The sequence below is a fragment of the Anas platyrhynchos genome, chromosome 1, assembly GCF_047663525.1.
Source record: "Anas platyrhynchos isolate ZD024472 breed Pekin duck chromosome 1, IASCAAS_PekinDuck_T2T, whole genome shotgun sequence".
Taxonomy (NCBI): domain Eukaryota; kingdom Metazoa; phylum Chordata; class Aves; order Anseriformes; family Anatidae; genus Anas; species Anas platyrhynchos.
This window is the reverse complement of record NC_092587.1, coordinates 3,884,109-4,027,095: the sequence shown is the minus strand read 5'-3', so window position 1 is coordinate 4,027,095 and position 142,987 is coordinate 3,884,109. Positions and strand designations below refer to the sequence as shown.

Here is a 142,987-nt window from a genome sequence, read left to right as displayed (position 1 = left end):
AATCAGACCTGTGGTTTACAAATATGCAAGAACACACAGTGTAGGTGTTTGTACCTGAACAAGTACAGCCTCAGCTCCCTCCACAGTCACTGAGGGCTAATTATTACTGTCAAAGAACTTGCAGCCCAAATGAATTATTCTTTAAGTAGATACCCACATAATTCCTACCCGAAATTTCATCAGTGCTTTTGACTAGGTGTCCACGGACTATCAGAGGACCAGGAGATCTGTCTCTCATGTAGGCACGTAAAGTCACTTACAGTTAGGAGACATAAATCCCCTTTCAGGTGAGATCAAAATGAAGAAGATCATAACCTGCACTAATTAAACTGTAAGCTAATAGAGTCAGCAGAATGGCTGCATGGACTTTGTAGTCCACATGGACCAACTAAGCCCACCACCAGAGTGCTAATTATTTATTAGGTAGATAGTAATCATCGAAAATGCTGTTTGGTCAGCCTTTGCTGTGATATTTGTATTACCTTTGGCTATGTTCCTGGTGGTAACTCCAACAGGATGAAGTTACCACCCAGTCCTTCAATGTCTTGGCCTGTAATCTCTAAATGAGGACAAACCAACCCATCTTGAAGTGACCTTATCCCAAAATTTCACTGCTGTTTTTCCAAACTTACACCACTGTAAATTAAACCAGAATTTAAGTAAATGAATTTTAAAGAAAATTCATTCAAGAAGCTTTAAAGGTTCACCATAGTATTCTTGTCCACAACAGATGTCACTTTAATTTACTACTTTGCATAGCATCATCCTTCAGTGCTCTTCGAGGTGTCCTCAACAAGTTTAGACCTTAGATCCACAATTCCTGAATTCCTGGCCATCTTTGGACTTGAAGATTTCATTTATATCAGCCTCTCTCAGACTCTTTTTTTTTCTTCTTCACTCATTGTGTTTAAATTATTCCTTCCTTTTTACCCAGTCAGCAGAGAACTGGAATTTGCTGATGTCAGGATCTCTGAACAGATGGGAGAGCAGTATTGATTATGCAGTCAAGAGTACGGCATAAATAGCTTGTTAAAAGTAAATAATAATGGTTTAAGTGCTGTGTACAAACCTTTATAAAAGCCAGTGAAGCAAATAAAATAATCTATACAGAAATCTATCTGAGTTTTTAACAAGGTGATGAAATTCAAGAGCCTTTTCCACTTACTTATGTTAGTGCTGATATAAGAGCTGATTGAATTAACAGACTGGAACTGCTGGAGATGAGTCTACCTTCAACATCTCTGCCAAATGAGATGTTTGCAGCTGATGTGTGAAACAGAAAAGGGAATTGATGAGGGAAAGAGATGCGGGAGGACAGGAACTGCAGAGTACAAGCCAGTTTTGTTCAGAGTAGAGAGGGAATTTTTTTTTTTTTATAAGTTTAGAGTCTGAGCCTGAATTTTTGCTGTGTGTGACACTAACACTGGTGTCTAAGGCAGGGCATGGTATAAAGCCATGTATGAAATGTGTCCTTGTTGATTTTGGTTTGTGTTTGATATGTGTGAAGCCCTTTGGAGCTGAGACCATTGTGAAGCCTATGCTCAAAGTCCATCCCTCCCTCCATCCACTAACTTCTCAGCCCCTGACTGCTCCAAAAGGTCATGTTAGGTAGACGGATAGGTAAAATTTTAAGGTCAGGCAACAAGCAGGAGATTTGAAAAAAATGATTTAGAGCTTGGGTTGCTCTTACCACTGGTGTAAGTGCAGTGCTTTCCTGATTTACATCTATGCCAATCAGTCAGAATCAGGACAAAGTCTGCAGTAGAGACAGAGTAAGTGTCTCAATGGGAGTGCTAAAAATCACCATAATAATGATTATGAACACTATGATAACGATCCCTTGAACCAGGGAGCAGAATATTTGAGATAAAGCAGAGTTTTCTTTGGGACCAAGTCCACGTTACTTTACATCAAGCAATTTTAGCTCCAGCTCAGCCAGTACCCAGGAGATGGCCCAGCAGGACCACCATGTTTGCAGACACTCAGAGAGGTGCATGAGATCAAACACCCACACAGAGGCACCCGTGCACCCACACTTTTGACAGGGTTGGTCCTTTCCCCTAAAATGACTGTGCTCTGAAGATGTCTCCTCCAGAAGGACATTGCTTCCCTCAAGTGTTCATCACTGCTGCTGCAGAAAGAAACGTGCTGGCACCATACTGCCTTCATCTCCCTAGAGACAACTGCCTGAACAGAGCAGGGGTTCAAACCAGACAGGGGTCCCCTAATTGCTAAATAATATCCACCTTTTGTCCTGAGCCTTGATTTTCATCCTTGATGTGTGTTTGGGCACTGTGAACACATTTTTCAAGGTGCTTTGGAAAAGTCCCCACTTAAAGAAAAAGCCAGAGATCCCAAAGTCAGGCCTTTCAAGCAGGTTTGCCCTTTCAGTGAAGGGGCAAATCCTTGACCCCAGGACTTCCAGCAGAAGCCACAGTCTAGAAATATGGAATATGGATAAGGGCAGTGTAAGCAAAAAAGTCCACATTCTCATATGAAAAAAAAAAAAGGGGGGGAGGGGAGGAGGAGGAGAAAGGTAGAAATGGAAAGGGAAAAGAAAAGGGAAAGGGAAAGGGAAAATGGAAAGGAAAAGGGAAAGGAAAAGGAAAAAAAGTCTATTACAAAATCAAAATAACATCACTTTCAATGACCTACTAACCTGTGGAACTAGCTTCCAAAGGATAGCAAAGAATTTATGAGTACACCAAATGTTTCAGTCATTTCTGATGAAACCCCTGTGTAACAGGAAAAAAAAAAAGTGACAAGAAAACTCACAGCTGGGTCAGATCTATTGTCCTCCTGGTGCACAAAGATCTCCCCACCCACGCTGGGTGCCTACACAGGGAAAAAGTCTGAGAACAGAGTGATCCTTCCTATTTTTTCTCACTTTCAAGTACAAAGCATATAGTAAAAAAAAAAAAAGAACAGGATGATCAACAGGAAAAAAAAAAATGATAATGGTAATACAGAAGAGACTGAGGTAAAATTCCATTTCCCTGATTTACCAGATATTTCCAGGGTACCTTAACAAACAGCAAATATTCCCTCTGCACTACGTTTCCCTTCCTATAAAACAGTGATGATAAGTCTTCTTTAACAAGGAGGTGTGGTAAGGTTAGAGCCCTAACTCTTTGGAGATGCCCACCTAATATGGTGATGAAAAACACTGACATCTAGATGAAAAGACCACTAAAGAAAATGTCGTTTGGGTCAAGGTATTCCTGATTCACATCAAAAAAGAGGGAACTTCCCACAAAGAAGAATTTTCCTTTTGAGCAGAAGGATGCTGTGTAACAACACCAAGGCATCACATCAACATTAAAAGGAATTGCTGCTATAAACAAGTTATTTGATAAACCGGGAGTCTTTTGTTTGTTTGCCTTAATTATTCACAAACAGGTGGTAGTTTTACTAATTTGTTTTTCATTCAAAATAGTTGGTGTAAACATATTTTTGTCTCTCTGATGGCTAGGCAGTAGTGCTCTTGTTAGTCCTTCCTGGCTATTTGTGCCACATGTTGAATATTAAATCACACAGCAACGATGATGATTGTGCTACTATAGCATCCGCTGTCTCTGAAAGAATGAGAGAAAAAAAAATCAACTTTTTTTTTTCTCTGTTGGCAAATTATCTGCAAAAAGCTCAGCATTGTTTGAATAATAAAAAGCTTTTACAGATGGCCACAAAAGCGTTTGCAACAAGAGTATTCTCATGAATATTTATTCTCACCAATTCTCCTGACAACTTAACTTTCTGCAGATATTCCTAAGAGTAAACACTCAAACAGTCTCAAAAAAAAAAAAAAGAAAAAAAAAAAAAGGAAAAAAAAAGAAAATAGGTTTTTCACATAAACAGAAGAACACTTACAGATTATTTATTTTGCAGCAGCCCTATGTACAAATCTCACTCAGAATAAAAGCCCTCTTGTGTTCAAATTTAGATTCACAGAGGGAAAAATCACCTCCTTCCTGAAGATCTCAGTGTAAGTGAACAAAATAAATGCCAGAACATTGTCCTAATTTTAGACAAGGAGCGGATGTTCAGCCTCTGCTCTCTGAAATCCCATGTTTGCACAATGTTCAGATCCACATACTTTTTATCAGTGTGTTAGGGACTTTCCAGTGCACTGATTTTTGGTTTTATCCTCTTCCACATCTTCAAGCAACGCACTACCCTCTGTAAGTAGTGTTTAACTACCTTATGGTTGGTACCAGTACGCTACATACACTTGTTGAGGCAGAAGCCGAATAAGAATGGACTATTTTACCTCTTCCCTATTCCACATACATTACATGATTTTTGGAACAAAGGCAAAAAAAGGTTTATTTACGGATTGTCACAGTAAATACTAATTGAATGGCACATCACATCAGTGCAAGGCACAGAGGCTGGAGGTATGGGGGCTGATGTATTCAGCTGGGACACTTGTACCCACATGGTTCTTTTACAGGAGTTGAATCATTGCAGATTATGTCTGACTGAAAGGAAACAGCATATTCTGTGGTGTTTAAAGATGTCACACTCATTACAGAGCTTTTGGAAACCAGTGAGTCAGCAGGAGGAACACAATGCCAGTTCCAGCTATTAGGCAGTTATTTAAAACAAAACAAACAGAAACAAAAACCAAAAAAAAAAAAAAAGCCTCTTGTGAATTCATCAGATGCAGTGAATTCCCCGCTTTGCAAAGGCTAACATGTTTGCACTGAGGCAAGGGGCATTTTTATTAACATAAAGGTGACTCCAGTTCAATTATTTGTTCAAATGAATTATTCAGTATTTTCCTTTAATCTCATTAAATGTGGATTTGTGTAAACAATTTCTGAAGGTGCAGAAAAAATCAAAGACCAGCAAAAAGCACATGCAATGGTGGAAAAGCAGCAGGACAGACACTCTATGGATGTACAAAAAAGATCACAGCCAGATTCTAACTCATCCAAGGAAATGTACACAAGGGTTCAAAATGCCATCTGACTTGTTGTGGACCACATCCCTTCTCTAGGATACCTCATTTCTCTAGGAAATTGGGCTGCTTAACTCCTTTTAAGTAGAAGCTGAAACCTGAAGATACCTTAGATGATATGGCAAAATGTGATTACCCAAAGCTCTCTTGCACAGATTTAAGCTCCACGTGCCTGTACATCTAGCAAAAAATCAAGAGACTCTTGGATGGACTCTGCAGACTTAATGGAATTTAAGAAACAAAGTTTTCATCTTTTCCCCATCTGGCATCTAATATATGACAAGGACAAAAATGTGAGAGCTGTATGTCCAACATCTGACCACTGGATCTCTGAAGCCAGCTAAAAAACAAATAAACAAACAAACAAACAAACAAAAGTATTTTCTCTTTTTCCTACTAAGACTTTTACTTACAACAACTTATTTGACAGTCACAATTATTTGAGGGGTGCTTTAGAACAGCTGTCTTCATTTTCACTTTAGGAGTCTTATTGTGTGACGATCTCACTGTAAATCCTCCATTCATCCACTGGTTCTGGGTGCATAACACACTTTTTTAGGCAGCCGCATTTGGCCAAAAATTTGAACTAATTCTTCTGGTTAAGAGGAACACTCCATTTGCAGGAGTAACAGTGCACTGTATCTTCATACAATAAATCCCCACTGTTCAGTTACTAAAAACTCTTGGTTTTACTTTTAGCCCTGCCTGAGGACAGGGGTAATCCCCAATCTCAGCCCCGTGTCCATTGTAAACCACCCCCTTAATGTGCTGGTGGATGGTGGCCTGGGCCTTGGTACAAACATGCTTTTATTTATGGATTTTTCCTTTCCTGAAGTTGTTCTCCTCAGACTGAGTACAGAACGAAAAAATAATAAGAAGAAGAAGATAAAAACAAACCAAAACAAAACAAAGGTATTAAACAAGCTGGAGCTGCAGAGATTTGCTCACTGTTAGTCTAAGCTTGTAACCAGGGAAAGGTTCAAGCAGATCTGCAGCCTGCTCTTGCAGCTAACTTTTTATGAACTTCCTAGTTTTTGAGTGCCAGAGAAATGTTCCCTATTCTCAGAACTCCTCTTCCTTGCAACTACATCACTTACTCATATGGCAATGGCACCAGCCTTTTTTTTTTTTTTCGTTCAGAGACACTTTTTCTCTGAAAACACAAAACACATTGCAAGCATTGCAAGTAGCTCACCCTTGTGTATAGCTGGGTCAAATCCAAAAGGAAGAAAAGAACAGACATGTTCAAAACCAATGGCATGAAATAAAGCTCTCCAAGACACAGTTGGCTCATAAGCAGCCCCTTTCCAGTACAATTTAAAAAAAAAAAAAAAAAAGCCTTCAGAGAGACTAATCTCAACCATATTCAGGGCTACTGCACTGGCTCTAAACAGCTCTCCCATTAACCTCCCTTTTACATAGACAAGGACAAATCCAGCAATAGCCTCTCGTCTTATTCGCCTCTTCAAAACACTGTCATGCCATACTATCATAGTATGTGTGATTTGGGTTGGAAGGGGTCTTAATCATCATCTAATTCCAGCCCCCTGGCATGGGCAGGGAAAGTGGTAGATGATCTTTGTCAACAAGGCCAAATTAGGTTTCTTCAAGTCTAACGTTAGCATGATCCAGCTTTTCCAAAGTCACGGTGTGTTTGACAAATCCACCTATTTAAGGAAGAGCGAACTCTTTGGACATCAGTGTGGTTACAGCTGACATAAGATTGGGATGTCCAAAGTCCTTTGATAAGAAAATAATACATGTGCTTAAAATGATGTGAGGAGGCAGGTCAAGTCCAGCAGATCCTGGTGGGTGAGGGAATGCACCCCCAAAACACAAACAAATAAATAAATAAATTTGCTGCCTCAGTTTCTCACCTTTAACTTCACACTCCTGTCAACACCTCCCCAAGGAAACAAATTGCATTCTTTCCTTTGAGGCTGTCTCTCTCTTGCTCACAAGGGGATGGAATATTTATTTTTCTTCTATTTACAATTTGTTTAGGAACAAATTTTCTTTATCAGAAGAAAGCTATATGATGAAATTTTAACAATTTATTGTTTTCAGTATTGCCTACTAGCACAGCCTATAGCAGCTCCCATGCAAGGCATTTTCCTCCTCCTTTTCAGGCTAAATAAGGCTTGAAGGTTCTGTGGTTGCTTCTCCCCTTATCTCTTTCTTCCTTCTCCATTTACCTTCTTGGCCTATTTCAACCAAAATAATTAATTTTGGCCCTTTCTATGGCCCTGAGGTCCCATAGGACAATCTGGCCTTCTCCTCCACTCAGGATCAACTCTTCCACAGGACAAGAAAAGAACTTTTCTCTCAAGACAGGTCCCATCAAAACTGACTTTTGAATTGCTTATTGACCCATACTAAATTTTGGGCAATTGCCGTTTTCTGGAAAAGTTTTTCAGCAAAGGTTTGTTTATTTATTTATTTATTTATTTATTTATTTATTTATTTATTTTTATTATTATTATTTTAAACATTCTAATAACCGAACAACTACAGTCCACTGCCTGGGAAGATCTTTAGCTGTTCAATTTCTTAGTGCAGACACAGCCACATGGATGAGCAGACACACTGTAAGAGCTCAGCTATCACAAGCTTCGTTTTGCAGCAGCCATCTGGCCAGTTAGCATGTATGGACTGGCAGGTCAATAACCTGTTTAAACTCCCAGATTACTCCTTATCTCTGCTTTTGGCCAGTGTGAGCCTCAAAGGTTCACAGAATACTGAAGAGGAAAGATGAGAGATTTTTTTGGAAGAAACGGCTTCTTACCAAATTGCTCTAATGCGGAGAACAGCACTAGCTGCACAGAGAACATGTGACAAATAATCTCCTCAAATGGCTTTTTTCTTTTTTTTTCTTCCCTTTGCATGTGTGTGTTCTGAGCATCAGCAGATGGGGATTTTTCTTCAAACTCAGATCCAAGCTGATGGTCAGTTACTGCTTAATTCCCCTAAATCATTTGTATTTCTTCCACGAGCAATGCTTTCTGACTGTTACAAATTCAGGCAGGCTGCAGGTGTATGTCACATGAATTGTGATTTGATGCTGCTTGGTCAGAAACAGGCCTAACTTCATGACCTTCCAGTAACGTTCCTTAGCAAAGTTTTTGGCTGAGGAAAAGAAGAAGTTAAGGGGATATTTTCTTTCTCATTTGTGATTGCTGGCTGGCCATCCTTGTAAAACAGTGAGCCCAGATGACATAGGTACCGACATTTTTTCTTGTCCCCGAGTACTGTAAACACTTAAACATACTTACAGCATGCATCATTTTATGCCTCCAAATTTGAAATATGTTTTTCTAATGAATTGCTCTAATTAGCTCTTTGAGTGGAGTTTTCACACAGCAAACTCAATTGCTGAAATGCACGTGGAAGATAAATGGAAAAGGATATTAATTGTGAATGTGCCTCGAAATCAGAGCGAATATTTTTGGTAACTATTTGATTGTAATTGCTATGATGTAGTAAGTCCATGTTGTTTGTTTGTTTTTTGTTTGTTTATTTTTGGGTTTGTTTTTTGTTTGTTTGTTTTGTTTTGTTTTGTTTTGTTTTGGTTGGTTGATTTTTGGTTTTGTTTGATTTGTTTTTGTTTGGTTTGGTTTGCATTGCTTTACTTTTTAATACCTGGAATCATGATTCCTGAGTCCTGAATGTGTCTAAGGCTGGCATATATACCCACTTCACTTGTATAGATGCTGAATCCATGTGAGGATGGGCATGACATAAAGTCATTTCCATCTGAAACCCAGTTGTTGTCTTAAATAAAACAAGCTGGGAATCATGCCTAATTCCCTGCTGCTGAGAAGCTATACCAGTAATTGCCAACCCTAACATCATTTCCTACAGAAGAGCCTGAAGCTGGGTGAGGAGGGGTGATTGCTCCTTATCCCCACTGTGTGGGAATAACTCAGCCTCCCAGGTCATCACCTCTGAGCTCAGGGGCAGAGGGAGCTGCCACCCATTGGGGGCACATGGTATTCACACCCCTCTGAACTATTACATGCAATCTCTTTCCCACAGACTTAAAATGAAGAAGCTGTCCAGAGATAAGACCAATGATAAATGAGTGACCCGGGTCAAGTTGGAAGCCAAACCTCAGGTTGTGTTACGCTGCCCTAAGAGGGTCCCAGCCATCCTCCCCGGTTCACGTTCAGACCATACTCAATGCTGTTCCAAACCCCTTTATCTCTCCCCTTAACGTCCCTGTGATATCAAACACCTTCAAATCCTTGCCACAGATGGACAGATTGTCCTGATGGATATAGCAGTTCAGCCCAAGCCTCCACCCCTGAGTTCTCTCATTAAGAGCAAACCACTTCATCAAGAGATTGACTTGTCCAGGTTATTAACTGTCACTTGTAAATTTGCTAGCAACTCTTCAGCCAAAATTGGTTGAAGAAAAAAAAAAAAAAAAAGGACGAGAGAGAGAGATTTGTATTTATTTATTTATTAAGATGTGTAATTACAAACACATCCACACTAAAAATCTAAATACACTAGATGATGTTCCTGTGTAGTGGGATCACATTGTATGTCATGGCTTGGCTTTAACCTGCCAGCCTTCAAAGCAGAGCTGTGAATAAACTTCCAGATGAGAATAATCCTCGGACTGGACAAATTGCCAAATGTGGGAATGGCCAAGGAATGTTCTAAAACATGGACAGCAAACAACAATGTTCCCAAGTCACTTAAACAGTTTTTATCTATGTAGCTTTACCTGGAGTGTATATCTGTACTGGTACAGGTAACTTCAGTGGGACCTGGTACATGCCTGAAATTCCTGGGTATGCCTCAAAACAGATCACATAACCAACAAAATATCTGTGCACAGTCAATCTTATCACCACTGCAGAATCTTGGTCTCTAATCTCACAGTTTTCACAAACATCACTTATGATATATGTATTTTGTAACCAGCAACAAATCTGTCATTAATTCAAATTTGGCCAAACATCCCCTGTTTGTTGTTGTTGTTGTTTTGTTCTTTTTGCAGGTCAAGGTCAAAACCCTGGCACTGGAGAAACCGTGTAGTAGAAATGATGTAGAATGACATGTACAAACATTGGGCGGAGAATATTTCTCATAGATAGGAGTTTATTGGGCAAGATTTAAAATGACAGTGCCTCAGCTGTCTGGCCAGCTTTCTGGCCAGCTTGTCCTATCACCATTACTCCCAGTTCCTTTGGTCTGTCAGCCTGAAGATGAAAACACTGGTGGTATTGAGAACCTCTTTGGCCAAACTGCTCCAATCCTACACCCCAAGGAGGTATTCACTCTCTTTGCTCCCTCCTGGTGTTCTCTTTTTTTTCCTGCTTGCTTGTAGCTCAGACTGAAATTGTCTTTGTTTGTTCTAAGAGCTGTTTCTGGAAGGGAATTGCTGATTGGATTAGTATTGTGTGATAATCAGATCCAGGCATAGCCCATCAGACTAGATAATACAGAGTTCCTATGCACTGATATCTACATGGTGGGAAAATTTCTTAGATGCCTGAATTTAAAGGGTGGATCCAATGACTTGCTGGGCCATATGTGGTAGGACTGACCATGACACTAAAGCACATCTGGGGATACCTGTGGCACACAGCTTTAATCCATTCTCATGTGCAAATGAAAGGAAAACCCTGGGATGATGGAGGCTTGGAGCCTGGCCGAGACTGTATGCCTCTGCCTTGTGTCAGTCCAGTGTTTGCTAACAGTTCCTATTTTTCTCAGGAGAGTTGCCAGAGCAGTTAGGAATCTGTAGCCTGTTCGGGGACGAAAACGGTCTCGTTCCCCTCTCCAGAAATGAACACAAGGTGGTGCTGCCATCCACCGATAGACAGCTTTGTGTGTAACACTTTCTATTTCTCAGTGTGTTTAAAACTAGCCCTGTTGGAATCTTTTGTTGATGAAGCTTGCCAAAAAGTCTCTGTGCTCCCCAAGGACAAGAGCTCCCCAAGGACAAGAGCACAGACAAGCTCTAACATCCCTCTGGCACCCTGTCTCAAGACAAGCTGGATTAAACACACGTTACACAAGAGCTGCAAGCAAGATCCAGCGATATATTTATCAAGGACTCCTGTTATCTCTCATCCTGGGGAGAAAATCCCCCAGGGGACAATATCCACTGCAGTTATCTCCTGTGACGAGGCCCCAGGGGTCTGTGTAGGAGATGGTGCCTACCAGCTCTTCTCGATATGGGTTAATGCCACAATGCCCAGCAAAATCCCCATCGGGCTAGGCAGAAAGTGCCAGATGGCAGATGCAAACACAAGCTGACCAAAAGCTGGAGACAAAAAAATGCACTGTCCAGGATTATGCTGTAACCAAATCCAGATCTGCTGCGTCTGCAGTGTTCCCACCACGGTCAGCATTTGGGAAAGACTTCTCAGTCCACTGTGGATGCAACACAAATCCTCGGGCCAGCTCTTTGCCCCTCTCTAAGGAAAAGCTAATGACTGATACATACAAGACCTGAGACACTGGACACAGCTAGGGCAGTATCGAGAAAAAGAGATGTGACTTACTGGGGAGATGGAGCAGATGGCAATTTGCTGCTCCCAGAGTCGTGTGATTATGTGGTCACTGCAAAAAAAGAGATTCTTTCTATAAGTGCAAAACTAACAAATTTTAATGAGAACAATTCTCTATAGGCTCAAAAACCTATAAGTGACTGAGACATTTATGAACCATGCACCTGCCCATCCATTGCTCCTGCATGGGGCTTCTTTGTGTCCAGTGACTTTGCCTTCTCCTTGTCAAGGGCTCATACAACCCCTTAGAGATTCTTCTTTCCACCCAGCTTGCAAAATCCATGAGAAAGTGAATGGCTGGGAGACGTCCCCCTCTCTGCTGACTGCGATTAATACCAGCCAACTGGTTCAATGGTCCTTGGTGGGATGTGCAGCATTGCATAAGCCAATTTTCAAAGGAAATGAGGCTAAAGGCAGATTTCTTTCCTTGCTGGGAAGACATGCTTGAAAAACATAATGCAGATGCCCTCTTCACGAGGAGGGAGAGGGCTGTGCTATGTTTTTTAAGCTCTGAGGCTTGCAGTGACTCGTGCTGCATTAGCTTTTTCCCACTCCTAATTTGTTGGCTTCCAAGGGCAAAGTAGATCATTTACATGCGTGTCTTTCCCACTCTCATGGGGACTTTCCTTTGGCAGTACTGGGGGTTGTGGTTTGCAGAGATGCAGCTTGGACTTTTTTCTTTGTGTTTTGTTGTTGTTGTTTGATTGTTTTCTTTTGTTTTATTTTGCTTTTCACACAGCTGTGGATCGGTGGAGGGGCCTCGTGTTGCCATCCTGGTAGTATCCAAATGCCAATGACACAGGAGAGACAGGCAGGCTGCTATTGATATTTGCACAGCAGCTCTCAGGACTTAAAGAGTTAAGGCATGGTAGGATAGGGTAAGGGAAAGGGCAAGCAGTCAGAAAATTAATATACAAAACTTCATTTACTATTGGTATTTGTGATTTTTTTTTTCTCAACAAATGTTTTCCTTTTTACTTTCTCATTCAAAACCACCTGCAGATTTTTTGAATCTTTTTTAAGTACTCTCTACAAAGAACTATTGCTCTTTTTCAGCCAGCTATGATTATTAGTTGCCCTGTGACAGAAACAGAGCAGCAAATCCAGAGAAAAAAAAATAATAATAACAGTTCACATCATTCATTTTTCCCTTAAGCAAGAAATCAAAGTGTTTCTTAAATGCAAATACAGAATTGAAGTGGAATAAGTTCATCATAACTGAACCTGGACCAAACCAATCTTCTCCTTTCAGCCCCCACAAACTGTTTTGATGCCATTCCTGGAAGTCTCCACTCCAGGTTTCTTCCTACAAGCCATAGACAGGCATTACTAAAAGTCAGTCCTCCCCTGCAAGTGCCTGTAATTTTAGGCTAAGCTTTGAGGCTCGTTTGCAATTTGACAGCATATCAAGTTAATAACCGGGTGGTTGGAGCTGAATAAACCAAGCGGTGGAAAATTGCAGCATGGCTCAGATGTGCACCGTTTCAGTGGGTGGACCTTGAATATGATGGTCTAATCTTCACCCTTCTTTAGCTCTCTACTTAGCTATGCCTTCTCTGCAATTGCCTTGACTTTCAGTAATAGCCAACCTTGTGCTGGTTTGTTTTCACGGCCCCTTGTTGGAGAGAAGTACGCCTCCTGAAAAGGCTGCATGCAATTACCTGATACTTTTCCACTTACACACAGCACCCTCCTTTCTGTCCCTCTTCCTATGGCATCTTATAATTTTAAAATAAATATAGTATGGGCGAGGGTGGGGTAAGAAAAGCCTTTCACAGGCAGACCCACACAGCTCGCTAGTTTGAAGATCTGGAATTTTCAAAAAATATTTATCCAGGTGACCAGGTTTTAGAAGGGAAAAGTAGAGCAAGGAGAGCTGCTGGGGCACAAAGCACACCAAATCTGCTTTCCTGGGTTACCTCCTGGCATCATTTCAGCTTGCCAGGGACAGATGGGGGATCATAATATGCTTTGAAAATCTCTTTTTGTGGCATTTGGGGTCAAGTCCAGGCATTACAGGAAAGCTGATGCTGAAGGGTAGGACCCTCATGCACTACAGTGCTGCTGATAAAGTACAGTGTGTTTGAATCCCAAGCATTCCTACAAAGGCCATTCACCATCTCATTCACAGATGAAACCAGCAAGGGCAGCACCAGGATGGGATTGAAACCAGTTGAAAAGAGATGATGAAGGTACATGTTTGAGTTTTCAAATGCCAAAAACCAATCCACTAGCAGGGGAGATGTGAATTCTCTCAATACCACAGTTATGTGGATATTCATGTCCTACCACTGCATCCAGCTCTTCCTACTGATGAGGATGCATGGGTTGCAAGCTTTAGCTTGTTGTGTTGAAACCCTGCTTATTTTAGAAAAACCCTAGCAAAGTGTGAAGGATCTTGGACAGCCTGTGCTCACCTGGTGTATCCCTGTCCCCATCCCGCTCCCAGTTCACATTTACTGTCTCCAGCCCAGCACCAACATGCTTTGTGGCAACTATCTACTCATTTAATCTGACTTTGGGTCAGATACTGGGCAGGGATGTGTTTTCCTGGCTCCACTGATCGAGAGACAAAAGAGTTGAGGCTTCTTCCCTCAAAGGTCAAGCACCTCTGTGCTCGCTGCCAACAGGTCTCATGCATCTGGGAACAGTGCCAGCAGCAAAGCGATTGCTCTCACGAGCCCTCTTGATCCTTAAAGGGAGGCACAGGAGCCTGGCTCTGTGATGATATGGACATTTTCTTTCTAGGGCTGTGCTGAGAACTGTCAAACTCATTCATCAGCTGCCCCTGTGCAGATGGCAATAGCTTTCGCCCGCCAGCAGCTTGGCAGAGGTTTGGAGCAGTGACCTAGAAGTTAAAGGCGCTTTGTTTATTACTAATCCCTGGAGCTATGCGCTCCCAAAGCCCTTCCCTTTCTGTGCAACACAAGACCAGCTTTCATAGCCGTACCCCGAGCCCAGTGAAGTCAACAGAAAGACTGTCATTGTCTCTGGTGACCAATGCACTGTCCCTGGATTCTGCAAAATTAGACTGGATTTTGCTTTTGTTGCAATCAATACAACTGTGATCACAGCTGAATGTAGCTTGGACCTTAGCATGTGTCCCTTAGGGGTCCCCATGATGCTGAATTCTGTGGTCGCTTTTTTCTCTGTATTTCAGAGGGTTCCAGACACAGCCTTAGACTTCCAGCAGGCATTTAATGCTTTCTAAGTGCCTTTTATTCTCTGAGGAAGTACTTCTTAAAACAAACCTGGATCATAAACTCCTTCACCTGCCTCTGCATAACCCATTTCTGAAGTTTGTCTTCCATTTTCTGGGAGTTGCTCCTTGAGTGGTGTGAAAACACTGTTGGGGTATAGCAACACTTTTTCTACTGAGAAGAGGATCTGGAAAATGAGAAGCTAGGCAAACAAGCATCAGCCAGTTGATTTAAACCATACAAAAACCTGTGTAAGCATTAAAAGCAAACATCGATCGATCCCCTGTTTAACATCCTTGAGAAAGATTTTTCTCCTGGACAGCTGGAAACTCCTCTGCTCTGCCTGGATTTGCATCAGTAATAACATCACAAATATTAAATGGATGCTGCCCTGCAAGTCCTGCAACCAGTCCATCTCTCTCAGTCCTTTCCTGGAGAACCCCGGGTGATGGAGAGCTTGCCCTGAGACGTAGGGCTGCATTATTATGGTACCAGGGACACATCACATGGCGTTTGGGTCCTTCAGAGAAGCAGCAAGATGAATGCTGTCACAACCCATGTCCAACATGCTTGACCCACTGGTGCTGGCCAATTGCTTATGTCATATGTCATGCTGCCTATGGCTTATTCCCTTCTCCACACTCATGTAGGTCTTCTTTCCATCTCTGGATGTCTCCTGATCCTGCTTCCCCAAAATAATGCTTTCCATGGAGAGGAACAGCCATGAAACTCTGAGCCAAGCATCCCGGAGAAGGAGGAGGAATTGCCCTCTGTAGTTGTCTTCCTCTCCTTGGTGGCTACTAGGGGAACCAAGACAATTATTTTACATTAAGTTCTTAACTTTTTAATGGCAGAACACAGATGAAAACTAACCCATCGAATATTAACCCATCCCACTGACCAAGACCAAATCATGTATCTTAATTTTCTTCTGTAAGACTACACCACAGTGTTTTGGGGCAAATTTTCCAGAACTTTCTGCAGTTTTGGGAAACTGGCAGGAAAACAGCTTTTCTAGGTTGAGTTGGAGAGCTGAGTACCATCTTCCTCCACAACCCTATTAACAGGATATACATTGGTATCAGTTTCTGTGTTGTCTGTAGTGCAGTGAAGGTTTTATGTAGCGTGTTGTGCATAATCTGCTCTCTATTTTTGGCTGCTTTGTTCCTTCCTTATCAGGTGCTATTTAAATGAGATGCTTGAGTGGACAAAAGGGATGAAAACAAATATTTGCATGTTGTCATTTTCTATTCCTTTGGGATTTTGAGTATCTGGAAATGATAATTTTCACCTTATTACAAACAAACAAACAAACAGACAAAAAAGCAAGTCAGTCATTTCTGAGTTCAATTCGTACAATGCATTAGCAAAGTCCCAGTACGGATCCTGGTGGAGGACTGACATTTCCCTTTGTGGCAGTAGATGGAGCTATATCCCCAGCAATGCTCCTTTCCACCCAGGAGAGCACACCAAAAATAAAGCGTCGTGATGGTTGTATTGGGATGAATAAGTAGGGGTGGGCCACCAGTCTTCCCCAGGAGCTGTTTTATTCTCTCTTGTTCACTGGGAGAGCCGAAAATCTTCATTAAATTCCAGGGATTCCTTGTATAATTGCCATTTAAATGACTTTACTAGCCTGCAGCTTCAGTGTCTGGATCTGGAAAACCCTCCTTTCTCCTGGTCCCTGAGCTGTTTTGGTGCTTCTCCTTTCCCAGCTGATGAGGTCTTGCAGATCTTTTTAGCTTATATGGGTTAAAACCTCCTCCAGAATGCGATCTTGTTTCATTTTCAGAAGATTTCCTTCCACATACTCTTCCAGACCTACTTCTGGCAACTTCTCATGCATTCTGTCTCCAAATCAAAACAGCCAGACTCCTTCATCTCCACACTAGCATAAGCAATGTTTTTTAATATTATTCTCTTGCAGTGGTCCAAAACCAAAACATTGTGTAAGCACAACACATTATTATTTGTGGCTAGGGAAATCACAGAAATCCATTGTAACATTACCATGTTTATGCACCAGCAACGTTTCTGCAAGACTGAGCAGTTGCAGCCCAAGGCCATTTGGTTATTGTGAAAGACATTTATGAAACTGCAAGACCCTCTCGACCTCTAGCTGATCCTATGCTGGGTGGGACAGAAAGAAAAGTTCATTTAATTTATTATTTCTCAACCAGTTTTACTCTAAGTAGGGCTAAATGGGGTGTTCCTGGTTGACAGAACCCACCTGGATTTGTTGACTTGAAGCTCTTGGTTGGACTTGCAGTGTCCATGAGCTCCAGAGGGGATTTTCCTCTAACTTAGGTTTACATTTATATTCTTTAGTGCCTCGTAAGGACTGAGTTCACAGCAGTCTTTTCCTCAAGGAGACTATTACTACAGTGACCTGGCTGCCTATTTTCACTAAACTCCTCCGAATGAATACTTCTGCAGCCCTCACCTCCCAGTTAAGTTCAAATTAAACTTGCAGCGGAATCCCAAAGGTATTGGGGTGAAAGGACACATGCATACTCAGAGGTATAAATCCCCCTGGAAAACCAGGCAAGCCCATGGGAGTTCCCTGCAGAATCGAAGTGGTTTGCTGTGGAGTGAGTAGCTGGAGGCAGTGACAGCAGACACCTCAGCTGCCCAGCATCGTGGCAGCCAGAAATTGGACAGAAACTGGCAAAAAATGGAATTTTGGCATAGGTCAAAAACGAGGTTCTTCCCATGAATGTGTTGTTGTCACCAGCCATGCAAAGTCCAGCAGAATGTTAGATTTACTATGACATTAAGTGCAACTATTGTCTTAGTCTCCAATTTACCTCGCCTGCCTGACATGCTACACATACCTGGATGGAGAGATGCTGGCAGAACTGATTGCCCTTCTTGAATGCATTTCTCCTTCTTTCCTTATCTCCTGCCAAGAAAGCAGAGGCAAAGGGATTGGTCTCTGGTAATCATCCCCCATCTATGTATTAGAAAGGCAGCATCAAGCTTATACAGCTTTTATTATAACTTGAAACAAGTTGGGGCCAGGCAGAGAGAAATGAGCTGACAGGCCAGGCATGTGTTTTGCCCTGTTGACAGATATCTAGGGCCAGTACCCAAGTGTGGAGACGGTTTTTGAAGAAGCCACAAGTCTGCAAAATACTCAGACATTTCCAGCTTGGAGACTTCAACCCCCTCTAGCAAGGTTTAGCATCCTTGTGAAGAGAGGAGCCAGGTAAGAAAGGGAAACCGTTTATGTTTTTTAATCATGCCATCATTTTTTATCACCCCCAATGTTTTTTCCTCACCAAGAAAAAAATGTTCTGTATTTGCTCTCCCACTCAGATAAGATCAAGCAGTGCTGGGCAGAAGGGAGGCACTGGCTAAAGGTATTGTAACTTGCTCTGAAGCTCTCAGGTAGGAGCTGTGTGAGAGCAGAACATGGGAATTAAAGCAGGAGGGGCACCTGGGCTTGCTGTTGTTTGTTGTTCCTTCCTGAGTCTAATCTGGATACCAAGGGGTAGCTGAGCAGGACACAATGTACCCTGCTCCCTTCCTGTGTCTGCCCAAAGGCAATTTATTCTCAAGTGGAGCCATGGCCCCAGAGAAAAATAAGTTCCCCTTGATGGGCCCCAAACAGTAGGTATGCTGCAATTAAGCAAAGCTTCAGTGCAAAAGGCTTCTAGTGCAGAAACATTGATGGGAAATGATTGACAAGCGCTTGTCCTACATTAACCCTTATTAGCTCTCCTGGTTGTAGCTGTGTTTTTCTCCTGGCCTTAGGTGTTCCTCATCAATATGTTCCTGCTAGAAGGGTTTTTGGAGAGCTTATGCTGTCAGCAGGCCTTTGGTTTCAAGACAGTTTGTAAATATGAGAGCCCAAAGTGTGGCTGTCAGGCCAGCAAGGCGATCCTTTCCAAACCATCCTCCTCCTCTCTCGTTGGGTTTCACCAGACGGCTTGTGCTCCCTCCAACTGTGGATCATTTCCAAGGATCATGAGATGGTCTGGGATGGATCCCTGGCTGTGCTGATGCTGTAGGCATAGGCTGTGTGTCCCAAAGTCCTGGTCCTTCAGTCGTCCAGGCTACAGCCTCATGCTCTTGGTGTCACACTGCAGATGCTGGACACGTGGGAGCCCACCAGGGAGCAAAGGCACGTTTGTGGTGGCTGGGGCCGCAGGATGAACCATGAAGGGTGCTGCACGTTTCATCTCTTGTGGCTACAGAGCCTTAACATCTTCCTCTGCAGGTATTCATAAAACTGGCAGCACTGGTGGTGAAGGGTTCCCTGCTCAAACTCAGTTCATCTCTTGAAAAGAGCACCCCAGGAATGTTCAAAACACATTTTTCTCTTGGATTCGGGGGAAAAGGGAACAAGTGACAAAAGATGAGATATTTATCCCTAATTACACAGATAGCACATAGGAACGTTAGGCTGGTAGGGAGTGACTGAGAATGAAGATGCTAGCAAAATTTGAAGAGTGGGACGAGCATCTGTCAGTCTGTCCTTCTGTATGTTTGATAAAATAATTCAGCAGAGTTTGCTTGCTCTATAGAGTCCGAGCCCTTCTCACTGCAGTACCCTGTGATGGCACTCATCAAACCAACCACACATCAAGGTCTTGTGTGTAAATACATTGGGTTAGGTTCCCCTCACGGGGAACGAAGCCAACTCTTCCAACGTACAATTCATTCAGTAGGCATCTGTATTTAGAAAACTGAATAGAGCACCTAGTCACCGTGGTCAGTAGTTTGGAGAGCCACATAACTCACTCCCCACCAGACACCTGCGTGTGATTAGCTGGATCCCTGCCTCTACTCTGTGAGCTATTTTAACTGAGTCTCCTCTGGGCTCCCAGATCACATGGAGACACTTCCATCCAGGCACCTCCACCGGGTGTCTGTATCAGTAAACTGATCCAGCTTCCCAAGCTGGCTTCCCAAGATGCAAGGAATATCATGGTCTTGACCCCTGTGGGCTCCGGCATTCACAGGAAGGGAGTAGAAAAAGCTAAGTGGAAATTTCTCCTTGCAAATGGCCCTGGGATTTGCAGATCACTCAGTGCTTCATTTGTAGACTCAACAGGTGGGTGCTCATCACCGCTGCAAAAATAGAAGTTGCTTTTAAACCAGATTAGGTTATCTTTACGGTAGGTTGCATTACAGGATTCCAGCGTGACGATGCAAGAAAGCAGCACTTCTCCTTCCTTGAAATGCCAACACCTAAGAAAATATCTCAATACTTTCCCACCCAAAAATAAGGGCAGAAAACATCTGGGGAAGTGAAATTGCTGCTTACCCAGGGAGGTTCAGTTATCTGGAAATGGTGACTTGGTTTCCAGATAAGCAGTGAGGAGAAGGCAGATTTTCCAGGAGTCCCAGAGCATGGAAAACAGCATCCCAGGGGGTTGGCAGATGGGCTTTAGAGGAGGAGGACAGTGCTCCGCAAGACTTTGCTTTGAGAAAGAAATTCCCCCAGAATTATCATATTGGGCCCTATTCCCAAAACATGTCTAGACACAGTTATTTAGGATAGGCTATATTATACTGTCCTGCCCTAAAAAGCTAACCACTGCTGAATTGCTTATTATTTGTTTATCGAGAGTATTGCAGTTACACCAAGGGGATTGGAGACCCCTTCTCCCCAAGTGCTGTTCAGAAAAATACTCAAAGTATGGAAACCCACACCCGGAGGAGTGCACAGCCTGGAAAAGATGAGTGAATACAGAGAGGAAAGAAACAAGTACAAGAAGAAAAAAAAAAAAAAAAAAGTGCTAAATGATTTATTTATTAAAGACTTTGGAGCAAGCACAAATACAAGCAAGGACAAAACTGTGATATTTTTACCTGCATTTTGTCTACCCAAAACTCAGGAATTCACTTTCAGGGCAGGTCTTTGGTAAGAGGGAGTGGGGAAAAGTATGAGGATTGTTTAGGTTTTGTAAATCTTTTGAACTTTCAAACTTAGGAGAAAAAGAAGGCAGATATTTTGTGAAACTCAGGGTATCATGAAACCTCCCTGCAATTTAAGACGTTGTTTGTACAAGCGAGATGTCCTGATTGGTTTACTTGACTTTGTAACTGAATGCGAGACTGTGTTATGCAAGCTATAATTATTCTTATTTGGAAACAATTTTCTCTTTTACTTCGAGAATTCTTTGGGGAATAGGAGGCAGCTGAAAACAGCGTGGTGTGCCAGAGCTAAATATAACAAAATCTTCCAAAAAGTTTAATTCTGTTCTAAATCTGTATCACTGCAATTCTAACGAACTATAAAATCATCGGAAGGTCTCTCCTCCTAACTTCCTATTGGGTACTGAATTATATCCCGGTAGTATTGCTTCAAACTAAACCTCACCGGGGATTAGGCACAACCGAATCCTTCAGGATTTGACTCATTTTCAAGAGAATGACAACAACTTCTCTGACAGCAGAGAAACAAGCTTGCAAACTTCAGAGTTTATATGTTCGACAAGAAAATTAAAGGGGTGATAAATCTCAGGCTGGCAGAAAATTCAGCCAGGGTTCATGGAGGCATGATTATTTATTTGAATAAATATTCCCAGAGTGGAAAAAAAAAAAAAAAAAAAAAAATTTGGATTGAACCCCCTGTGCCTTGAAATGGAAAATATGGAAACTGCCCGACTGGCTCGTCAGGTGAGGTGTTGTTCTGGAACTGAGGTTTGGCTCCTCGTTCGTTGCTGAGGGGGTCACAGGACTCAGGGTATCGATCTCACCATGCCCGTGGGCCTCTCAAGGCTGTCAGGTGGCTGGTTAAGCCTCCACACCGAGGGCTTGTCTACACTAGACTTCTGGTTAAACTCTCCTCTTACAGCCAAGTTTTGCGCTCTGATTGGACAGAAGAAGCATTTCTGTGGTTAATCAGCGATATTTATTTTAACCACCATGAAGACAGTACCATGAGAAAGTAGGAACATGCCTGTTTAGTCTTTTTTTTTTTTCTTTTTTTTTTTTTGTTCTTTTCTTTTTGACCTTCTCCGTGGAGAGGCGTATGAACATCCTATAGCTGAGAGATAGGTTAGCCTTCTAGGCCAAGGGATGGAGGCATGATATTTTTAATTGCAAAGGTCTCACTTCGTATCCCACTTCAGAGCCAAATTCGGGGTTCTGATAGTTAACAATCTTACTTTTTTTCTTTAGTTCTGGAGCAAAATTCAGCTGAACTTTTAGGTGGTTTCCATAGTTTTCCAGTAGTGTGCTGCCATAGTACGTGCAACATGCACGTGCACAACCCTGCAGTCAGTCCTTGCCCTTGGCCACTCTGCTCTTAATGGCATATGGGCAGTTTTCTAGGGAAAGCTAACGTAAATGGGAGCACTGGGAATACCCTAAATGTTGATAAGGTCATCTTGTATCAACCTCCTACTCTAGTCCATGAAACTACAATTGCATCTCCAGGCAAGACACCTGCAGGACACGTCTACACCAGAGGATATTGTTGGGAAGTGATGGTTCCCAGTACAGACTGGGACAGCCACAGCCCAGAGTGGACAGGGACATGATGTGTGTTGGTCTGAGCCACCGTGAGGGGCTTCAGAGAGGGACCCAGAAGGCCAGCAGAGCCGCTGCCCACCCATTACCACACCCTCACCTCCCACCCACCTGGGGAACGCAGACCTGTAGAGACAGCATACGCTGACAAAGGCTTTTTAGCTGCTGAGGTAATTCTGCTGCCTCTTTACGAGGTTATAAACTAGGCCAACACAAGCACTGCTAACCTAATTGCCTCTGCACCAGGGATTTTGCCAGGCAAGCTCAATCTCTTGGGCTGGAGCATGTTTTTTTCATGCTTCTCTGAACATATTTCTTCTCACGAGATGGCTTTGAGGTGGTTTGCTCTCTTGCTTGCATCTTACAGGAGCTCATTTTCTCCTGGTGGTGCAGATGAACGCCTTCTGGGTGAGCATCTGGCTGAGAGCATCGTGGCCAGTGCCCCATCTCCCTCTCTTCTTTCTCCTCTGCCCACCAGACCCTCTGCAGAAGGGCTGTGATGCCCAGTTAATGTGGTCCAACACAAGAGGTCTGCAAAGCCCCGTGCTGTGGCTTGATCAGACCCAACCACTTGGGGCAAGGTCTGTGCAGTTTCCTTTGAGGGTTTCTCCTTCACTCCATCCCAGCCAATGCTGCTAGAGGAATCACAGAGGAAAAGGAGACCCAGGACTGTCAGAACAATGGGGTTTGTCTCCAGCCTCAAACTGTGTCAAGGTTCAGAGATGCTCAGCATCAGGACCAGGGACAAGCCTCCTTGCAGGTAGGTGCCTGGATGCCCTAGAGTTCAGTTCTTCTCCTTTCCCATTTTCACAGCAAACAATGGAAAACCGAACCCCTCCCAGTACAAATTTTGGGCTTTTCCCACTGCTACATTCTGCAGAGCACAGGGCATGCCCTGCCAAGAGAAGACATGAGGTCAGGATCAGCTGCTCTGAAGCACATTTCATCCAGACTGCTCGCTGCAGCCACATCCTGCACGTCCACACTGTGCTTTGCTCAGGCTGGGTGACACTGCTTTCACCACCCTCATGCCCTCTTCTTCCCCCAGCTGCAAAAAACAATGATTTTTCACCCAGACCAAGCAAGGACACCCATCCCCAGCTTGTCCTGTGCCAGCTTATCGAAAAATCTATCTTAAATCCTGAGTTTTCCCAGTCTGGGCAGTGGTCTCACATGCCTCAAGTGCAGCCCCCAACATGGGTATAACCCCAACCCTCCAGCCTTACCCCTCTGCCTCCCCTGGAAAATCACAGCGCTCTAGACAATTTACTGTCATGAATCAATAGGATTTAACAGAGCCAAACACAACCCCGAAAGAAATAGCTGATGCCGCTGTATCTCGTCAGCAGCGAACGGAAGCATGATCTGTCTTTGTTGGCATTTTCTGCTTTGTCTCTGGCTGGCATTTGCATCTCCTAATTAAAGAAGTACGGGCAACTGTGTAAATATATACATAGGATCGCATTAAAGCCCTGGGATCTATCTGACAGCCCAGCATGATGCAGCAGCATTAGTAATGATTGTTGTATCCTTTCAAATGACCTCATTTGGAGAGGAATTACAGTCAGCCTGTGCATGTTCTAACCCAGACAGTTGCAGGCACATGAGTTTTAATAGAAATACACCCACTGAACTGCATTTGATTATCCTTTTCTTTATAAAGACCACGAGTGCTGCAAATAAAGCTAATACGTGCCTTCATGGCAAGGTGTGGGATATTTTCTTATATTTTCCATCAGATAACTTTGCTCTGGGAACTTTCAGGTTGGGAGTGTTGGGAGCTGCTAGATGCAAAGGGAGCTGCTTGGGGAACTTTAATTTAACCTCCATATGCACCAGAACAAGTTTTTCCCCTGCCAGCCTCACTTCTAAAGATGTTCATAATTAGTTCCATGAAGTTTTAAATATTATTTCCATGCCACCTTATTCTAAGCCACCGATGCTATTCTGGGGGTTACTTTGGTTCAGGGCAGTGCCATGTGCAGTCCAGGCTGGACAAGGTTTTCCACTGATGTCAAGAGTTGAATTTGGTCCAGAGGTGCCTTTACAATCTCAGGAGTCACCTTTCTTCTCCACCAAGCATGGTCCCCTCTGTCCCCAGAGCAGCCTGACCTGTGCCAGCTATTGCTCAGCAGAAAGCAAATGAGGAAGGATTTGGATTTCTTGGGTTACCTACAGAGTGGTTCTTAAAGCATCAGTAGGGGTGAAAATTAACCATGCCCTTCCAGCTATTGGTGCTTAAATACGTTTCTGAGCCTTACCAGCAGGAAGCAAGGTGATCAGTTAGATTATCTAACCATTATCTCCAGTAAGGAGGGCAGCCAGGTCGGGACAGCACTGCTCAGCGTGGCAGCTGGTATATAAATAGGGTCGGTACTTACAGATCAGGAGGCTGTGGGTGACCTGGGGTAAAAGAATAACTAATGTATAAATACACCGTGATCCTGCTCAGAGCCTGCTTGTGTTTCCTTGGAGGACCTGTGCGAATTGCTGAGTGTGGGGCTGGGTGCCAGCAGCTGATAAGTGACCTTGTTGCGTGCAGCAGGGGGGGGTGGATGCACGCTCCCCGCTGCCATCGATCACCCCACGGTGGTGGAAATCAGCTTTTCCCTCCCCGTGACCTGGAACAAGGCTGTCACGAGGATCAATTAGTGGGTAAGATGCCGTCATCCCCAGGGCAAGCAGAAGGATAGATGGATGCAGGGGTGTGCTCAGGCCATACCATGAAGGCAGGGACACTGGCGTGGGTCTGGAGAACTTTCCCTGGACTCATGCTTCAACACAAGCAGTGTGGGTCTTCGAGAGCCCACAGCACCATTCACACAGCTCAGGGACCCCATTTTGTCACCAGGACTGCTGCAGAAGCCAGGAGAGATGGAAGGGGGCTTGGACTTATCCAAGAGACATGGAAGGAGGTTTGGACTTCTCCAAGATAGATGGAAGGATGCTCAAACTTCTCCCTGCCCAGGGTCTCCAGACCTACACTAAATTGGGAAAGTTTGGGAAATAGCACTCAAAATGATCCCCAGTGGCTTCAAGAAGCTTTTATGCAGGTGATTGAGTAGCCAAAGCAAGGTCTCAGCCTGGTCCATGGTCTGCACGAGGCACTGTGCCTTGAGAAGCTGAGGACTGTGTTTTCTCTTTCAAAGACTATTGGCACCAAGTCCATGCCAATGTCATCACAGAGGGCTCCTGATGGGCTCATGCATTTCCTGAGAAACCTGTCTGCCTTCACTGGGAGCCCAGGATGACAAGAACAGCCTTAGCTTTTGATGGTGTTGTTACATCTGTGACTTCCTCCTAAAAAAAAAAAAATAATAAAAAAATAAAAAACTGTTATATAACCCAACCATTTTTAGAAATGCAGTCCCAGGGCTGCTCTCAGCAGATCAGTCTGATATTGATTGTTTCAGCTTTCGTGACTTCAGAAAGCCAAATTCTCCACGGGCCAGGAGCTGGAGGAGGAGGGAGGGGACAGGAAGGGAGGGTGAGAACAGAGCTTAAGGGGCACAGGCAGCATTTTTCTGTGTTACAGTACGTGCCCTGGTGGAACAGAGGATGTGTTATCCTGCCTGCACAGCATTTTCTGACCTGCTTTTGACCCAAGAAACATTTGCATTCATAAATGCTTAAGTTGTCCTCCTGGGAAGCGAGGGAGGGGGAGGAAAAGAAAAGAGTGGGTTTATCAAACCTGGGATCACTGCAGGGCTTGGAAAACAATCTCTCTTCTTCTCTCTTCCAGCCCCTCTGTAAAGCAGCCTGCATGCAAGAGGGCTTGTTTATTAGTCTTTGTAATGGATAGTGTTTGCCAAGACAGGTCCTCAGTCGGCGACCTTGGGTTGAGAGGAGGCTGAAATGGATTCACGGGGGCCACCCCACTCCCCACCGTGCCCCAGAAAGGGGATGACGGGATGATATAATGCTGGGAGCCCTCACCCGGCACCTCTCTTGCTGAGAGAAACAGTCCTGAGAAGGGCAAATACCAGAAATGATTCATCTCTCTGTTTCCCATGTGAGAGCCTGGAGACACAGGGCGCAGCTGGTGAAGGAGGACTTGGGAGGAAGGGGGAGAAAAGGCAGGTTTGTGGGCAATCCTGGGAAAGAAGGGGAAGAAAAGCTGGACTGAGAGGAGAATTTAGCTCCAAAACTGCTGAAATATAAGGGGAGGAATCTGCCAGCAAGAGCTGAGGGTCTGTCATCACACTGAAGGAGGAATGCAGAATGATGGAGCAGCCCCCTGCTGGAAATCAAAGGGGCAGAAAGGAAGAAAAATTGTTTGAGTAGACCTTATTCAGCAAGATATAAATTGACAGCATGCCTCAGCCTCCTCCACGCTGAGGAAGGCAACCTGAGGAGAACAATAAACTCTTCCAGAGAGTGATTCATCTGTCCTGTCGTGATCCCTAACTAAACCTGAAAGGAACCATCACCAGGAGAGGACTGCTATTTCTTATTGCAGGTCCCTTTGCAATAAAGGGTTTTGACATCCAACTTGCACATATATGAGTTAGATCACAGAAATCTGATCCGTGATGATTTTTTATTATTATTACTTACTTATTTTGTGAAGTAAAGGTTGTGAAGCAAAAAGTTTTGTGAACTGAAAAAAATGACTAGACTGCCATAAATGACTTGAATATGAAGCATGGGTCTTAGTAAAAATAAAAATATTAAAATAAAATAAAATAAAATAAAATAAAATAAAATAAAATAAAATAAAATAAAATAAAATAAAATAAAATAATAATAAAATGAGAACAAGTGCACAAAAAGTGATAAGAAGGACAGAGATGTGGATCTGAGCTTGCATGACAAGAAATTAAGTATGGTCTTTTGGCCTGCGTTAACACAGCTACTGCTGTGCTGTGTTGTGATGTGTGCTGAGGATTGTATGGAACTATCTTGATGCCCGCAGTCTGCCAACTTCTACACAGAGAAAGCAGAGGGGCTGTTGGAGAAATCCCTGGAGATCCCAGCAGATTCCTTCAAACCAGCCAAGAAGCCAACATCAATGGGTTACTAGTGGTTTGGGAAAATGCAGAGGATAAATGGTCATTGACAGCTGCCTTTGCCATCAGGGGCAGCATCAGCCCCACCTTTAGCCCCAAGCTCTGGTCTTGCCATCTTATTTGACTGACAAAGCTGCCAGTCTCATACCAGCATGTACTAATCAGCAGTCTTTCTTCCCAAGAAATTATCCTCACTAGCACAAGCAAACCTATAACTTGCCTTCTCTCCACAGAATTAATGTTATGCCTCCAAGAGTAGCCAAGGAATGCTATAATAAAGCAATGAGAAAGTCCCAAGGATTTACTTAGAGGTTTCACTAAGCCAAACTAAGACCTTCAGGAGCCTGATGTTCTTATAGCCTGTGGAGACCATCTCAGGCAGGTCAGGGTGGTGAGCAAAGGATAAAAAGGCAAAGGGAAAAGAGATGTTTTCCTTTCCATTTATGTGTCCCCCGGTAGGTTTAAGTCCCTACCAGAAGCATTTTCTTGAGGCAATCTGCCTGCAGCAGCTCAGAGGGGAATTTCTGCTCTCTCTTCCCAGTGGTTGCCACCCTCTTTTGGGGGAGCTGATTTCCAACTAGTGCAATGGGCACTTTCAAAGGGCCAAGTGAGAGGTGATTTTTAACCTGCTGAGCACCAGACTAGGTGCTGTGCTCTCAGCTACCTCAGGCTTCCAGGAGGTGGAAGCATTTGAGCAGTGCTGGGGATGGTTCTCGGAGTCCTGGGGTGACATTTGTTTCTTGTTGAATTCTACGGATATCGTAGATTTTCTTTATGGTTTACCTAAGAAAATGTATCTTGGTGGTAGGCAGAGATTTATGTTGTTTGCTGCTTTTCTGCTTATTTCTTCTGGGATCTTCAGTTGCTCTGTGCACTTCAGTCTTTTTCCCATCTGTCAAATGGGAATAACTTCGATGTCTTACCTGACTGAGGAGTTGTTGGAGGGCAACAGGGTGGGGAAGGTTACAATAAAGACGCAAAGCATTGAGATAATGTTGTAACAGGAGCTGTAAACATACCTACGGGAAACACAGAGCCATTTGTGTTATCATTGGAGCAGACGAGTACTGCATGTTTGTGTCAGAAGCAGATGACTACTGGAGCGTCTCAGGTTCACTGGGGTATTCCAGTTACGGAATATCCAGTTATGTAGCACCAAAATCACATCACCTCATTTCCCAGTCTTTGACTGAACAGCCAAACATTTACACTCAGCTTCCCCTTCCACTTCAAGCGATGTCAGCTCTGCCTGAAAACCCACTTAGTGCTTTCAGAAGTGACTCAGGTCTGGACCCATCAACCGTTTCTTGTTGTGGGGGTGGTTTGGGGTGACTTCTTCTCTTGTAAACAGATTGCAAAACAAAATTTTGCTTGCACGGAAGCAAGCCACCAGCATGAGGTTCAGGGAAAAAAAAAATCAGATTTATCATCACCAAAATGCCCTCTCTCCTCAGCATCTTTGCATCTCTGGTGGAGGTGATGGGCTCTATGCAACAACACATTCCCCAGTGCCAGACCAAGTGGTGGGAACATGGTCAGGAGTAAGAGATGTGGTCCTCTTGTATGGCTGCAATCAGATTTTGATTCTCTGTTGTTCCCCACAAGAAATTGTGTGCACGATTAATTTACCATGGGGGAATGTGCCACAAAACCCAGGTGCAAAAGGGCACAGCCCCGAGCCAGGCTGCACCCCGAGACTATCAAGAGGTTCCCTGCTGAGCTGAATGGCACCAGAGGAAGAGAAGGGGACACGTTGCAGGCTTGGGGACAGCCACTAGATGGGGGCACGAGCACACACGTCCATGGGGCCCCATCTGGCCCCCAGGAGCACGAGCAGCAGGTGGTGACACTTCGGCAGCCTCCTCTGCCCCTTGGCATGGCGAAAGGGAGCCAGCAGCTGTCTGCCAAACTCATCAGAGCCCAGCCATGCATGCATCCATGACCAGAGGACTCACAGCCTCTCTTCTGGGATAAAACGTGGCTCCATTGTGGCTTTCAGGGGGTTGGGTTGGTCCATGACCATCGGTAGGAGACCCCATGTGGCCACCCCTTCAGATCATTACTGGGCCATGGCGCTTTGTTTTTGGGATCTGCTCCAAAAGACTGCTTTGCTCGATGCGTCCAGCCAAGCTGTTATATCCCAGACTATAAAAAGATGTCTTCCTGCTTCTCTTGAGACCTCCACTCTTCAAAACCGTGGCTGGAGACAGCCTGGGGGATGCTTTCTGCTGTCTGCATCTTGATGGGGTGTCCCACAAATTGGCTCTGACTGAACACAGCACTGCTTCTACACAGCCCGCAGGGACCAGAGAGTGCAAAACCTCACACCCCTCCTTGACACATCCTCCGTGCCCTGCTGGGGAAGGAGCAAGTTCAAGAGGTTGCTGAATGCATCAGCCCTGGAGCCTGTGCAGTGGGCTGGATCGGCTTTGCAGAGCCGTCGTGACGTGCATTTACACACACATGGGTATATTCCCTGTTCCAGAATGGGGAGGGAAGGGAAATTGGCCTCTTGTTGGGACTGCTAAGCCCTGTTTAATGTTACCAGTTTCACAGAAGTATAGGAAGACCTAAACAGATTCAGCTAATGATGTGTCATCAGTTAAACAGGCAGAGGTTTTACAAGGACAGAAGCCTTGGCTGACGTACAGCCCTGATGACGTACCCACAGAAAGGCTCCTTGAGCAGGCACCACTTCATACCCATCCCATGGGTTACAAAGGAGCCAGACCCCTAATTTGGGATCTACTCGGCTTCCTGGGCCCATTTTGGGAGCAAGACAACCCTGCAAAGTGAAGGGCAGCTTCTCTCCTTGTGTGCCCAAAGCCACTCATCTATTTTGCAGAAAGTCAGCTTTTCCAGGAGCCCCTTGAGAAGAGTCCACATGGCCAGCCTGCCTCCTGAATTAACTTCTCTCTCCCCCCAAAACAGAAATATCCCATCGTTTCTCATGTCCATGCTGAACAAGATCAGCTCTGTGTTTACCCTCTGCTCTGAGGCACCTGAATCCACGTCACAGCCTTTGAAACCCCCTGGGAATTTAGTGCTATATGTCAACAGCATACTCCATGCAGAAGTTATAGTAAATCTGCATCCCTTTTCATCCCCTGACACCTTCTGTTCACCATAGTATAGAAACATTTGATCCAGGACTTCAGACTTCCAAGCAATTCTGACTATGCAATTCCCAGCTACCCCTCAGTAGCCATCGTCAGCTGAATAAACAGAGATTTTTCAGATGATATTGTTTTCCCCATCTGACTGAAGCTCCTTGTTCAGTGCTAGAAGAAAGTAGCTCATTGTGAAGCCTGTCTTTACTGCCGGCATGTGACAAAATATCTGTTTCTCCTTTTCGTTAAGGCCCAGCTGCTCCTTTGCTGATAGAAGGGAAATCCCTGCAAACAGAGAGCAAAGTCGGTGACAGACAGCCGAGCACTTGTCTGCCCCCATGAATCAGCATGGAGAAGTTCTCCTCATTTTCCTTCCGCTAGCCCAAAGCTGCTTAAAATATTTTTTGTTGGTTTTGCGTGAGTTTCCTGTTTGTTGTTTTTGGTTGTGTTGTTTTATTTTATTTTGTTTTATTTTATTTTATTTTGTTTTATTTTATTTTATTTTATTTTATTTTATTTATTTATTTTATTTATTTATTTTTCAACTCAATGTTTTCTGATGTGTCTAATGCCTTTTCTGTCCTTTTTTTTTTTTTTTTTTTTTATGCTTGTGGCATCCTCATGCGCAAGCACTGAGCAAGACAAGGTCTACTTAGCACTTGAATTCAGAGGAAACAAGCCGCTTGCAGCCCTGGATAGCAGAAGATCAAGAAGTCTCACTTCTGTGAGTTGTATATATTACTTGGGTGTGATCTTAGAAGTAATTTTTCTGCTGGGACCTTCTCTTGCCCAGAAACATCCTCTTCTCTTTTGTCTGTTCTTTTTAATTTTGTCTCAATGGTCATGACAACTGAGGATGGCTGCTTCTGTTGAAGCTCTGGCTTCGTTCCCCTTCTTGAGGGACTCCCTGGGCTTAGCTCTATTTTACGGATAGTTAGGCTCTCCAGGAGGACAGTCTGGGCTTTGTGCTGCAAAATCGACAGAGGAAGACCTTCTACTCAATCCAAGAGTTCCTGGCTGAGAGATTTATTCAACACACTTGTCAGCAGCAACAGAAGGAGTGGAATTGGCTTGTTTGGCCAATGTCACCTGCCTCTTTAGTCTCCTCTTTATACAGCTGGAAAAATGTGCTGATTCAACAGGCACAGGAGCAAATGTCAATGTGGAAAAATTCACAAAGTGCCTGCTGCCTGCAATTCTGCCCTTCATTTCTTTTCTTCTTTTGATTTCCTTATTTCCTACACCCAACAGGTGTATTTGAGAAAGATGAGTTTCCAAAGTCAGATGATGCTCCACAGAGACATGATCTTGCCCATTTTAAACACTTCCTGTCCCAAACCACAGAGGGGATTGGTGACTCTGCCTAGAAACAAACCCAATGCTAGTACTTCTTGGGAAATGTGGGCCGTGTTGTAATACAGCAAAACAAAGACAAAAATAGCTGGCAACAACTTTGTTATTTCTCTTGATCTCCCCTGGAAGGACATTTAGAGTGGTGGCTGAAAAGAGAGGCTGTGGCCTGCAGATCCCGAGGTGTTTTTCGTTGGATCCATTTTGTGCCTCTTGCAGGTTTGTTGCTGTGTTAGTTTCCAGCAACATTTTGTGTGAGCCATCACAAGTTTGTGGCAACTGTCCATTTGAAAACTTCCATTAGACATTTTTGCCAACATGTGTGCATCACAAACTCATCCAGATGAGACTTTCAGATGAATTTATATCTTTCATTGGGTCAGAGCTCCTTTGGGCACATACACCTGTAGTACGCCTAAAATTTCTTCTGCCCTAAACAAGCTCAGATGCTTGGGCTGCAAATGAGATTCAAAACATCAGGAGTTCGGTGAACTCAGAGGGATTTGGGTAACTAACTCTGTAGGTGTTTTGAGAAAATGCAGCTTTGCTAGAAGCACACAGCCAGAGCAGAGAGCACGGCAGCAAGGCTGATGTTTCACCAGCTGCAGGGGACTTTGGGGTGAGCTTGAGAAGTCTTTGTATTTCTACATGCCTCTGTTTCCTCACCTGCAAAATGAGGCTCTGGTTCCTCACCCTGGCCACTAAAGATCTTTGAGATCAAGGCCTGAAAACATCAGATAAGACCTTGGCAACTTTATTGGTTACTTACACAGCAAGGGAACAGGATCTTGCAAAGACAGCATTTGGCTTTAAGTCATTCCCCCAGCTCTGCAGGAAATGATCTATGCATAAGCACAAAAAAAAAAAAAAAAAAAAAAAAAAAAAAAAAAAAGGAAAAAAACTTTTTTCCTTTTATTTTATCTCCACCTGCTATCCAAATTCCATATTTTTCTACTAAATGGGAAAAAAAAAATCAGACAATATTGCTGCTGTTAGAGGAACATGGGAGTATATGAGTGCATGGGAGACTGTGACTGCTGCGTTGTTCCATATTTATTACAAAAGGTAATGAAATAGTGCAAAGCTAGTTGTCTCAAGAACAAAAAAAAAAAAAAAAAAAAAAAAAAAGAACAACAGAATATACTTAGAAATAGTTGACATCCTTTTTTATGTTGCAAAGTTGCCTTCTACATGCATGACATGTTTGCCTTTGCCTCCCTCTTTTCTATATTCCTATATTACCCTATATGTCCTTTGCCTTCTCCTCTTCCCCTGTCCTCAGATCCCTGTGCTCAGCATCAAGATTTCTGCATGCACACTAAGCAATTAAAACTACTACCGGGATTGTCCTCTGTCACCTGTGGCATTTGAAGCCAGAAATGCACTGCAGGATTTGAAGGAAGCAAAGGGCAAGGATCTCATATTATACCGAGACAGAACTTTATGGGCTCATTGGAAAATTGCCCTTTATTAATACTGCTGATAGTAAAACCGGTCTGGTGCAAAGCAGCTCAGCAATAATTGATCATGCTGATTTACTCCAGCATAGGTTTTGGTCCAAACTCAGTCACGGTCAGTGTCGCTGGACCTTTAGATAACAGGTGCCAACCTGTCATGTGTGAAATGTCTTCAGCTTCAAATGTGAGATTTAACTGAAGCAAGAAAAATCAGCCTGAAGCTGAAACAAGTTGAATTACCGAATCTAATTTGAGACAGAATAAGCAGTGAGGAAGATGACAGGAGATGCAATGCTCCATGGCTCATCTTCAGAAGATTTTTCACACCCATATGAATATTTGTCAAGCCAGACCATAAATCAGACCCTGCTAAAAAGAAATTATTTGCTTTTGGCTTCAGGCATCTGCTAGAAGGACCCCTCAAGTCTGATTGTTATATACAGCTTGTGAAATTTTCAGCAGATTTATTGAGAATTAGGCAGCAACAGACAATTCATTCCTTCTTCGTGTTATCAGGCTGCAAGAAGGGGAATAAAATTAACAAAATGCCATGTCAAAGGACATCCATCAATTGAAAAAAAAAAAAATATATATATATATAATTACAGCCTGACCTTGTTGGGGGGCTTTACCACAGCTATGTGCCAGCTGCCATGGGTTACTTTTCACAGTCCAGAGCTGGACTGCAAAGGCAGGAGAGGGTTTTAACCCCCATTGCCCAGGGAAGGTATTGCAGAGCCTGCCTCTGGGCTGAGCAGAGACCGAGACGCTCCAGCATAGCCCGCTCGGGGTTGTTGACTTTGCTGCAGACAGTCGGGCTGGGGCAGACTCAGACAGCAACAAACCCTTTATGCAAGCAGCTGGGAAGCAGAAGCAAAGCCATCCAGTAGCTGCCAGTTCCTGCAGGACACATTTAACCCATTCTGGCTGCAGTCTGACCCCAGCTGTGTCAAACAGTGAGGTTTCTTGATTCACAGCTCCTGCTTTCTCTTTGTTAAATTCAATGAGTCTCCAGCAATGTGAGGCTATAAAGAATTTCCAGGGTCCACTCAATGGTTCTTCACATAATACAACACCCATATGAAGCTTATTCAGCATCATTTTAAAAACTGGAGGGGGCAAGGGGTATTTCCCCACCGCCCTAGATTGCTGAGAAGCTGTCCCAGACCTCCCTGCTTTGATGATTAGGTGACATACTTGACCCTGACATCTTATTGCACACATTGGAGAAGGTGGAGAATAAGGTCTGGCATTGTTTCTTTTCTCCAAACGATAGGAGTTCCCAAAATGTTGAGCCAGGGTGGTTCCATTTGTGGGTGATGGAGAAAAGGTGGTTCAGAGGAGACTTTATGGAGCTCTACAATTACCCTAAAGGAGGCTACACCAAGGTGGGGATCAGGCTCTTCTCCCAAGCAACAAGCATTAGGACAAGAAGAAATGGCCTCAAGTTGCACCAGGAGAGGGTTAGGTTGGATTTGAGGGGAAATTTCTTCACTTTAAGGGTTGTGAAGCATTGGAACAGGCTGCCTAGGGAAGTGGTTGAGTCACCATCCCTGGAGGTCTTCAAAAGTTGTGTAGATGTAGAACTTAGTGAAATGGTATAATGTTGGATTTGGCAGTGCTAGGTTAAAGGTTGGATCAGATGATCTTAGAGGTCTTTCCCAACGTAAATTATTCTATGATTCTATGGCATCTATGAGTTAGAAGGACTGGAGAGGACATGGAGGACAACAGGCTTTATTCTGAACTGTGTAAGTCTGTCAAGGCTTGTGGGCTAGCCCAGCAGGTAGATGGACAGATGATGACATCCCAAACAGTCTGACTGTCCCATAGAGCCTTCTCAGAAGGGAGGTGAGCCTGCCTTAGGAGCAATAACAGGTTTGTGTCTGTCTGTTGCAGATGGCACCATGCCCTTTCACAGCTTCTTTTCCCTAAAGGATGTCGGTTCAGTGCGGTGACCCAAGGGAAGGTGGTGACCTACAAGCAGACAGCAAACTGGGCAGAAACAGGGGTGAAGGGTGGTGGAATGGCAACCTCAAGGTGAGGTTTTGGAGGAGCTGGAGGATAACCTCCAATATATCCATGCTCCTTGGTGACAGCAGGGCATGTTTTCCTCAGCCATAGTGATAATCAGTCCTTGTGAAGCATCCTGAATCCAACTCATGTGTTGGTTTTGGCTGGAGCACTGCCAGAGGCCTGGGAATGTTCTCCCACCATATCTGTGTTGGCTATAGCTTATCTCTCCCCTTTTATTATGTCTAAAATACCTCTTTCTGCCCCAAGACCACTATGACTGTGTGCAATCCTGTACTCATTGTCCACCCTCTACTGAGGAAGCTGTCAGTGTTGCAGCATCTGCTGAAAATGTAGAACCAATGTTTCTCTGCAGTAGGTCCTCATTTTTAGCCTCAGTGCAGTGCCTCATCTTTCTTAAAAAGGCACATCAGTCATCAGTTTGCTGGAGGAAGGAGGCAAATCTCCACTTGGGATTTCACTGCACTGAAGCTAAGTCTACCATACCAGGGCTTAAAAGATAAAAGTTGACTTTATAGATAGGTTAAAAGTTAAATATACACAGTTCTATTTATTCATACACTGTCTCATATATATATAAAATATATACGGATGTGCCCATGTTCCTCTGAGTGTTTTTCGGGAGGTTTTATTTCAAATAATTAAAAAAGTGAGTTCAGGACTTGTCATTCTCTCTAAAGCAGATGAGGGCTAACTGGGCTTTGCATTAGCACTTCCCTACAAGTCTTTGGGGGATTCCTGCATTCATCTTCCCACTCCCTGTGCAAAGCCTAGATACAGCAAAAAGTGTTTTTCATCACTTGTATCTAACACAGAGATGCCATGTGCTGATAAGTAATTTTCTGAAAGCTTCACAATGTCATGGTCATGCACATATGAACACTGATAATTGCAATGATAAGAACACTTTGCTTGGGTTATGCACAGCCCTGTTTGTCAGCAGGTCAAAAAATGCCTTCCAAGGCAGGTCATGTTCCTATTCCTTTTATAGGATGAAGGGATGTGAAGAAGGATGTCTGCAATCAGTGCACTTGAAAGCAGTGGGCCAACTTGTTTCTGCCTGATCCTTGGTGCTGAGGTTTCAGGAGAAGCTGCCAGCCTTCAGACCACATGTTCAAAGACATTGAACTACCAAATACTGAGTGTCCTGCTGAGAGACAGCCCCTTATCCCATCAAGTGCTTTAAATTTACAGCTCTATCCCTCGCCGTCCTTGGTGTGATGAGGAGAAAAGGCCTTCCTCACTGTTCTAACTCACAAGTGCTTGGATAAGGCACTCAGTAGAAAGCTCCTGGGCATACCATAGAAATTTAAGTGTGTCCTGGGACATCCTGGCATGGGCAAGGTCACTGCAGTGAGAAGATGCTGCTGGGGTGTTCTTCAAGGATAAGGTAGGGGGAGACCTTGTGGACTTTTCCTTCAAGTTGTGAAGGGCTACCAGGGCAGCTGCACTCACACACTTGGAGAGGGCTTTTGATTCCATTTATTTACCTTTTCAACTTTCTTTCCATAAGCTGAAAGACTTAACTAACTGTCTGACAGCCACAGGAGGGTTTCATTTAAATTCACTGGAATTAATTTGCCTGATCAGTATTAGCTTAGCTAATGGCCAGTGTATGAAACAGCCAGTTATTTGGATATTTTTTTGGCTCTGGGAGAGGTTAAGTGAGGACAGTGCTGAGAGCTGCCTTGAGATTTGGCAGCCCCAAAGGGGAAGTCTGTCTCAGAGAGCAACCGCCTGTTTTTCAGCTGAAAACGTATTTCTTCAGCTGACTCTGAAAGTAAAGGTTAGAGTTAATTTGAAGCGGAGTGTTAACAGACTGGAAAATAAAATTAGCAGAAAGAAAAGTGTTTCTCCTTTCTTCTCCTTGAGATATTTTTTTTTTCCTGTCATTGTCTTCTCTTCTGTCATTGTAACAGCTCCCCATCTTGCTCCAACAGAATTTTCTTTTTTTCTTTTTGAGTTGGGGCAAACCAGTCAGCTACCACATCCATCTACCAAGCATCCAGGTCTCCTTGCTGAAAATCCAGTGAAACAACTCACCTCAGTACCTCTTGATCTTGTTCCTCCTGACACCAGATTCTCATGCACAACTACTGCCACCTCATAAGGTTGTTGTGAAACAAAATACAATAAAGAGTGTGAGAAACGTAGCCTGTGGTCACTGGAAACATGCTTGCAGTGAAGATAGACAAGATTTGAGCTGGGTAGTTTAAATTGTGTTTTGCTGGGGGAATGAAAGGCAAAGCAGTCGGTCTGTAGCAAAACATCACACCTATGGCAGGGAGTGGGACCTGAATCCAATGGGAAAAGACAGGGAAAGGGGGCAGCAGAGGATGAAGGAGAAAGGAGATGACACATTTTTGTTTGAACTTATCAAGTACTATCAGATCCAAGGTATGCAAAGGGCAGATAAATCCAGCAGCCTTTCCCAAAGCCTACACTGATCAGTATTATGGACACAGTCACCACCCTCAGACACCCCACAGCACATACAGGACAAAAAGAATTTTTTATTTTTTATTTTTTTTAAGGAATTTCTCAATGTAGAAAATCTGACAGAAGGAATAAAATAAATACATGCACACACAAACAAAAAGAGGTAAAAGTCTTAGAATCGGAGGGTTCTTCCCCATAAATATGCACAGATGCTCATTAATATGCTGGGCCTGTCACATCATTGGCAGGTACAAACGAGGAGATCATGCCACTGTTGGTGTATTGCTCCACTACCGAGCCCAGCCTCAAGCCAGGATGGATGTAATGCGCTGCGACAGCTGGCCTTTGAGATCTGAGGCCAGCAAACCACTCTGAATCCTGTTAAGACAGTGCTTCTGCCACTCGGCAGTGATTTTTCATGGATGCAAAAGCTGGAGCCCAAGGGGTTCTTCACGACCACCTCACCAGCCTGATGATGACCCAGCCCTGCTCCTCTGATTGAGCTGGGCCATGCTGAAGGAGCACATCCAGATCGATTTAAGGTGTAGGGCTGGGAATCAGCAGCTGCTTGTTTCTGAGCTCCTTGTTTCTATTGTCGGCACCGTGAAACCCCCCGCGTGCAGACTGTGCTGCATTTTACCTAAATAGGGGAAATGAATCACAGTTTCAAGTGTTTGATGTTTTCCTGGGACTGAGAGGGAGGAAGCTGTCGGTGTTTAGCTCAGAGGTGACATCTGAACATGAAACATCAAGAGCATAAGCTAGTGGCCTAAAAGCAGATGTTGCTCCCCACAAACCCCAAGTTTCACACATTTTTGCCCAGAATTGTGAGGTTTCCTGGGGCTTGCAAGGGTTTGCAAGGGGGAGGGCTGGTAGGACACGCAGGCTGGGAGCTGGACTGAAGGATTTCAAGCACTGCCTGGTTGGATTCCTATAGTTCTTTAGATTTCTGAAGGCACGTCCTGTTTGTTTTTGCCTCCCACCAGCCCCCCACCAGCCCCTGGCCTCCAAAAGCACTGGCTTTTCAGTGGGGATCTCTTGACTTGGGTAAGGACACGAACCACCTGCATACTATGGGATTGCTAGAGAAGGAAGAGAAAAGCCCTGACCCTTTACTTCCTTTTCCAAAGCTGTTCCTGTAGTACAGCATGACTTCTCACCTCCTGGGAAGGGCAACTTACTGGGTTAGGGGCCAGGAAATACCTTACAAATCTCTTCCCTGATCCCTCCATGCCTGGGAGCCTGGGAATAAAGGAGAAGAGCTTTCCTCTTCTAGGGCATAGGTTCAACCGCAACCCTGGGGGGAACTGACCCAAAGACCTTGCTGTGGTACTGAAAATACAGGGCGAAATCACTTGGCTTTTGATACCAATGAAGGCCAGATTAGATTATCACGATGCTCCTCTCTGACCTGCAAATCTGCTGGAGATTATTCAAAAACAACCCCAAGAGCGGCAGCCAGCCCAAGCCTTGCACTGCTATCTGTTAATTGACCGATCTCTTTTTCAGTGCTGATGTGAACAGACATGTCCAAGCCTGACCCATTCCACCCGTCATTGAGAAAATCAGCTGTGGTAATAAAGAAAGAAACCATTGCCTTTCCTTGAACCAACTGAGAGACAGCATTGTGTGTAGAACCAGCCTGTTGGGTTTAGGCACTGTGAAACACTCAACTTGATAAGGCTGGCCATAAATCCTGGCAGTCACAAGGCACGACTGGATGTGGCTGATAAAGTGTTGGTCTTTCCTCCTTTACCTCGCCGTGAGGTCAGGGCATTTCTCTGCAGTAGTGCCAAGGGGAATTCATGGCTGAGACACCTGGAAGGAAACCAGTCACCTCTGAGCAGCCCAGAGCAGGTGACTCCAGGCTGCAGGAGGGTTTTTCCACCTTCTTCTGGACCTTTTTTTTTTTTTGCATCTGAGCAAACCACCTGCCCATGCTGGCTCTGTCTTGGGCATGGATTTTATGGGTTTAGCTTGAGATCTGGGCTCTCTCCAAATCCTAACAGAGTGATTCCCAGCAAAGAGCTGCAGGGCATATCTGGACAGGTGAGAAACTGCAAGCACCAGGACTGTGTGGTGCTGCCTAACGGCTGTCACAGGGTTGTTGCTGTATTTTTAGGAAGGCCTTGCATATTTATCCGATTTTTATGCATATGAATGCATATCTTCATGGTTGGTGTGACCACAGCATGCTGTTGGTGTGAGCTACACTGGAGAGTCACAGCACGGAGGGGAAGAAGAATTAAAGCTTCTTAGCATCATCCACCCTTCCTCATCTCTCTGGAAAATCCCATATGAACCAGTTTAGAGAGAGAATTGTTGCCTTTGGGTTCACCCTTTTCCACTTTTTAATTCACTTAGGCTCTCCTCTTCCTCCTCAGTGCTGCCCTGTCCATCTCCAGGAGGTTGATGGGGCTCTTCTATTTTTCCTTGTTGCCTTCCAGGTTGCAAGTGAAGCTGGGAATTTGCTCTTCCTGCTGGATAAAGAAGCTTTTCTGAAATTTCTCTATAATTTGCATTAATTTCTCTTGAACGCTTGTAAAATCAAGCACGTCTGAGCAATCCCATCGTTCCATCAGCCTGAGGATTACGGACCCATTCCCGTGCCTTGGGGTCATGGAAAATGCATTTTCTGCACAACTGAAAGTTTCCACAATCTGACGGTGAACTTTCATGCCCACGCATACACACAGTTTTGCTTTTTCCCTTGTGTAAGATAAAAACAAACAATTTCTGGCAAAATTCACCCGAATCCATTAGTTTTATTTTGCTACGCAGGAAGGAAGCATTTTGCATGGGTCATGCTGACCTCATGCTCTGCCTATTTTCATTACACACAGACTTCAAAAAAACAGTTCCAGCATCTTGGACCATTCTTGCAGGTTTTTTTAGGCTGTGAGACAACCTCACAGTATGGACAACATTTTCTATTATATCCTGTGAACTTTCATTCCCACCATGCCCACATTCATCTGGTGAGAGAAGTGAATGCAATGCCTGGACAGGGGAAGAAGGGAGCCTGAAACAATTAAACCAGAACACAGATTTTATCTGACAGCTTAGATTAATTCAGAGTAATTCTTACAGAAAAACACCACCACCACTGAAAGCAAAATAAGAAAAAATATTAAATTCAGCAACTTGAAAATATTTCCTTTGGACTTGAAATACCCAAATGAGGTCTTTTCAGAGACATGTTTTTAGGAGAAAGATAGCTATTCTGGAAAATGTTAATATTTTGGTCTGGTATTGACTTATTTGGGAAGAAAACAATGTCATTCCTCTGGGCCTACAGTTGTTTCAACTAGCTGTAACACAGCCTTGTGTCCAGCAGCCTTACGGGAACTGAGCAAACCTCATCTTTCTCTGGAAACACATTTCCCCTTGCCCAGACCTTCCAGAGGCTGCTTTGTGTCCCTGCAGGTACAGGAGAAAGAGGAAGCAAGCAGGTGGTGATAAGGCCTGTAAAAAGAAATGTGGGAAGGTCTTTGTACAGGTTATAGAGCCAAAAGAGGAAATTGAGAGAGGGGATATCTCTTGAATGATAAGGTGAAATTCATGTGCGCAGCTGAACCCTGCACCACTGATGCATTCTCTTTTAAGGATCATATGAGAGGCATGAGTCACGCTGTCCCCGTCTCTACCTTGGAGGGATGAAGTGCAGCATGGAAGTTTGCAGGGCAGTCTGCTGGAAATAATCTCCGCCGGACAAAAGGCCTCGTTGGAAGCAAGAGCCGTATCCAAATGCCTGGATTTGGAAGGCTGCAAAGAATGACAGTCACAGGAACTGATATTTGAACAGGAAAAACTGTGCCAAGCTCTATATTTGGGCATGGTTATTGCCGTGTTTATTATTGTTATCACCACCGGAATTATAGTCCTGGTTGGAGACTGCGCCTGAGATCAGATCTCCTTTTAGCAAGGGTTGTCTGCAAATATTGCAAGAGACAGCCCCTTCTCCCCAGAAAAAAAACAAACAAAACTGTTTAAAAATATTCCCTTTTAGCAACAACATGGTTGCCCTGTGTGTACGAGCAAAGTCGCATTCAGATTATGCCGGAAAGCTATGCCAAATTCAGCCCAAACCTAAGAGACGACTCCTCTTACCAACAAGTTTTGCCTCCTGGTAGACAAAGAGTAGAAAGATTATTGCCATCTCCCTCTGCAGCACAGGGAGATGAAGTAACTTGCTCCCAAACCTACAAGAAGATCTTCCTAAGGTCAACTTTCCCAGTCTAGAAGAGAAGAAAACCAGTTTCTTCTAAACCGGAGTTCAGTGGCAGGAAGCATTGATTATAAAGACCAGTGCCTGGGTTCCCTGACCCAGGAGAATTTGTCTGATCAGCATCTCTTAAAAGTTTCCAAGACAAGCCCCACCTCAGGTTGGCCTGGTCTTCTCTGTCATTTTTTCCACCCCGCAGCTCCTCAGCAGGTCTCCATCTCCTGCTCCTTAAGGGCATAGATCTCTCATAAACCTGTGCCATACCTTCCAGCCCCAAGTGGGAACATCTCAAGGAACATCTTGGGGTATCTGAAACATCTGGGCATCATAAACCTAGAACCTTCATGAGAGCTTCATGGAACCTGTTCCCTTCTGGAGTGGCAGCTAGAGGCTGGGGGCTGCTGTAGAGACTCAAATATGATACTGGGCACTTCTGTTGGGAAACTGAATCTGAATTAAATCCCAACTATCTGGTGTACCCTTCTCTGGTGGGTCTTAAAAATACCTCATGTTCTTTCTTATACTGAGTTTTGAGTTAAAAATTAATAATAATAATAATAATAATAATAATAATAATAATAATAATAATAATAATAATAATAATAATAATAATAATAATTTGTCTCTTCTACTCTTGTGACTGCTTTTCAGAAGTATCCCAATTCAAAGGAAAATGAGATATTTCTCCTATGAGGAAAGCGTGGCACAGAAAGATTAGATGAGATGCCTGTGGTCATCCAGAAGGCATAGCTGGAAACTAACCCCAGTTCTCGTGACAGTCAATCCAGGCTTCTAACCACAAGGTGAAGCCATGCATCCCAGCCACTAATCCTCAGATCCAGGACAGTGTCTAGCAGAGTTGCCAGCCAAAATCTGCCCTATTTCCCAACACCATAGGTTGAAAGGCAGTGAAGTTTCCAACATCCAATTTAATTAAGCCCAGCTTCACTCTTGAACTTACTGGAGGGCAAAAGCCCATCTCGTTAATTATTTGTGCCCCTTAAAGAAGGTAGTATCATACTGACGGCTGTGTCACACTGCTTTGATGCACAAGGAAGTCCCAGTTTCATTTGTTGCAATGCTCTGAAAACTTAAAACTTCTCCCTTCCCACTCCCCCTCCTGGCTTCATGCATTGATATTCTCCACCATCACGCTGCACTGATGTGACACTGTGAGCTGAATCTCAATTAGTGGGTAGGGGGTACGGTCCTGAAACAAAAATCCAATAGAAGCTGCCTGCCATTGAAGGGCAGTGAGCAGATAAATGTGTTTGTCTATGAGTGTGAAAACAAATGGAATGGGCTGTGGTTTTACTGGAAGCAAGGTGCCGATAGTGGGAAAAGGTCAATAAAAAAATGACTCTTAGTTGCTCTATGGAAATGTCTGGAAAAACTGAGATGAATAAGGAAATCAATTTAGCAATGTGGGTAAATAAAAAGATATAAAGAAGGGAAAAAAAAAAAACTGTATTTTACTAAATTCCAGCTATAGCTTTCTTTCTTTTTTGAAAATCCATGAAATGCTTGAGAAAGGTCTGGATCATCAGTCTTCAAAGTTGATGTTCAAGCCTCATGCACAGCAGCTGCCTTTTCACACCATGTTTCCAATCTGTTAGGACATCCCTGGTGCTTTCAGGGCACGTTTGTAATGATTTTTCTGACACAATCTCTAAGGTTTAGGCTGGAGCAGCCACTTGTCAAAGGTGTGCAGACTAGGTGAAGGTGAGTCGGAGTATATCCATAAAGGCCTGGGGGTGGCTGAGTCTGAATGGGGGTCCCGCACCTTGGTTTCTGTATGGATCCAGTCCTTAGATCTCACTCTACTGCCCTGATGGTATGGAAATCCCTTAGAGTTGGAGTATCCAGTGCCAGCTGATATGACCTATCTGGCCTCCAGCTGCCAATCCCAAAGGTAGATTTGTTGTCTAGAAGATCCTGGGTCACATCTGCCAGCTCTGAGAAGATCTTTCAGGCCTGGAGAAAGTTTCATCAAGTGAATCAAGGCCCTGAACTGGGGCAAGATGATGGCCACCTCCAACCCTAAATGTCTGAAACTAGAAGGTGCCAAAGGGAAGCAGAATGTGTTGTCAGCAAGCCCCAGAAGCTGTGCAGGTATCTTCACCTGCATGTCCTCAAAGAGGTATGCTATTCATTTAGTTCTGTACTCTGCACAATGGCTGCCAGAGATAAGAAAGCCCACTTCCCAGTCAGGGCAGGATGTTTTGCAAGCTGCGTAACTCCCCGGGCTCATCTCTGATTCACATTTCTGTATCCTCCAACCCTGAGATTTCAGCTTTTCTGCCCAGCAGGTCCTGCTTCACAGCTTTCAAGCTATAGCCTTTACGTAACGTATCTGTCTCTATCACTTTTATCACTTACACTTCAGAATTTTACAGAACCATTAAATAACAAGGATGATGACTCTTTGGTAAGTAAGGAAGGTGTCAAACATGGGCAGTGTTCTTTGTGTTATGTTCTCCTTTGGTTTTTTAATAGACTGGCAAGAAGGAAGTTTGTAATTGCAATGCCCAAACCACCCAGTTTTCTGCGTGGTCTACAACAACAGTGTTTGAAACAGAAAACAAGCCAAGTGAGAAAGGAAACACAGGACAAGTGTAGAGACTTCCTTGTTTTTCTGCCAGACCACTTCCTTCCTGCCCTTCCCTTCTGCTCTCACTAATAACCACAGCTGCCTTAAGTCTCTCTTCCTTGACTCATCCAGAAACCAGCTCTTCCAAGCAGACACCAAAATCCCACTTCTGGTGGAGCTGGCTGGGGACAAATTCAGAAGCTTGATTTGGTTGCTTGTTTTAGTAACATAAAGACATTTATTGCCATTTGAGTCACCCTTGAATGCCTGAAACATCTGGAAAGGACTTCCAGATGTTGCACAGCACCTCTGGAAGACCAAGGTACTTGGAGAAGCACCTGAAACCCACACAGGATACCACTCAAGTGGTCCTAGATACTTCTGTGTGGAATTAGCTTTCTAGATCCCAAGATCTAGATATGAAGTAGGGGCAGGATACAGGTGCTTAAACATCTGGAAACATTTGCAGTGCCCAAAGGTATCCAAGACACTTGCTCAAGACTGACAGGTATTTTACAGGAACACAGGGGAAAATCTGCTCTTCTAGCACAGTGGCTGAAGACCGGGCAGGATAGATCATAGTGACTAAGGTGGCAGCAGACATTGGCATCCAGGCAATTGAAAGCAACCCTGGATGTCCAATGAGTACTTAGGAGCTCAGACATCAGGCCCACACAAGGACACCAACACTATAAGTATCCAAAGGAGGAGAAGACAGCTTCCAACAATTTTAGGAGTGCTGATTTTAGCCTAAAAATCACATGGCGAGACAGATGCATGTCTTCTGGGCTAAATAAAAACCCTGCAAAGCCCCTTGAGGGTGAGTGATCCTTTTAGATGGACAGGTGACCATCTGTGATCAGTCAAGTCCTGGTTTAACCTTTCCACCGTGTCGTAATACGCAGTGTGCCATGTGGTTCATCTCTCTCCTAGAGAGAGCAATCAGAAATGTTGCTATTATCTCCCATGGCTTTTTTTTTTTCCAGCTGGGCTACGGGAATGAAAGATATGGTTGGAATTTCAGGGCCACCAAGATATTGGAGCAATCTGAAATCATGCGGCACTAATGAACCGGAGAACTCAATGCTAAAGTTGTCATTTAATCATTAACCATCTCGTGAACAGCATTAATTTGGACCTCAGAGTTATTGCCTTGCAGAAGCCTTTGATCTCAGTTTAGGGTGATTTCAAAATCACTTTCAACATATCAGATATGATGAAGCATCCCAGACAACCGGTGCTTCCCCTTGTTTTCACTGTGCTCCAAAATGGGCCAGAGATTTCTTTAGAGTCAGCCAAAAAAAAGGAAATTGCAAACACCTGAATCCTTTTTTTAAACAAAGTTTATATTTCCACATGTGTTTACAAGACATTATGACAACCTTTCCTGACTTATTCAGCATCAGCCTTGAGAGAAACAGCCTGTCAGAGCCCACCAGAAGTTGGCATGAGGCAGAGATAAGCCTCATAAGAGGTCAGAGAGGGTTCAAAAGAGCAAAATGAGGACAAAAAGGAAGAAGGACCTGAAACAACAATGCAAAATCATGGGACTGAACAGGGAGACATGTGAGATGCAGCTGGATCCACTCACTTCAGACCTTGTGGGAGGGCTATATTGTCGAGGCCATGCAGATGTGGGAGTCAGTGGGAGAAGGAGCCCCACGTGGTAGGGGGACGGGCAGCAGAAGAAGGGATGGCATGGTCTGATAGCAGTGACTGCAGTTCCTGGCTGCCTAAACCACTTACATCTGGACTTCTTGGGTCCCTCTACATCTCTGGGCACAGTTTCGCCTCTTTCCCTTGGGACTGTGCATGCTTGGGGATGAAGGTTTGCTCTTAGTCTGTCCATAGAAATGTCAAACAACAAAGAGATCCCTGTGCCACAGGGCCCCAGGTCCCATGGCTACCACAGGACACAGAAAACATCATGATTTGAGTAGACCAAAAGCACTGTATCCACATTCCCCCTTCCTTCCCATTAATTCATTGCCAAACTTTCCCTGCCTTCAGCCCAGGTGTGGTGCAATGTAGACAGAACCACGTGAAGTGGAGATGAGTCAGCTCCTGGCCATGGTTCTCTTTGTTTCACAAACACATTAGGAACAAAAGACATCCTCAGAAGCTAAAAAGCTAGTTATTTCAGACCAAACCATGAGGAAAGAGAGAAGGAAGGAAGGAAGGAAGGAAGGAAGGAAGGAAGGAAGGAAGGAAGGAAGGAAGGAAGGAAGGAAGGAAGGAAGGAAGGAAGGAAGGAAGGAAGGAAGGAAGGAAGGAAGGAAGGAAGGAAGGAAGGAAGGAGAGAAAGAAAGAAAAGAAAGAAAAAGAAAAAGAAAGAAAGAAAGAAAGAAAGAAAGAAAGAAAGAAAGAAAGAAAGAAAGAAAGAAAGAAAGAAAGAAAGAAAGAAAGAAAGAAAGAAAGAAAGAAAGAAAGAAAGAAAGAAAGAAAGAAAGAAAGAAAGAAAGAAAGAAAGAAAGAAAGAAAGAAAGAAAGAAAGAAAGAAAGAAAGAAAGAAAGAAAGAAAGAAAGAAAGAAAGAAAGAAGAAAAGCAGTCATGTGTCAATGATAAGCACAAAATGAGTCACGCTGCAAGAGGCTGCACCTGAAAGGAAATCTAAAACAGCAACTTCCTCCTCACTGCAGGCTGCAGTGTGCTGCTGCATACGAGGAGTGGAGATAAAAAAGTGAAAACGTCTGCTTTCTGCTTCATGGTCAGACATAACCAGTGTTATAACCAGAGCTGTGCAAAGGCCCCTTTCTTCATCTCCCCAGCCAGGGATGCAGTTGTAGAATAAAAAAAATAATAAATTTCTCTGTGCTTCAGCACATGCGAGTAAAAGCTTTGCATCAAAACTACATGATGTTGCTAGTGACGGCAAGCTCGACCACAGGCAAAGTTCCCACAGTGAAGTGAAACTCGGGTGTCTTCAGCAGCTCTGGCAAAAACATGTCAGCTCTGCCTGAAGCCCTCAGAGACATTTCCCCTCCACTGGTGCGGGAGAGAGGTCTAATTCTCTGCTAACCTGTTTCTCTGCTTGCTTATACAAAGTTGTGCATTGAAATAATTAAGATCTTGTGGGAAACCTCAATATTAAAATAGGAGAAAATATATATATTATATAAAAAAAAAAATAATAAATCTGTGTGTTTTTTTCAAAAGTCATGTGCAGCCTTAGCTTCTTGTTGTTTCAGACACCCCATCCCAGCACCTGGAGCTCAGCCTGCAGGGACAGGGACAGCCGATGCTGAGCAGCAGGATCTCCTGGGTCCTTGATTCCTCTTTGCATCTCCCCCCAAATGTTCCCTTTCTGTTACTTGCCTAGAGATAAATGCCTCCCATCCCAAGCAAAGAATGGAAGAAAACTGCATGAACTTTATGAGGTAGGGACCACCAGAAGATGCCTGAAATCTCCCTTTAAAAATATATATACGTATGATGTTTCCCAATTTTTTCTTTTCATCTGCAATCATTTGCTGAACTCAGGCAGAATTTGCAGTGATTTTTGCCCATCCGAAGCTGTGCTTCACACCAAAAGCCCCTTCTCAGCCCAATCCTGAGTTGAAACCAGCTACCTTCAGAGCCACTGGGAGTCCAAAGCCGCTGGCATCACCCAGCCCTAGTCCATAAATCACAAGATTGGACTCAGTATGAGATCTAACAGAGACCGAAACAGGTCCCGCTCCCCCCGCAGAGGCACTGGCTGCTTTCGCAATTAGAAGAAGGACTCTAGTTTACATTCCAGGGCTGTGGGTCACATTTGAGTGCTCCTCTTTTACATTGTGAGGCGAGATGTGCCTTCGTTTGCCAACCAAGCTCCACGCTGACATTTAACCCAAGACTACGGTCTGCTCCTAGCCCCAGCCAGCCCGGGCTGGCTCTCAGCGCTTGCGGCTTCTTCCAGGAAGCTGCCACCAGCTTCCAATTTCTCTTGCCTTAATATTTACTTCTTTATTTGCTTCTTTATCTTTCACTGACATTTCCTGGCTCTGCCTCTCCATGTGACTCAGAGATTTTCCCGGACCCTGACTCGGCGGTGTTGTCGGCTCCAGGGGATGAGATTAATAAATACCACTCGCTCGCCTGCTCATGATGTCAAACTGTAATTAGGAGGGAAGTGGGGGGGTGGTTGTTTTGGTTATTTTGGTATTTTTTTACTGCCAGCACACTGCGTTTCCTCCTAACCCCTATTTGGACCTGAGCTGCGGCATGCGTGTTATAAAGCATCTATACTATTTTAATGACCAACGGAGAGAAAATGAAACAGCCTGCTTTTTTTTTTTTTTGGTTCCTGGTATCTCAAGCGACAAGTATGCATAAAGCAAACTGTGGTGTGAAACACCTGGTATAGACATGAGGCAAAAGTCCAGGTCTGCTTTGAGGTGATTCGCGTGTCCCCAGGTCACCTCTGCGACTGACTTCATTTCCATAAGACTCAGTGCCTTAAAAAAAAAATAAAAAAAAATACAGTAAAGGTATTTGAGACATGCCTAGCTTCTGCTGGCTCACGCAGACATTAGTAACCATACAAATACATCTGCTTTCCCTGCTCGATGTTGGACCTCAGTGCTTTACGAAGCAGCCTTTATTGCATCCCGCCGCAGCAAGCTGAAGGCAGCACTGACACAGCGTGCTGATATCAAGGCTGTTTGCAGCAGGTCCCAACACAGCAAACTTTGCACAAGTCCCCCCAAATCCTCCGTCCTTTTGCAGAGAGAAGTTCCCACTGAGGTTGACTTGAAGAGAAATCACAGCTTATCTACTGTTTTTTAATATTTTTTTTTCTAACCCCACTCCCTTACTATTTTCAGGTTATTGCCCTGAAATATCAGCTTGGGGCTGCAGGCAGCTGCTTCACTTTTCTTTTCTGGGCAAGGTGAGCACCTGCCCCTTGCTAGACATGGGGTCCTGACCTTCCCCTTTCCTCTCAACATCCTTCCCCACATGCTTACACCCATACCAAGGGTGAATTATGAGCTGTGAAGACACAAACGTAAAAATAAAATAAAATAAAATAAAATAAAATAAAATAAAATAAAATAAAATAAAATAAAATAAAATAAAATAAAATAAAATAAAATAAAATAAAATAAAATAAAATAATAAAAGCAAGGAAATGCCTTTCCTCTCATTAGAGGAACCAACATGTTTGCAACCTGCAGGACTACACAAGGCTACAGTAAGAGACTTTTAATCTGGTTTATCAACAGGTCATATGAATCTCAGGCAAGTGCTCCAGTCTACCTCATCCTCTCTCTTTTTTTTTTCTTTAAATAAATAAATCAGACTTCATAACATAAGCAAGATGTTATGAGAAACGCCCTTGAGTTCTGGTAAGGATATTTGTTTTTTCAGCCTGGATTTCTTTTTTTTTTTTTTTTATTTCTTTTTTCCCTTTGGGGGTGTGTTTTTTAATCTTTTAATAACTCTGTCCGGAGTTGTTCCTGCATGAAAATTGCCATTCTGCTCTCATAAAAAGTAGAAATAATAATCTGACACTACTGCAAAAGGCACCTTTTTGTTATTTTAATTTACTTTTAATAAAAGGGAATTGGGGATTTAAACAGGTGAGCCAAGGAGGGAAGTTTTGCCCAGAAGCACCTTTTTCAGTGTATGCAGCTGTAAACCTGCCCCCTGCCCTGAGCTTTCTGGGCTCTCCTGGTTTATCCTCCCCAGTGCCTAGCAAGGATCCAACCCCCTCGACACCAATCCCTCATCATTCCACAAGTCTCCACAAATTTCTGCATTGCTTCCTTGCAGATATTTAACTGCGATGTTTTATGCTGAACAGCTGGGACCCAGTGTACAAGAAACAGGTTTCAAAACATCCGACAGCTACATCCAGAGCCGTCCAACCCTATTTTCCAAGCAGCTCAGACCAAGTGGAAGACACAGAGCAGAAATAACCCACTTTCCCAGCAACCTTCCTATGTGTGTTTGTGTGCTTGTCTTGGTCTCACAGCCTGGATCTTCACTGCAAGGAGGACAGGAGGCTGCAGCAGGGGTTGGTGCATCTGGATGCCAAGTGGCATGGATGCTGCAACAGACCTCAGAGTTAGCAAACCCCAGGAGCCAGGATGGGTTTGTACAGTGCCTGTGTTTGGAAATGCTTGTCCATGACTCCCAAGCACTGGAAGAGCACCAAGGGAGAAGGTTCCCATATCCCAGACATCGCTTCTGGCCACAGTGTAGGCAAACCATTGTGCTGATCCCATATGGCTGCTCTCACGCTCGTCATGTTCTTGCAACATTTGCCTCCCCTCATCTCAGGGCTGACTCCCATCCCACTCATGTGCTCGTCTCAGGCACTTCGGGCTGGAACCAAGCAAACACAAGAGTTGTATTTATTTGTACAAAACAACAGAAAAATGACCGCACTATGGCCTTCTAGCCCAGTATTATGGTTGACAGAAGTGACCTAAGGGAAAATATGACAAGATAAACATACAGTGACTTTTTCCTGAACGCTCTCCCAGTGAATTTGTCCAAATAATTTTCAGATCCCTGAAAGCAGCAGGGCTGTGTCCATGGCATATTTGGTGATGGAAAGTATGTCCCTGGCAATAGAGACCGTCTGTGGACACGTACAGCCCAGCTTTTCATCCCTCTTGATTTTAAGAGGCTGAGTCGAAGAGGCTGAGTGTGGAGCAGCCCCAGGGGCAGTACCCTCCAGGGGTAGGCATGAAGGTCCTGGGGAAGCAGGACAGCATCCTGCAAGGTTAAAACTATCATTTTTGTGGTTAGATTTTAGCTATTTGGGAATAATGGTACCTGTCAAATTAAATAAAATTTTGCCTGAACAACTGGATTAACTCTATTAAAGCCAGTCCTGCTGCACTAAAGCATGAGCAGTGTGAGTTGAATCCAGCTGTCTGATGTGCTGGATAAGGATCTCTTTGTGTCCCCCAAAACAGTCACATCTGTGTTGGATTTCTTCATGGGCAGGTGTTAGATTTTGCTGGTAGGTGTATCAGCTATTTCAGAGTTTGGCTGCAAATATCCCAGGCTACAAGATGTCTGTGTCCCCTGAAAAGCCCGAGCCTTTAAAGACAAGCAAATCATTTTGGAATTTAGAGGAGGTGAAAAATCATGAGGAAGTGTGAAAAAGGAACGTGCATAATATAACACGATCAAATCACCTTTCTTTAAGCATTAGAAACTGCAGGGGGGGGAAATGACTTAAAATAACTGAAACTGTCTAGGCCCTGCCTTAAGAGCAGGACCAAGCTTTTTTTAAGAATAAGTTGCAAGAGAATGGTTGTAAGAAATATCTCATTCTCAGCCAAGCTGTTACTGAGACACATTCTGCCACAACAAAATAGGTCCCCTCACCAGAATAATCCTGCAGATGAACAGTTTTTGCCTGCCTTGTAGCAGAGCATCCATGGATATCAGAAAAGAGCCACCTGGAGGCACGCAGGTGCCTTGATGTGCATCCTCCACTGGAGTGAACCAGAAGCAATTGCAACCCATTTCTGCTCCCTGTTCCTTTGTATCCAGCCACCTGGAAAGGTAGGACTGATGAAAGCACATCTCAGCTGATCTGACATTAGCATATAATAGGATGCCTTCAACAAGTCCGACCCATTAACCCTAATCTCATAAATACTCTGTGATCGATCAGGAAGTGTGTACTAATTAGCAGGGCATTAACAGAAACACACCAAGTCCATGAATCATGAGCTGAATTATCAGCTCCTCTCTTGTCTTCATTAGGGTTGGAACTACAGCTGGCAATATTATAATCACCCTCTTTTTGGGTGGAAATGGCATGCAATTACATGAGAAAATGAGCCTCATCTTTTGTCTCCCACCATGTGGCTTTTGTCAGCTGCTCAGTGGCAACACAGTCCCAGAAGAATTCACATCACACAATGGTCTAAATGTCAGCCAAGTCTAGCCTTGCTCTTTGGATGACACTAACTGAAAATGAAAGGCTCGCAGATGATTCACATTTACGCTGCCTCCTGTTCTTACTCAAAATGACCTGGGAAAAACAGAGGCTGCCAGGTAGAAACAACTTGGGACCGCCAGGCTGCAGGACCCACCCTGGATGTGCATCTCACATGCATTTTCCAGTCTTTCCCTCTGTCTGGGTTGGAAGTCCTGATGACCAATGTAGGCGGTTGGTCCTTGCAGAGGTCTCCTCCTGGAAGTGCTTAAGTTTGCTTCTCCTGGGGAGGAACACAGACTTCATCTAGAAATGTGCCCACCTGGTGGGGCTCCTACAGTGGTCTCGGGTATGGTGGGGCTGAATGGTTTTGCAAGGCTGGAACCTGCTGGGATTTATTGAGAGATTGGGATTTTAAGGGAGATATTGTGCAGGGAAAGCCTCCTTCCTGAGCTCTGCAGGGCCCTAGGGGAGGGCAGGCCCACGGGAAGGGCATCCTGGTATCGATGTACAGTCACACCAGGGTTCCCATAAGGTTTCTGGTTGTAGATACAAGGTGCACAAGGTCCAGGGAAAGGTGTCACATTTAGATTCGTTGGCTATCTCCACGGGACAAGTTGCACCTCTGCCTGCCATCTCGAACTTTAGCCCCAAGATTTCACAAAGGGCAGGGAGCTGGGCCAGCTCCAGAGCACCAGCTGGGGACAAGGCGGAAGAGGAAAGAGCTTCAGGCTTTGCAGCCTCTCACTTTTCAGCTCATGCTGACAGCACTTTTGCCAAAAAAGGAGCTGGGACTGAACAACGTGATTTCTACCTGCAGGGTCTTGTGCAATGCTCAAGAGGAAAAGCCAGGGGCAAAGGGCTGTTTGGTTTCACATCACCATTCCTGCTGAAGATTAGGCATTTCTGGTCTTATGAGTCCTGTGACTGAGGGTTCAAGGAGAACAAACTGCACACAGGGGCTGCCTTTCTCCTTCCCTTTCTGCTTCTGTCTCCTGGGGGCATTGCACTTACCATTTTACCATGAAGCACAGCATTTTGCAATCACCTCTTATACTGTTATCAGCTTCCCCACAAAACACCCAGCCCTCCCAATGCTCTCCACAGTGCCCAGTGTGCAGAACTGGGACAACAGCTGGCACATGGGTGCCCCTGGTCTCACACAAATAAATGCATTTTGCAGAAATGCTGCACTGGTGAGTTTTGTGATGCCTCTGCACCTGCTGGGAAGGACCTTGTGGTGCTCCTCATCAGAAAAAATTAGCTTTTTTTCTTTTTTATTAATTGAAGTTGATATTATTGATATAATGCAGTGTGATATCTGTGCATTTAATGACTAAGAACATCCCTGGATTAGCACTCTGATAGTCCCCGAGCAAAGAGCTCCCTCCCACACAGCCCGGGCTGAACCTGTGCTCCATGACTGTGAGTCAGGACTGAGTACATCCAGCTCCTCACTTGTCACATTAAAAGCCAGTTTTAATTTCCATCTTATTTCTTATTTCCAGTGTAGAAGGAATAAAATAATAATAAAGAAAAAATAAAGAAAAATAAAAAGGCCATTGTTTTCCTGTTCATGTCTGAAAGGTGAGAATACAATTTTCAAATATTCCCTAAATATTTAGGTCCCTAAATCCTGGCCAGCTCCCATACCAAGAGATTAATCTTCTAAGAGTATTATTCTGCTTTGTGTCTTTGAGAACTTCTGCAATTAAACCTCAGGCTTTTTGTCCCAGACTGACAAATTACCTGCTAGCTTCAAAACTCCGTTTTCAATTCTTGTGAGCAACTTGTGACTGGAAACATTGACAGAGGCGGTACAAAGTCCCCCCTCTAATTAGCAGCTCGCCCTGCAGCAAGGATCAAATTCCGCCGCTGCATGTGGTGCGTTTTGCCCTGACCTTGGGATCTTGCTGCTTCACGTGCCTGGAAGGCAGAGTTTAAACTAATAATAATGATATTCCTGCCTTTACGGTCTGTCTTTCATCCAAGGACCTTAATGTGCTTTAGAAATACGGAAAAGCTCTGGCCAAGTTAAACATCACACCTCTCCCTGAATTGTTTTTATTCACTATTGTTTCAAGCACCATGTTTGCATTCCCTAAACATCACTGATTGCTTAGAAAACTGGAAATGTTCCACACTGGTTGACTTTGCATCCTGCGTGTGACTCATCGTGCTTCCCCATGATTTTGGTGTGATTCCTTGCAGAGCTGCAGGAGGGCACAGGTTGGATGCTCGTGTAGGCAGGACTGAAAGGGCAATTTTTGCCCCGACTCAGCTTTCAAGTTGGGGTGAAGGACTCTTGGAAATGTGAGTCGAAGTCACATCCTTCAGAATCTCTTCTTACTTTTATGGTTCTTACACACATCAACTCAGAAGTGATGGGGACCTGGGGAAAATAAATAAATAAATAGATAAATAAATACGTGAGAATGAGAAAAAGGGGGGAAAAAATGGAAATTGCTAAAGCACAAATAACAGCAAAGGATGAAAAACAGGTGTAAGAGGTGAATCTGTGGTGGATGAGAATGGATTGCATGTGCCCTTTTGCCCCTTTTCTCCCACAAAGGGTATTTTATCTATTTTTAAATCACTGATTGGAAATACTTATCTCCATGGGTCTGAACATAGCCACATCTCCGAGAAGGCAGTCAGATGCTGCAGTCTGACTAATTAAAAGTCTGAGAGTAAAAGAGAAGCAACTTCGATGTGGAGAAACATCCTCAGGAAAGCACCCATGGGTAGAAACCACATGACAGACACTCAGCTCAGACCTGCAGACCACATCGGCTGAACTTGATTTTTTGACTTTTCATGTAGAAAAACTCAGTTGTCAGTCAACTTAGAGTCTATGTGTAACTTTAAAAATCTCTTTTATTATGTGTTTAGAATAGGGCAGATTTGCCCCAGCATTTTCTACCAGAGGTGTGGATTCCTTTTGCTCATGTTGGTTGTTGCAAACCAAACAAAAACTTGCTGCCACAGGCCCCTCCAGAGCTCTGTGTGGGTGCCAAGACCACAAACTGAAGCCACGGGGAGGAAAATGATAAGCACTTTTGCATTCCCTGGCACTCAGGGCTTATCTAGTGAGGAATTCATCCTCTCTCCAGACGGCTCAGTAATGTTTGCACTGTTTTACATGTGGGTAATGTGAGCCACTGAGATGCTCAAGTGTCCTGGCCAAGGTCTTGGAGATGTCATGGTCACGGATTCAAGAGCAGAGCTCAAGTGTCTCGTCTCTAAATCCTGCTGACTGAGCCCTATAAAAGTTTCTTGTCCCATCACCTCAGGTAGATTCCTTTGTGTTAAATCACTGGTAGTAAAAAGGCTACAACAATTAGAATAATTAACTCCCACATAACCAAGTCATGGTGCAGTTTGCAGAGATCTCCAAGAATCTCTTATCATTGTTTTCATTGTTTTTTTCATCTGGGTCAACTGAAGCACTAGAAAGTGAAATCAGTCAGCCCCAGACCTGTCCTTTTCAGGCACAGGTGTGTCTGAGGTCAGAGGACCCCCATCATGAACTCCCAAATCCCAGCTGTCTGCATGCTAGGGTATAGGGCTGCCAAAGAGACATGTAGTGTTTGGCAATCCCAGGAAACCAAAAAGGGGTGAGAAGACGTGTTAGCCTTACTACATGCCTGCAAGCCATGCCAGGAGGGCTGGCTGCAACACAACACGTCTGCCCTCGAGTATGCAGCAGGTGATCAAGGTCTCATTCTGCATGTTAAATTTTCCAGCTGGAGACCTGGGCGATCCCACTAGGAATTTGGGTGCGTTTGCATGAATGTACTTTTCTCCTGCCATTCAGCAGAGACAACACAATAATAATAGCTAGAGAGGGTGCTGAATGTGGCAAAATTCATGTGTTTTGTTTTTTTTTTATTATTATTATTATTGTTGTTGGTTTTTTGTTTATTTTTGTTTTTCAGGAGGCTCTCTTCAGGTGGAAGAAGTCCCCATTACTCATTACCCCTTTGCAGGAGTGGTCATCGGGACTGTTATTCTGCAGAGAAGGCCAGTGTTTCAACTGGAGTTTTGTTTCTGCAGAAACCACACTGCATTTTTTTTGTTGTTTATTTTTTTTGGAAGGGGAAAGCCTTCAGGTTGCTATACAGAGGACTCCAGATTAATCCAATCATCTGCAGCAAAAATCTGGTGACTAATCAGCACCAGTTAGAGCCTAGCAGAAACATTTAGGTTGCAATTATGCTAGGCTATGTTGTGAACCTTCGTTAATAGAAACCTCTTAATTCTTTCTAATATCTGCTGCTTTCCTTACAGTGCTGAATCATGCTGACCATATCCTCACCAGAAGACCATGCAAGAGGTCCTGAGGTGGTATTTAACTCACAGCCTAGATGTGGTCCTAGATGCCTGATGGTAGCACAACGCAAACTTTTTAGTGAGCTCAGTCTCCAATTTTCAATTTCTCTTCCAAAATCTCATTGCTTTTGGGTTACAAATTCCTCAAAAACCGATTTATTTTACAGGTCATAAAGTGTCTGACAAAGTATCAGACCTTGGGGGAGGTAAAGTGGTATGGGAATGTGCTGAGATCTCTTCCCAAATCTCTCAATCAAGAAGTCCAGGCCACTTGTAGGATTCCCTGAACTGTTCAAGGATCACAGGAGAGGTAATTAAAGTTGAATGTACACAATACATGAAAATTGTGATTTGGAGCCATCCCACAGCTTTCTCATTAGTTCAAAATGATCCCAGTTCCTAACAATGATTTCACTAACCAGTAAAATTAAATGCAAACAAATGTATCTTAGCTTCTTGGCCATCAGCTAACACGAGCAAAAAATGTGCTCCCTAAACAGAAGCACGTTCTTCTAAAAGAAGGTTGATGACTGGGATTCTTCTGGAGCCCCAGACACCTCCACTTGCATCAGCAGACCAGGAGATATCCAAGTCCTGCTCATTATGTTGAAAAGCTTTCATTGCCCTGCGATAGATTTACAGATGATGTAAAATGCTTCCACATCATGGTGCTCATTCCCCCTTGCCTACGGCATGGAGTACTGAGACTAGAAAATGCTGAAGCTTCTGCATGGCCCTTTGGGTTCATCTACAGAAGATGCAAAGCTGAGTGGACTTGGTATTGGGTCTGTATTTTGGAAAGGTAATTACCAGATTCTTGCAGGGAGAAAAGAGGAGCAAGTGCATTTCCTACCATTACTACCACTGGAGAATGAAGGGGAGGAGCTTGGCTCACAAAATGCTTTATCATGACACCAGCTCCCAAATGGCTAAAGAGATGGTTTCTGTACCTGGCCATCAAAGCTGTTATCATATGGATGAAATCCTGAGGCACATTACAGATGATTTGCTATCCTGATCTACAGATTGGATTTTCATAGTCCTGGCAGAGCTGTTGAACTTCTATATTCTCTACAGAAAGAACACGTTGAACCAAGTTCTGAGCTAATTACAAGTGCTGTAAATTCAACGTGACTTCACAGATTCCAGACTTGCTTCAAGGTGATTGAGATTAGAACATGACGTAGAGACGTATATTGCTTCAGCCACACCTATCCCATCACATGTTCGTCTAACGCTACTTCGCTGCTTAATGCAAGGAATGTTTCAGACCTGATGTCAGACGAGCCAATAAACTTAAAGCGATAACCACTCTGCTTCCCTCTGACCTCCACCGAAACGTCTACTCAACCTTCACTTTATAAGGTTATGCTGACAGCAGAGAACACGATAGTGAAGAACATCCTAGAGCTAGAAACAGACCAGAGGGAACAGCACCGTAGCAGTTATTATCTTTTCCCAGCTTTTGCTCAATGCCAGATGAAACTCCTCAAGTATTTGCTTTTTCTCACCTTTTGTATGAACCACGTTTTGTTTCCATACATCAATATATTTTAAAACTTGCACTCAGCCCATAGGATCTGCAGGGCAATGGTCGTTACTATCCGTATCCTATGAGTCTAAAAGTCTCCCCTAAACCCGTCCCTGCAGGGATGACAAGGGAGCCAAGGCTTAGAGTGGCAGTAGATGGCGCTGAAGACCTTGGAGCAAACCAAGGACCCTCAGACAACCCACAGCCACCTTGCAGGGCTTCCCGAGAAGCTTTCTCCCCCTCCGTTCATTTCCAACAGAGAAAGCATCACAGATGGACACGGGAAAACCCAGCCACTGCAACTTGGGTCACTTGGGGATCGTGCAGAGCAGGAGCTGGCTTATGCTGAGCTCAGAGAAACTCTTCTCAGAAGGGGATTGCACGCTGCAGGTGACAGTTACTGGGTCTAGCATGGACTATAAAAACGGCAGCAAGCCACAGACCACAGAAGGACCCCATTTCTGGACATCAGCCATGTGCAATGCCTTCTCCATCACTTTGCCACCAGTCTGTTCGGAGGGTTCTGCACGGTGGCGGAGCAGTGGATGTCCTTCTTTTCCCTGATGTCAGTAATCTCCTGAGATGCAATTAGGTTTACAGCTTCACAGGTGTGTCTCCAATTACCAAAGTGCTGCAAGTCAGCTCCAAGCCACTGTCTGCCACTGTTACCACGAGGCTGCTGGGAACTTGTGACAGCCTGTACCGTGAGATTTCAGGTCAGGAACCATCATACCTTCTCTTATCTGATAGAACATGTTGTATCTTCTATGGAACTCAATGTATCTGACTGAAATGAATAAAATAAAATAAAATAAAATTGACCTTGACCTCCCAGACTTCTCTGCCTGTTCTTCCTGGTTTCAGGGCAAAAGGAGAAGAAAGTTCTCGCTTGGTGTGTTACACAGCAGGGGATGTACATGTGTTATGGCACAGTGCCATACCCTGTGTTGCCTTGGCTTTGGAACTACATGGGTTTCCTAGGTGGAAAGTGCAAATTTGTGTCATTTCAGTGCCAGCTAGGTGCATCTGTGGCAGAAAAGCACACTTAGAGGCGCCCACGGCTATGAGCGGTGGAGGGATGACTGCAGGTGCATCATGTGTCATAGTGAACCACTTTCTGGCATGACTAACACAGGTCTTGCCTTCTACCCATCCTAAAAACACAGAGGGCAGAGCAGATCTGATGCTCTCCAGAGCTGCCTGAGCTCCCCATCCAGTCAGTGGTATCGATGGTACAAGGACTTTTTTATTGCCTGTGCCTAAAGCGAGCATCACACACACTGCTTGCACTGTGAGCCAGGCATCGCCCACCTTTGTCTCGAACTTAAACTGCAATGTGGGTGCTGAAACATGTTGCAGGTGCTGCAGCGGGGCATCTCCATGCAGGTTTGTGTCCTCTTAGAGAATTGCTGCCATAAAGACTATAAAAGCAGATTGTTACTGATAAGGATAAAACACCTCCTTAATTACCTGTGGGTTTAAGGGGCAGACAGAGCTGGGTCAGAACAAAATCTCCAAGCTGTCCTTAACACTTCTGAGTTCAAATTCACTCCCTGAGACTCACCAGGGCAACAGAGAATCACCCTAAGGATCACTTCTGGAAAAAAAAAAAAAAAAATCCTGGCTCGATAAAACACTCAGGTTGGATGAGGGCTCCCCTCCCTTAAATATCCTCGAAGACATTCCAAAAAACCTTTCCCTGGGGCCCATTCCCTGACCTCTTGCAGCCCATCAGCTATTCATCACATCGCAGGTCATCATGACCATTTTAGGCAGGAAATTAAGCTTCTCTCGCTAAACACCCTTATCTTATCACCACAGTCAACATTTCGAACTCACTTGCCCCACAGACATTTCCCTTAATATCCATAAAGCTGGGACAGATCAAAGGGTAGTTATCACATGTCATGTGTGCTCACCATTAAGGAAAGCTTTTCTCCCAGGTGCCACACCTTCACATTTTCCCCGTGGCTTAATTCAACCTACCAGTGGATGAAGTGCATTAGTGGCCATGGGAGTCAATCAGGAACTTTTCCTTTTGAGTCATACAAGGACATTTAGTTTTTTTCTTGGTAGCTACATCAGAACGATCAGATCATTGAGGCACACTTAGATTCATATTGATTCAACCAAATAAAATTGGTATACAGTTTTAACTAAATGGTTCTACTGTTGTTTGCTCTGGAGGAGATATCAAGGATTTTATGTTTATTCAACCCCATTCTCATAAAAGAGCATACTGGTATTAAGTGCATCTCTATATTGACATGTTTGTAACAAGGCAGACTGAGAAAAGTCTTTTTTGCATGTGTGCATGCAAAAAAAAAAAAAAAAAAAAAAAGGCATCATATGCCACGTATTCACTTCTGCAGACATCAGATATATGCAATACTAATGCCAATGCATCCAGACTATCACTTCCAGCACTGGATTCATACCTGGGTGAATGTGGGTGGATATATGTATATATGTATATATGTAAATGCATATACACACATATATATGTAAAAATTTGTGCATGCATGAGGATAAATGGGTGGATGGATGAGTGATCCAGAAGAGCATTTGTGTGGAGGTCCAGATATCCAAAAAGAAACATTCTTGTGCATGTGGACATCAACTTGCTAGATATCCTAGCATATTTATAAAAACCTTGCAGGCAGGATATCCTTCCTGCCCTGCCTCTGCAGACAGAAGTGAGCCCAGGTTCTTTGGGAAGGAAGGTGTCTGGCATGCAGCGTCGATGTGAGTGTGTCCATGAGACAAAGAGAAACAAATATTTGTATGCTGAGTGGTGATGAACAAATACTTGCCCGTGTTTATTCCACACCCCAGGGTGGGGCTGGCACTCAGGCTGATCAAGTGAGCCTTTTTTGTATTTGTTCTGGCACTCTGTGGGGTTTTTCCCCAGACCTTTCCCAGCCCTCTTGAGGGGTTTGGTTTGGGAGGTAGGGGCGTGCTGGACAAAGCTGCTCCGTAACTATCAAGGGTGCAGGGGTGGGATGGGGACTGGTTGATTGGGGAGGATTAATGAGCAGTGTGGGGAAAGGGGAGGCATCTCTCTAAATACAGAATGAGTCAAACTCACCTCTGGGGAAGGGAGAAGACAACCTGAAGCAGAGAAGAGGCGTTGACGAGGTACCATATGTGCACCCAGTCACATCCACTGCTGTTTACTCAAGCTGGAGGGATGTGAGCAGAAGCAGAACCTGATTTAGGTCACATAAGCCTTTCTCTTTGCTCAGTGCTGGAGTCAAAACATCCCTTGAGCAAGAGAAGGAGGAGACAACGAGCTGGTGCATTGTGTGGGTGATCAGATAGGACGTGATGCACAGTCCTGGATGATGCCATTTCTCCCAGCTGAGTGCTCCAAGCAGAAGGCGGTTTTGCAGCTCTCTAAACCCTTTTTTTTTTTTTTTTTTTTTTTTTTGGTGTGGACCTTATAACAGGCTATTTTGGTTTTATCTGACACTTTATTTTCATAACCATGCAGCTTTGCATAAGTAATGAACACTGCTCTCAACACGTTCTGTAAAGCAAACACTAGCTGGCAAGGAGCTCGCCGTATTTACGCACCTAAAGGATGGGCATGGTTTGGTTCCCCATCTCCCTTCCCTCCCACGCTGCCTTCTCAGCGCACAGCCTCTGGGCTCTGCATGAAACCTTCTGGATTGTTAATTCTGGGCTCTGTACAAAACCTTCTGGATTGTTAATTCAGCACAGCGAGGACCTATGTACAGCTCCATGTCCATGCATGGCTCCATGCCACAACGGTTGCATCTTGGTCAGCCTCTAGGCATTGCCCTCAGGACTTAATTGGCCTCAGCTGCAATTTTCTGACTTGAGGACCTGAGTTTCCAAAGTCCTTAGAGGTTTTGGTGAAGTCATGGTGTTCAGCATCTCTGAAACAAAGACAGAAGGTGCCATGCCAGGAGCACCATGGCAGCTAACCCAAAGCATCTGGACCACATCTCTCAATTTTTTCCAAGTGTAACAGTAGTAGAGCTAAATGTAGGTCCAGGGGCAAGCCACCAGTTCTGCCAGGCTGGTAATTCAAGGGAAGTAACTGGCAGAAACCCTTTCACCAGGAGATTACATGTAGAGAAGCATCATAAAATCAGCGTTGATGGATGGTTGTCTCTGCCAGGGCAACAACAACAACAAAAAGGAAACAAACAAACAAAAAAAAAAAAAAAAAGGAGACTTTAAGACCTGTGACCAAGCAATAGGAGAGCTACCCAAAATCTGCCTAGCCGTAAATTAGACATGGTTTTTGCCTAAGCCATGCAGAGCACACCAATTACTGGAAATGAGTCTCTGCGACACATGGTCACGTCCTTCCCCTCCTCCCCTTCCTCCCCCCTGCTCGCAGCCGCAGCTCTGCCCTTTCGTTTTGAGCAGCTGTGCTGCTTCCAGCAACCAGGCGAAGATGCAAATCTCAGTCACTTCTTCCACTCACCGCATGTGAGAGGACTGCATTTACTGGTGGAGAGCCATCACTACCCACGGCTTTAAGTGCTGCTGTATGCAAAGCCTCCAGACTTTCTTATTCAAGGGAGACGTTAACACCACATGTTTTCTACAGGCTTCATTATAAATGGATAGGCAAATCCCATCTGAAGTCAACCAGCCTCATTGCTTAGCAGGGCTGCTGCAAACTTTTCTCCATCCAGGTGGAGAATTAGGCAGTGCAATAATTAAACAATGGTTGCCAGCTGCAAGAGAAGCTGCAAATTTTTGCCAGGGGCAGCATGTGCTGGGCAAGGCACAGGTTGTAAATCAAAGCATCAGCACTACTAAACACAACATCAAGAAGTTAAGGATGGAGTAAACATCCAGTTTCCCTTGTGTTTTGTGGCTCCACCAGCCCTCCATCTGCTAGATCTGTGACTCTTGCTAGAGGCTACACCAGGAATTTATATTCAAAGAAAGACAGATCCCTCCAGGGATCAGTGAAGCCTGCCTGGGGATCCTGGCAATAAGTAAGGTGACGATCTACCACTCCTTCTCCCAGATGTTTCCTGGACAAAAAGAAACCACAAAAAGGCTTTGGGCTCCTGGAGAGCTATTACTGAATCCACTGCATCCCTCTCTGACCTCCTGAGGTACCCGTGTGAGCATGTGACACTCCCAGGCATAGTAATAGTGATAGTAGTAGTGATAGTAATAGTGATAGTGGTAGTAAGTCATCGTAATAGTAATAGTAATAGCAATAGCAATATTAATAGTAGTAACACAATAATAGCAACTATAGTAATAACTACAATAGTATTAGTACTAATAGCAATAGTAAAAATAATCATAATTATACAACTTTTCCATCAGTCAGGAGACCAACCCATTTTGGGATGATTTGCACACATAGAGCCCAGCACAATGGGGGACCTTCAGCAGCCCAACACCTCCTGCCATGCCTTGCAGCTGCAAGGAGGTGGTCACGGAGGCAGTGTGAGGAGGGTTATTTGCACCCACTGCTGCATTTTGGACCCCAAGGAAAAGAAAGCTGCTGAGATATGCTGCTGGGGCACAAGGAGCAGCAGCTGCACGTATCACCTGGCTGTCCCCATAAAGGAGGAAGGAGGGCACTGTGGGTGAGGAGCAGGATGGAACCCAGGTGGTGACCACATTGAGCATCTCGCTGAAATCCCTCCCAGGGCATGTCCCCGTCACTGCTTTGGGAAGAAACCTGAGCAGGATGTGACCATCTCCTTCCATCCATCTCTGCTCCATCAGGTGAAGCCCTCCATCAGAGGGGTGCCCCATGGAGGTGTCCCAAATGGCAAGTGAGGAACAGTGCCACTCACCTGCCCTCCTGGCAAACCAGAGCCAATGTGCTCCAAAACCATCTTCTGCCCCTCAAAAGCCCACACCTCCTGCCTTCCACATGCAAACATTTGGGACATATTGGGACCGAGTTTTGCTCTGAGCGCTGGGAGGAACCAGCCTGCTCTGAGGAACCTGCTTTGGCAGGGGGGTTGGACCGATGATCTTTCGAGGTCCCTTCCAACCCAGTTCTGTGATTCTGTGATTTGCCCACTTGTGGCATGACCACGGTGTGCATCACACCCTGGTCTGCTCCTTGCCCAGCAGTGCCCAGGCTTCTCCAGCGCGGCTGTCACAGAGTTTGAGCAGCCCTTGCCCTGACCCTGATTGTTTTGCCAATACAAACACGGCCTGGCATGTTCCTGCAGAAAGCTTCAATTTTTGACTAACCAGCCTTTTCTGATGGAAAGAAGCTCGCCCAGAAGAATCTTGCCTGGCTTTGCCTGCACTCCCAGCCCTGTTTAAAAGGAGCTGACTTCTCCCACAGCCTCTGCTCTGCTCCATTCCTGCTCGGGCGAGCTCCTGCAGACAGCGCAGCTATAAATAATCCTAGCCAGCATAAGAAACAAGCTCCTTGACAGTTTTATTTTCTGCAGGCATGACCAATCTCAATGATTTCATTTGCTCTTTGTGCATATTTGCTTTGGTTCCTTGCTTAATTACTTGAAAGCAGATGCTGCTGGATTTCCACCCTGGAATATATCTGTTTTGCAACGAAAGCCTCAGTGCTGTGCATTGTCTCATCTGCCACAAGCAGAGGTGATGATAACCCAGAGCAGCTGGGAAGCAGTTAATGAGATGCAAAATGTATCCAATTCAATGGAGGAGACAAGCCCTGATTCTGCAATATCTCTTAGGCCCATTTCTTTCGGCACATTTATTCCTAAGCCCTCGCAGCAAATGTTTATTCACACAGAGGTGTCTTGACCTCTGGCATTTGTGCACTATTTGCTTGAGACTTCCCACGCAGCCTGGCTTTGAGCACCCTCCCACAAAACTGGACTCAGAGCACTTGCAACAATGGGTCCCGCAGGTGTTTATCTCGAATCACCCATTGAAAACAATGGAGGGATGTAACAGCTGCTCGGTATTTCATCTGACATTTGCACCGGGGGCAAACACAACCCCTTTTGAAGTAGGTGGCCAATTTGCTTGTGCTCATTAGCACTCTAAATATCGACTTCCAGGGCAGAATGTCATTATTAGATATTGCTTGTGCTTCTTTTTGCACTGATGTTGATCCATAACCTGCAAGGGATGCACAGTCAAGAGAGCTCCTATAATCACGCAGTCAAGGAAAGGCCTGGGCATTACGGCTGTGTGGGGTCCTGCCTGCTCCTAGCAAACATCACGCTTTGCAAAAACCCCTGCAGTGCCACAGAGGACAAGCCAGGAAGCCCAGTTCTCCTTCCCAGAACAGCAGATAAACCCACTGGCACAACCAGATAGGGAAACATTGTGCAACGCACTGCTTGCACTGCCACTGGGAAATACCAGAGAGTTGTATTCCCTTGTTGCATCTATGCAGAAAACAAAAATAAAGCCTCCCAAAGAAGCTGAAAAACTCAGTTTGTGGGCTCAGACACATGCCAGTGGCAGCCCACCAGCTAAATCCCAGCGGCCGAGCACGCGTGTGCTCTCGCTCCGTGGCAAGCGTGCGATCACCTGCCTTCTCCTAACCCTCACGTCGCTGCTGAGTCAGCCTCCTCGTGGACAAATCAGCTTCGCAAAGAGCCTTCCCGGGCTGCCTGACATCCTCACGGCCCTTAATCGCCCTGCCCTGTCCTTGCTGGTCCTCGGAGCAGCCGTGCAGGCAGCGGCGGCTTTGCAAGGAGAAAGCGGGCGGCCGCAGACATGCTCAGATCAGCTTAGCAGATAGGAATGTAATTAATACCTGCACTAAGCCCACCGCAGACACACGGGTGGGCTTTCTGTTTGAGCTCACTCCTCCCAACCCATTCAGCCTGTCTGGTGGCCGTCCGTCTCACGTGGTTTCCAAGAGCATTTCAAGGGGAGATAGCGAGACGCTGGAGACGCGGGGCTGAATCCTATCTGCATTCCTCAGCCCGGAGCTGCTTTCTGCTGGCTCTCCCAGGAGGGGCCTGCAGGTGACCTGTTGTGTGGGTAAGGCGTGTGACCAGCCCCACCTGAGATAAGAGCAATGAAACCCTCGTTTCCTCTTCCAGGAGCAACAAAGAGTGGTCCCCCACTCTATCACTATTGCTTCTTTATCCCCCAGCATTACCATAAATTTATCCAGCACGGTATTTCCCAACAAAGCAATGTTTTGACAAAAATAGGCCAGTAGTTTGTTCCAAATATCTTCAGCTCAATGGATGGAGGACCACAAAAAGAGTTTTGCCCATTTTCCAGATCGTCTCTGCAGAGCGAGGGATGTTGGAGGCTGCTCCAAGGCACAGGGATCCACTTGGGACCTCTCCCCTTGCCATTGCTGTCAGGGGACAAGGTTATATTTTTTTCAATAAATGGAAAGGAGCTTTGGAAATTTTGAAACTATTGGTTCCCATCCCATTTGGACAGGCAGATGTTTTTATTTTTATTTACATTTGTAAGACAAAATCTCTGTTGAACTGAAAGCGTTGTTTTTCACCCAAATTTAACCAGGAGTCCTGCAGACCTTTTATTGCAATTCTCCTGACTTCATTCACCTTGTTTCCAGTCCCATCTCTCTCCAGTGCTTTCTGATTCTTACAAATGACTTTATGATGTATGCAGACCTATATTTCTCACCTTTGTGCAAGTCAGGGGAAAACATGCCAGAAGAAGAGGCTCAAAATTAAATCCTGTACGATGTCTGAGCTCAGGAATACTCACTACAGGCTTGTGCTCTGGTTTAGCAAGCATGGAAAGGCACCCTAGTCATTCTTAAAAATTAATTATGGTGAATATTAGTGCATTATTACTTTATTATCCCTTTTTTATACAGCAGCTTGTCCCTGCTGGGTAATTTATAGACAAATAAGAAAACAACTTCCATCCTCCAAGTAGCTTGTAAATGGAGGGCTGGAGTCTGACCAGCTCATTCAAACTGATGGGGGCTGTGACAGTGCAAAAATTTCAATGAGAATGCACCCAAAGAGATGGTTCCCTCCCAGGAAAAGCTTTGAGAAAATATTAAAAACATAAATCCAGGTGCTGGCTGGAAATGGGTTGGGATTTTGTGGCGATGACTCTGATGCTGTAGCTGGGTACATCTCAAGTGGAAAAGGCAACCTCCTATTCCTGGATCCTGCCCTGGGGACAGCCCCAAGGTTCCTTTTCTCTCATTTTCTCCAGGAGGTTAAAGCCACCAGTGCAGCCACAAAAACCTGATGTCTCACCCTGGTACCCGCACAGCAGAAGCTGGGCAGGGGGAGCTGCTGCTGGTTGAGCAATTATGGGATGTGTTAATTAACGAGATAACCTGTAGTCTGTCAAAGGATAAAAGGGATGCTGTTCAAAGAAGACAAGCTCGCAGGATGCCTACACTGCACCAAAAATACAGAGTGAGAAGGGGCAAATGCCTGGCACATGGTGGGAACAGGGCAGTCAGAAGGAGCAAGGTGGATGCATGGCAGGAGAGCACGTCTGCCACTTGTCACAGATGAATCAAGGCTGGGCAGAAGGATGAGCGGGTGAGTCAGGGTGCCTGCGAGGGTGGCGGCACCCGTTGGAGTGAGTGACATTAATCCTGGCCGGAAGGTGAAGAAGCAGCCCTGGAACAGCCAGAGTAAGTCACAGTCCCTGCAGCATCACCAGTGGGAGAGACAGGAAGGAAATAAGCTATTAACACTTGTACCACCACCCCAAAAACTAGGTCAGTGGTGTGATTTGCCTGTAGGGTCCCTCCAAGGACGGTGTGCTTGCGGTGCAGAGTGGACGGGGTGACCAGAGAGCTGTATGAGACATTTTTCCCCTCCCTTCTTCCCCTCCTAAACTGATGCCTGGAGTAACGGGTGGCTAGAGATGGACCAAGATCCAGAGAAATGCACAGTGACACTTGCTTCTCCATGCTGCCATATCATGGGACTCCTGCTTTCCTGGGAGGACATCAGTATTTTTAGGTACCCTTTGCTTTCCCTAAACCAGCACATCCTCTGCCAGCCAAAAAGCCTTCTCCTGCCTTCAAGAAAAGGCAGCTCTGCCCACAGGTTGGCACCCAGCTTTGGTGAAAGCATCCAATACAGTGCAATGCTCTCCAGTCTGGTTTGGATGACATTTATCAAAATGCTGGGTTTTCTTTTTGTTGATGCTGAGTCAGTTGTTTTGGTGGATAAAGGCAGCAGAAGACAAGAGCCAGCTCTGGAAATACCTCCTCATAATGACCAAAATCACGGCTTAATTGTGGGGTTTGAGCTGCAGCTAGAAATATCTGGATTTGGGGCTGTGCTCCTTCTCGAGCCGCCCTCCGCAATGGTAATTAGTTGTTAGGTCTTAATTACTGCTTCTCTTCATAGCTTCCATTCAGCCGTGCTTTTTGGTCACAGCCTCGGCTGCCATCCGCTTCCACATCAGGCCACCCACCCGTTGGTACAAATCTTTGCCAGCGAGGATGTGAGTGCAAAGAGCACCAAGATACCTGTGGTGGCAATAAAAGCCAAGTAACGTCTGCCGTGTCTGACACGAGGTGTGGGTGCAATCCAAGGAGCCTGCACCTTGTATTGGAGAGAAGCATTTCACAAAGCCTGGGTGGTTTCAGACCTTGTCTCGTCACAATCCCTTCAGATCATGCTCGCTCCGTAGCTGAGGAACACCTCCAAGTCTTCTTAGACCAGTAGGGAATAATCGTTCCTCTTTGCCAACTTGTTGGGGGACCGGATGCATCAGCTGGGTTTTTGTCAACCTTGCCATGAGGCTCACCAGACTCAATCACCCTCTTGTCATGTTCTTATCATGCTGCTGATTAGTTTTTCCTTTGGATCATGGAAGATAACATTGGAGGAGACCTCTTGAGGCATTTAGCTCATCGTCAGCTGGTTTGGAGCTGCTGGCTCCTCAAGGGATGGTGGTGGATCATGAGGGCAGAGCCTTCCAGGAGATTTGGGGCTTGGCAGCCCTCAGTATGACAGAAACTGATTTTTGTGTGTGTGTTATGAGTGTAGACACCACTGGTTCTGGGTAGGAATAGGTTCCCCGTGCACCACTTGGGACCACCTAGCACAGAAAAGCCCTAAGTCAAACCTCCAGCATTGAGGAGCAACCAGATATCAGCAGAAGTTTGTGTTGTGTTGACTCTTTCCAACAGGGAGTTCATCCCCATTTGTAGTTAGTGAAATTCAGATGTAGCCAAAAAATGCCTCCTTTAATCCATCAGATGGGGTTTTATGTCCACACAGGGCACTGCTGTAGCCCCAAGACAAACCTATCCCTTTTCTGAATACAAAACACTCAAAACATTATTCCCTTTTTGGTGGGGGCAGTTTTGGTTCCTGTTTCTCAGGAAAAAATAAAATGGAGAGCTGGTTCTGACCCCATCACGGTGATGTTTCACCAAAGTGGGTGTTCCTATGTCAGGAGAGGCCTGAGGTGCTGTTCTGCAGAGGGAAGTGGGCTGAGTCCTAAAGAGGTTCAGGTTCCTTCCAATAAGAGAGGATGCTCAGGGCAACTGCTCTGTAACTACTCACCCATGGGAAAAAAAAAAAAAATGATAATAATAAATAAAATAAAGGTCAGTTTGGACAGAGACTCAGCAGGGCACTTAATGGGGGGACACGAGACAGAAGCCAAATTTGTAAACACAGGCACTGAGCAAGAATTTCAGGGCGATGCCAACCATTTCAGCATTGCTCTCACTGCTGTTTCCCCATCCACGCGATGCAATTTCTTCTAGCATTGCTGACAACTAGATTCAGTTTCAGTTCTCTTTTTCTACCCATCTTCTTCTCAGAAATACTCCCAGCAGGACCCAAGGGACCAAACCTTTAAGGTGTCCCCCAGGTCCTGCTGTGGCTGTGGAGAATGGAGACTGGATCATCCATGGCCAACAGGTCGGACCCCAAGAGGAAGAGATTAGAAAGGAAAAGCACGTGGCTAGGGAAATGACACGATCTGGTTTCTCCTTTTGACCCCATCACCTGAAAAAAAAAGAAAAAAAAAATCTATGTATTTGTTCAGAAAGCTGCAAGGGGTTGTCACAAAGCATCTGTCACTGGAAGGCCAGAAAGGTTTCCGAGCACCTCTGATGGCTGCTCCCACAGGCCAGGAGGGCACCGTGCAATAGGAGGTTTTTTCTCTTCCACTTTCATCCTTTTTTACTTGACCTTTAAATTCAGAGAGGTTTTCAAAAAACACTCGATGTCTGTAGGATTTGTAGATAGAGCAGGTAGGTTCTCCAATTTATTACCGGTGGGACAGTGGCTGGTGCAAAGCCAAGGCAAGGGTAGTCTGGAGACCCCCTGATGGGCATGGGTGAGCATCACTACAAATAAACCCTTCTTCACTGCCGTGCCTCCATCCACCTGGCCTTCTCCTGCCCCAGCTGGGTTTACCACCAGGCACTGCCAATCCCATTTCTGCAGATACAGGAGGGGTTGGTTTTCTTCCAGGTTTTTGGGCTTCCAATTTATTTTCATGTCTTGGAAGGGAGGAGGAGGTAGGAGGAGAAGAGCTCGGGGTTGCCAGTGGGAGCCACAAGCAAAGGGTTTTATTGGGGTGCAAGGAATGAGCTCACTCTCCCTGGACCCACACTGAGCCCGGCTGCACATGGGATGGGCTGCATCACACCCAAAGATTGGGGAGATTGAGGAGACAAGCCCAGAGCTGCCCCCATCCCATTCCACCCCATTGTATCCCATTGTATCCCATCCCATCCCATCCCATAAAACATGCACACCTGCAGTTAGCTCCCTGGAACTGTTGCAAAGCTAAACAATCCCTATTAAAACCCTCAATCAGCAAATAGCTTCCTTGCAAAGCAAGGAAAAAAATCCTTTTTATTTTTTTTTCTTGCAGTGGAAAATAAAAACGACCCCCCCCAGATCCCATGACGCGGCGGCAGGCACTCCCCAGCCGCAGGCAGGTGAGCGGGGTGCCGGCTGCATACAGCATGCTGCATTGTGTAGGTTTGCCCACAGTTTATTTAATCCCTCGCACGTATCAGACGCATTCCTGAGCCATCAATCAGAGCTGAGTCAGCCAGCGTGACTGCTCTTCTTCTTCTTCTTTTTTTTTTTTTTTTTAATGGCAATCACAAGTTCTCTAGGCTCGCTTGCTGGCAGCGAGCTTGGGGTTTATTTATTTAATTTAATGAAAACAGAACCCGGCGAAATGACAAGGACGCGGCTGCGAGCAGGGCAATGTTCCCGCTGTCAGGAGTGACCTTTAAATCCACCCTGCCTCAAGGAACGTCTGCCGTGGTGCAAAATGTGTCGTGCAAAAAAAAAAAATAAATAAACTTGGTCCCGTATGGTGGACCAAGGGAAGCCAGCTGATGTGATTTTTTTGGACTTCAGCAAGGCTTTTGACACGGTTTCCCATAGGATCCTACTGGACAAAATGTCCACCATACAGCTAAATAAAAACATCATACGATGGGTGAGCAATTGGCTAACGGGCAGGGCCCAAAGGGTTATGGTGAATGGGGCTGCGTCAGGCTGGCGGGCGGTCACCAGTGGGGTCCCTCAAGGCTCCATTTTAGGGCCGGTACTTTTCAATATTTTTATAAACGATCTGGATGTAGGAATAGAAGGCATTTTGAGCAAGTTTGCTGATGACACCAAACTTGGAGGAGTTGTGGACTCGAATGAGGGTGGAAAGGCCTTGCAGAGGGATCTGGATAGGTTGGAGAGCTGGGCGATCGCCAACCGCATGAAGTTCAATAAGAGCAAGTGCCGGGTCCTGCACCTGGGACGGGGAAACCCTGGCTGCACGTACAGACTGGGCGATGAGACGCTGGAGAGCAGCCTAGAAGAGAGGGATCTGGGGGTCGTGGTAGACAACAAGTTGAATATGAGCCGGCAGTGTGCCCTGGCAGCCAGGAGGGCCAACCGTGTCCTGGGGTGCATCAAGCACGGCATCGCTAGTAGGTCGAGGGAGGTGATTGTCCCGCTCTACTCTGCGCTGGTGCGGCCTCACCTCGAGTACTGTGTGCAGTTCTGGGCACCACAGTATAAAAAGGACATGAGACTGTTGGAGAGTGTCCAGAGGAGGGCTACGAAGATGGTGAAAGGCCTGGAGGGGAAGACGTACGAGGAACGGCTGGGGGCACTGGGCCTGTTCAGCCTGGAGAAGAGGAGGCTGAGGGGAGACCTCATCGCAGTCTACAACTTCCTCGTAAGGGGGTGTCGAGAGGCAGGAGACCTTTTCTCCATTAACACCAGCGACAGGACCCGCGGGAATGGAGTTAAGCTGAGGCAGGGGAAGTTTAGGCTGGACATCAGGAAAGGGTTCTTCACAGAGAGAGTGGTTGCACACTGGAACAGGCTCCCCAGGGAAGTGGTCACTGCACCGAGCCTGACTGAATTTAAGAAGAGATTGGACTGTGCACTTAGTCACATGGTCTGAACTTGGGTAGACCTGTGCGGTGTCAAGAGTTGGACTTGATGATCCTTAAGGGTCCCTTCCAACTCAGGATATTCTATGATTCTATGATTCTATGAAATAAAACAAAAGGATGCTGCAAGGATGGCTCTGAACCGTGCCCCCTTGTCCCGGCACAGATGGTGTGACACAATCCCCATCCTGCCCCTGCATGTTGAATAAGGAGCAAAGGTTTTTTGTGGGGCGCGTTTTCTTGCAGGAGAGCCTTAGAAATGCTGCCCAGGAGGCAAAAGCTTTCTCTCCCCGCAAGGACAAGGTTATTGTGGCTTCCAAAAACCCCTGCCTGCCCCGGGATGCGGGGAGCAGCGCTGCTGTTGTGTCTACATGCAACCTCAGCCTGCTGCAGCCTTCGGTCTGTGCATATGGTGGGTGCAAGGCCATGCTCCCTGCCCTGAAATAATGCACAAACATTTTGTCCTTGCTTGGCTGGGGAGGCCAGCAGGTTGCTGGAGATGCAAAATAAAAAGGGCTGTGTGGTTTCTGGCTTTCCTGGTGAGCACGGGTGCGCTGCGCCACTGGGCTGTTTGCAAGGATGAGCAGCAGCACTTCCCCTATCTGCACGTACACCTAGGAAAAAGTGTTGCAGCTGTCTTAATCCAGCTTAAAATCCTACAGAACAAGGGGGCCAAGGGGAGAAGGCAGACAGTCCCTGCATGTCACAGCAAGGCTTGGTCCAAAAAGGCTCCTCCTACTCCAAAACCCCAGGGAAGATGAGATCAGGGGTTGCAGTTGGTTACCCATCACTAGCCAGCCACCCCGTGGCCTGCACCTACAGGTGTTTTTTTTTTGCTCTTTCATCCCCAGAAAGGCCATCAGAAGCACAGCTGCTTGAGGACATCGAGCTTTTGACCACACAAGAAAAATCAACCCAAATGCGCTCCAGAGCATCATATCCAAATTACACCACTCCCTGATACTCCTGTGCCACCTCTGCTTTGGAGCCAGGAAAAAAAAAAAAAAAAAGAGTAAATAAAACATACACACACACAAAAAAAAATCTCTTTACGTGGAATTTGACAGCTTCACTGCCAGGTGACATCTAATGCTCTCCTGCCTTGTGGACAAAGGCAGCCATGACCTCAGAGGGCAGCTCCAGATCATTTTGAGCATGTATTTGGTTTCAAGAATTGCACCAGGTTTGAATAAATGGCTAAGCTAAGGCAAAGACTCGGGCAGGGCATAGCTCTGCATGTAATCTTGGACTCCCTCTCACAGAGATGAGGGATGCAGTGGATAGGGCTTGAGGCACATGCACTTGCCCTAAATAGTGTCGGCAGTTGGCTGGATGAAACATACCCTAAATTCCACTTGTGACCTCTTCATTAACCATAACAGGAGACACAAAATTGCTGGGATGGGGCTAGAATAAAAGGGCCAGGCCCTGGGATCCAAATGGTTTCTCTCCATTGACCCTTATAAAACCTGCTGAGGGGCTGAGAGGGGTTTATAGGACATGGGGCCAAAGCAGTCCCCATACGTGCAAGGCAGGATGGCAATTTATGTGGTCACCCTCAGGGCCCCCACGCTGCAGGAGAGGTGCCCAAGGGCATGATTCCAAAGCAAGGGAAGAGCCAGTCATCTGTTTTTCAACAAGATATTTTATTGGTCCAGCAACTGCAAAATATACAAATTTCTGAAAGGCATACCCTGTTTTTAAGCTGGCACAGCTTTGTATCAGGCAATTATTCCAGACGTATATACAGAACAGTTAACATAGTACACACACACAAAAAAAAAAAATCCCAAGTAACTACCCTTCTCTCCAAGCTCTGCAGTATACATTAAATAAATAAAATGCGTTTTGCTATCAAAAAAAATCATAAAAAAATAAATTCAAGTATCACAAAGGAAAACAAAACCAAAAAAAAAAAAAATAAGGGGCGGGGGAAAACTATTGGTGTGGTTCGACAAGTCCCCTCTGGCCACCCTCCTTGGCTGCAGCATCCCTGCCTGGCCCTGGCTCTGTTAGCCAAAACTCAATGGGACAGGGGTGACACTGTCCTGCCACCTACCCCCAAGCAAGAGAGGACCACTCTGGTGCTCCTTCTCGATGGGGGTAAAAAAAAAAAAAAAAGGAAAAGATATCAAAAAAAAAAATAATAATAATAACCAGACCAGGTTTTATCTTTTTGTGGGACTGAGACTTTTAGTATTTCCAGAAGAAATAGTTTAAGGGTGTTCTTTTTCTCCAGATTTTTTTATATATAAATTTATATATGTACACGCACACAAATACATGCCAGAACATCTGCAGAATTACACGCTTACAGGATTGATCAGGGGCAGCCAGACGTCATGTTTGCGTTTGCCAGCTTATCTTTTGGTAGCAGGAGGAGAAAGATAACTCCCCAGGAAACGGGCTACAAGAGCCAGCGAGCCACCCTCCCCAGGCACTCGTCTCTCTCAAAGTCAGGGAAACCAAAAGGGCAGACGTCAACCCAACATGCGTACAGGACTCTGCTTTAATGCAGTTTAAAAAAAAAAAAAAAAAAGGGGGGGGGGAAGTGTTTTTGTTTCATCTGTACAGGAATATACATGTATGGACACATGCAGGCAGGGCACCGCCAGGACGGGGTCCTGGGGTCAGATAGGGACCGAGCACGGTCCCAGCCCCATCCCGCTGTTGAGCCCATGCAACATGGTTTTTGCTGCATGAGACTGAAGTGCTAGGCACAGCGGTTTGCCTTTTCCCAAAGGGCAAACAGACCACCCCCCACCTCAAAAAATATATATATATTATCAAAAAGTAAAAAAGAAAATCACTTTCCCTTACACCTCTCAGCTCCCGTCTGCAGGGATGTTTTTCCTACCCAGGGGAGAGGAGGAAGCCAAAAGGAGGGGTAAAACCAAAGGGCTGCCCATCTCCAGTCCCCCCCAAAAAAGGGGATGAAGGACAACTTGACCACCTTCACCTCCTGCCTCCAGCTCACTCGTGCAGGGGAAAAAGCACAAAGACAGGGATGAAGAAAATGCAATACGTAGGACGGGGCAGGGAACCACAGATATTTGCACAAAGCAGTAGTGGTTAAATCGTCCTTTCTAACTGCTGGCTCGCAGCCTAGGCTGGGCTGCCAAGAAAGGTTCTTGTATCTCAAACCACCAGGAAGGTGGTTTGAAGGGCTGAAGGAGCCCAAGCCAGGACTTTGCCCCATTTTCCCCTGCACGCATGCACACACACACACCTCAGAAGCCGTAACTACTGCTTTTATGTAGTCCCAGCTTCCCAGCACGCAAAAGGAAGAAAAAAATGTTGCCTGTATTCAGGCTTCCCCCATTTAGAGGCACAGCTTAAAAAAAAATAATAAAAGAAATAAAATAGTTAGCTCCTGCCACAAATAAAGTGCAAAAACCAAGCGGTTTCTATATATACACATATACCCACACACACACGTGTGCATGTATATAGATTAAATTAAAAAAAAAAAAAAGTCTCTTCTCGTGGCTTTTTGCAGACACACAGGGACTCCTGGGAGCTGGCCAGACTTCCAACCACCTCCATCCAGGAGACCTGCAGGCCTGCAAAACGCATCCAGCTCAGCCCAGCCACCTACCTCCTGCAGTACTGCAGGGATTATCACCCCCTGTATCTCTTTCCTTCGAGCCAGAGGAAAGAGGAGGCCAATTACCAGCACATCACCTCAACTGGCACTCAGTCCCCTTGCCAAAAAAAAAATCAAAACACGCCAGAACTCGGAGCAGCCCTAAGGGCTGGGGTCTGCCCAAGCCAGCATCAGTGTGGTTCCCCCTCTATGCTACAAGCAGCTCACGGCCAGTTTCAGCAGCAGATTTATATTCTCTGCAAACCCCTTCAAGGTAAATCAGTTGACATGTGGGGTTTTCTATATGTATTTTTTGCTATTATTATTTTTTTGGTTAAAACCAGCAGCTCTTGTGCACCTCAATGAGGCGTGTGGCAGGCTGTAGCTGGTGCGGGTTGAGGACCGCAACACAGCGCATTAGGGGCTTCCTTGCCAAATAATTAGTAATAATAATAATAATAAAAACAAAATCCCCCCACCCCTCTTCCCCCCGTTTCTCTGCTAACCCCGCACCATTCACATATATACACTCCACCCCAAGATGGATGGGTACCAATCAGCTATACAAAAGGAGATCAAAACTGCTTACAAAGGAAAATTAAACTCGGAGACGCCTGCGCGCTAGAAGCACTTTACAGCTTGCTATGCTCTAGCAGGACGCCGGAGAGGAGAGCAATGCTGCAAGCCTGGAGACCTGGTGAACCCGGGAGCTCGTCTCCCTCCTCTCCTTCGCTCTCCTGCCTCTCTCCCCCCTTCGGCAGAGCAGTTTGCAGATGAACGGGCGTGGATAGAAACAGCCGAGGGTCGACCTCACCGCAAACGGAGGAGACCGGTTTAATAAGCAAGCTTCAAGAAATGACGATGGGATGGGAGCTGGCGTCGCTGGTGGCCTTGCGACAGCGCCGACGGAGTCACGAGGGCTTCTGCGAGTTGTTCATGTTCTGCAACGAGAGGGGAAGGAGCACGGTTGGGGTGACGCTGGGACCAGACCTCACCCCAGCCAGCGTCTTCTATGTGCACATCAGGAAGGGGACAGAGGCAGTAACAAAGCCACAACACAGGGCACTACAAGAGCATCCACCACAGAGGGAAAGGACACCGTCCACCCAAGGAGAAGGGTGGGGAGGAGGTGCACCAGCTCGCTACCTGCATCCCTCCTTTTAGCATCACCCAGCTTTATTATCTGCAGGGTGGGAAGCTGGCAAAGATACCCCTAAAAACCAAGCTACACCTGGAGCCGCTCTTTGGTCCATGCAAGACACGGAGACAGGACACAACAACCCTTCCAGGAGCCCTCTTAGGCATCTCTCCAGCTTCCCTTGGGGCTGGGCAGCATCCCCCCAAACTGCTGGGCAGAGGCCACTGTTTGCTCATCCTCAGCACTGCCCCAAAAAGGCAGCTCAGGACAGAGCAGCGACAGTGCCAAGGAGTTGGTGTGGCCACCAGCCACCACCAGTGGTGGAATAGCTGGAGCAATGCTCACCCATGACATCCTGCAGGTCCCAGAGCTGCCTCGAGCACAGCCCTGCTGCCACCACTGTATCAGTAACATACACCACAAACCCAGAGACACCCAGCAAAACATCAGCCCCCAGAGGAGAGCATCCACCAGGAGACACCCAAAGAGATGACCACCACCACAAAGACGTTTCCCAATTCACAAAACTACACAAAAAAGGTCAGAGGGGAAGGGACTAAGAAACAGCTAGGAATGTTTATCAGCATTTTTAATCTTTTACTACCTAAACTGCCTCTTACAAGCACCAACAACTGTAGCCAGGCTACGAGAGGTAGAGTGGGACAAGCTGGTCTGCATTATCTAAGGACACAGGGTAAGGGTTAGGAAAAGCCACATGCACCCAACAGCCATTTACCTTGGAAATATTAGTAAAGAGAAAACTTTGAGAAAGTGACAAACGGGTCGTCTTTAAGCATGAAAAGTGAAGGGAAGAAGAAGGGAGGGGAGAGGAGAGACTTTAAATCGGGTTGTCGTTACAAAGTGCACTTTGGATCACAAACCAAGCAAAAGGAGAAGAAATCATCACAGCAGTTAGTCCTGCAAACCCAAACCAGCTCAACCCCACAGTCAGGAGGCATGCAGCTGTATTCCTGGTCTCTCCAGGTGTCCCCTGGTTCTTCTGGACGGGGACAAGCCCCCACTGGTGATGGTTAATGCAACAAAGCACCCACTGCCAAGTGCCTCCAAGCAGCACAAACTGGGAAAGGAGGTAATCTCCACCTCCCCTGACCCCATACAAGCTGTAGGGGGACATGGTGGGGGACAGGACACCCATACAAGGTGACAGAAGAGAGGGTGCCACCAAACCTTTGGTCTACGGGGTCTTCCAGGCTCCCTCAAACCCAATCCCTGAGCACCACACGTAGGTGGAAGAAGGCTCCCAGCAGCTGGAGATGTTCACCTTGCTGTTCCCAACCCACCTGGGATGGGTAAACCATCACCTGCTCCAGCTGAGCTCAGTGCCTAGCACAACCCCATACAGCTGTCCCCAAACTCATGCTTTTCATGTCCCAGCTGGCACGAAGGCATGCAGTGCTTTTATTATTGCAACGTGGATGGGGAAAGAAAGGTGGATGGAGGGTTGTACAAAAACAAAACCACTTTGCAAGCAACCCAAGAGGACCAGGCACTTCATCCAGGGCTTCTGTGCCTAAGAGCAGCAAGGAGCATGGGCATGCAGGCCATGCTGAGCAACCCAACCTCTACATTCACCCAGGAGCATCAGCATGCTCTTCCCCAATAAACCCATCAGCAAAGCCAAGTCTGACTTTTCTAACATCATTTTTTTGGGGGAATAGGGAAGAAACACGAGGTTCACCAGTTACACACAAGCAGCACCAGTTCATAGCAAATTCCTTCATCTTCAGCCCACAAAATGAACCAGGACAAGGATGCACACAGGCTGATCTAAACCACAGATGACAAAGAGACCCCTGGGCACTATGCCAGCCTCAGCATCTCCCTGGTCTTTGGGAAGACATTTGAGCACATTTTCTAGTGGCTGATGCTCTCTTAACTCAGTGATGTATCATGAAATCAGTCCAAAAGCTTCTGGATATGTCCAACGCAATCTTGTCCCTAGCACACAGGGATCTAACAGCACTGAGTTTAAGTGTCAAAGCCTCAATTAATCCTAATCCTAATTAGAGCATTACATGTCAAAGGCATCTTGCCTTCGTACTCTCCAAAACACATTCCTGCTCCCACACAGGTGATAAAAGCCTGCTGGGAGCTGAGGTCAGAGCCTTCCCCAGGAATCTCTCTGGTGCCATCACTCACAGACACAACTCAGCCCCCAGGAAGGACAGACCACCGGGGTCTATCACCTACGTTACAAAGCGCTGCCACAGAGAACTCCAGGAAAACCCAACGGCATCTCCCATCCAGTGACTACTCAGGGAGGAGGCAGGAATTTAGGCAGCATCTGCAAGTGATAATTCACTATGTTTCCTCAACCAAATTGGGGCATTTAATCAAGGTAGGATACTCATGGTTTGGACAAAACATCACCCACAGTCCCCTCTTTATCACTCCCAAGACACACCCAAATCCCACACTTAGAAATATCAACTCCAAGAAAACCATGCCCCAGCTGGGTTTCACAGCAACTACAAAATAACCAATGGCAAGAAAACACGGGAAGAGGGTAGGAGGGGAATAAGACGCAAGAAGATACTTACAGGCATGCCTTTCCTAGTAAAGGCTGTAGAGAGACAGAGAGAATGGAAAGAGAGGTGTCAGTAACGCCGCAGGAGACAGGGCACAGGACAGTGAGCGGCAGCAAGGGGCACCTGAGCGCTTCTAAACCCCAAAGCAAAGAAGGGCTTTTGGCAAGACTTGGCCAGCCCAAGCAGAGCTCCAAGAGATGAAGGAGCCAGCTGGGGTGGCAAGGTTTGTGCAAAGCAGGGCAGTGGTTGGAGCACGGCACCCTTCCTAATCCCACTTGGGGCAAGCAGACACCAAGTAACATGAAAAACAGGCAGCGAGAGCCAACAAGCAGCTGGGGGGACAGGCAGCACAGCAAAGGGGCTCATGAGCATCTCTGGTAGCACCCCAACTCCATAACCAAAGGCTTTTGCTCCTGGAGAAGCATGTGCCAAGGAAAGTCTTTTTCTTCATGCTTTCCCAGTGGGTGAGAGAGGACACATAAGCAATAGGGCAGCAAAAAAAAATTTTCACCCAGGGCTGCACAAGGCAACTGGGTTTACCGTGCCTCATGCATCAAAGAGGCTTCTACTTAGTTTTGGTCTGTTTTGCCTATTGCTCTGGGAAGGAAGAGAGACCTACAGGCAAAGAAGGGTCCTCGTAGCATCTTCAAGGAAGCCCAAGAACCCTGGCCTTATCGCAATGCCCAGGTCTACAGTGGAGCAGAGCACATCCCAGAGGAAGGCACGAGCCATTCAGTCTAGAGAAGTGGCTCCCATCTGGACGTGGACCTGGGAAACCTGCTCTATTTTGTCCAGCCTGAGCAGGACCTGGACCAGATGACCCCCAGAGGTCCTCCTCCAGCCTCAATTATGCTGTGACACGACAATGTCAAATGGGGGACACGGAGGCAATTCCTAAATTAATGCAGTTGCTCAGTTCAGCCCAGAGCTTTGGGGTTTTCTGAGGCTCTCAAAAACCACGAGAGGGCCGACAGCCACCCTTCGCTGGGTGCTCCTGAAACCAACGCGATGCAGGAGGACAGCAGCCACGGGAGAAGCGGGGAGAGAGCATCTCAGAGACAGCAGCACAGGACGCGGCAAGTGCAAGCCGTTCCCCAGCTTCAGGAGCGACAGGAGGAGGACGACAAACAATAAACAACGAGAACAACAACAAAACAAAACAAAAAAAAGAGTTCAACTAACTTGTCCCGGCAGCTGCGTGGGCACTTCCTGAGGAACACAGCCTGGCAGGGCGGAAGAAACAGCCACATGCTCCTCAAAGCTGTTGATGCGAGGTTTTTTGGTGGGCTCTGGGCTTGCTAGAGGGGTAACGCTATTACGTCTCATGAGCGGGTTAGGTCCCTTCTTTGCTTCCTAAATTAGAGTGAGAAAAAGAAAAAAAAAGTAAATAAAAATAAAATAAAAAAGGGAAGAAGGCGACAGTTATAAAGAAAAAAAGAAGCAGGTTGTTTGTTGTTTTTTTTTTTTTTTCCTTAAAGCAGCCTCTGCTTTTCCCCCACAATTGCTGTCGACGTGCAAAGGATTAGTTGGATGCATTGAAAGGTTCTGGACACCGAAAAAAAAGAAACTGATGCAAAATGTTCAAGAGCACTGTGTGATTTCCCAAGGATGGGAGGAAAAAAGGCCCTGCACTCAGAAATGAGACAGAATTTCTCCTCATTTGAGCCTTTGATCACAAAAAAGGTAAATAGGTATTACAAAGCGCAGTAGTAATCAACAGCCACGATTTCACACGCCAGAGACGTGTCCATTGATCTACTCCTCAGAGGTAGCCCCTCTGCCCCAGGGCATGAAAGCAAGAAGAAGAAAGAAGAGCGAGCCCAGGCTGATAAGAAAGACTGGGGAAGTTGCACAGAGCAGCCAGCGAGGGTCAGCACCAAGCTCCAACTCAAGCTAGGTGGGATGGAGGGGCAGCTCCTGCACAGCCGAGCAGAGGAACCCAAGCGCTTTGCACGTGCCTCACTCCGTGCCCACCGCGCCACACAGCCCCCTGGCCACCCCCAGCCTCGGCAGTGGACGAGGGCATCAATGGCCCTGATGCACCACGAGGAAGGATTGGATTCACCCCTGAAGACGTGGCCCAAAAGGGGATGGGATCTGACCATCCAACACACGGCTGGGACCCATCACCACTACATGCAAGTTGGGAAGTTGGACACGGGGTCCCCTTCCTGTCCAGCCCCAACACCAGGCTGGCATCCCCTTGATCTGGCCTCTGAGCTCCTCATGGAGCACCCAGACCAGACCTTATGGGGTTTTTCCTCCGTGCAAGGGGTCTTTTCCCCCAGCACCCTACAGAACAGCACTCTGGTAGCCACATGGAGCTGTGGGCATGCCAGGAAAAAACACAGAGGAAGGAGATGTTGGACAAGCCACTGAGCTTGGGCTCTGCCAACCAGCTAGGACACCTGGGAGAAGCCACCTTCTCCATCCAGTAGTCCATTCCCTCGTTGGGCAAGCAGATGATTGCAAAGGCGAAAGTCAGAGCCCAGGAAGGACCCGTCCCTGGGTGAACTTTCATCTGAGCAAGCACACTGGGAAGCAGGCACATGCAAAAGTAATTTTCCCTTGGAAAACCCTTGATTGGCCACATCTTTGCAGAGCAAGAACCCCTGTGATGCTCCAGGGGCACTTCCAAGCAACGGACTGTGCAATAATCTCCCCATGCCCACCCTGGGCATCCTCACTGCCTGGTGACCGTAGGGGAGAGAAAGGAGACACCAGGGAATGGCTGAGGAAGAGCAACACTCACCTCTGGCCTCTCCCTGTGGGTGTTAACAGCTTCAATGTTCAGAGAGATGGATTCCACCCGGCAACCTGCAGAAGGGAGCACAGGGAGATGGAGAGGCTGTCAGAAAAGCCAAGAAGTGCGGGATGCTCGACCCCAGAGCCCTGTCCATCTCCCAGAGGAGGCACAAGTCAAACACCCAGGCACATCAAGGTGAAATGCCACACTTACCATAGGCCACTGGGGTCAGCTTCAACACTGTGTGAAGAGGACACTTCAGGTAGGGCATTTCGTCTGCAGAGAAAGCAAAGCAGGAAGGTTAGGTTACCCCATCCCCTCTCCAAAAGCAGGTTCGGACATCTTCCTCAACACCTAAAGCTATCCCATACCAAAGGAATACATTTTCCAGTCCCTGCATGGACAGGAACCCCTATTTTATCTCTTCAGAGCTCCATCTGTCATCCTTCCTCCAGCAGGATCAACCCCTCCCCGACCAGGGTTGTGGAGCTCACCTGCACTTTTGTCCAAGAAGTAAGCAAGGAGACAGCGCATGACCGCCTGGTGACAGATCACAAGGACATTCTCTTGTCTCTCCAGCTCCATGATGACCGGCTCTAGGCGCTGCACCAGATCTTGGTAGGACTGGGACAGAAGAAGGGCAGGGAGATAAGCACAGAGCCAGGAAAACAAGGACCTTACAAAGAACAATAGGCATTGTCTTGGTCCATCTATTATTTTCATGCTTCTGACTAAACTAAACCAACAACCAGGGCTTTGAAGGGTTTCATAAAGCACCACAACAGGCACCCAGAAGGAACCCTATACACTTAGAGTCGGTGCCGGCCATTCCCTGACATTCTTTTGTTAGGTGTGCTGGCATTGGTATGTCTCCAAACATTTGCATTTCCCAAATGTCAATGCACAGGACTTTTAATTTGGTGCTAAAAAGCCCAGTTCACAACCTAAAGCATCACCCAAGACTGACGTCAGTTCCCACCTCAGCGTGTCACACCTTGAAAGCAGGTCGTGTTCCCCATGCCAGGAGCAAACAGAGATATCAACATCAGCCCTCGGCAAATGACGCAGAGAGCAGGGGCTGAAATTACTAATTTGGAAGTGAAAGAAAGGGAAAAACCTCAGCACCACAAGACCGAGTGGACCTAATGACGGAGGCTAGACTAGGCGGCCTTTGGACTTTCCCAAGTAATTGACTATGAAGTCATTTGGCCTGTTTGCTTAGTGTTGTGTTTCTTAATGAGATCTTCATACACCATGATATTACAAGAGCTAAAAGCTAAAGTTAAACGGGAGCTCTGACCCTTTCTTAGTTCTTGCTTCTTGGAGTATCTGCTTTCTCCTCTACTCTCCTGTCCTCTGTGCCCAAGTAGCATGAAAACAAATAGGCCACGTTCAAATAACAGCCATGTCTCTGGAGGCCTACCTCTCCAGAAGGATAGCGGTAGTAATATTTATCCTGATCGCGTAAAACAAATTCCTCTGGATGCTGGTCCCTGATTTCTTCATAGGTCATTTCTTCACACACACCCTGCAAGAACAGGACATCCAAGAGGTTATGGGCCTAGCTGAAATCAAAAGTAATCAGCACCCCTAATATGCAAACCCTTCTCCAAGGCATTTGTCTTTAATCCTTGGAGAGATCAGATAGAGGGCAGGTCCAAGCAAACATCATCCTAACCTACTTATTCTCGCCAATGTCCTGGAGGTTCTGCATAAGGTACAATTCCAATGCCAAGTTGTGATTACTAGAGCAGGAAAAGTACTATTCCCCCTCAGAAGGAAAATCTCCCCATAAAAGGTGAGATCTAGGCAAGAATAAGAGGCCAGAGCTATCACCCCCTCTGCCAACCCACGACCACCACAATCCAGCCTTCCCTACTGCAACCAAAGGTACTTACAGCATCGATTTCATTGAGAGCCTTCCACTGCTCGTAGGGCAGCTGGAGTGCTTCTGCTGTTTGGATTGTTCTCTTCAGTTGGCTGGTCCAGACTTTGAGGTCTTTTAGGTTCTGCTCCTCGACAAATTTGTTCAGTGCCAGTGCAAACTGTAGGACACAAAGAAGAGGTTGACTTCTGATCCACAGTCTCCCAACGGGCCTTCCTCCCTGTGTCCTAGTAAGTCTTCCCCAGGACCTCTTTTACCTCTTTGTAGGCAGATGTATTGGCCTTCTGCTCTAAGGTGAAGAGCAGCCTCACACACCATTTTTTCCCCCTAAGCTACAAGGGACATGCAGACAGAAAGAATAGCAAGAACTGCAGCCTAATATGATTGAGGAGCAGTATCCGAGAAGCCCCATCACAATCTGGCCTCTCCTATGATGATGTGAAAGATCCTAGACCATCCTTAACCACAGCTTTTTTTTTTTTGTCAGAGAGCTAACTGAATGTATTCTGTAGTTCCTGATAATAGTAACACCTTAGTTGACTTGATTTGGACTTCAGATGAAAAGCCAAAATAGATATTAACCCTACCTGGAGCAACTCCTTTGACTATGTCCATGAAGCAAAGTGAAGGCACCCTTGGAGGTGACTAGCTCACCCAAAGGGTGGCAGCAGTCCTCCCACATCCCACTCTACCTGTGTTAGGACTGAACCCAGCCAAACAATGAAATTATTTTCTAACTGCATGCAACACCAGTGGCTGCAGTCTTATTTTGAGGCCATGCTCAAGCCCAAATTTAACCAGCCCTATGGATGGATTCTCTAAGTACCCAAGGTGACATCAAATATACGCTCAGGCCAACACACAGCATCTCCTACAGCCACATCACTTATAGAGCCACCGGAGAATATTCCTTCCTCTTACCTTCTTGCCCCTGTTGGAGAGACCCGAGTCACCGCCAATCTTCCCCTTGAGATTGAACTCACTCTCGCCGTGCCGACACAGGTAAATGGTGCGGGGCTGGACATGGATGTTCATCAGGTAGTAAACGATCCTGCTCTGGATGTGATCCTGGACCCTGTTGACCAGGAACCGCCGACCAACGTCGATGACTTTGATGAGAGAAAGCTCCCTAGGGAAAGCACCGCAAGGATGAGGGGGATGCCAGTGGGGAAAGCAGAAAACCACACATGACCCCCACAAAACAGCCTGGTGAGGTATCTCAGTCAGTATAATCACCCAGCTAAAAGGATTTCCTGCAGGCTATTTTCAACAGGAAGCCGATAGGCAACGGCAATTCACAGAGAGCTAAGTAACACCAGTGTAATCACCCTTCCTCCCTGCAGCAGTAAGAGGATTAAACCTAGCAGGGAGCATGTTCCACAACACGACAGCGCTCAGCTGGCCCAGGATTATCTGCACAGGGCACACAGATGCATTTGTGAGCGCTGGAGAGGCTGGGAGGCAACACGTTGCAGCCTACACGGTCATGAAGGACAGCAAAGGTGGAAACCACAGGGCCTGCTCAGCCTTGAGTCTATCTAAGCATTCCCTATAAGCATTCCCGTGACAAAAACACCCCAGAAACCAACACAAGTGGATCCACAAGAGCTTGTGAAGGTTTCAGTGCTTGGCTCCCTGGCAGAGGGTTGGAGAAAACAGTGTTGAATATTCAAGGAAGAGGCCCAAATTTACAGCAAGGCTTGGCCATACCTTACTCCAGCACGGTCACGTACTTGAACACAAAGTGAAATACAACCCCATACTTCATTACCCCTCTCCAGGCAAACAAAAGGCATTCAAAGCCAGCCCAATCCGAGATCAGGAAAGTTTCTTACCGGTCATAGTCATCAGGGTCAAGTGGCTGGTAGCTGGCCTGGTAACAATTGATTCTCTTCATAAAGTCCTCCATGGCATCGGTCGAATTACAGTCCCGATAATCAGGGCTGGACAGCTTTACTTCCTGCAGCAGGGGAGAAAACACACCAAAAGGAGTGGTTAGGAAGCTTTCCAGGCAGGTAGGGATGGCTGCTGCCCCATCTGGGGCTATGGGCACAGCAGGGATTCAACAGTCAGACCGTGCTAACCTCAAAGCCCTGCCAAGATCCAGCTGTTGGCTGAGCCATTTTACAGCCATCATTTATTATAAGAAAGAAAAGAAGTGAACAAGACCCAAAGTGGGCCACAGGAATATCCAGAACTCACACAGAGTTCTGCCTGAACTACTCTAACAGGTGGTCCTGAAGATTTGGTTTTGAGCAGCAGTATTACACATCATTAACCTCCCGAACAGCATTGAAACCATCAGGATAACCAACAGGATAACAGCCAAGCAATGTAAGCAGCAGCACCCCAGGCTCACAGCTATTTTCTGCACTGATCCCAGCACGAAAAACATTATTCATCCACAAGCACCCCATGGAGCAAAAATCTACACTGAGATAGTTCATTTTTTTTTCTGCCCTTCAAGAATTACTTTCCATCAAAGAGAGGGATTAAATCCTGCAAAAAATCCAGCTTCAGGGTGTTGCAAAGGAATCATAATAATAAAAAAAGAACTAAACTGAGCGTTTCAGTAGGGTCAAGGAAAAGGCAGCATGCAACCACCCTACCAGCCACAGTGCAGCAGCTCCCAGCAGGAGCAGATGCCATGTGCTGGCCCCTACCCTAGTGCCCATTGTGGAGACAGTCCTGGGGGCAGAACAAAACCCAAGGAAAAGCCTCTCACAGACTTTGGATATCCTGTGACACATTCCCAGATGCTTTAAAACTGGCAAAGTGCAGACCTACAGCTGGAGATACGGCTAGAGCACAGCCCAAGGGAGGAAAGAACACTTCCATCATACCTAGGTAAGCCAAGTAGCATATCCACGTGCCCTAGCCAAGCCCAAATGGCAGAGAAGCATTTCTGCTGGTGGGAAACCAGAGATCCAGCAGCTCCCAAAGGAGCCAGTAAGCAATGTTTTATGCTGCTCCCCCAGCCAAGATCTCAACTAGCGGGAAGAAACCACCAAGCTGAGCTTCTATTCTTCTCAAAGCAGACCTCAATAGACTCTGTAAAGCTGCTTGTGGCTGAAGACACCAAGTCTGACTGCTCTCTGATGGGATTTAAACACTTAAATCACCCATCACTTCCAAAAACAGGGGACATTGGGGTCACTGAAGCAGCCTAGATACACATCCCTCCTTGATATCAACTTAAACATTAACAGCCATGCAGACAGAGTGGAAGGGAGATGGGGACAGGTCACCACAACTTTTATTTTCACTACCTCCAGTCAGCCCTGGAAAAGCTCCTTTATCATCCCAGGACAAATATGTCATAAAAAAGATTAAAAAAAAACTCCTAACCCTCAACTGAGTCTGGCAAGACATCAGTTGTCTTCTGATAAGAAACCAATTGGGCACAGGTGGAAAATCCTACACGAGGGAAAACAAAACAAACTGCTTCCATGCTTACCATAACATTGGTGGCAACCACTGTGGGATCATTGCAGACAGACTCAATGAAGAACACCTGCAAGGCAAAGCAAAGCTCAGCTGAAGATCAGCAATAACATTTAGGACATTCAACCAGCTCTTGTTCAACCCAGCTTCACTCCCTCCACCCTGCTGCCATCCTTTCTCCAGGGCTCAGGACCAGGAAGGGTTCACATACTGTTGATCAATCCAGCACTGAAATTCCCCCTTACACTGGAGCATCTTCAGGACAACACCATAATGTATTCTTGATGTTTATTGTTTGCACTATTGTGGACTATGAAACGTGGGCAGCAGCCTGATGGTACCAACCTTGAACCCATTTTCTTTGGCAAAGTTTAGGATCATCCCTCTTCTCTCCCGTGTGGTATTGGTGGCATCAAAAACCTTTAAAGAAAAATGTTGGTTATCAACACAGATGTCTAGTTTCTCACCAAGCCCTTCCTCAACTTAAAACCAGAGGAAGTAGTGGAGATTTCAGAAAAGCTCACATGAGCCGCACACTTTTTTCTCTCACGGAGGGCATTTTGTAACATCCTTCCTCACCTCCCAGCTGCCTAATTTCTGGAAACTTTACAAAAATAAAGGGAGAAGCAATCAACTCACTAAAATAGCCTGAGAGACTGAGGGAAGACCCCAGAGCATTTACTGATGAAGTGGGACCACAAAATATTTTATAGGAAAGGGTTTTTTTTGTTTTTTTGTTTTTTTTTTTTGTTTGTTTTGGTTTTTTTTTTTTTTTTTTTTTTTTTTAAACTGCTTTCTCAGCTTACGTAAGAGTCACAGCTTCCTCATCACATTTTAAATGCAAAATACACCAGCTGACAGTGGGGAGGATGCAGATTGCCCAGAGGATCTCAAAGTGGGGATTAGCAAGCAGAGGAAGCACAACCACAGAGCAGAACAGGATTGTTCATCCCCAACTCTGATTTTGCAAAGTCAGAATTTCCCCATTTCTGTGCAAGATCAGGGCCAATGATGCAACATGGGGATGTCAGCACCAGACAAGCCCTGGGGTGAGCAAGTGGCCCCTTTTCCCACATGTGATTTGCCCTGAGCTGCACTGGAGAAAGCACCTTTAGGACCAGGACTAGTGCCAGCCACCACAGAGGGCATCTCTTACCGCGATCTGGCCAGCCTCCTCCGTCAGGTACTGCTTGACGTCCCTCAGGGCAGCCAGGGCACACTGCCTGCAAGAGAGATGAGAGCCCTGTGGTCCTGATGTCCTCACAGTAAGTGGCACACAGACCCCCCCCAAAGGTGGTGAGTGACCCCAAACCCGGCCACATTGCCCCCTCCCAGGGACATCTGACACTGATCCTACAGAAAAACCGAGTGCCACGCTGCTCTGCAGGGCAGATAAAGAAGTAAAGGCCAAACATCACTGCAGACCTCATGGCGAGCCTGACGGTGACCTTGGGGTACCCGTGATGGAGGATGCCTTGTGGATCCCAAGCCACCAAATCCCAACAGCTCCAAATTGTCAGCTCTTGGCACCTCTAAATCACCTAAAGACGGTCCTTGCACATGCAAGGAGATCTCCAGCTCCAGCCCAGCCCTTCTGGCACCCCACAACAAGCAGGGTAACCCCAATGCTAACCATGAGCTCCACCACCCCATTTGGGATACAGGTCCCACACTTACCTCCGGACTTTCATGGCCTCTTCATTGTCGGGGCGGAAGAAGTCATAGGAGCTGTAATGCTTCACCGCCTCGCGGCGATACTCGCCCACATTGAAAACTGCACAAGAAAGGCAAAAAACATCAAAACCAGGAGCATGCACCAGCACAGCTCAGCTGTGCAGCACCCACAGATGATGTTTTCTACAGACCAAGGAGAAAAATCCTTAGGGATGCTCACCTTTTGTTGGGACGCCGATCCAGTTGAGGTAGCGAGTCAGCTTCTTGGAGATGTAGGTCTTCCCTCGGGCCGGGAGGCCAACCATCACTATCACAGTGGGGGAATTGGCAAGCTGCGGCCCACAGGCTACAAGAGGGAAGAGGAGAAAGCAAAACATCAGCAGCTGTTAATGCACCAGCTCATCTCCTATGAACCCTGCACAGCACTTGCTTTTGAGCCAGCCTCTTCTGGGTCCTTTGGAAGCTGGAAAAAACCCAAAGCCTCTGCTCCCCATGCACCATCATCTCTGCAGCATCTCCTCTGCATCCCCCTCTGCTGAGGGTGGACAACCAAGACCCCGAGCAGGGGAACCCACCGACTTATTTTCATGATGAGATCTGCTGAGTACATGCCAGAGCAGGGACAGATGGCTCCATGAATCAGCAAGACAAGTGCCCCGGCTCAGCCACCCTGACCCAAATTTGGTCCTGACAGCCAGAGGAGAGCATCCTGATGGCTGCAAAGCAAGGAACCTGTGGCTGTCCCAGGTTCCTCTGTGCCTCAGTTTCCCCATTTGCAAGAATCAATGCAAACACAAGCCCTCATCCCTGTGGCTTGGTTGATTCTAAGAAAACCTAAATGATGGCCACAAGCAGCCTGGGCACGTGCCAGGGTATGGGAGACGGCACCACCCGAGGGAAGAAATGCAGCCTTCGGTCAGCTTTTCCACCACCAGCTCAGCAACTCCTGCCCGTCTGTCTGCACTCAGAGTGTCTCAGACAGTAAGCACCAGTTCCAAATAAAAAAAAAGAAATCAAAGACTGCTTTCAGAGGCGGCCGCTTCGCTGAAACACCGGGTCTGCACTCAGATCTCCACCCACCAGGAGCAACTTTTCAAAAAAAAACTTTGGTGAGCTTTTAAGCTAATACACATGCAAATGCAAACTTTTTTTTTTTATCCCTGAAGGCAAGCAGGACCCTAACATTAGCCAGCTGCAGAACCATCAGCATTTAAAAGAAGATATACAGGAGCGACTTATCCCTTTCTCCCAGGAACCTAAGGCTGGTTACATTCTGTCCTCAAGAGGGTCCTGCGTCAAACAGCTGGAAATAAATCCAGAGCGATGACTTGGCCAGCTAAAGGAAACTCCTCTGATTCAACGGAATTGCACAAAATGCAGACAGATCAGCTGCCCAGGTGAGTCGCTTTTCCCCAGAAAATCCTGTAGAAAGTAAACTCCAGGGCGCTGGTTCAACCAGGAGGAAATTGCGCACCGGCAGCATCCTCCTGCCCTGCCTCCCCACATCACCTCCACGCTGACGTTCACGTGGCGCTACACATCCCAAAGGCCAAGGCACCGAGCCAAGTGCTTTACACGCAGGAAAGGAAGATCTTAAGGATGCCTAATGGAATTTGGATTAACCACCCACCTCTCATCCCGCCTGGCCTCACGTGCGGGGAGCCTTCCTGGCAAAGGCAGCCAGGAGCGAGCCCCTCCGGGGGATTTCTCATCTCCCCTTCAAGCCGCCGGAGCCTGGAGACCTCATGGGAAAGGAATGCAGGGAGTGAATGGCTGATGGCAGCGCCGTAAAAATGTGGTTTAATTATGGGCTGTCCGACAGCGTGCCCGCCCCAGCTTCCCTGCCTGCCTGCCGTGGGGCAGGTGGGACCAGCGGTGGCAGCAGGATTCAGGGACACGAGAGGCTGCTGGGGGGATTTTTTCTCAGGGGCAGGCAGACAGACTGAGAGGTATGAAGAGAGAGCACGTGAAGCACGTGGGATCAAGAAAAAAAAAATCTGTCAGCTAAAGAAACCAAATTAAGGCCACGAGTTATGGTGCCAGAACAGCAAAGAGCCTCGCGTCATCTGCCTGAGTGTCTTGCCAAAGCAGACTCAGCAGACAAGAGATGAGAAAAAACTCTCCAAAAGGGATTTCTTTCTTCTTAAATATTCCACATTCCTGAGGCCGGAGCTGCCCTTGCACTCGCTGCTCCCTTTGTGTGACCTGGCTCCCCGGTGCCGCGTTTCAAAAGCCCAGGGCAGCTCCCACCGGCTTCAGTGGCAGGCACTGATTTTGCACGCTGGGGTACCCGGGGGGGCTCTGAGGTGTACCAGAGGAAAACATTTTTCCCCTCTGACCGTTTAGAACGGACAGCAACAGCCCCATGTGCCCAACAAACTCCAGGGCTTTTTTCCACGCACACAAAATAAATTAAAAAGGAAAAAAAAAAAAAAAGAGAATTGTACCTGAATAGACAACTCCTCCTTTCTCCATCTGCCAGCAGACAAAGGATCTCAAAGATCAGAGCCAAGAGGATTTGGGGCCATTAAAATAATAGTACTTGACATAGGGACAATGCTGGGTACTGTTTCGTGCCCCTTTACCTCCAGGCAGATAAAAATCGAGCTTCCAGAGCTCACACTGTGTGCACACAGGCAGCAAAAACACCTGTATTTGAGGGCATTTGAGGAATTTCTCCCAATTCAGTTTGCTATCAAAGGAACGATGCAGGTCCCCCTCACAACATGAAGAATTACGCATAATATGGACCCGGAGAGCACTCCCCAAAATGCCAGGTCAGCGCTGGGCACGGCATGTGCACCTTCTCACCAGGAGCCCGAGCCCAAACCCAGCCAAATCACAAAAGCCCGCCCCGAGCTCCAGGAAACTTTGCAGCAGGGATGAAACCGAGCCCCGTGTTTTGCTCCGGGCGCTTCACAAAGACCTAATTCATCATTTCTTTTCACCACCCTGGAAAGCTATCAGGGATTTCAATGCATATTCATCACTCATTATCGACATCTAGCCAGGTAAGTCAAGGTCAGGGCTGACTTGTGAAAGGCTGGAGCTGTATATTTAGAAGCGGCTCATCCCGTGCCTCACAGCAGCTGAGAGCCAGCGTGGGTGCGCTCCCAGCTTCGCTGGAGGGGGCGGAAGGAGGGGGGAAAAAAAAAATAAAAATGGAAATTTGCATCTATAAAAGCTTAAATAAAATAGCTGCCTCCCTACTCGGGGCATTTTTACTGTCCCCACGTAGGCAGCATTCCCACATGCCTCCCGCTGCATCTCCCGCGTGAGCCCTGGGCTCCTCTTTTCCACCTTTTTCCCCCATTGCATTTTGCAGACAGCTGCATCTCCTGGCCATACATCGCGTGCAGGCTGCGGGGAGCCTGCGTAACCCCTGGGATGTGCATCCCAGGTTTCGCATGCCCACGGCCGCTGCCTCCTCTCCTCCAGCATCCCCCAGCCCGGCCCCCTCCCTGCACCGCCTCGACTTCCCAGCCCCTACGTGAGAGACGTGCAGCTCGGCAGAAATTGAATGGATCGCCGTCAAAGGGCCAGATGAAGGCATCACTTGGAGCTGCCACGACCAGGAGGAGGACAATCGGGCTAATTATTTCCCGCACCGAGCGGCCCGATGGTGATGATGCTGCTGCTGCCCTGGGGACCGTGCCGGTCTCGAGGGAGGCCGGGGCTCGCCATTGTGCCTCCCCGCCGGCCTCACGCCTTTGTGCCCGTGCTCTTTGTTGCTGCCGAGGAATTAGTATCGCCTATGGGAAGCCACGGGTTTCAAAAACCGAAAAATGCCCAGCCGGGCTCTTCCCATAGATCGCAGCGAATGATGCCGAGCGTGGCTCGTTCCCACCCCGAGGAACAATGATCATATTATTATGATTATATTCGTATATTAAAAGACGTTAGCTTTCTCCTCTGCAAGAGGGAGCTCTCCCGTCAGAAACCACGTGAATAAATTAGTGAATTAAAAAAAAAAAAAAGAACAGTGAGGCACCACGTGCTCGGGGGATTTCTTTCAAAAGTGTCAGTCCTTGAGAAAAAATAAAGAAACCCAAAGCACTCAGACCCAGCTGCAACACATTACACCCATCCCACCCCAGCCCAGCCATTTCTGCCCCACGGCCAGCCAGATGTTCAGCCTGTTGCTGCTCAGAGCCATTTCCTCGGTGCCTTCCCCTGCACATGTGCCCAGACACAAGGCTCAGCATCCCTCGTGGCACGCCGGGACCCACAGCTATGGGGCAGCAGCCGTGATTCATCGGGGAAATTAACGGCATCATTCATTTCATCCAGAATATATATTATTTTTTTCCTTAAAACTGGGTAAACTGACCAAGAGAAACACGAACTTAAAAATAAATAAATAAAAGAAGCAGCTGCCTGCTCGAGAAAAGCAGCGGGAGGACTGATTCACCTCCGAGCCACATCCATCCCTCTCTAGGCTGCAAAACGCTGCCTCCATCCTCGCTCTCCGCAACCTCTGCGGGTTCCTGCGATGTTTATTTGGCAGCTCTGGTGGTTTGGGAGCTCCGCGGGGTGGCACAGCTGCCGGGTGAGTTAAAAGAGCCGGCTCCCAAATCAGCCGTGATTCACGCCGCGTTTGATAGTAGCGCCGGGGCGACCCAAGCGTTGGCTGGTATTTATTTTTTTAAGCGTGGGGTTTGGTTTTGGGCACCCCCACACTTTCTTTTTCTGCAGGACGCTGAGCAGGCAATTTGTTTGCCCTCCCCTCCACCTGCCTCCTTTCTCCCCCAGGCGCAGGAGCTGGTGGCAAGGTGCAGACAGCTGGTGGTTATTTGGGTTTATGAAATCCACAATCTTACCCCCCCCCCCCGAGTAAAAGAAAATCAAGCCAAACATCAAGGCAAGGTGCTGAGTGCCCTGAAAAATCCCAGCTGAGCTAGCCTAAGAGCAACCTGCCCTATCCGCTGTTAATCCTATAAGTATTATGGGGTGGAAAGCGAGGGGGAGGGAATGTCAGGACATGCGTGGGGCCGGATGCAGGCGGGCTGCACCTTCCTGGGCTGGAAGCATGCACAGGGATGCTACAGGGAGGGGGGCAAAGTCAGGCTGCAGGGATAATATGGAAAAATAGAGTATGGGGGGGTCCACCTCGGAGAGGGCATCACAAGGGGGGTGCACGGGAGGAGGGAAGGGGGGGTGTCGCATCCCACCCCCGCCGCCCTCCTGCCGGGGGGATGCTGAACCTCCCCCCAGGTTTCCCCCCCGCATTTATCCCATCTTTCGTACTCACAGCGGCGGGGCAGCGCCGGCCGGTTGTCATTGGGGAGCCAAATCTTCTGGATGCGGCTTTGCGTCAGCTCCATGGGCATTTTTAAAGCCAAGGTCTTTTGGCGCTCCGCGTCCACCTTGGGGCGTTCGCAAAACGGGGGTGGAAGGAGAAAAAAAAAAAAATAAGGGAAAAAGGGAGGGGGGCGAAAAATATAAAAGGAGACGATAAAATAAGGCTTGCCGCTCGGTGAGGGTTTAGAGGGGGAAGGAGGGACGGGGCACAAAGCGGGGAGGTGGGCGAGTCCCGCTGCTAGTTTTAATTAAAAACAAAAAAAATGCAAAAAAAAATATGTTTCGCTTTGGTTTTTTTGTTCTCCTCTTTCTTCCTTTTTAAAGATAAAAAGAAGGCTGAAGGCGAGGGCTGGCAAAAAGAAGCGGCCGCGCTGCTGCTGCCGCCGTTCCCACGCTGCGCTCGCACTGGAGGCGACAGCGGCGGCGGCTCCTATTTGGAGCCGGGAGGCCGAGGGGGGGGGCCCGAGGGTCCCCGCCCTCCGGGGCGGGGTCCGGGGGGGGCCTCGGGGGGGGCGGGAGCCGAGGAGGAGGGCGGAGGAGCCGGGGGGGGGCGCGGCGCGGCGCTGCCGCCTGCTGCCGGCCCCCCCGCACTGCAGCGGGACAAAGGCTTTGTTTGGAGGATGGGGGGGATTTGTGGGGGGGTTAAATGGAAAGGTTGGGGGGGGTGGAAGGGGAGAAAGAGGGGAGTGGGAGTGTGGGGGGTGATGGGGAGAGAGGGTGGGATGGGGAAAGGGGGTGTCGGAGATGGGGTGGTGGAGATGGAATGGAAAATATGGAGATGAAAGGAAGGGAGGAGAAAAGAACAAAGGAGAAGAGAAGAAAAAAGGAGAAAAAGAAAAAAGGAAAAGGAGAAAAGAGGAGAGGAAAAAAAGAAAGAAAAGAGAAAAGAAAAGAGAAAGAAGAGAGAAAAGAGAAGAGAGAAGAATGGAGAAAAGAGAAAAAGAAAAGAGAAAGGAGAAGGGAGAAGAGAAAGGAGAAAAAAATGAAAGGAAAAAAGAAAAGAAAAAATAAAGAAAAGAGAAGAGAAGGGAGAAAGGAAGAGAAAAAAAAGAAAGGAGAGAAAAGAAAATAAAGGAGAAAATAGAAGAGAGACAATAAAAAATGAATAGAAGAAAGGAGAAAAGAAGAAAGAGAAAAAAAAAAAAGAAAATAGTAAAGAGAGAAAAGAAGAAAAAAGAGAAAGAAAATAGCAAATAAAAAAAAATAAAAATAATTCTAAAACCAAAGCAATTCTGCAACCAAACTCATTCTAAAACCACAATTATATTTTTTTTAGAAATCCTTTCTAAACCCAAGGGCTCCCCCGAGCGGGCTCTCCCCCCCCCCTCTTTCTTTCCGCACCCCCTTCCCCTCCCCGGCCCGCGGCGGGTGGGAGGCGGAGGCCGGGGGCTGCGGAGGCTCCGCACGTCGCTCACGTCGCACAGGCAGGGCTGGGGCCCGGCCTCCTTCACCCCCCCACCTCCGCCGGGGGGTGCCCGGGCTCTGCTCCGCCTCCGCCTCGCTCCGCAGCCGCGCAAAAAGGCTGGGGCGGAGGCTCCGGGGGAGGCTCGCAGCCTCCCCCCCACCTCCCGGCCTCCGCCCCGGGTCGGGGATGGAGGAGAGGAGGCTGCGGAGCCTCCCCTGCGCTGCCTCCGCTAGGCGCAATTAATGCATGTAGGTGTATTTTATTAGGGTGCGCATTGGGTGTTTTTATCCCAAACGTAGCCACGCTTGGGGATTTTTAACCCATCAGTTAGATTCCCGCAGGTGACCTCGCCGCCTTCAACTCAGCGGTGAAAAACACTAATTCCAACCCAAACGTGGCAAAGGCAATAAATAAAGGTGCGGGGAAATCCAGCTTTCCCCTCCAAAATAATAATACAATTAAAATTAACATGAACATCACGATTTGGGGATGCGCACATCCCAAGCGACGCGGTGCGCCCAGGCAGCAGTGGGATGCTGGGTGGTCGGTGGGGAAAGTTCGATATTTCGTGGCTGGGAAGTGGTCCACTGGGTTTATTCTAGCTTGATTTGCTAAATAAAGCAAATTTTGCACGGAAATAAAGATGCTGGCAAGTTAGCATCTCAGCTACATACTGAATAGCCTCCGGTATTATTTTAGGGCATCTTCCACTAGGAAAAACAGGCATGTGTTTTTATGACAAAGAATATCTTTTTGGCTGTCTCCTTACATGGAGTCGAGATGGATGGAGTAAAAAAAAAAAAAAAAGTGCACAATCCCTCAGTGTGCTACGCAGGAAAAATATATTCATAGACAAAAAAAAAATGGTACTGTGTGGGAGCTGCAAAGGATGCAGAGATTTGGGATGTGGGAAGGAAGAGGGTGAGAGCATCAGCTGGAGAGGTGGGGGTGAATCAGCGAGACAGAGATGTGCCCCCCCAAGACAATACACAAAATACATCCTCGGGGAGGGCAGAAGACTATTTTGATAGATTTTGGCAATTTTATTTTCCCCCTTTCTCCAAAAATCCATTTCAGCAATGGGTTTTATGCCACCCTGGGTGGAGGCAGGTTGATCGGATGCTGTTGCCGCTGCTGCTAAATTAATCTTTCCCCACAGAGGGCAGGAAAAATTCGGTAACCAGCTAAAACGCAGCTCAGAAGAGGGAAGAAAATTCACATGCTGATGCAGGACAAGGGTTTGGGGCATTCCCCTTCCTTCTGCAGCTTCGTGCTCCTCTCCACGTCTTTCCCAGAAGCTTCAGCCGCTTCCAAAATCACCACCGCAAGAGCATCGAAAAGAGCAGGAAAGCGAACCTCCGCCTGAATTAAAATCACAGTCTCTTCAAATTAGATCCACCTAGTAACTCTTGGCTAAAAATGCCTAAATAACTGGAGCGGAAAGCTAGACCATACTTAAACTCCTAAATAAGTGGCCTGGTTTCCAAAGGCACGAACACGCAGCTGCTCCAAGCGAGGTCAGCTGGAAGGAGCATCATTACTATTTATAAGGCACTCTTGGTTGTGAGGGTGGTGGCAGCACAAGGTGCATTGGGAGGTATAAAAATGTAAAGCCAGGGATTGAAATCTGCAGATGAAATCACTTTGGGTGGGAATCCAGTGGGAACAGGGGGAAAAATCCCAAATCTGTGAGAGCAATCTCTTATGGGGATTGTAGCCTGGTGACTTCTCTGAAATACCAAATTCCAAATACCTCCTTTCCCTTATTTTGTGTCCCTGCTGTTAAAACACTGAAATGACCTAGCAGCCCATCCCAAATGGTGGGAAAAGGCTCTGTATAGGGCCCAAAATCCAAACCCTGGGCTCAAGTCCCCATCCCCTGGGGAAGAACCTACCTGGGTACCAATCCAGGGGATGGCAGCCAGCCCTGGCACCGTTCCCACGCCATCAAAATGCAGGGAACGGCAGCCCCAACTCTGACTAAGCTGTGATTCATCACCTTTTTTTCTTTCTTTTTCCTTTTTTTCCTTTAAAGGAAGCTTGCAAGGAAAGCACGAGTCCCATTCATGCCTACGTTCAGTGCAGCATTGGGGCCGTCGTGGCGTCAAAGATGAGAGGGTGCAATTTACGGGGAACCCGAGCGCCTCTTCGCATGGATAAATTTGGAGGTGGTGGCTCAGGGCTTGCATCACCGCGAAGATACAGCTATAGGTGAGCTCCGTTAATGGCTGGGCAGCAATTTCCAGCACAGCCTCAGTTTACCAGGCTGCGACATGGGCACAATCCTCCCTTCGGAGGCAGGTTGCAAAATTTAAGCCAGCAGCTGCCCAACTTCTTGCTAGCGCGCTGAAGGCACCGTTTTGCAACAGACCAAATTACTCACCCAGGAGAGAGGAGGGGTATTTATAAACAAATTTGAAAAAAAAAAAAAAAAAAACAAAAAACTCTTTTTGCTTCCGAAAAAAGAATCAGGGGGGCCATGGGGAAGCCAGGAAAGCTGCCTGCAGCACACCAGGGGCTTTCAGAAGGGTCAGGGAGGAACCAAGTGGTTGCGTCCTCCCCTTGACTGCTAGACAGGGAACTGCTGTCGCTGCTGGGGTGGCTTTTTGGGGGAGCCCTGGAGGAGTTTGCAAAACTTCTGGGCATTTTGCTCATGGCCCTTTGTGCCTGCACGTTTAAATTGCTCTGCTTGTGGTGGTAACGGCTTCGCTCTCCTGAATGTGGTAGGGAGAGCCCAATTCGGTCTCTGACCCCCCCTTCAACTCTGCAACGGGGAGAGCAGGATCGGGGCAGAGCAGAGAACATCTTGTGCCCCAAGCCCTCCTCCCTTTACCCAAACACCCAAGAAATCAACCCGTTCCCCCAGCTGGGGACAGGCTGTCCCCTTTGTACACTATTGCACTCTGCAATTGGACCTGACGTGTTACCGAAACGGCTTCCTTCCCCAGCCGTAAGCAACTCAGCTTGGGGTGAGCAGCCGAGCACCAAAATACCCCACAGAGCAGGCACTCAGGGCCACCCAGCATCTGCCAGTCGGCACAGGCAGCACCTTGCTTAAAATAGCTGCAAGTGGAGAAGGGGAAAAAAAATCAATTGGGTTTGAGGAACGAGGGCTGATAGCGAAAGGGGGAAATCCCCGGGGAGGAACGAGGCGTTGCTCAACCCCACTCCACCGGCCCCAGTCAAACGCCCTGCCGGGAGCTGAGCTCGCCTTTTCTTGGCAGCCAAGAGGCAGGAAAAGCCACGAGGGATCTGCACAAATGCATGTGGAGGCTTTCAGCAACGCTTGAGCAACAAGTGCCAAAATCAGCTCGCGTGCACGTGAGCCGGCTTGCAGCAACGGTGCTAGCCAGGAAGGAAAAAAAAAAAAAATCCAACCAAAAAAGCTCACATCACCGTCTACCAGCAAAATGAGGCTCCCTTTAGGTTTCTCTAAATGCCTTCTTGGCCATATTCACCCCTCAGACCTGGTCGCTCTTGCTCGGTCCCTCTGCTCTGAGCACCCCTGTGTGCTGTCGCTGTCGTGCTCGGTGCTACACAGAAAGTATTTGGGGGGCAGTAAATTCTGCCTGAAGTCAACCCTATTTCCTGCAATGCCGTCAGCCTTGCTAAAAGCATTTTTTTTCCCCTTTCTTTTCATTCAGGAGCCCTTCAAGCAGAAGGATGAGGGTTCAAGCCTAGTTAGCACCTGATTTACTGCAAGGAGCTTTGCAAAGGGAGGATGGCAGTGCTGTGGTTTAGGAATTTGCACTGATGCTGATACGAGGCAAGAGACACCCAAAAAGTGAGTGATTTCTATGCTGTTAGGAAAAGGAAACACAGCCCGGGAGGACGAAAAGTGCAGGTGATGAGAAGCGTCAATTGGCAGCACGGGAGAAAGTGATTGTGGCTCAAAAGAGGTGCCAAAAGTAACAGGAAATATTTCAAGCCGTCGGATTTGTGCCCAAACTAGGGACTTTTGGTTATAACTGGGTGAGTTAAAGGCAAACAGCAAAGGAAATGGGAGAGGTACAAATGAATTGCCTGCCCATTATGAATGTGGAAGAAGGAAGGATGAGAGCCTGGATTTCAAGTGCATTCCCTAAGCTATGAGTAGAATCCCCAAGGGTCCTTCTGTCATTGTGCTGAGATCTTGGAGAGGGCTGGCAGGTCCCTGGAAAGTCCAAGTAAGACCCAAGGGCTTAGGCAGGTATCCAGGAGCCAGGACTGATGAGCCCGAAGGAGCCTTTTAGATTGATGTTCCTATTTAAAATCCCGTGGAAGGGGTTTTATCTCTGATTCATGGACCAGTTTTGCCTAAACCAGAAAATATGATGCAGATGCATCTCTGCTTCCAAATTACCCCAATACACTGTCCCACAGAAAGCACCAGGATGAGGTCCCTGTGGCCTGTCCATCAGATGCCTCTCAGGGGACACTAGCCAAGGAGATAAAATTTATGGTCTGAAAATCTCCTGTAATTTTCAAGAAAGAAAAATAAGTTGGAAATAACATTCTGAACCTGCAATGTACATTGGAGCGGGAACATTTCTCAATGCCGGCTGAAAGCCTGCTCAGAAACGTGTCCAAGCAGCTTGAGCAACGTCCTGTGCAAGTTCCCGACCTCAGAAGGCAAGTGCAAAACAAATCTCCCCCCATAAGCAGCTAAATCAGACAGACAACCGGCTCCCTAGGCTGCGGAGACAAACACGGAGCTTTAAAATTGTTAGAGGGTAATTACACAGCCAGGAGCCGGGGATATTCCGGTCTCAGGAATCTGATACTGTTTTCCCTTGAAATGAAATCCGGCTGAAAGATTCCAGGCTTGGTCCCAACAGAGAGGGTCAAAGGCTGCGGAGCTGTCAGGGAGCCAAAAATCCAGATTTTGACGCTGCCGGTGACTCCACAACGCCAATATTCACCTTATTGTGCCTCCTCCTGATGGGTACTTTCAGTTATATCAAACAAACAATTCACACTTTGTCCTGGGCTTTTTATATCGGGTGTGAAATCCCCTGCTGGAGCCCTGGGATTGAATCAGGGCGTAATGCCACGAGATGCTAAACTCAACCGGAGGTTACCCAGCTCCACAACCACAAGGCACCGACCCAGCCCCAAATCCTGCTGGGTGGAAAGAAAAGGGCACTTGTAGGGCTTCTGTGTCCCAGGTGAGGCTGTGTCAGCTCAGATTGCCCCTGTCCTGCTGCCAGCACATCCCATAAAGTGCCAGGGTGCTTTGCCCAGATACATCAGCAGAAATAGGGCCACATGCTCATGCCTGATCCAGACCTAATTCGTGCTGCAAAGCCATGCAGCAGGTCCAAGATTTGCCCTGCTCCGAGCACAGATTGCTACAGGGGTCATTTAAATGGCCTATTTTTGGGGTGGTCTTGTAGGAGGTTGGGTTAATTAGGAGCTTAATTCCCCAGCCCCGTGGTGCATGTGGGATGCAGCCCTCCACCTCCATCGGAAACACCCTAGGGACCAGCCTATTTAAGGTGGAGGATGGTCACCCTCCGGAAATCACAGCCTCTCATTATCATTATCATTAGAGGACTCTGCTGTTGAATTATTGCCCAACGCCTTATTTGCACCTGCCTTTCATTAAGGGCCGGGATCGTTATCTCATCATCATCGCAGCTTATTAAATCAAACAATGGCAAAGGCTGTGGCCTCTCATTCGGGGACTGACTCACCTGGTGATGTAACAGGGACAACCTCAGCAGTGCCATGGTGACCGGCAGGCTCCCCAGGAGCACTGATGTCACTGAGCCAGCTGCTGGGGATGAAGGGGAATCTCCTGGAAGAAGCCAAGGAGCACCAACACAACGCTCTTGGCTCACTGTGAAAGTTTCAGGTTAGCCTGAGGGCGGCCGGGGTTAGGGAGGAAGCAAACCTTGTGGTTTGTGCTCGTAGGCAGCAAAATGTGGCAGATTAATCACAGCCTGGGAAAAAGGATGTTTTATTTATCTCTGCCATCACCCCCTGCTAATATCAGTGCAGGTCCTGGTATGTTTTTTTTCTATCAGGGATGATAAAACACCACCTTACAGGGCAGCATCCTGGGAGGATCTGCTGTTGGGAGCATCTGCAAGAAGGCTGTGGGTAGTATTTGGGAAGGATTTGTGTCACTTTGGGTGTCTGCAAGGAGCTGGTTGCTTCTGACCATCTGCAGAGAGAAATGGGCGCTCCTGAAGTGATTCACCTGCCCTGCCACGGACACTGAAACCAGGCTAAGTTGTGTTCTGGAGGTGTCCATGGCCTGTGAGCGTTGGTCTACAGCTAAAGCCATCTGATGCAAATCCTGGTGGGCTTCAGGATATCCAAAATGCAATTCCTTGTTCCTCAAGACTCAAGCCTTGCTCCTCGAGACACAAACCCACGCTGGGAGCTAGGATGAAGCTTTGATGAGGAGCTGCATTTCGAAACTGCGTACGTGCTGAGGATCTCTCCACACCCTTGTGAGCACGTCTGCTGTATCGACAACCCGCTCGTCCCTGCTTCCTTGCAGGGCTGGGACCATGCAGGCAGTGGCAGGTGATGGTTGCCCAACAGCATCCCACACCTCGATCCCAGCTGAGAAGAACCATGATTGGGACCAGCACCACTCCTTGGTTCCCTGTTCCCTCCCCAAGGGCTCACCTCTCCATCCAGCTGATGGAAACCACAAGCCACCAAGAAGTGAGGTTTAAGTGTCCCAGGCTGTTGTCACATGCTCTTAAACCTGAGACCTGCAAGGATTTTAGGATGTCTGTGAAAAACAACCAAGCACGTATGGTCAATATGTTGAAATTCAGAATGGGAAGGTCCATGACTATGCTGAAAGATGTCCAAGGACCAGCCAACTGAAAGGCCATCATGAGATGGCAAGGATTTCCGAGTTCTCTGAACCAGGAATGAAAATGATCAAGAGATGAAAGACATCTTGATGAAAGATGAGGATCTGCTCTTGATGGACATCTCAAGGAGGTCTGTCTTCAGCTGTGGGAGCCAGGCTGAGTCTCCGTATCTCTTGCTGGAGCTCTCCACAGCCCCAGGTAACCTTTCAGATCTCCTAATGACTTAGCCAATTCCTGGAGCTGAATAGCTAGAAGCAGTGCACACAGGTTGCTGGAATGCAGAGGTTAAATAACCAGATTTTCTTATCAGGCTTTTCTCAAATTTTGTTCTGCATGGAAGGCAAATATTTCAATTTATCTAATTCCTACCAGAAGTTTTCAATTTGTGTATTTTATTTAATCATTTCCATACCATGAAGACCTAGCCAGAAAAATAAGTCAAAATCGGTCCAAAAATATCTACAGAATTTCGTTTCTTCTTTCACTGATATTTTCCGATCAGACATGAAAAATATTAACGGGAAATTTCTCTGAGATATTGGGTCAAACTGAAATATGGGGAGCTTGTTGCCAACATATTTTCTCAAATGTATTTGCATTTTCCAAGCCACAATGACAAGCAGTTAACAGCTTCTTGGAGAGAGGGTAGGGGGGAAAGAAAGGAAAAGGAAAGAAAACTCAGCTGAATGTTTAGATTTCTGCCCTGGACTTTAACAGATAGCAGCCAACTGGCATTTGGGGACATGGTAGTTTGGTAGGGAACAGGAGGGCTGCCACCATGCTTTGTAACACTGGGAATGACCCAGTTTTCTCCCCAACCAGCTGCTGTCACTTGAGCTGAGAAGCAGAGCCATGAGATCTGGGACGCGCACGTTCCTATCCCACTGACCATGAGCTGTCCCCACTGAGTGTGATGGAGAAGGGGGAAAACAACTCTTACTGCACCTGCTTTGGTATTTCTGGCACCACCGCTCACTGGGGAATCAGAGCACAAACTCCTTGCCCTAAGGAGGCTGCAATTTCCCCTTCCTACTCCTCAGACCCCAAACAAACAGCTGTGGGGGGATGTGGGCTCATCCCACGTGTTCCTCTGCACCGTGTCCTCGTGCTCACCGTGTCCTCGTGCCCCGTGCTGGGGGCTCAGCACGTCCCTGCTTGCAGTGCCCTGGCGGTGACGGCGAGGTCGGGGTGAGGGTTTCGCATTTCCCTGCCCGGCTGTTTACCCTGGGCTCAGGCTACATCCAAACAACTGCTACAGTACGTCCTGAGTCACCATGGGCTCTGGCAGACGGGTGGTTTCGCCTGCCAGCTTCCCAGTACAGAAAGCGAGCTGGGCTCGGGATGAAGGCACAACCTGCATTCGCTTTGTGCCATGCGTTTATCGCCTAAGCTTGGGTGGTTTGGGGCACCTGAGTGATGAGCACATCGTTCCTGCTGCTGGGCGGTGTTGTGATGATGTGGTTGGAGAGGCTCTGGGGTTGGAGAGGTTCTGGGGTCGGACAGGCTCTGGGGTCACCCATCCCACACGCTGAGCCAGCAGGAGCCCCAGGCTGCACCCCTATGGGTGCTGGCACACATGGAGGTGTGTGTGGAGCCCAGAGCATCTCCCAAACCTGCCAGCTCTGTAAGAGCAAGGTCTTCCTTCAGCCCCAGCCAGCAGGCATCCCACCAGTGTGGGCTTGGGGTGAAGGCAGGGGTCATGGTAGATGCACTCCCCCTCATTTTCAGCACGTGCTGTGAGCACAGATGTGCTGTGGGTCCCCTCCCCATCCCACCTTAAACAGATGCTGGTTCCAGAGGTGACCAGCCCCAAAAACCCACCCCACACAGCCCACCAAGCACAGCTCCTTTGGGCCATGGAGCACGTGCGGGATCACACGCGATCGCCTCCATCCCTGCTGCTGTCTGAAGCTACTTAAAAATCTGGTCATTTTGCATTCAGACAGAGTCAAGTCATCAATGAAACGAGGTGACTAAGCCCTGATGCTGGCACACATCAGCCACATCCCTCGCTGCTTTGTCTCGTCTCGTTCGTAGCCGGGCCGTTAGCCACCGCGGCCACGTTAGCCAACTCAACCCCATGGCTGCAAGCATGTCCCGGTAGCAAAACCAGCCCCAAAACCAGAAAAGGTATCCATAGATTCTCCAAAATTTGGCTCTCAGGCTGTAAATCCATCTCTAGAAAAGCCCTCTTTCCACCCGCGTGTCCTTCACCAAGTTACTCAAATCGCTGCCGTTGCAACAACAATTTGTTGGGCATTCTTTGATGGTTCGTTAAATCGCTCTCAGGTTCATGGTGTTTGGCTTGGGTTGGTTTCTGAGCAGCTCAGCTGCACGCAAAAAATAAAAATAAATAAATAAATAAATAAAGAGGGGAAGAGAGATTGAGGAAGAGGAAACCCAGCAGCAACCAGAGGCAATTTCACATTTAAGAGGACCAAAGGGTTTGCAGACCGTGCTCCCCCACACACGTGTTGTTCCCAGCTGCTGAGGTGGAAACCCACTGCCTGCCTTTTGCAAAGAAACCTCGGAGAAACAAGCAAACATATCACTGCTGACAGGTGCCTTTTCTGCCTCAGCTCATCCCGCTCAGGGCACGGTTCAAAACACAGCAATTTTGGTAGCAAAGCTGCTTCAGAGTCCCTCATCCCACCCTGGAGCCCTGTCCTCAGCTGTCAGCTGGACCTGGTTCTCTCCTTTTTTGTATATTTTTTTTATTATTTTTGCAAAGGTAGCATTTTTTCTTAGCATGGGTCCATCCCCGGGGCAGTGGTGTTGGCACAAAGCTGGGCAGCATCCCATGGTGCTGGGGTGAAGGAGTTTCCTCGGGTTGCCAAAGCCCAAATCCCAGCCCCGGCCACATCCCGCTGCTCCTGTTAGAAACCCCTCATTAATCAGAAGGGTTTCTAAGAAAATCATTGAGCGGGATTAAAACCAGGTCAAAAGCTCCAATCTCTGCCCTGGGCACGTTACAGTCTCCTATTGGCATCAAGGCTGGATGCTTGCCCAGGTCACACCCTGGGGTGAAGGGACCAGTTTCCTCCAAAATTATATCCCTGGCTACAATGCATTTATTCTGCACTCGTGCAGGATAAACTGGCAGGGCCCATCTGTATTTTTAGGGGCAGAATAACTCAGTTTCCCTGAAATCAGCACCGTGGCTCTGCGGAGGGCATTTAGTCCCTGCCTTGAAGCCTACAGACAAGGCACCAGAAGTGCAGAAGCAGCCAGAGCAACCCAGGGACTGAAATCTGTGCACAGGCAGGGGGGCTCCATCCCCCTTGGGGGCTTGAAAATAGAGGTGAGTGCAGGAGGCAGGATGCCCGATTTCACCCTGGAGCCGCTTGTAATAAATCCCGTCGAGTTTAACAAATCCTGCTGTTTACCAAGCCGAGCTGTTCCCGAGCTTTCCTAGAAATCTTGGTGGAGGAGACCCAGGCACCAGCTCCCTGCTGGTGGCTGGGGAAGTGGAGGCAGTGAGGACGTCCTCCCCATGCACGCGTGAGCGGGGCGTGCACAGCCCGTGCACGCTCTGCAAGCTTGCATGTGCTCGGAAGCCCCACGGCCCCACCATCCGCCGCGTGCCGGCCAGAAAAGGAGCCGTAAACAAGTTTACCCTGCAAAAGGGCTCTCCCCGGGTCAGCTCGGGCAAGCCGGCTGCCAAGAGGAGTGCTCGGGGAGGGAAATAAATCATCTTGTCTGGAAGGGGTTTTGGGTTGCAGCTGGTTTAACTCCAGCCCTGCCGCGTCCCGGCCCAAAAACCTGCTGCTGGTTCTACCAGGCGAGCCGAAAACGGGGCTGAGGCTGCTCGGGGATGCAGCAGCACCTCCTTTTTTTCTAGTAAATTTAATGTTTCCTATTCCCCAGCCCCAAAACAGCATTGTTTCTACCCGGGTTGTTTCACAGGGAGATAATATTTGTACACCCCAGCCTGAGCTCTGTTCCCAGAACAAATACAACTTTCCCCAGTTTCCAACCCAAAACTCTCTGGGTAGGGTTTTAACACCCTGCTCCTCTACACGGGCTGATGTTCAAGCCGTGTGTCACACTACCCTGAGGTGCAGAGCAGCGATGCACACCGCGATGTCCCTGCCCTGGGACAGGGGACACAGCACCGCATGTTTCAGCAGGGACAGGTTTGATGCAGAGAGCGCTGGAGCTGCAGATAAGGAGTTTGGATCCCTGCCACGCTGCTGTCAGAAAGGAACCAGCAGCAGCACCGCAAGCACCCTGCAGAATTTCGTGTGTGGCCCCAAATCACTGAGGATGCACCAGATTCCAGCAGGGATTTAATTTTTGCATGTGGCAGGGAGGAGATGGCACCCGGAAGGATGCTCTGCCCGGGATGGGATGCAGCCAGACCCAGGGAGGACAACACGACCCACAAGTCCTGGGGCAGAGCCACCAGCCCAGAGGTTGTCTCACCAAATCCCCTGTGAAGTCCCAGGGCACGGGGAGGTTGGGGACAGCCCGTTTGGGTACAGTAGCAGTGTCATGGCCACACGCAGCCAGGTACAGTGCGTCGGACTTGGCGTCCCGTGGTATCAAATCACCGCCTTTGCTAGAAATAGCACGGGCTCGTTGCAGCCCTGTGCCTCTCTGCTTGGGTCCCAAAGGTCTCCAAAACGCCACAGCCACTGGCACAGCGCTGCGCCCTCCCCTGCTTCAGTTTCCCCTGCCATGAGTGATAAATCTGGTAACCCTCAGACTGGGATTAAAGGACTGGGGCTAAGAAACTCAGCAGCCAAACACGAACCAACAGCATGATGCCCTTGGGGTAAAAATACAAATAAATAAAAATCCCTGATCCCTGATTTTTCAGCCTTTCTGCTGTGAAAATGTGTCTGCGTTTCAAAAACTCCTGGGTGCCCTGCAGAGACCGAAGGCAGCACCCGTGTGCGTGTGTGCACGCACGCAGCAGGCGAAGGGCGATCACGCCTTGCCGGCTGCTGGTTTTGAAATCCTCCCACGTCCCTCGGCGAAGAGCCCGCGGTCATCTGATTTTAGGGGAACACCTCCAGAGCTCGCCTTCGCCAGGCAGGATGGCTCCTGCCGCACGCAAGGATGCGGGGATGAAGCTGCTGTCATCGCAGCAGGGAGGCGAGGTGAAGGGAGGCAGGGTTGTGTTACGGCGAGATGAATTTGTCCGTAGTTGAGGGTGTGTTAGGAAGGGGTGAGGCATGCCCAGGTGTTTTTTTTTGACATGAGGTGGTCACTGAGCAGGGCGTTCAGCTGGTGGCATGCGTGAAATGCAGTTGGGTTGTGCCAATGCTTGTTCATCGTGTAAATATGGCATAGGAGAGCCCTCCATCCGTGCAGGAGGGAGGCTGGAGACCAAGAGGAGGGTTCTTTGAGGGTTCCTCCAGCAGCCTGAGCTGCCTGCTGGGTGTCTGGCCCTGGGAAGGCAGGTTGGAGGCACGTCTGCCTGCTCCCAGCTTAGGAAATGCTATCAGGAATCGCATCTTTACGTGGTTTCAATTCCCAGATTCAGGAAGTCTGAGAGGCTCTGGTAACCCGCTTAACGCACCGTCTGGTTTCTGGGTCCCCCAAAATCCGCACTGGACATCACAGCTTCCCTGAATCAGCTCTAAGCCTCCTGCCCCCATTTAAAGCTGGGTGGTGGGTCCAGCTCCAGCACATCCCCTGGACATGGTAACTTCTTAAACCCATTAAAAGCTCTTAATTATTGTTATAAAAGCTAAAGAAAGTGTAAGGTCACAAAGACAGTGGAGAGGTCATACTCATCGAGTGCTTTATTGCAGCTGAGGAGAGCAGGGACGTGCTCGAATGGATGGGATGTGGGCACAGACACCTGTGAGTTTGGGTCATTTGCTCGTGTTTTTGCTCCAGAAGCCAGCCAGGTGAAAGGAGCTCAAATTAAACCAGGAGCCACAAGGAAATCACCCTGGCAAGAAACACAGTCCGGGGGGAAAGCGGGACACGAGGGAGTTTCAAGGCTTCCAGGAAAAGGTGATGGCTGAAAACAAGGCGATGGTTTAAGGAAAGCACGAGCCGGTGAGTCAGGGAAACCAGAGACAGCTCCACTGCACATTTCCTGCCTGCCCTTTGAGCAGACGGCTGTAAGCAGACGCCCACACGGGCACGGACACCAGGACGGACACCACGAGAAGTTCGGGACACTCAGACCACCCCCAGCAGCTCCCTCCTGCTTCTCTTGAGCCACGTCACCCAGAGGAGCAATTCACTGATGCTCGGAAATCCCTCTTTGAGCCGAAACGCCGAGGAGTGCCAGGAAAGCAGAGAGGAGAGGAGCGAGAGCTGACGTGAGCAGCAAACCCAGCAGTGTGCGGAGCTGTGAGGCATTCCCAGCAAGCCAGAAAGCAGCAGAAAGGGGGGAGAAAACACTCGCTTAAGGACCAGGAACCTTCATAAAAACACATCTCCGCCCTGAGCTGGAATCGCCCTGGAAATGCCTGCAGCAGGGTGTTACCACCTGAACACACACACACACGGGTTGTGATTTAAGGGAAGAGTGCAATAAAGGGATGCAGAGCAAAAATAGCAGCAGGATGTGGCACTGGCCTGCCCGTTCCCTTCGTACTCGTGTGCCAAAAGCTCCTCTGCTTTTAGGAAGAGGAGCTTTTATTTGTAGGGAGGAAGGAGCCAGGTCAGGGCTCTGGTTGGATCTATCTCAGCCACATGTTGCCAGCTTGAAGCCAAGCACCTGGCTCTCCTTGTGGCCGCTGGAGATGGAGAGGTCCCCTTAGGGCTGTCGACCCCATCCACCACCACCACCCCTCCTCTGGTCTCGTTGCCTCCAGGGGGGACCTGGATGCCTGGCCCATGATGAAGACCTTACTCCAGGGGGTTAAGCCAGGTGAGACCTATCTGGCCCCGTGTAATACGTGCAAGGATGCCCTCCAGACCACACTCAGCCCAGGGAAGAGATGTTTAACCCAACTCATGTGCGCAGCAATCACGGGGCACTGCTTCCCTTCCTGCTGCCAGCCCAGCTGATAAGAGCCAGCGCTCAGGTTTTGGCCACAGACCCCACAGGAGCCCCCAGACCCACCACCTTGTGCATTTTCCATCATTCCACCTTTCTCTCCTCCTCCCTCCTCCTCTTCTTCCTTTCTCTCTCCTTCCTCTCCTGCCCCAGACACCGTGTGGTAACAAACCACTCCGTGCGTGCCACAGGGCACGCTCCCCAGGGGATTTCCCCAAAACACACCCAGCAGCCCTGTCTGGAGACAGGGTGTCCTCCAGCCCAGGTCAGCAGGCCCATCACACCCATGGCTCTGCTAATCTCCACCTTGCTATCAGCTCTTCCTGCACAGACAACACGCTCGGCACCACCAGCTCTCTCCCCGTCGCCCCTAATCCAGCACTAAGGTGCCCTGAGGACCAGCGATCCCAGCAGGTCTCCCTGTCCAACTCCTTTGTCCTTTGACAGATGACAAACGCCCTGCTCTCTGCCAAGATCCTGTCTGCTCATCACCTGCACTCTCCCACTCTTCCCCACATCAGTAATTAAATTGTGTTTTTTGGGCCAGGGGCAGGGCGTTTTAGCTGGGAGCTCCCGTGGCTGGGGTTTGCCAGCACCCAAGAAGGGGACTTTCTCCAGCACGTTGTAGCTGGATGCTGTAAGAAATCAGCTCCTGCCCCGAGCCCGTCCCTTCTAATTGTCCTCGAGCATCCCTGCCAGAAACGCTTTCCCCTGCCAGAAACACTTTCCCCATTACCTGAAGCTGCCAAAAGAGCCCTGAGGTTGGCTGAACGGCGGCTGCTGCGGGCAGGAACCGCAGACCCTGGGGCGATGCCACTGCCTGCAGTGCCTGCAGTGCAAGGAGGCAGAGCAGAGCCAGGACGCCCAGATTTCAGCACAGATTTGTCAGGGAGACCCAGCAAAGCGACGCCAAAGCCACAAGAAGCAAAAAGGCAGCAGAGCTAGGGGGGGAGTTTGCATTTTAGGCCCGCAGGATGCTCTGTTTCTGCATGCAGAGGGGTGTGAGGATGGCTCAGAGCCTTCCTAGGGAAAGCCCCAAAGGCTCCGTGTGCCTCAGGCTACTTGGGATTTGCAGAGCAGCAGCCTCCAGGCACAGCCTCCTCTTTGCAGACACTCGGAGCAAGCCTTGGGGTGAGGTGCTGCCCCAAAAAGGCTCCCAAAGGAATCGCTCAGCCTCCTGGCCAAGCTGGCTGGAGTCCCCATTTCCCCCTGCTCTCATCCAAACCCCCACAGGTCAAAACGGTCTCAGCGAGCCATGCAGCCTCCATCTGCAGGAAGAAGAGGTCCTTGGGAGGCTCTTCAGCACGAGCTCATCATCTTGGCTCAAGGAGCTGGACCAACCCCATCCACACCAGGCTCTGAGCTGTGCTGGACCTGCCCGAGGTCTTCTTGGAGGAGCTGCAAGCTGCTGGCAGCTGCTCTGGCGTTTCAAGGTTGACCTCTAGAGGAGGTTTGTAGAGGAGCTGTGGCTGGGACAGAGACCACGAGGTAGGTCCAGGACCGAACTGCTCGCAGCAGGGTGAGGAGGACTTGCAGTGCCCCCAGGACCTAGCGGTGACAGCGAGCGCGGCGTGGTGCCGTGCCACGATAAATTGGTCCTCCCCAGTTCAGGCGTGCAGGGAAGGACCACGAGGAAATAAAGCCTCATTCCTGCAGCCCCACCACGTGTCCCCAAGGGCTGGAGATCTGTGTGGGGTTTCTGTTATTGGGAACAAGGCTGAGGACACGGCAGGACACAGCTGCCCTTCAACACGGGAGGCTTCCCCTCGCTCTCCGTGCTTTTAAAGCCTGATGTGCTCGGCTTTCCTCCTACTGCCCACCACCCACTCTCTAAAGGAAACCATTTATCACCTAAAATTAAATCAGGACCCGAAACCTGCTGTGCTGTCAGGATGCGAGGGTGTGAACCGCATCATTTTTCACTGAGCCTTACATCTGACATAAATCTCCGCAACCGGGGACCAGGCGCGCAGCGAACACGGCTGCGGGCAAACCACCACACGCCCAAACCACCCTCCCCACAAGAGGGAGAAGGGAGAAAAACCCAGCCCAACTGCCTCTTCCAAAGCCCCTTTTCCTCCCCTGATGCCCTTGCATGCCCCACTAACCTCAGGGTTTAGGATCCCCCTGGTGGTACCCTCTGCTCCAGCACAGCACCAGCTGCACCCCAGTTTGGAGACATCTACTCCAGCAAAGTGTCTGGGTGAGAGGCTGAGGAGCGTCTTCTCCCCATGTCCTTGCATGTTTTGACCTCCCTCTGCCCTTGTGCCTGCTGGAGAAGACTTCTCTCCCCCAGGTTTCTCCTCCCCATATTGCTCCTGGGACTAAGAGCCACCCTGAGCATCCCCACCTCGATCCCCCGATGGGACATGCCGTGATGAGGAGGAGGAGGTGACGTGAAGGCCTCGGTTTTGCACCAGCCCCAGGGAGGATGGGAAGCTCATCCACCCATCCTTGGGGCAGCAAACGTGGCCACCGGGGCTTTGGGGACCCGAGGCTGGGTCCTCCTTGCCCCACGCTGCCAAGCCGGGGAAGGGCAAGACTGCTCTGCTTGCTGGGATGGGGTTTCACGGGGAAAAAAAAAAAAAAAAAAAAAAAAGAGGTGATGTGGGCATTGGGGATCAGCATGGTGTGACAGGGGGCTGCCCAGGTGAGATGACCCTCCTGAAAGCCTTTCTTCTCCCATTTTCCCACCAGCACAGCTCCTCGGGCTGAGCATCTCCCCCAAGGACCCACACAATGCGGTCAAGTTGCCGTTCTCAGCCTGCATCCCCCAAAACACAGCACGGAAACCTTCCTCCTCCCCTCTCCTCCCTTCCACCACCCACAGCTGACTTATTCCCCTATAGCAATGAGAAAGAAAAACCCCACAACCAAGAGGACGCAGCCCACCTTTCTCCCACCCCATCACAGCATCCCTGCTCCCCATCACAACACAAAAACAGGAGACGCAGCAAAACCCGGCGCCCCCTTTTCTCACCACTGCAAGGAGGCCCCGGGGACACCCCAGTGCCCTCCCTGCTTCCCACCCCGGGCCGGGGGGGAGCACCCTAGGGTGCTGCCACCCCCTGCCCCCCATCACCCAGCCCCTACCTTTGCGGAACGGCATGGGCGGGAGGAGGCAGGGCTGCGCTGGGGCGCGATGTCCGGCTCCGTTTCTCGTTTTATTGCCCTTCTTCCTCTGCTTTCTCCTTCTTCAGAAGGAAACAGACATATTTGGGCAGAAAGCGGCGTCATTTGGGGGCAGGCGCTGCGGAAAGGAGGAAGTTCGTGGGGTTTGGCAGCTTTAACCCTTGGCACCCCGGAGACTGCAGGGCTGGGAGGGAAATTTTCTCTTCTCTTCTCTTCTCTTCTCTTCTCTTCTCTTCTCTTCTCTTCTCTTCTCTTCTCTTCTCTTCTCTTCTCTTCTCTTCTCTTCTCTTCTCTTCTCTTCTCTTCTCTTCTCTTCTCTTCTCTTCTCTTCTCTTCTCTTCTCTTCTCTTCTCTTCTCTTCTCTTCTCTTCTCTTCTCTTCTCTTCTCTTCTCTTCTCTTCTCTTCTCTTCTCTTCTCTTCTCTTCTCTTCTCTTCTCTTCTCTTCTCTTCTCTTCTCTTTCCCTTCCTTTCCCTTCTCTTTCCCTTCTCTTTCCCTTCTCTTCCCTTCTCTTCCCTTCTCTTCCTTTCCCTTCTCTTCCCTTCTCTTCCCTTCTCTTCCCTTCTCTTCCTTTCCCTTCTCTTTCCCTTCTCTTCCCTTCTCTTCCTTTCCCTTCTCTTCCCTTCTCTTCCCTTCTCTTCCCTTCTCTTCCTTTCCCTTCTCTTTCCCTTCTCTTCCTTTTCTTTTTCAGTTTTCTTTCCCTTCTCTTCCCTTCTCTTTCTTTTCCTTTTTCTATTTTCTTTCCCTTTCCCTCTCCCTTTCTCTCTTTCTTTTTCTGCCCAGCAGCGCCAGTACAGAACTAGGTGGAATAGGGTGGATGCAGATGGGATAATGGGGTTTTGGCCTCCCAAATAATCTCCCACATCATCTCTGCCTATCCGAGACCAACAGATCACCGATCCCATCACCTGTGTAGTGGTACTGGGCTAAACTGGGAGCTGCTCCCAACACCAAAAGCTCAGATACCCCTCTCAGCATCCCCTGCCACAAACAAGTCCAAGCCCAAGACTCTGGGTATGGCTGCTGCACATGGAGATGTCCCTGAGCATCAGCACAACAGGGGGGACAAAAGCAGGGAAGATTTGGTGGCACAGGCTGCTGGGTTTCCTTCCCCCCAGCAACTGGAACCAGTTGGGACAGCTGGTTCTGCCCCAGCCCCAGCAAATACAGCAGGACGTGTGGGGCTGGAGATCAATATTGGGTGGGCAAACATTTTTTTGGGGGGGGGAAATAATCCCAAAAATGGAATTTCCTAGGGCATTTAGCAACTGTAAAGGGCCACAGGCTAGGAAAATTCCACGCAGCCATGGCTATTTCTTGCAGCCGACTTGCTGTCATCTTGCTGGTAAAACCTTTATTTATTTATATATTTCCTTCCATTTGTTGGCTTTGTTTCCTCAGTGTCCTGTGGAGCAGCTCTGCTGCTCCATCCCCAGCAGGACCAGGAGCCTGACTCACCGTACTGCACTCCTCCAGCTCCCTGGCTACACCCTCCACCAAATCTGGTCCCTAGAAAAAAATTTGAAAATGAAGAAAACACCTGGATGCTAACTGGGATTTGCTCCTTTGCGTCAGGCTAGAAGGCTCTCAGACAGGACCATTCTTGTTCTCCTGCTTCTCCATGAGCAATCTCTAGAAAGCTGCCTACAAGCTCCAGTTGAGGCCATCGTAGGAGTAGGAGCATCTCGTTGCCTCATCCTCTCTATGAGATCCCATTGTTGTTCGCCCACAGAAAGCACCTCGGGCATCTAAGTGGTGCCGGGCAATTTAAATATACAGGAAAGCCTTCAAAAATAGTCTGAGGATTTCTGATACACTGGGATGCTCCATCCCTTACCCGCTGTTCAACAGCATTTCTGTTGGGGGTCTAAGATGAATGGCATAAAATGTCCCGAATGACATAAAATGTCGTGAATAACAATAATAATAGTAATAATAATAATAAATACATATGGAAAGTGGTACCAAGAATGGGTTTAGATGAGTCTGAGCAGCACATGGTTCAGGCTGGGGAGGTGAGGACGACTCTTCTCTCGGTGGAGCACAAACTCCAGGCTGTACGGGCAGAGAAGGCAGCTTGGCATCGCTCAGGCTTTTAGGAACAGGTTGGGTGAACCCTCTGGGAGCGGTCCTAGCCAGCCCGGATCCTGCCTCGGGCCGAGGGATGGTTTAGATGGCTTCTGAGATCTTCCCAAGGTTCCTGTGCTGGGAGGAGCAGTGGCGAGTGCCAGCGCCTTTCCCAGATGTGGTCTGTAGGAAAACAGACCTCTACAGGAAACAACAGCAGGGTTTAACGACAATCGATATTTCAGTGGGGTTGTTCAGTTAAAGGTAACCCAGAAAGGTGTCCTTTCACCTTTATACCCGGTTTTAACCCTGTGTTTGGTTGGGATGCTGACTGCATGCAGGTCTGCAGGCAGGAGGGCAGCACATGCAGACAAAATGGGGTGAGGATCCAGCCCAGGCTCCAGACAAACCCCTGCTAATACCCCAAACCGCTCATTTTCATCAATATTGCATGCTTCAAGGGGCGTGAGAAACGGGATGCGCTGCCAGGCCAAGCTGCTCAGCATTTCTGCACGTACCTAAGGGAATCGGAGACAACTCATACAGGGAGGAAGGGATATTTCCAGCGCTGATTGCCCGGCCAGGAAACCCGAATTGAGCTGACCTCCCTTTCCCATCAGTGGCACGGTGAGATGATGTGCAGCAGCCGTCTGCATGCCAGGGATGTGGGTGCTTGTCTTGGGCTGGAGCCACGAGGTTGTTTCATGCTGCAAATCAGAGGCAGGGATCTCCTCTGCTGTGAGGTTTGTACGCTACAAGCAAACGAGAACGCAAACAGCTCGTTTAAAATATTTATGTCTGAAAACTACTTGCGTGGCACGAGCCCAAGAAAAGCAAGGGTGCTCGTAATTGCTGGCGCTGGATGCACTGTGGGGCATGCTTACATGAGCAGCCCCGCTTGCATAATCCCATTTTTTGTCCTTTTATAAGATGCTGGAGTCCCTGGGCAGGATCTCAGCCCCTGGCCTCACCCCGTGGATGACACCTTGCTCGAAGGTGCTGCTCTCCCAGACCTTATCCCACTGCTCAGCTCGTTTTCTGCTGCTGTTACCCTAAATAAATCTTTCCCAGCTCTCTTCAGTGACCAGTCGCTGGCCAGCAGGGTGTTTTTAATAACCCCAAGCCCTTTATTTTCAGCCTGTGCCCACATTTCCAAGGTTTTTGCTAACTATCCCCTGCTCCAGCTCCACGGAGCAGTCAGAGAGGTGGCACAGAGCCACGTTCTGCACAGCCAGCTCTCCCCACATGCTGATAACAAACCCGATGCTTCAGCCTTGCAAATTTAGCAGAAGGGAAAGTTGCAGAGAGGCTTGTGGCTTCTCACTAGCAGTGACAATGCTGTTCCTGCTCGGACAGCAGGCAGCACAGGCAGGTCATCAGGGCTTAAGGCACAGCACGGACTGGAAACAAGCGGCTTTTGGAGACTTTCCAGCCAGGCCCCACGTGCTCTGCAGCCTGACCTAGACAGATTACTTTTGCTAGCCTAATATTAGAGCTGGCATCTTCATATCGCAAAGGCTAGGTGCTCTATAAAGGTGTCAAGGCAAGATTGGATTAGAGAGATGCAGGTCAGAGATTTAGGAAAAGGTGCTCTTGGTCTCTCGCATGGCTCTGGGTCCTGGTCTCCCCTTCTGCTCACAGCAATCAGCTTTGGGGTTTTGGAGAGAAAGGCCCTGGAGCGGTGTAAGGCAGTGGACAGCATTTCCCATGAGTGATCTGCATGCAGCAATTACTGCAGCAGCACCACCCGCTGTCAGACACATACCTCAGTGGCTTTCCTGCAGATGCCTGCTCCAGCAGGTTCCTAAATACGATTGTGCTCTTCCCATGCAGCAAAACCCAGCCTCGCCTCTCCAGGGACCTTCCCATTGATTTCCATGGCTTTGAACTGCTGCAACACACCTTCCTGGCACTGAAGGGAGTGCCACATTCAAAGAAAACATCTACATCCTTCCTCTGATGCATCTGGGGTGACAAATAATCAATTCCTTTCCACAAAGACCAGGATTAGTGAGCCTGTAAGGTGAATCCATGCCACAAAGTTAAATATATATATTTAGATCAGAAAAAAGTGTGTATTGGCATTTATCGATGTCAACATCACCATTTTTATAATATGAAAATTATTTTATTCTCAGTCTTCCTGTGTTTTTCTTTGGTTGGTTGGTTTTGGTTGGTTGGTTGGTTTGGTTTTGTTGTTGTTCTTTGAGCTTTGCCTCCAAAAGCACCACAGGAAAAACTAAGATCAGCAACCAGGCTTTGCCCATGAATAAGGCAAGCCACTGCATAGAAATGAAACTAAGCAAAACACTTTGAAATGATCAGGCAGAAAGCAAATGGAAGACAAAATATACAAATATAACTGTGAACATTGACCATGTTATCAGGACTTCCCTTTTTTTTCCTTTTTTTGCCCTAAATTCCTAATTTCTTCCCAAAGCCGAGCCCTAGCAGGGAAACATGATACTTTTGGGACTGCATCTGCAGAAACAACTCCGTTATATGGGAGGATGTGCAGAGCTTAAAATGGTTCAGTACAGGGAGCACTCCTCTTAAATCTGTGCTTGAAGCAAACACCTGAACCATGGTTTAAGCAGACTTCTCAAATGACATGAAACCCATCCATTTTCTGTTTGTGTCTTTACATGAGGAGCAGGTGCTGGAGGAGCACTGCTTGTTTTGCTAGGGTATCATTTGAGTTTGGGTTCCTGGCTGCCATGCAAGTTTTACAAGTCTGAAGCAGCAAATATCCAAAAAAAAAACAAAAAAAAAAACAAAAAAAACCCAAAAAACTACCCAGCTTTCTGCCCACAGCAAAAGGTGGAGAAATTTGTGATGAGCTGGAGACTTTTGTCTTGGCAGGACCGCATTGATTCCTGAGCATTTCACTTGCTGTGAGCTCTCAAACCAGAGATCACACCTTAGAGACTGGGAGAGTAAAAACACCAAAAGGGCTATGAAGTGGTAAAAAGCTGAAAAAACACCTTGGGACAAATGCATTCTTCCTGCAGGAGGAATAAGAAGCAGAAAAGAGGCAAGAAAAGGGTTAGGGATCTTCCTGGGAAAGACCTTGTTTTCTGTACCGCTGAGGTTCTCTTGTGATTTATCAGCAAGCAAAGCATGTGCAGCTTAAAGCCTCCTTGCAAAATCCCTGGCACCTATTTCATCTGGCTTATTTTGTAAACCAAAGATATTATTGGAGATGCTACAAATGCCAGGAGATGAGCAGCCAAGCACCAGCCTTCACGCCTGCCAAAGCAGGGTGGTCCTGTGCAAGGAGCACAACGGGGTGGGAGCACAGCTCTGGTCCCCATCCCCTGCTGCCCACATTTATAGGGCTGAGAGCTTGGGGTGTATTAATGCTGGATGGCGACCAGCAGCAGAGGGACCACAGCCAGGGCTGTCAGCAGCAGACCTAAGGCTGTGCTCTCACATTCCTGCACTAACAGGAGAGGAATGCAGCGCCGAACGCCGTGCTTTGGGATTTCCCAGTTTACTGATGCTCAAAAAGAAACGAAAGGGAATGCCAGAAAGCCACAATCATGAGCTCTGCAGGGAATGGAAACTGGAAAAAGCAGATATGAGAGGAAAAACCTGCACAAGTGTGCATGCTGTCCCTTCTGCAATTATCCACTTTGTTTTCTTTGGGTCTCATCTGCTCTGATCTTCCACTGCAGCTTTTCCACCCCAGTGTCCATTTCCCACCCCATTCATGTAGGGCTTTGCTTTCTGATGTGGGAAGCTGTGGGTTTGCTCCTGGGTACAGAAAAACACGAGCAATGCCCAGTGCCACCTGACCCAGATGGACAGCAAGATCACTAAAAGAGGACAACTCACTGCAGGATCACATTCGTGTTTATTGTGAGCGACCGCATAATTTCGGGTAAGGTATCAAGCACAGGCATACAGACAGAGACGATGATCTTGAGGTCTCTTCCAACCTAGAAATACAAACAGAGACTTTGTCATGTTTCCCTCTCCTGAGGCACATAGAAATGGAAATGTTAGGTTTGCCCCCCTTTTATCAGCAATTAAAAGCCCTACAGACTTTATTTCATTTTCTCCTCCTTACCACTAACTTCATGAATTGCAACTCGAGTAACACCAGAGATTTCTTGCAGTAAAGAGCAGGTGAAGTCACACTGAACATTCAAGGCAAGCAGCACATCTTACCCGCTGGCTGCCTTTCTCTTTCTGCAATCTTACCAGCCTAAGCACTTGTGTAAAGAAAGTTTGAGTTTACAGATCCTTTGGTGAGGAGGGAAAAGGAGCAGAACTCAGTTACTGCTCCTGACAGAAGACACAAATATCAATGAGAAAGTCTAGAGCTGCCCAGCAGTGAAGGTCCATAGCTTGGTGTTTAGCCAAAACACCAAGCTTAGCTCGGTGTTTTCTCCAGCAAACCAACACTGAGGAAAATAAAAGCAGTTGTAGTTGTCCACTAAACTAGTGAAACCCATAAGTGGCTGGAATTAAGCTTTGGGCCAAAAGAGAGATGTGGTTCATCTATTAAACACCCCGTCAAGCACCATGTGTCCTTCCAGGAGCTGCCTGAGCATCTCCAGCTGGGCTGTGCAGAAGTTTCCAGGACAGATTATCAGAAATCAGTGTTGTGCAAACAACATACTGCAGAACCTTTTTTTTTTTTCCTCCCAGTTATATAGCACTAGGCTGACAGGCAGCCAGTCCCTGGCACTACCATAATACGAATAAGCACAGGATAAAGTATTTATGTTTTAATTCCAAATGATCTGGATCTGGTGAGCAGGATTCAAGAGAAGCAAGTGCTGGAGTCTCGGAGAGCAGAGTCCATTATTCACAGAGCAGATACAAGGATCAGTCTGTCGTTCTGCTGCGTTGTTGTCTCTTCTGTCCTCTGGAGGAACACGCTGTAAGGGGAGAGAATCACACTGATTTTGTACTGAGCCCGTTTTTATTTCAGTCTTTAGGAAAGCCACTGGTGGGTGACACAAAGCAGGCTGCTGGAGAGATCAGAGCTCAGCAAAGGGAGAATTTCCGACAGGAGAAAAGCTCCTGGGAACAGTGAGAAGTGTTTGCTCCTGAGGTTGAGCACTCTGTGCTTGCTGCCATCCATCCATGCCTCCCTGTTGATGGTTTTAACCCACAAACTAATCTCAAAGCCTTCACATCTCTGAAGGCCCATGGAGGTTTTCAAAGGAGAGGGCAGCCTGTGAATCACACAGGGCAGGCCCTGGGGCAGTGAGAAAAAATACTGATCTTTCACATATAAGCCAAACTGATCAGGTGATAAAGGCTCTGAGATTGTTCTTTAGCTGCAACTAGAATAAAATCTTCAGCATCACAGGGTGAGGAAAGCCATTTAATAGAAGTCTTGCCAATAGGACGCACCAAAAAAAATTCCCAAGCCCAGGAGCTATTCTCAAACCCATCTATGAAAAACCCACCACCTCCGCAGCTCAGCACATCAGAAAGCCAAAGCTCCTGGCTGACAGACCCAGAATTTCACAAAAGCTCAATTCTTTCCTCTGGCACGGGGCAGAAGCCTGAACTTACATCCTGACTGCCACCGAGCAGGAGCTGGAGTTTGGCCAGTGGGTGGACCTAGAGGCGGTGGTGTGACAACCTTGCTCCTTTCCCAAATCAAGAGCAGCTCCCGACTGCAGAGAAGTGATTATGTTGCTTACAAGCACCCTCTGGTCCAAGAACTGCAGTGCTGTGTGGCAATGGCTGGGCTCCCTAGGGGAATGCATGCCTTCAGGTGATGAGGTACTTGTCCTTACAAGAGGAATCAGGACTGATTGTGTTAGCAGTGCTCTCAGGCTGCTAATTTGCCATCAGCAGAGCAATGAGAACCTACAGCCTGATTGCAACTAGGTTTGCATGCTGTTTTGAAAACTCCTGTTTTTTCTGTTTGGCTTCCTAAATCCTCTATTTGTGTTCCCATACAGAAGGAGACCTTTCTCCTCTCCAGGCTGAGCACCCTCAGCTCCCTCAGCCTGGCTCCAGCCCTCTGAGCATCTTCACAGCCCTCCTCTTGCAAAAAAGCAGCCTAGAGGAGGCACATCTCGGAGGAGACCTCATCCACGTACATAAATACCTTAATGGAGGCACGAGGACAGCGGATGCAGACTGCTTCCAGCGCTGCTCTGACAGGACAAGAGGCAACAGACACAACCTGGAGCACAGGAGATTCCCTCTGGATATTAGGAAGCACTTCCCTGCAGGTACAGGGGGTTGGAGCAGACGGACCCAGAGGTCCCTTCCCACCTCAATCACTCTACAATTCTGTGAGATTATGGGGAATGAAAGACCTGCTTTGACAGACCATAAACATTCATGATTTTCCATGTGATCCAGAAGTCAAACATAAGCATTCCATGGATTTTGGTGGTGCATCACTTCGCAGCCCACTCCAGCTGGCCATGCCTGCTTGTTGGTGCTCTCATACTAGGAAAAAAAATAAATTTAAAAGAGCTATTTTAAGTGTTATACTCTTATTTCTGCATCTCCTTGCAGATACGGAAGCAGCAATAACATTTTTTCCATCTCCTAAAAGATTATCAATAATTCACAACTTGAGGGAAGCTGCAACTCACCCATTTTTCATGAGTAACACGCAGGCAGAACTTCTTGCAGGATGCATGGCTTCAAGATGAGTAAGCAGGACCCGGAATTTCAGCCTCCTGGTCCTGTGGCTGACATTCCTGCAGCAGCTGCCAAGATGCTGCTGGTGCATGGCTTATCTCAACCTCCTCTATAAAATCAACAGCCATTTACTATTTTACTATTTTTATCACGGTTCTGTCTCACAGGAAATATGCTTCAGAAGTAGGAAGGGTGTCATTTTCATGAGCTCTGGGTAATTAAGGGCATAGCTCATCATAAAGCCTAACTCCATTTTAACAAACTTTGGAAAAAACAGTATCTTTAATTTAATAAATTACTACCTTAAATTTAACATAGGATGAATCCAAGTCTTCTTTGGAGCCTCTTTCTGCACTACGTGCTGTGAGGACAACGCATTGTTCAACTTTCTTCTTTAGCTGAACTTGCTTCAGAGTCTGAAGTTGAAGGCTAAGAACCTTTATCACCTCCTGCCCTCAAAATAAAAAGCAAATCCTCCACGAGGAATTTGGGTTCGGTTGCATAGCTGCAAGTGCAGGGCAATAGGGTGTAATCCCAGCCCTGCAACCAACCTGCTGCACGACCTCGGGCAAGGTTTTTTACCTGCCTCCCTCCCTCTTTGGATCACTCTTTACACAGCTCCTGGTTCTTTGAGGCAACAGTTCTCACCTTTCATGTAATATTAGCACATCAGGCTTGGATTTTGACAATAGTAATTTGAAACTTTAAAATGTTCCCTGTGAGCGCATCGGGATTCTTTAGTCTGACAGCAAGTGGGCAAGTGATAAACTGACAGCTGAAATTCAACACAGGCTAAATACAGAACAGGGCACATAAGAAAACGCAGTCATAACCTGTGTTGGTAACGATGTGCTTTGAAATAGCACTCAGGAATGAAACCTCAGGGTTATAAAGACTACAAAAGCACGAAGGCAGTGCTTCTGCTATTAAAACAGCAATTGCTGTTGGAATTTCAGAAAAGAAAAAGGCAGGGAATGGCTATGGCACTATGCAAATCCCTGCTCTTTAGACTTCAGGGTGGATAACGCACCAGGGGCACCTTGCGCAGCTCCCAGCTGACACGTCCCACACGTCCCTCCCAGCTTGCTGCTAGCCATCAGGACACTGCCAAATCTCCCTTAAGTAGCATCTAATCTAGATTCCCCGGAAGTAATGAAATGCTCGTGTGCTTAGCCTGGGAGGAGATTCGGTTATTCAGCACATCAGAGAATGAGAGTATTTACAAGGGTACTTAGAACTTGGAATTAAAGCTTAACTTTAGGAAATCAGGCCTGAAAAATACCAAAGACATCACCTGAAGCAGTATAACCAATACTGTAGTGCCAGTAAGGCAAGCATCATTTTACAAGTCACCATTCTCTTCATTTTCTGTAATCATGGTCTTTTAAGGCATCAGAAGAGAAATGAATATATTGGAGAAATAAAAGACAAAAAGAAATTAAAATATTACTTCTTGAGACCACAGTTAGGAAGTTCTGTTTACAACGTACCTTACAGAAAAAGGTGGATGCATAATTTCAAGAATGAAAAGTCAAAGAAACAACTGAAAGAACTTTGTAGGTGTAGCAAAGAGCTCCAAATTCAGTGCTGCTGAGCTTTTTGAGAGGGTGCTGATGAACCATGGAAGGAAAAAATGGAAAAAAAAGAAACAGAAAATACAAATAGAAAAAAAAAAAAAACAGCAGTTACCAGAGGAGGCAGGAAGTAGAGAAGCAAATTCAGACTTCAGATGCAAATTTTTAAAGGCATGCGAGATACAGCCTCATCTAGCAAAGCCTGAGCCAGCACATCAACAAGTGGAAGAATGTACATAAAAATAAAAAATAAAAAAAAAAAAAAAGAGAGAGAAAACTTGCTACAAACTACTTTATCACAAATATCTGCCTAAGGACCCCAGTCAGCATGTCTGATCCTTGTCAGGTTTCCACATCCGTGTATGTGCTTACACTTACTGTAGCAGCACCTAGAGGACAACTGCTTACAAACCAGGCTCCAACATCACGTGTTTGTACTGCACCAGCAAAACAAATAACTACAAGGAGACGAAACTAAGGCAACGTACATCTGCTAATGCTTCGAGAGGAGGTAAGCTGTCTCAGTGACCCCATGGTGCAGATTAATATTTTATTTAAAGAATTATCTCTCCCCTATGCAAATCACTAAAGCATAAGTCACCTCCCCTCTGTTTCCGGTGATAAGTATTAGTCACTAGTCAATGGCAATAAGGATTTTTATAACTAAATGGTTACAGAGCTTGCCAGCAAAGAGGCTCCTAGAGAAAAGATGACCTCAAACACACTAAGCTGGAAGCTGGTATTACAGAGAAAAAGGTAGAACAGCTAATTAGAAGACAAAAACAACAGTCTGTATACCTCAGGAAATGCTTAGGGCTAGTCACTCAGAACAGGGGTGTTTGCTGAAAGAAAAGCTGTAAATAAATCATGTTGCTCAAAGCCAAGTCATATTCCAAGCTAAGTTCAGATCGCACTAAATGGGTTACCAGCGGGTAACTTTCCACAGCGTGACATTCAAATTACGTGACTCTTATAAGCAAATCCATGCTAATTCATTTTAGGCTAATTTCTTCATTTTCCTACATAGTAGCAAGGGCTTTAATGTGTTGCTCAAACAGAAAACTGACAGCAGAGGCAGTAACACAGTGTGGATTCTGTTATTGCCCCAAGTCCTGTGGTTTTAGTGTTAGTCAGGCTGGTTCTTCACCTCTGCTGCAGTGAGGTTTTTCTAGTGGAGGACTGCAGCTAGTGCCAATGACAGCACACACACATAGAAGTGACCGACTTGGAGGGCAGGCAGCAGAAGAGGACAGTAAGGAAGCTGACACGCGGTAGGTAAAATACAAGTTTTTTTTAAAAATCGTTTTCTGTTTTACAGGCAAATGTTTGTACAGAGGTTGTTGGAACACAGACGAAGTAAGCGGAAAACAAGACCATGGGTTTGCCATATGGATCTGCAGCCAAAACTTAATAAAAGGGCAGTAACTGGAGATACTCACAGCATTGATCAACTACAGGTCTATATCCCCTCCCCCCAGTACATGTGTATAACAGGAAAAAGACATCCAGCATCAACTTCCAAACAGCTAAAACACCCTCAGAGCTCTCTTCCGTTTTAATATCCGTACAATTTCAGTGGCAATTCTAGATGCAATGGAGCAGAGACGACCCCCACCATTGCCTAGCCACTTCTTAGTCACATATTGTTCCCAAACAAAAAGCGAACACAAAACCTTGAGCAGAATGCTATGCGTTATTTTACATCAGATTGAGAAGTTGTAGTGTTTAGAAGTTTAGTTCTTCCACTCTTCGGATTTTCTTATGAGAATTTTCTTCCATTGCTTCCTATTTAGGTGTGAAACAATTATACAAAAATTAGTTACCTACACGACATCAGAGGAAGTGAGAATCTGACAGCTGGCCAGGTACAAGAATGAGCTTCAGTTCTACCTATAGCATTTCAACGACAGTCTGTAGTCAGTTAACTCTGGATACTTCTAGCAAAGACTGCCTGACAGTACAGAGCATCTGCTAACAGTCCACTCATTCCGATTCAAATGGTTAAATATTTTAAATTCCTTCCTCCTTCCATTTCCCTGGGTTAAACGTGTATTTTCTTTGGATTTGGGAAGAAATACAGACTCATTTCTTGTTACTCTGCTCTCCATTCTGGCATAAGAAGTATTATCCTGGAGTCAGGAGAGAACAAACTAGCTGCCAACTGTCCAACGACCCCAAATCACTCTGATGTGCAGAGGCGGAGGACTTACGAGCAAGGCTGGAACTCAGAGATATCATCACGAAAGAGAAGCATGATAGCACACAGTCCTTTTCCAAAGCTTCCCACTTATTGTGGATGCAGCACAGGGACTCCGTGATGAAGCACCAGAACAAGGAAAGCAGGAATACAGACAAAGCATTTCCTTAGCAGTGGGTTTTCAAAAGAATGAAGTCATCTGAAAGCTCAAAAACACAGGATTCCCAGAGCAGTAAGCAGAATTGTGCAATTCAAAAACACAGAGACGTGAATCTTACTTTCAAAGGGCTTTATATTACAAAAAAAAATGAAGTCACAACGAATGCGAAAAATCCATTCAATGAGGCTTGTTTCCAGTTTGCTAGGAAAGCTGCTTTCTCTTCTTTATTCCCAGCCTACTGCTGAAAACATGATTGCCAAAACAGTGACACCTTGAGCTAGATTTTTAAAGTCAAACTTGCTCTGCCAGATCCAGTACTCTGAACTTGTCCAGGTTGTAGAAACAAGCCTTCACCACTCGGCCTCCGAAGTATCTTCCATTTAGATCCACAACAGCTGGAATTGAAATCAAAAACAGGTCAGCAAGCAGCAATTCAGTAAACTAAAAATTTCTTTAGCTAAACAGTTTAATGAGTAGGACTGTTTAATCTATTTGAGGAAGTTAACTCTGAAATTCATTACACAATTTAGTAACCTACCTTTGATTGCAGATTCAACCCGTTCAAACTCTAAAAATATTCTTACAGCTTCATCATCAGGGGCACCAGGAATCTAAAAAAAAAAACAACCAACAAACGTGATTAGAACATATGAAAACTACTGTTTTATGTTACTGTTCTTCACAAAAGTAGTGAGAAGAACACAACAAAAATAGGCAGGTATAATTCAATTCTCCAGTTGCCAACAGGAGGTTGAATACTACCAAACTTGTGTGTCCTTTCTCTAAGGAAATCTTTCAGAGCAACTGGATTGAGAAGCTTCTACAATTTAATCCCATAAAGAGCTCACAGTAAAAGACTAATTTAACAGGAGGAACTAAAATGTTCCAAAAGCACAACACCTAGGGATTTTGCCCATTTTCTGACATTAAAAGCTTGTATTGTACATATATTGAAAATATAGAATCACTACAGAGCAAATAACCCTGTGAGATCTTCTTATCTATGCCCCTTCTGTACAGCAGTAGCATGCCAGTCCTGGGAGACAGATACCCAGTTCACTTTTGGAGCAGCCAGAGAGACCATCTCTTACCTCGAAGATGACACACTTCCCAACCTTGCCGTATTTTTCACATTCTTCCTTTGTTTCAACTTCTAGATCTTCGTCTACTTCCCCAGCACCTACCATGTTCTGAAAGTTTAAACAACAAACAACCCATTGGATGTTGTCTGAAGAGACAGTTACGTCAACAGATCACGGATGCATGCAGCTGTGAACATGAATTCCCCAAGCTTGTATTTACCAGGTCAAAAACCATTCTGTCAATTGCCACAGGGCTAGATCGTTCCCTAGGACTGAGACACCGTGACGTGGTCATGGTGTAATCTAAATCAGTGTCAATTTATAGTCACAACTTGTATCTCAGGGAGGCATATTTTTCCACAGAGCACTATGTAGGTGCAGGACAGAATTGTCCAATAGTACAGTTACTGTAATAGGAGCTCAGATTTAAGCATTTAAACCAGTTGTGTACACTGAAAATATCAAGACACGACCCCTTACTCACAACTTACCCTTAGTAACACCACTTTAGTTGGGCATTTCAGTATCTCAGTCAACGGGTTAGAATCCGTTTTCTTGGTTGCATCTGCTATGAAGAGAGTAAAGTGAATCATGGAATAATTTAAGGCTGAAGCAGATTTAAAGCTCATATGGGGCCTTTTTATCAAATCTTACTGTTATCAAACAGTGAAATAAGTCAATAAATGTAGTTTCATATTGGTGAGGAACAGTCTTCCAGAACTTGTAGCTACTTGGAAGGACAATAAGCAGAAAAAACATTGCTCCAGAGAACAGACAACGTACTATTTCTTTCATTGAAGTCACTCCTAAGTTCAAAATTGCAAGAGACCCACTAAGAACTACAAAAAAAAATAAAATAATCAGATCTCCTGACTTCCAACACTTGTGCTAAGGCAGAAGTGCTGTTCTAGTAAACCTAAATGTTGTCTCTAGATCCAACAACAGCATATAGGGAAGGGGAGAACAAGATAAAATAATTAACAGAAGATCACCCCCAGGAAAGATGAATTTCCACAGGAAGGAACAAGAGTCATTCTTCCAACTAACTAGTATTTTCTGCTAGGACAGATGGCAAACAGAAATCCAGGAGCTCCCACTGAGCCCGAGCTATTATTTCCCCAACCTTTTTTTTTTTTTTTTTTTTTTTTACAAACTTATTGGCACAGGACAAAATTACCTTTCTCTGTAGCATCGCCAACAATGATCTTGCCACCCCTCTTGCTTGTTTTCTCTACAGATAGTGCTGTGCTCAGCCCCTGTTCATGCTTTCCCAGCCCCTGACCCTCTCTGAAACCATACTTCTGCATGATTTTATGAGCTACTGTCCCTCTGCAAAAAGAAAAAGCATCAGTTAGTAAAGGTTTCTCACAAGAACATCACCATTGCTTTTCTCGAGAGTGCTCAAATACTCAAAAGTTGCTTATACTTTTCCAAACACAACCAAACTCCTATTAGCAGTGCAAGTCAGCATCATAAACTCCACAGTAAGTCACACAACATATTACAACAAGGCCCATTTAGCTCAGTTTCTTATCTTTGTCAGTGGCTGCTATCAAAAGCTTGAGAGAAGAGGCAGATGAGGAACCATCTGTTTCCCGCGTTAGATTACTCCTACTATCTATTGTTTTGAACTCTGCATAAGATCCAAAGTACACAGCTTTGCTAGCCCCTCCTATGACAACACGGATATTCTTAGTATTAATTTACATGTCTCTCCTTTCTGAGTTGTGAGGCAATGATTCCCTCATCTATTTAAAAGTGTTATCTTTGTTGTCATTTCTTTAGTGACCATAACAGGCCAAGGCATAAAAGAAATGTCATGGTGCAGTAGTTTACACCACAGTAAATATTCTACTCTCAGTCACTCCCACTTTACCAACATGCACGCTGCACAGAAAACATCAGATCAATGACTACATGACCATTTTCTAGCCATACCATATGAAACATACAAAGGCCCATTAAAAAAAAAAATGCTAAAAAGTCTGTCTATGCAATGCTTAAAGGTCAAGACACTGAGTCGCAAACTAAGCAGCAGCCAAATGGGTAGTCAAAATAAGACAGTTTACATAATATTTTTAGCACTTCTTTCAATGAAGTGCAGGCTCCAGGGTAGAGCTAACTAGAGGCAGTAACAATAGATGAATTGGTCCACCAACACTACTAATTTATAATTTTTCTGAGCAATGTTAAAAAAAAAAAAAGTGTTTCCATTAAAAAAAGCTGCATGAAAAACTGTCTCCAAAACCAGAAATGTAGTGTAATGATGTAATAAACCATAATTTTAGGGCTGTGTTCCTCCTGAATGCAGTTTGGATCAATGAGGCTGCACTTCTGCAACACCCAATATGACTGATGAGAGGGCCATAGCTAACCACTACACCTTTCAAATGGGTTTTCTAAGCTGCTTTTAACTGTAATTTTGACTTTACTTTGCCACCACAGTAGTAACACAAGCATTGCAAACAATGCTAACCCAAGGCAGAAAAGTGAACAGACAGATTTGCAGCCATAGCTGCTGCCACAATCATGCAAATGTGCCCTGAATTTTGGAAGAGACAAATGAAGAGTTGAAGTGATTTGCCCATTGGTATGTAACAAATTCAGGACAAAGCTGGAAAAGAACCAACAAACCAGAGTTGAAGTGATTTGCCCATTGGTATGTAACAAATTCAGGACAAAGCTGGAAAAGAAACCTAGAGGAACTATGAAACGCCATCTGTGCTTTCCTGCAAACTACATTAGCTTGGCTTGTACAAGCCATAAACACTTCATACTGGAATGTGGCTCCAAAACTTGCCCTAAAATCACAGCCTTGAACACAGCCACTTCCAATGCATTTCTCTAATTCAAGAAAATACACTGCTTTTTCTGCAGCCTGTCAGTTAGGACTACACGCACTCAGACTAACCATATGCATGCAGTGGGTTATGTTCTTCTCTACTGACAAGTATTTTAACTTTTGATTTCCACCACCTAATATTTTTTTCCACAGCACGTAAACATGTCAAACATTTACCCCATGTTAGCAAGGAAAGAGTTGCTAGGTCCCGTGGGGGAACGAGGTCTGTCTGGCTCATCATACACTGGAGGAGGAATAGCTGCTTTAGAAGATGGTGCCCGAGGTCTTGACTCCTCTTCATATGGGAATGATGCTACAGCTGAAGAAAAGAGATATTTGATTATTCACTAAAATATGCTGAACAACCTATTTGTTATGAACACTACAGCACTGTACCTTCAAGTTAACTCACAGAAAGATCTCCAACTACAAACTGTATTTTTTTCTCCTTTAATACTGACAAAGTCCACATAAATCCAAATCAGAAGAATGTTTTCTTTGCATGTTCAGTTTTAATATTCCCCCGTCTCTATCTCCCTTCCTCTCCCTCTCTATCCCCTTCACCAGCTAAAATTTAAAGAGTTATTCTGGATTTCCCTCACAGAATGAGTTTGTATCCAGAAATCTATAATGCATGCATTACTCTCTTACTTATCAACTGGCAAAAAGAAACATTACAAGGCCACCTGCACTACAATGAGTTTATCTAGACAGAGTACAAGCAAACTTAAAGCTCCATTCATCAGAACATGATTATGACAAAAAAAATTATCAATGCACACAGCCTGGGGCCTGAGGGCTGCAAAGAAAAGAACACTGTACATTTACACAAAGGAGAAATCAGTCTTTCAAAAAAAAAAAAAAAGAATTCAAAGCCAAATATTTGTACAGTCTTAAGAGATCTTACTGACAATTTTTGTACTGAAACTTTTCCTGGGGGATGGACACACACGCACACACACATATATATCATACTGATTAGATTATTGTACTATCTTCCATTGACAAGTCGAATTGAAAAAAAGTTTAAAAAAAAAAACACAACAAAAAATCTACAGAACACTGAAGAAAATATGCAGAACACACTTTGAAATGTATCTATGGACTGACTTCATTATAGATTATTTTCTTGAGAACTAGTGTTTGTAACTTTCCAATATGTCAGATGTGAAGTTTGAGAACACCATATGAGGAAAAAAAATCCCTATTTAAGCAGCAGACGGACTGGACTACGGAACTTCTGCTACAGCAATATTTTCTGAGGTTTTTCCAGCCTAGCTTTGGGTGTCGAGTAACAAGCAGCACAAAGATTTCCTTGTGAGATCATCTCACTTTTTGAAAGCTCTCCCCCTTATGATATTTCTACCATTTCCAGCCTATATTTATTTTTCCTTGACACCACTCAATTGCTCTTAATTATTGACTCAAAATGATCTTTCTGTTTTTAGTGTTTACACACTTCAAATACTTTCACTGTTATATCATTCACTTACTCTGCCAAGCTTCATTTTTTATTTGAACCTTCTCTTAAATAAAATCTGGACTTCCAAAGGGAAGTCTTTTAGGTGCATTTTCATTATTATTTTTAACAACGTAAAATAACAAACAGCATCTTGTGTATTTAAAAATGTAAAATAATCAGACATGCAAACAAGAGCAGTTTTCTTCTTACAGCAAGATTATGCCATCTAGTGGACAACTCCAACCATCAACCTGAACTCATTAATGGAAATCCTGGTAGACAAAACTCTTCAGTAGATAACACATCCATCGAAAACTTAAAATGTAGTGTCTGTAGTGCATGACCCCTTTAAAAAAAGCATTCATAAAGTATCTCCTAAAACAAAGGACAATGGAGAAAATCTCTCTGTACCACAGAGGTTTCTAGCCTACCTAAAGAAACCTGTCTGCAACACTTCCTTTACATCACAAATCACAGAACGGCTCAGGTTGGAAGGGACCTTAAAGACCATCTAGTTCCAACCGCCCTGCCATAGGCAGGGGCACCACCCACTAGATTGAGGCCCTGAGCAACTCATCGAGCCTGGCACTGAACCTTCCAGGGATGAAGCATTCACAGTTTCTCTGGGCAACCTGTTCCAGTGCCTCACCATCCTCAGAGTGAAGAATCTTTTCCTACCATCTAATCTAAATCTCATCTCTTGTGGTTTAAAACCACCCCTCCTTGTCCTATCACTATCTGGCTGAGTAAAAAGTCACTATCCATCTTTTTTTATAAGCCCCCTTTAAGAACTGGAAGGCTGCAGTTAGGTCTTCCTTCTCTTCTTCGGGCTGAACATCCCCAGCTCTCTCAGCCTTTCTCCATAGAAGTGCTCCAGCCCTCTGATCATCTTGGTGGCCTTCCTCTGGACCCACTCTAACAGGTCCACGTCTTTCTTTTGCTAACAGCCTCAGTGAGTAACTAAACATGGTTATAACAGACCAGCCTGCTAAAACACTTCTTTAGAAATACAGAAACTATCCCTTAGAACAGAGATGTGGAACAGTAATACCACAGGCTCCCTACAGCCTACCCCCAATCAACAAGCAACTAGTACAGGTCCTTGGACCAGAAAGAACCACACAAGAATTGCAGGATGACTTAACTGACAAGAAGTTTGAGTGATAAACAAATGACACTACCAGATTTTATAGAACAGGGTTTTGTTGTACTTACGTTCTTTGTCCTTCTCAACAAGAGAAGTGGGTGGTGCAATAGCAGCCCCTCCCATACCTATGAAGAAAACAGAAAAGAACATGGTTGTATGGTTAGGTTCTGCTGCTTGGAAGAGCTTCACTGAATTTTAACACAGCTGCTGGCTCCTTGCCAGCCAACTCTTAAGATGCATCACTGTAAACAGAAAAGCAGCAACCAAGGAGTTGGAGTTAATAACTAGAAACAAATGAAAGGCACGTCCAAGGAAGACAACATCACACTGCTGTGATGTACTACGTATTGTATCTATAATAAACATACTGTACAGGATTTCAGAATTAAAGACTACAAAGGAAACAAACCTTCAGTACTAAAACTGTTCAATTAAGCCAAATGAAGAAGATAGTCTGTGCAAGATTAACCACGCTTTTGTAAGAGCACAGTACAAAGCCCCTTTCTTGTTTTAGTGTACAATATTTTAATGTAGTCCCAAACATCCAAGGTAGAGCACATGTTTTAAATGTCCTTTGTCAGAAATTTTCTTTTCTAAAATAAAACTAGAGCTGAATTATTTACGGTTAACTTTGTTGCTAAAAAGAACAAAATTTGTTTATGTAAAGATACGTCATTACCCAGATCCACATCTTGCTAACCAGTTTTAAGGGTATTCAGATAATAAATACAGGAATGGCGAGCACTAACAGTGAAAACTCAACTGTGGTTCTCATAGCCTAATTAAATCTCGTATCTCCCTTCTTTCCTGGAACCTACATCATATAGAAACTTAAAACAGGTATCAACAAAGTGTGAATAGGGTTTTTTTTCCACAAATAATTAAAGTGATGTCTCCTTCCATGGGAAAAAAATGCTTTCTGTATTAAAATGGTTATGATGTAATAAAATGCTAGGTTTATTCTAAAGGCTCAGAAGAAACAGCACACCTCTCAGCCGAGAACAGAGATGAATACAGGACTGCGAACTTCCCCATATTTCTCCTTTTCTTTCCCCCATGAATAAAATGAACAACTCCCTTACTTCTTTTTCTTCTCTCCCTTTCGTAATCTTCATCTTCATCAGAATCTGGATCTGGTCTTCTTGAAAACCCACTGGCTTCATGTCTGTCTTTACGTCTTCTAGGAGACACAGTAAGTTAGGATAAGAAACAATCAAAGTTAACTCTGCTTTAATTCATGATACCACCACTTGCTATGTGAGATACAGTTACACTCCAATTGGCATTTTATAACATGTTTTTCACAGAGCTGTAAGTAAACACCTTTACTTTTTTTTTTGTTTGTTTTTGCTTTTATTATTACAGGATATTATTTCTAAAATATAAGATGGATTCAAAGCAAGAGAATTATTTTCCACTTGCAAGCCAGCCAAGGAGAATATAGGGAAATGAGGAAGCATATGAGTGAATCCAGTCCAAATTGACTACACTGACTGAATGACTACAATTAAAAGGTGTTGGATACAAGCAACAGGAAGGTAACAGAGACCTTAAAGAATCACCCTGCATATACTAAGTTACAGTCTTGACTAAATAGCAATCAGCACTGAAACTGTGGAAATGCCAACCCAGAATTCTAATATCCTGTGTGCTAGTTAGAAAGAAGTACAACAGAGCCTTGAGCACTCTTCCTCTACCAGAATAATGAAGATCATAAATAACAGAAGAGGCCAAGTAACTGGAAAAATTAACTTCCACAGTCTATGCAGGGAGACAGAATATGCCTCCTCTAACTCAACAGACTTCAGGCAATTCATACCATGATTAAATTGCTTATTAATTTCATTTAAAATGAACAAGTAGTATCTTATTGTCGGGGTGACAGATGTTCACCACCTATTTCAATAGGACACTGAGTCTGCATTCAACTTCTTTAATAAGATTAAAAAGCTTTCTTATTCCAGGGAAAGGGCACTGAAATGCTTAAAAATAAGTAGCATTTTCTTTTGTCCAGAGACAAGAGTAATAAATATACAATTAACTTACTTAAGCTGAGTGTATAATATTAAAAAAAAAAAAAAAAGGGAAACTATGCCTCTCAAAGACAGTGCAAGCTATGTAGCTATGTCTTTAAAACTGAAATGCATTCGTCTGTCTGTCGTATGTAAAAGCAGAAAAAATGGTTTATCATGATGAGCAATGAAAGGTATTTCTGAAGCCAGGTTATACTGACATTAAATACTCTAAAGCATCTGTGAGGTCACGGTCCGATATTGATGAAGTACCCGAATACTGCTACTAGTATTGAAAAACAGGAAATATAGATGAATTTGGCAAGTGTCTTTCAGATTGCCCGTTACAAGACAAAGAGGATGTAAACATGATAAATCCTATGACTTTTGCTATGTTAGGTGACTTTAGCAAAAGAATTAAAATACATTAATTAAAAAAATTGTGCTTGTATCTGAAAGCATAAAATATTTCTCAATAAATCTTTTTAAAAGTTCCCTGAAACTCTTCAGAGGAACGAAAACAAACATCAATCTTTAGATAACTATTCTTACTTAACAGTCAATATGCCACGAGTTAAAACAGAAGCCTTACTTTTCTCTTTCTTCAATCTCCTTTTGCCTCTCCAGCTCACGCTGCCTCTGTCGTTCCTCTCTCTGACGCTTTACTACTTTTTCATAATCATTTGGAAACATAGGATCATACTCATCTGCCAAAGGAATCAATACATCTCCCGCAGAAAAACCACTTGGTACAGGATCCTTACAAGAGAAAAGGGAGAGCAGTGATGTTTTTCAGGTGAGATCTGAAAACGACTTCTAGTTGGACACAAAGTTTAATGCTTCCTTCTCACTCCCAACCCTGAGAACTCAATTCCTAACTTCCATAATGGAAGTAATAATATCCCAATCTTACTGGCATTAGAAGAAATCTTTGCTTTATTTCAAAACATTTCACCTAGTCTATCACCACTTCAAATTTTTCCATGAAGAAAGAATCCCCCCATCAAACAAAGCAGCAACAAATCAACATGGACAAGAATTTTTCAATATTCATACTAGAAAACGTGTCTTGCTGCTGCAACCGTCTGCAAGGGGTCCTCCCATGCAACGTCAGTCTTTTTCATCATCTGCTACTAATACAATACCAAAGGTAGGCATATAGTTCTCCTTTTATCTGCAAGAACTATTTCAGAACCATCATCTTTCAAGAAGTTTCAGGTAAGAAGTTTCTCTAAATTATTTACCATGAAAAGTCCACTTTAAAAATAGGTGGCTTTTGTTTTGTTTTTAATGACTATTTTTATAACAGTCTAGTTACAACAGTGGTGCAATTACAATTATCTTCATTATTTACCTGACCAAAGCGTCATTTTGCAAAATACTTTGAAGCTGTCCAGCAGAAATATGCTAGGAGGAATGTTTTAACTTCGCTTTCATCTGGGTACTTTCACACTGTATCATATGGAAGTCCATATCAAACTGAGACTTTAATTTATTTAAGATCCTCCAAGCAGAAGAAACCAATTTCAGAAATTGGTCACTTCTCTGAACACTTGGAAAGACAATTCAAAACTAAAACGCAATCAAATAATTGCAATCCAGAAAAATCTGTTAACAGATGCATTTTTATATGCCTTGGCCTTACCTTTAACCCAGCTGCTACATGAGGTGGAGTGTCCACAATCTGTCTCTCATCAGAAGAGCTGCCTCGTTTCAGGTCGATCACTGGAGCAAGGACTGTTGTTTGTTTTGTTCTCTGACTCTGAAAAATGACCAAAATACAAAATGTCCAAAAAGGTTAACAAAATAGCTTTCTAAAAAGCAGCTTTATTTATATACTTGAAGTTGATTTCTCCAATTTCTCTTTTAAAGGATAAAAACCAGTATCAGATCCTTCACTGTGAAAAGCTCGATATATCATTTATTTTAAACTTACCAGCATACAGTAACTCAATATTTCTAAAAAATATTTCTGATGTAGCTAACTTAGCTTATTTCATATTTTAGTGGTGGCAAAGGCCAACTCAGCTCAAAGCCAGATGTTTGCCAACGATAGTTATAAAACTAGTACACAAATACAGATCTGATGCAATACTTCAAAGAAAGCTTCAGTTAAACCAGCGTAGACCTTCCCCTTTTTAAGTGAGAGGGATCAAACTTTGATTGCACATGTACTAAAACATCCAGTGAATGGCTTGGAGTAGGACTAAAACCACGTGTCAGAAGTTTGGGTGATCTCTCTTCAGATGAGTTTGAACCCAGTGGATTTTTTTTAAGGGGCTCAGAATTATTCTAAAGACAAATTATAGTGTTTGTCACATCTTTCCATCTAATAAAATGCATCATACTATTTTGAATTTAATTGTCCAATCCTATTCTATTCTTCTATTACTATTATTATTATTCTATCTGCAGATACGTAGACATTTCACATCTCATTCATGCAGGCTCTGTCAACTAACAACAAAATCCTGCTCTCAACTTTAGTGATATAAATTAGGAGTAATTCCAAGAAAGGAAAAGAAAAAAAAAAAGCTAAGCTTAGATCGTTATTCTGTATTTGTACCACTACTACTTTTTTTAATTAAATAATCTCACTCTTGACCCTACAGACCACAGAAAACATAGATGTGTCTCACATGAGCCAAACAATCAACGCTGTTTAAAGAAACTGTGTGAAATACCGTAGCAACAAAAAGAAAATGGCTCTGTCATAGTTGAAGCTCAATGAATTAGCTTGCACTCCTTTTCTGTCTTGTACACTTTATATTTGGGAAGTGATTGTCCCCCTGTACTCGTCTCTGGTGAGGCTGCACCTCAAGTACTGTGTTCAGTTTTGGGTTCCTCGCTACAAGAAGGACATGGAGGTGCTCGAAAGAGTCCAGAGAAGGGCTACGAAGCTGGTGAGGGGTCTGGAGAACAAGTCCTATGAGGAGCGGCTGAGGGAGCTGGGCTTGTTCAGCCTGGAGAAAAGGAGGTTCAGGGACGACCTTAATGCTGTCTATAGGTATGTTACAGAAGGCTGTCGCAAGGTGGAGGTTGGTCTGTTCTCCTATGTGCCTGGTGACAGGATGAGGGGGAATGGGCTAAAGTTGCGCCAGGGGTGTTTAGGTTGGGTGTTAGGAAGAACTTCTTTACCAAAAGGGTTGTTAGGCATTGGAATGGGCTGCCCAGGGAAGTGGTGGAGTCACCATCCCTGGAGGTCTTTAAAAGGTTTAGATGTAGAGCTTAGTGATATGGTTTAGGGGAGGACTGGTTAGTGTTAGGTCAGAGGTTGGACTTGGCAATCTTGGAGGTGTCTTCTAACCTAGACAATTCTGTGATTCTGTGATATATTTTCTGCAAAAATTTCCAAAGTACAACAATTTGCACGTTAGCACCTAAACCCATTTAAAACAACAAGCATAAAATGAGGCAAATAGGTAAGTAACAACTGATACAAATACAAAGAATGACCAACAACCAGTACTAACAACAATCAAGTGCATTATGACCCTTACCTACTCCAAAAAAAAAAAAAAAAAAAGGCAGCTTAATTTCATTATCTTCAAAGTTAAAGAGAGCTTTTGGCACTCCAAGTAACAAGACTTGAGGCTCACAGCAAACACATCACTTCTTTGTTCAATTTTAGTCTTGCAAGACGTCCTAGAACACACTTCAAGAAACAGGCATCTTGTTTTCTCCCCACCTGTTTTGCTAGGCTTCTTGCTACAAACTGATAGACAAATCCTAAATTACCCCAAGTCAGCATCCTAAGATCAAGAACTTCTATTAAAAGAAGTTTTAATAATAGAAAGTGAAATTATAAAGGGGCTATACCTTTGCTTGAGTGAGAGCTGCTTTCTTCACCTGCAATTGAGACTGCAGTAGTTTGAAATTTTTGGACCAGCCTTCTGTTTTGGAATCGCTGGTCTCAACTCCCAGATCATCGTAAAGTGACATTTTCTCTTCAATTTAAAGCTAGAAAACAAAAACATATAAAACAGATTATTTAACAAATCTTACTTCCAGTACATAGTTGCTATTACTGTGGATATGTCTGTACACTGTATTTTTAAATATGTATTTTTTTCCAAGCCAGAGAGAATTCCAAGTGATAACATTTTTCTGCTTAGTAGCAAACATACAGACTATAAGTAAGGCTGTGCAAAAATAACTTTTTTGAAAGGTAATGAATACTTTTCAAATGTTAACAGGTGCCGAGAACTTTCCAAAATCACATCTGTAGCTTTAGATATCAATCATTTCAAGTTCTAAACCTACACTGTAGTCCATGCCAACATTTAGAGGTTGCCCACGAAATCCAACATCAAGTACAACGCAAGCTACAAGACTTCCAGATCCAAACAAAACAATTCCTGCCTCTCCTGACATTAGAGTTATCTGCACAAACACATCAACATTCTGATCCTCTTCGTAAACATCACTACTTTTTGCATCAGTGTAGGCTGAAAAATAATATTTTTCTTATAATAACTATATTTGCCAGAGCATTCTTCGCCAAATTATTTTTAAATAACTGTTTTCACAGCATGTAATGGCCTCACAAATACATTGAACAGACACAGAAAGTATACACACACATATATATATATATATATAAAAATTAGCTAAATAACAACATTAATGACGTGACACGAAATATACCACTTTGTCTAATACTGTGCCTAACATGAAAGGACATGAAAGGAAAAAAGACAAAATTTGAATGCAAACAGAGGTCTGTTACCTATGGAACAATCTGTAAGGCTGTTATTTAGATTTGTTAGGCCTGGATTACAGTCTCTCTCCAGCCGAAAGCTTTAACTTTCTAATTTACTGCAGGAACGAACATTACTGATAAATGTTCTGCAGTGAAACGTTACAGGCTCATTAGAATAAGGCCTTGCTCCCACAGACGTGACAGATAGTTACGTTTCAGGGAACCTGCTCTGCTATAGACCTCTCTTAGATGTGTTTAAATTTATGTGAAAAGTCTTATATGCAGGCGACAGTAATCCCAAAGGGGGGCACGCTCAGCAAAAATTTATAAGAATAAATAAATAAATAAATAAATGCAGATTTCATCCTGCTGGGGAAGGGGAATAATCAGGGCTCAGTGGAACATAATTCACCTTGAAAATAATCCATTCTACGGAAAAGGATGGATTATTTGGGTTATTATAAACACGGGCACAGGCAGGGGTACATATAGGGAACACATTCTGATGCAAATGGGAACGGGGTGAAAACAAGGCACTAACTGCCACAGGGAAGAAGGGATAGTGCCAAACAGGGGTTAGAAAGCCAAGCACAAGCACTATAACCACAATAACACCAAAAATCAGCCTGCTGCTTCTGCCCACACAGGGGCCGAGGCCTGAGGGACCCCCCCCACAGGCCTACAGCCCCCCTGAGGGGAGCAGCCGGAGAGTGCCGGCCGCCCTCATCCCACCTCACCCAACGCCCTCTCTTCCCTCTCGGCACCCCCGGAGCCCGAAGGCGGCCTCCCCGGGCATGCAAAACCGCCCGGGGCCCGCCTGCCGCCGCTCACCCGTCACGGCGCCGCCATTAGCCGGCCGCTGAGGCAGCCGGGACGCGGCTCCCCTCAGGGACGGCTGCGCCTGCGCCCCGCCGCCCGCCCCGCCGCCATCTTACAGCCCCCTGGCGGCGGGAGGAGGGAGCGGCCGCCATCACGCCTCGCTCCCCGCCGCGGTGTTTCCCCGAGTCCCAGTTGGAATATAGAGTCATTAAATTTAAAAAGCCCTCCAAGATCATCTGGGCCAACCATCGCCCTATAACCACTGTCACCCACTGAACCATGTCCCCAAGCACCACGTCCAACCTTTCCTTGAACGCTCCCAGGGACGGTGACTCCACCACCTCCCTGGGCAACCCGTCCTAGTGCCTGACTGCTCTTTCTGAGGAGAAATGCCTCCTATTTCCAACCTGAATCTCCCCTGGCACAACTTGAGGCCATTCCCTCTAGTCCTATCACTAATTATCTGTGGGAAGAGGCTGACCCCCAGCTCCCCACACCTCCTTTTCAGGTAGTTGCAGAGAGCAATAAGGTCTGCCCTGAGCCTCCTCTTCTCCAGACCAAACACCCCCAGTGCCCTCAGCTGCTTCTCACAGGACTTGTGCTCCAGGCCATTCACCAGCTTTGTAGCCTTTCTCTGGACACGCTCCAGGGCCTCAATGTCCTTGTAGTGAGGGGCCCAAAGCTGAACACAGCACTCGAGGTGCGGCCTCACCAGAGCAGAGTACAGGGGGGCGATCACCTCCCTGCTCCTGCTGGCCACACCATTCCTGACACAAGCCAGGATGCCCTTGGCCTTCTTGGCCACCTGGGCACACTGCTGGTTCATGTTTAGGACAGCATCAATCAGCACCCCCAGGTCTTCTTCCTCGGCACAGCTTTCCAGCCACTCTGCCCCAAGCCTGCAGCGCTGCATGGGGTTGTTGTGGCCAAAGTGCAAGACCCAGCATTTAGCCTTGTTAAACTTTCCAGTGCTCACCAGTACGGCACTGGGAGGGAGCCCCCAGCCCTGCTCAACACTGGGAGTTGTAGGATCAGGGAGACTGTGTTGTGATGGGGGAAGGAGGGAAGTTGCTGTCATTTCTGACCTCCCCCTGTGACCAGATAATATTTTTTAATTAAGCTGCCAGAGCCCCAGTGGAGCACCCATCTACAGACTGTGGTGCCCCCAGTGCAAAATCTGACATAAATAGCAATGAAAATGGTGGGTGTGAAGTTTCTGGCCTGGGCAGGACTGCCTGGAGATGTCAGCAGGTGGAGAAGGCAGCAATGGCTTGCGCAGCCCTCAGGCCCCCCAGGTGTTCCCCAAAACATACTGGCGGCATACATGTCATGGCACACATTCAGGTTGAATACATGCCCGAACATATACGCCTGACTTCATGGCACATCCATTTTGCAAGCAGGACAGGGTAGGATGCAGCCAAATGGAATTTTGGGAGGAGTTCTGCAAGGAACTGACACCCTGTTTGTCATCACAGGTGTGAAATTTGGGCTCACAGCTTCCTGAGTCCTAAAGAAACCCGAATTCCTTTTGGTTTGCACAGCTTCCAGTTCTGCTAAATGGAGATGGGAGTCATTCATCCCACCATCTACATGTGACATTGGGCAGATCTCTACAATGGTCCCTGCAATAACCCTCTAAAGAAGGCGTGTGAAACCATGGAAATAGGGACAAACACAGAGAAAACAACCATAAACACAAACTAAACTTTATTTTGGCAACACCAACCAGAAAACACTATTGGATGCTCTGCACAGTTTACATGAAGAAAGCCGCTAAAAATCCCAATGGCAACAGCAATCCCCAAACTCACGACAGTTCTGCATTCAGAATCTGAATAATCATCTGGGGCCGCCAGGGTTTTCACTCCATGTCATGCATGGAGTCCCTGTCACAGTTGAGGAGGGAAGAAATAATCTTTTCTTTTTTTTTTTTTTTTTTTTTTTTGCTGAATTGTGAGATCTCTGGGAAATGGAGTCTTGTGTGGAAGTATGCTTCAGCATTGTCACAAGATACCATTGACCCTTGTTTTGTTGGGGCTGCACTGGAGTTTGAAGCAGATTTAGGATTTGGTCAGCAGAGGGCAGGATTATATTCGTTCCTGTATTCGTTCGCTGTATTCGTTCACTGTATTTTCCCTGTACACGATATCACATTTCTATTCTCTCTTTCAAACTCCTTAAGAAATCTTTAGTAACTTACTGAATGAGTAATCTGTCAGCTTGTCTCCCCAGGCATTCAGCATTTCCAGTTACTTACCAAGCTCATCTTAATTTCTGGAAAATAAAAATGGAGAGAATAATATGAGTTTGACAACACAGTTGTACTGAAAGAGTTAGGAAGAAAGAAAACTTACACTCATTTCACATCAAGTGCGTTTCAGACATCCCCATCTATTATTCATACATGTTTGTTACCATTTCACAGTGCTGTAACTGCCACTAATGCTGAGGTTGCTGAGTAATCGTGTTATTGCACAGCATTTGGCTGTTAGAAGCATTGATAGCATTCGTTTTCCCAGATAGTCCCTAAAATTCTGTGTCTGTCCAAGCCTAGAGTTCATCCAACCACACCGATTTCCCATCTTTTCCAGGTAGCTCACCCCAAAGCCATTCGCTGATTATCCAAAGCCACCTTTTTGACAGTGGCAAGAATCTTCTTTTTGGCTTATAATGGGCAGAGGGATCTCCAGCTCATACCAGGCAGTGTCAAATTGGATGAGCTGAGATTTCCAAGAACTGCAGCCACTTGCACCACATGATAAGGCGGTGGAAATAAATAAACATGCAACCCTGTCTGCAAAACAAAACAAAACCTCAAAGCAAATAGCATTGTCACTTCAACCTCAAAATACTACAAGCACTATCTCTTTATTAATCAGAAAGCCCTTATCTCCAGCATTGCTTCTGACTGTGCTACTGTGCAATTTCCTTGTGGTGATGAAAAAAGGTGCCAGTAAGTAATGCTGCTAAATTGAGAAGATTTGATTCCAAGTTCTGGGCTACACCAGCCTCTTCCCCTCCTGGTTATGCTGGCCCCTACTAAGCGAATCTTTCTAGGCAGTACATTTCCAGATGGATCTATTTTAATAATAACAGTGAAAGCTTCTTAAATGTAAGAAAAAATGTTCTTCAGTTTATTTACGGAGGATCTCCCAAGTGTCTTCCTCCTGTTGCTTGCCCTAGAAATGCCTGCATTTTAA

General features: G+C 46.2%; 2 protein-coding genes and 2 long non-coding RNA genes across 13 annotated transcripts; 1 reads left to right on the top strand and 3 right to left on the bottom strand.

The window, feature by feature from the left end:
- Window positions 1–61,588: 61,588 nt before the first annotated feature.
- LOC110351645 (uncharacterized) lies at window positions 61,589–63,088 on the bottom strand. The gene is made up of 2 exons (XR_002399305.4): window positions 62,595–63,088; window positions 61,589–62,275 (listed from the first exon to the last, which is right to left on the bottom strand). It is a non-coding gene; the product is annotated as an uncharacterized lncRNA (long non-coding RNA).
- A 10,988-nt stretch (window positions 63,089–74,076) lies between these two features.
- Window positions 74,077–113,211, bottom strand: PFKFB3 (6-phosphofructo-2-kinase/fructose-2,6-biphosphatase 3). Of its 6 annotated transcripts, none has more exons than XM_038187730.2 (17): window positions 113,056–113,209; window positions 94,723–94,837; window positions 89,692–89,817; window positions 89,475–89,571; window positions 88,954–89,020; window positions 88,143–88,217; window positions 87,811–87,867; window positions 86,189–86,313; window positions 85,275–85,482; window positions 84,367–84,513; window positions 83,892–83,996; window positions 82,963–83,092; window positions 82,682–82,744; window positions 82,475–82,539; window positions 80,905–81,075; window positions 79,735–79,757; window positions 74,077–76,976 (listed from the first exon to the last, which is right to left on the bottom strand). In XM_038187730.2, the coding sequence occupies exons 1-17, from the start codon at window positions 113,197–113,199 to the stop codon at window positions 76,970–76,972; spliced, it is 1,725 nt and encodes a 574-aa protein (XP_038043658.2). In that variant the 5' UTR covers window positions 113,200–113,209; the 3' UTR covers window positions 74,077–76,969. The 6 variants fall into 6 exon arrangements, with proteins under 6 accessions (XP_038043658.2, XP_038043651.2, XP_071898796.1 ...); XM_038187718.2 differs by lacking the exon at window positions 74,077–76,976 and adding an exon at window positions 76,983–79,478 and having other exon boundaries at window positions 113,056–113,210; XM_038187723.2 differs by lacking the exon at window positions 79,735–79,757.
- On the top strand, window positions 101,875–105,698 carry LOC140003241 (uncharacterized). 2 transcript variants are annotated; one of them, XR_011811558.1, is made up of 2 exons: window positions 101,875–102,013; window positions 102,186–105,698. It is a non-coding gene; the product is annotated as an uncharacterized lncRNA (long non-coding RNA). The 2 variants fall into 2 exon arrangements; XR_011811568.1 differs by having other exon boundaries at window positions 102,160–105,698.
- An 11,426-nt stretch (window positions 113,212–124,637) lies between the features above and the next one.
- RBM17 (RNA binding motif protein 17) lies at window positions 124,638–139,934 on the bottom strand. 4 transcript variants are annotated; one of them, XM_027460987.3, is made up of 12 exons: window positions 139,797–139,934; window positions 138,083–138,223; window positions 135,909–136,025; window positions 134,856–135,022; window positions 133,334–133,431; window positions 132,320–132,376; window positions 129,820–129,961; window positions 127,978–128,129; window positions 127,292–127,368; window positions 126,810–126,908; window positions 126,257–126,329; window positions 124,638–126,113 (listed from the first exon to the last, which is right to left on the bottom strand). In XM_027460987.3, the coding sequence occupies exons 2-12, from the start codon at window positions 138,203–138,205 to the stop codon at window positions 126,010–126,012; spliced, it is 1,209 nt and encodes a 402-aa protein (XP_027316788.1). In that variant the 5' UTR covers window positions 138,206–138,223; window positions 139,797–139,934; the 3' UTR covers window positions 124,638–126,009. The 4 variants fall into 4 exon arrangements, with proteins under 4 accessions (XP_027316788.1, XP_027316796.1, XP_027316805.1 ...); XM_027460995.3 differs by having other exon boundaries at window positions 125,833–126,113; window positions 127,292–127,365; XM_027461004.3 differs by having other exon boundaries at window positions 125,833–126,113; window positions 133,334–133,428.
- Window positions 139,935–142,987: the final 3,053 nt, after the last annotated feature.

Excerpts from the sequence above, each read along its gene's own strand:
- RBM17 (XM_027460987.3), bottom strand. The coding sequence starts at position 138,205 with ATGTCACTTTACGATGATCTGGGAGTTGAGACCAGCGATTCCAAAACA. Across the intron at positions 129,962-132,319 it reads TGTTGAGAAGGACAAAGAAC|CTGTAGCATCATTCCCATAT; the intron begins GTAAGTACAACA and ends TCTTTTCTTCAG. Across the intron at positions 128,130-129,819 it reads TCTTTCCTTGCTAACATGGG|AGGGACAGTAGCTCATAAAA; the intron begins GTAAATGTTTGA and ends TTCTTTTTGCAG.
- PFKFB3 (XM_038187718.2), bottom strand. The coding sequence starts at position 113,199 with ATGACGCCGCTTTCTGCCCAAATATGTCTGTTTCCTTCTGAAGAAGGA. Across the intron at positions 83,997-84,366 it reads CTCTCAATGAAATCGATGCT|GGTGTGTGTGAAGAAATGAC; the intron begins GTAAGTACCTTT and ends CTGTTCTTGCAG. Across the intron at positions 79,758-80,904 it reads CCACGCAGCTGCCGGGACAA|CCTTTACTAGGAAAGGCATG; the intron begins GTTAGTTGAACT and ends GTCTCTCTACAG.